Source organism: Ranitomeya variabilis, chromosome 1 (assembly GCF_051348905.1).
Source record: "Ranitomeya variabilis isolate aRanVar5 chromosome 1, aRanVar5.hap1, whole genome shotgun sequence".
In the NCBI taxonomy this organism is placed as follows: domain Eukaryota; kingdom Metazoa; phylum Chordata; class Amphibia; order Anura; family Dendrobatidae; genus Ranitomeya; species Ranitomeya variabilis.
In genome coordinates, this window is record NC_135232.1 from 919,738,238 (window position 1) to 919,882,416 (window position 144,179).

The following is a 144,179-nucleotide window of genomic DNA, read 5'->3' on the forward strand; positions in this document are numbered from 1 at the left end:
TGAACTGTACTCCACGGTCAGAGATGATCTCATCTGGCACCCCATGCAACCGAAAGACATTCTGTACAACCAAGTTCACTGTATCTTTAGCAGAGGGGAGGCCGGTGCACGGAACAAAATGAGCAGCTTTAGTCAGGCGATCAACTACCACCATGATTGTATTCATGCCCCCCGATGTAGGCAGCTCCACAATAAAGTCCATTGATATAGACTCCCAAGGGCGGGATGGAACAGGTAATGGTTGTAGAAGACCCGTAGGTGCCACATGAGGAGTCTTGTAATGGGCACATACCTCGCAAGAGAGAACATAGTCCTTGGTATCCTTCAGGCAAGTTGGCCACCAGAAGAATCGGCTCAGGAACTCTTGTGTCTTCTGTACCCCCCTGTGACCAGCCAACTTGGAGTCATGTACCAACTTGAGGATCTGCAGACGGACGACCTTCGGGACGTAGATACGTCGATCTCTGAACCACATGCCACCCTTAAAGACAAGATTAATATCCACAGGTGGGTTGGCCAGAAATACATCACCTTCATAGGCCTCCCTGCACTCCTTCCACAAGTCCTGATCGTGGATAACTCCGATGAAATTGGCATCAGATAGAATGGTCTTGGATGGGGCTCCAGGTACAAAATCCGCAGCATGGATTCGGGATAAAGCATCAGCCTTCCCATTACGAGAACCTGGACGGTACGAGATAACAAAGTTAAATTGATTTAAGAATAAGTTCCAACGAGCCTGACGAGGAGAAAGACATCTAGCGGATCTAAGGAACTCTAGATTGCAATGGTCAGTTAGCACTATGATCTGTTGTGCAGCTCCTTGCAGATGATGCCTCCATTCTTTGAAAGCCGCAATAATAGCCAGCAATTCCTTGTCTCCCACGTCGTAATTCTTCTCTGCTGAGGTTAGTCTACGGGAAAAGAAAGCACAAGGATGTAGCAGACCCTTCTCTCCAGTTCTTTGAGAGAGAATAGCCCCCAAAGCATTATCAGACGCGTCCACCTCCACAATGAAAGGACGTGTTGGATCTTGGTGTATCAACAGCGGTGCTGATGTGAAACAGATCTTCAGCCGATCAAAAACTTCTTGAGCCTGTGATGCCCACTTAAAGGGCTTTTCCGTCTTTGTCAAGTAAGTAATGGGACGGACAATATCAGAAAAATTTCGATTGAAGCGTCTGTAGAAATTTGCAAAACCAATAAAACGTTGGACCTCCTTAACGTTCTAGGGTGCCGGCCAGTCAAGGATAGCCTGAATCTTACCAGATTCCATGTTCAGCCCTTGGGGAAAGATGATATAACCCAAGAACTGTATCTCAGAATGATGGAACTCGCATTTCTCCGGCTTGATATACAGTTGGTTCTCTTTCAGACGTCTTAAAACAGTTTTGACATGTTCTTCATGTTCCTTTAGAGAGTCAGAAAAGATTAGTATATCGTCCAAATAGATCACCACAAACTGGTCCAACAAATCTCTGAAGATGTCATTAACAAGGTGTTGAAATGCTGCAGGGGTGTTACAAAGCCCGAAGGGCATCACAAGAGATTCAAAGTGTCCATACCGGCATCTGAATGCTGTCTTCCACTCATCCCCTGGACAAATACACACCAAATTATAAGCCCCACGAAGATCCAGCTTAGAGAACACTTTAGCATGGCGGACTCTTTCCAGTAATTCGGGAATCAGAGGCAAAGGGTAATGGTTTCGTACGGTTACCTTATTGAGTTCCCGATAGTCAACACAGGGTCTCAGGGTCCCATCCTTCTTCTTTACAAAAAAAATGGGTGCCCCTGCTGGTGAGGAAGAAGGATGTATGAAGCCTTTGGCCAGATTTTCATCAATATACTCCTTTAAGGCTTGAAGCTCAGGTGCCGCCAAAGGGTATACGTGACCAAAAGGATTATCTGCCCCAGGAAGCAACTCAATGGAACAGTCATAATGCCTATGTGGAGGAAGTTGATCTGCATTCTTCTTGTCACAGAGGTCAGAGAACTCTTTATATGCTGGAGTTAAAGAAGATACCTGTACATGTGGTTCCATAGCCGTGGACTCAGGGACAGCTTCTGTTAACGCTGAGTCGCTCCTTGTTGGAAAGATAATCTCCTTTGTCTCCCAGTTGATAATTGGGTTCTGAGAACGCAACCAAGGAATACCTAAAATCACAGGAAAATGAGGAGAAGAAATTATCAAGAAAGAAAGTTGCTCCTGATGTTTAGGCTCCAACAAAATTTCAAGGGGTACGGTCTCCTGATCCACAGGCCCAGAGATTAAAGGTGACCCATCCACTGTTTCCATGGTAATTGGAGAGGCTCTTTGCTGAATTTTAATACCATGTTCCTTGGCAAATGCGATATCCATGAAATTGCCACCTGCACCAGAGTCAATCATAGCTGAACTGGAAATCCACTTTCCTGAACACAGGATCTTAATAGGGAGAGAACAGTGAGAGTTCTTTTCCTTCAGCTCCTTGGGGGGTGAAGTCATAGAAAGTGAATGGAATACAGCCTTTAAAGGCAGGCTACATTCAGAGATGTCAGATTCATCATCATAGTTGTCATACTCCCCTATTGCTGCTAGCACCTTGTTAGGCCGTCTAGGACACTTAGGACAATTGATCAAGAAGTGGTCAGACTGGCCGCAGTAGAAACATAGACTTTCACGAAGGCGATGCTCCCGGCGCTCATTGATCTCGCGTCTCTGAACGGAATCAATTTGCATGGGCACCTCCTCCACTTCCCGAGATGTTTTATCTGCAGGCTCTTTGGAAGGAAGGGAAAAGTTAGAAATACGGTTATATGCAACAAATTTCTCCTGCCTACGCTCAGTAAGGCGAATGTCTATGCACACACAATGCTGTATAAATGTCTCTAGTTCTTGTGGTGACTCTGAGCGAGCTAGTTCATCTTTTATAATACTAGACAGACCCCTTTTAAAAATAGGCAATTGTGCATAACTGTCCCAGTTGGTATCTACCACCAATCTCCTAAATTCAGTGGCATACTCAATAACAGAACGTTTAGCCTGGCGTAAAGACAACAAAGCAGATTCAGCGGTTGCACGGCGATTAGGGTCATCATCAAACATTAATGCCATAGCAGCCAAGAAATCATCCAAGTCATTTAACCATGGGTCACTAGACTCAATCATCGGATTCACCCAGGCGAGCACTCATGAGGTCAGTAGCATTATTACACACAATACTTTGGATCTATCAGTAGGAAAACGGTCAGCATGCACATCAAAATATAGCATACATTGATTCACAAAGCCACAAAATTTGTCGCGATCACCATTAAATCTGAATGAGGGCAACTTAGGTGGCCTAGCTGGGAGCGGTTGCCCAGAGGGTAAAGTCACTTGTGCAGCTATTTGCGTGCTTATGTCCGGAAAAGCCCGTCCATACTGAGACTCTATGCCAGCAAGTTTGTTTTCCTGGGCTGCCATGAGATTGCTTAAGTCTTGCAAAGTTTGTCCAAACACTTGTTGATTGTGTTCAAAGCTTCCAAACTTCTTTTGCAGACCTTCCACATCTTTCTGCAGTGATCTAATTATGGAAAACACCTACTCTAATCTGCTCTCTGCAGTCATTGTTCCAGCAGTCTCCTTTTTCTTTTTTATGGCTACATTATCCTGTAATAATTATAGGGGATAATTCAGGAGACTCTTTGCGTGGAACAAGAACAACAGGACACAGTTTTATAAGTGGTAAAGTCTATATTATCACGCGGTGATTCAAGCAGGTGCAGAGAGAAACTCAAGTCCATAACACTTGGTGCAAATAATGAACGCAGCTTAGCAGTCAATAGGAAACTTCAGAGGTAGATGCAAACAAACAGAAAGTCTATGTGGAGCGCCCCCACTGTCGCAGGGCCGAGGGGTACCCGGTACCGGGCCTCTCTGTCTCAGTTCTGGGATTGTCATGGTGGCTAGACCCGGTCCGTGACCCTGCTAAGGGGCGTCCAATGAAAGTTGTGATGGTGCAGGTCGCAATGAATAACGAGGACACAGGGTTGCAGTCTCTTTACCTCTTTACTGAAGGTTTCGAGATACTCAATCCAGAGCACTGTTAACAGGGCTGGCTGAGACCGGCCGGTCCAAAGGCACATCCGGAGTTCCCATAGCAGGTGGGAATCAGTGTCTTCCTTCTAGCGCCTGTGTGTTGTAGTACTTCCCTGCTGAGCACCCCGGGATAGGCCTCACAACTGTTATGTCTGTCTCTGATGTTCGTTCTCTCCGTCCCCCAGATGATATGGCTAGGACACACCCGTATGACGGGGTAGGCCTGGAGTTCTTCCGGGACCCTACAGTCGCCCCTCTCCCACAGCTACCTCCATTGTCTGCTTAGGTGTTTAAGTGAGACAGCCAACCTATAATTGGCTGGCCTGCCGTGGTTTGAAGTAATGCTTAGAGTCTCTTACTTTCTCGGCGTTCCGGCCACCGACTTTGCGCCTCAGAAGGATGTTGCCTCGATCTTACAGCACAACTCCTTCTGGTCCTATCACCTCTTTGCTGTATTCCCGTTTCTCACTCCTTCACAATACCCCTCGCTTCTTGTCCTTTCTTAGGAGACTGCCGCTGTAAGCACAGGCACGGCTCCGTAACGTTCTTTCCTGTTCACTAGGGCTCTGCCTGGATCCCACACCTGACAGGTCCTCTCTTGAGCTCTTCCCAGCTCCTTTCTGCCTGACTTCCTGTCCAACCCCCAGTTTTACCCAAGTGTGAGGAGTGGTGTAATAGATAGAACCACCCCCCCTGGTGGCCGGAGTGTGAAGTGTATTGTGGGTGTGTGTTACCTGGTCAGGTGAACTCCTTTAGTGCAATCAGACGTACCATCACTCCCCTTAGTGGCAAAGCAACAGTACTGCAACGACCAGGACTCTGGGGCGCTGCATATGAAGCACAGTTATTCTTGAGAAAACTTGACACGAATAGATCCTTGACTTAGTCCAAACACAGATAGATATGCTATTAGGCAGTTCAAATCATATCTTAGCTCAACCAGGGAGGCCTGGTTAATAGTCTCAGGTTTTGCAGAGCAGAAACAGCTTACATGTCCAGCAAATGCAGATGGAAGTAACACGAGCAGCAGATGAAGGAGGATTACTGAACACTGGTGTATGCAGCAGTAACTCAGAGCAGAGTGGCAGGATCTCCAACACAGGTTCACAGGAGCAGGTGCAGGTGCAAAGCCAGGGAGTAATCAGGAGCTGGATGCAAGGCAGAATAATCTAGCATAGACTGAAGGCTGGGGTGGAGTTTTATAGCAGGAAGACAAGTGCACATGAGACCAAAGACGCCATGTTGGAAAAGGGCAGTAATGCACAAAAGGTAAAAAATGTTCAAAGTCCTGACATCTGCTTCTGAGGATAAGTTTATCCGAGTCACCAGCCTCAGAAATCGCAGGTTAACAGCAGCTCACATTAGAGACCAGGTGAATGCCACACAGAGTTCTAGCAGCAGACACATCTCTACAACAACTGTTAAGAGGAGACTTTGTGCAGCAGGCCTTCATGGTAAAATAGCTGCTAAGAAACCACTGCTAAGGACAGGCAACAAGCAGAAGAGACTTGTTTGGGCTAGAGAACACAAGGAATGGACATTAGACCAGTGGAAATCTGTGCTTTGTTCTGATGAGTCCAAATTTGAGATCTTTGGTTCCAACCACCGTGTCTTTGTGCGACGCAGAAAAGGTGAACGGATGGACTCTACTTGCCTTGTTCCCACCATGAAGCATGGAGGAGGAGGTGTGATGGTGTGGGGGTGCTTTGCAAGTGACACTGTTGGGGATTTATTCAAAATTGAAGGCATACTGAACCAGCGTGGCCACCACAGCATCTTGCAGCGGCATGCTATTCCATCCGGTTTGGTTTTAGTTGGGCCATCATTTATTTTTCAACAGGATAATGACCCCAAACACATCTCCAGGCTGCTTAAGGGCTATTTGACCAAGATGGAGAGTGATTGGGTGCTACGCCAGATGACCTGGCCTCCACAGTCACCAGACCTGAACCCAATCAAGATGGTTTGGGGTGAGCTGGACTGCAGAGTGAAGGCAAAAGGGCCAACAAGTGTTAAGCATCTCTGGGAACTCCTTCAAGATTGTTGGAAGACCATTCCCATTGACTACTTCTTGAAGCTCATCAAGAGAATGCCAAGAGTGTGCAAAGCAGTCATCAAAGCAAAAGGTGGCTACTTTGAAGAACCTAGAATATAAGACATAATTTCAGTTTCTTCACACTTTTTTGTTAAGTATATAATTCCACATGTGTTAATTCATAGTTTTGATGCCTTCAGTGAGAATGTACAATTTTCATAGTCATGAAAATACAGAAAAATCTTTAAATGAGAAGGTGTGTCCAAACTTTTGGTCTGTACTGTATATGCATATATATGGTATGCACATAAATTAAACTTCTTTTAATGTAAAGCAGTACAACACTTCTCTGGACGTCTCTGTGAGATGGTTGCTGATCTACTTGTAGCTTTCACTTATATTGCATAAATAAATTATTTTCTTTCTCAGGTCTTATGACATTTCTTTTCCATGTGTGCCTTTGCTAACAGCATGAAATGTTTAAGGGGATTTCATTCTTAAGCAACACACTTTTACAGTCAACTGCTTGGCACCTGTTGATCAATTGTTAATGCATAATTAGACTTACCGTATTTTCCGGCGTACAAGACGACTTTTTAACCCCTGAAAATCTTCTTAAAAGTCGGGGGTCGTCTTGTACGCCGGGAATCGCCTTGTACGCCGGGTGTATATGGTGGGTGGGGGGGGGGAGTGATCCTGATGACGACGAGGGGGCGTCTCACAGAAAAGTGAGTATCCCCCATTACCTTATCATAGCGCTGCAGCGTGGGGTCTCTGTGCTGGGAGCGGCGGCGGCTGCTGTGCTGTGCTGTGGCGGCTCCTCTTCTGCAGTGTGGGGCCTCTGGTGCTGTGGGGCGGTGGCGGCGGCGGCGGCGGCGGCGTATCTTCATGCAGTCGGGGCTCCTCCGGCATCTCAGCCTGGAAGCCCCGCCGGCAACTCCATCGGTACAATGCGCTGGCCTCCGGGAAAATGGCCGCTGCTTAGATTCAGATCTCGTTGAGATCTGAATCTGAGCATGCGCAGCCCCCAGCGGCCGGGCCACCGCATCGCACCTATTGAGCTGCCTCCGGGAAAATGGCCACTGCTCAGATTCAGATCTCGTCTCCCGAGATCTCGGGACGAGATCTGAATCTGAGCAGCGGCCATTTTCCCGGAGGCCACCTGACCGCATTGTACCCATGGAGTTGCCGGCGGGGCTTCCAGTCTTTGAGATGCCGGAGGAGCCCCGACTGTATGAAGATACGCCGCCGCCACCGCCCCACAGCACCAGAGGCCCCACACTGCAGAAGAGGAGCCGCCACAGCACAGCACAGCACAGCAGCCGCCGCTCCCAGCACAGAGACCCCACGCTGCAGCGCTATGATAAGGTAATGGGGGATACTCACTTTCCTGTGAGACGCCCCCTCGTCCTCATCAGGATCACTCCCCCCCCCCCCAAAAGGCACATATTCACCGGCCCTATAAGACGACATAGGGTGTATAAGAAGACCCCCGACTTTTAAGAAGATTTTATTTTTTAACTGGTAAAGTTGGGGGGTCGTCTTATACGCCCAGTCGTCTTATACGCCGGAAAATACGGTAAATGTGGTTGAACTCTTATTAATTGGAATTGTGACCACTTTGCCGAATACAGCTTTAGCTTCACCGTCCAGCAGAAGTAGGCTGTATTTCTCTCCTTTTTTGAGCTTTGCTGCTATTTAGTTATCCTATGCACACATTTATTTTATCTTAAATCCTTGAATAGGACACTTACTCAGCAGCACCCATTTCAGTATCAGCCATTGAGCGGTGACTAAGGTTCAGCGACTTTTACTTTTTTAAGATCGAGTCAGGTTTCGCGAAACCCGACTTTCTCAAAAGTCGAGTCGAGTGAAATCGGCCGATTATCGCCATAAGTCGGGGATCGACCGAAACACGAAACCCAATGCAAGTCAATGGTAAATCTCTCTCTCTCTCTCTCACTGCCTCCATTGGGTCTCACAATTTAAATTTACTAGCAGTACTTGTTTGGAGTGTTAAAGGAAAGACATAGGTTGGAAACCATAGTATCTGGAGGAAACCCACACAAATACAGAAAGAATAACAATTATATTACATTGTTTGCACATGTTGTCCATGATTTAACTTGAAACTAAAGCATTGTGCAATATGTTGGCACAATAATAAATATAAACATGGGAAATTATTAGTGGAAGCAATTATTGCTACCTGTATGTTATTAATTTATTTAAATTTTTAGATACGATTAGTTGTCTATAATTTTGACTAAGGGTTCATTTACACTTGGTGATAATTGTCAGTCTGTTTAAGGCTTCAGTCACACACAGTGATTATGCTACTTTGTTTTACTGCACATCGTTTAGTCTTGCAGGGAAACACTGGTTTCCCTGCAAAATTAAGATATAGGGTTAATCTGCAGGTTAATAGCATTCTGAAACTGTGCTTCCACTGCACTGAGAGCCCCGCTGCCAGGAGGAAATGAACCTAATTCATTTCAGTTTCAGTCACTGCTCAGTAAACTGCGCCCCTGGCGCTGATTAAAAGCAGTCTCAGCATTAGAGTTGGCTGTCAGTCAGTGCCGGGGCATGGTTACAGCCGACGCTCTCTATTCACTGAGAGGTGACTGAAATCGTGTCAGCTCAACCCCTATGACTGGAAGCCGAGTGTTGTCAGGAGGTGGTGGCTGTAAAGATCATTGGTGCTGCACGGTATCAGGACACTATGAACCTGCATATTAACCTACAAGTGCTTATCACAAAGTTAGAATATCATCAAAAAGTTAATTTATTTCAGTTCTTCAATACAAAAAGTGAAACTCATGTATTATATAGAGGCATTGCAAACAGTGTTCATTTCTGTTACTGTTAATGTTGATGATTATGGCTTATAGCCAATGAAAACCCAAGTTAGTATTTCAGAAAATTAGAATACTTTATAACACCAGCTTGAAAAATAATTTTAAAATTTGAAATGTTGGCCTACCTAAATGTATGTTCAGTAAATGGGCTCAATACTTGGTCGGGGCTCCTTTGGCATCAATTACTGCATCAATGTGGCATGACATGGAGGCGATCAGTCTGTGGCACTGCTGAAGTGTTATGGAAGCCCAGATTGCTTTGATAGCAGCCTTCAGCTCATCTGCATTGTTTAGTATGGTGTCTCTTATCTTCCTCTTGATAATACTCTATAGATTCTCTATGGGGTTAAGGTCAGGTGAGTTTGCTGGCCAATCAAGCACAGTGATACTGTTGTTTGTAAACCATGTATTGGTACTTTTGGCAGTGTGGACAGGTGCCAAGTCCTGCTGGAAAATGAAATTTCCATCTCCAAAAACGTATCGGCAGAGGGAAGCATGAAGTGCTCTAAAATTTCCTGGTAGACGGCTGCGTTGACTTTGGTCTTGATAAGACACAGTGGGCCTACACCTGCAGATGACATGGCTCCCCAAACAATCACTGATTGTGGAAACGTCACACTAGACCTTAAGCAGCTTGCCTCTCCATTCTTCCTCCAGACCCTGGGACCTTGATTTCCAAGTGAAATGCAAAATTTACTTGCAACTGAAAACAACACCTTGGACCACTGTGCAACAGTCCAGTTCTTTTTCTCCTTGGCCCAGGTAAGATGCTTCTGGCGTTGTCTATTGGTCATGAGTGGCTTGACACAAGGAATGCGACACTTGTAGCCCATGCCCTTGATACATCTGTGTGTGGTGGCTCTTGAAGTAATCACGCCAGCAGCAGTCCACTCCTTGTAAATCTCCCCAAAATTTTTGAATGGCCTTTTCTTAACAATCCTTTCAAGACAGCGGTTCAAGTGTCGGTTGCTTGTGCACCTTTTTCTACCACACTTTTTCCTCCACTCAACTTTCCATAAGTATGCTTGGATACAGCACTTTATGAACAGCCAACTTCTTTAGCAATGACCTTTTGTGGCTTACCCTTCTTTTGGAGTGTGTCAATGACTGCCTTCTGGACATCTGTCAAGTCAGCAGTCTTTCCCATGATTGTGGGGTCTACTGAAACAGATTAAGGGACCTTTTTAAATAATAATCAACATTAACAGAAACAAACACTTGAAATAGATCACTCTGTTTGTAATGACTCTATATAATATATGAGTTTCAGTTTTTGTATTGAAGAACTGAAATAAATTAACTTTTTGATGATATTCTAATTTTGTGAGAACCACTTGTATATCTGCAGGTTAATAGTTTTAATTTACATGACAGGTTCCCTTTAAATGGAATATCTAATCAGAAAATAGCCTTTTGTTTAGATCATATTTTTGTGTTAAATGTATTTTTTTAGCTTTGGACAATTTTTTAACATATACATTTGTCAAAAATTAAAACGTTTTCAACAATAGTTAAGTTCATGAATTTATTAGTCACAGTATGTTGACGCATCATGTATGTATATGTTCATATATTGGCCACATAGCGAATTTGGCATCTGTATATTAATGCTGTGTGTAGGTGTGTGGGCCCTATTTTTTTATTAATTTGTTCTACATTTCACAATATACCGTATCTTAAACTTAAAAAACATATATCGTGCAACTTTCACAGTGGCCATTGTTTTTTTTAGACTTTAAAGATGCACTCCTCTTCCCATCAAAATTTGTATCCTCTTAATATATTGCAATCATCATATTATACTGTGTATTTAGAATTCCTCATTTTACCTTTCTAACCAGGTAAATATTTTTTCTCTGCTCAATGTAGAAACAGGACGTCTCTTGTCCCTGCAGAAATCATTCCCCTTTTCAACTCATGAGCCAGATGCTCCCTCTTTCCCTCTGCCAAATACTTTTTCAGTGTCTTATGACTCATAAGGGGAAAATTTACTTCCTGTTTCTACATGTAGCTTAGAAGAATTCAGCTAGTCATTGTTCAATCACATGATGTCATAGACCCATTCGAAAAGAGAACAATTAACTGGGTAGAAAGGCAAAATGCACAATTGTAGGTACACAGTGCTATATAATATGCTAATTGCAATATATTAGGATAAAAATTTTGCTTCAACGTTCTATTGTTTCAGGAAATAACACATTTGCATAGCCACAATGATTGGATCACAATGATTTATATATTGAAGACTCAGATGAGCCTGTGCAAAGCTCATTGTGAGGAGATGTGGAGCAGGGTCTGGTGTGACATCGGATATTGTGATAGGTGGAGCCTTGTTATTAACTATGTATAGAGGTGTTAGCTGTAAATCTAATCCTGCCAATGATAATAACCCGCCTGCTACAAACTCTTACTCAAAAAGTATGAAACCAAAAAAAGTCACAGTGGCCAGTATGGAAATTGCAGGATTACTAATTTTGTTTGTTTTGTTTTTGTTTACTAAAGATCATAATATGGATGAAAACATAATGTGTAAAGTGTTTGCAACGCGATGATGCGATTTTCTCAAACCTATGTATCCGTATGACATCCGTATGGCATCCTTATGGCTTTACATTTCTTACTGCTTTTCCTCATTGAATTGAACCCCTTCATAACTCCAGCTGTTTTCGGTTTTGTGTTTTCGTTTTTCGCTCCCCTCCTTCCCAGAGCTATAATTTTTTTATTTTACCGTCAATATGGCCATGTGAGAACTTATTTTTTGCCGGACAAGTTGTACTTTTGAATGACATAATTTGTTTTCTCATGTTGTGCACTAGAAAACGGGAAAACAATTCCAAGTGCGGTGAAATTGCAAAAAAAAGTGCAATCCCACATGTTTTGTTTGGCTTTTTTGCTAGGTTCATTAAATGCTGAAACTGACCTGACATTTTGATTCTCCAGGTCATTACAAGTTCATACACACCAAACACATGTATGTTATTTAAGTGGTAAAAAAACCCCAAACTTTAAAAAAAAAAAAAAATTGCGCAATTTTCCGATGCCCATAGCGTCTCCATTTTTCGTGATCTGGGGTTAAGTGAGTGCTTATTTTTTGCGTGCCAAGCTGACGTTTTTAATTATACCATTTTGGTGCAGATACATTCTTTTGATCCCCCGTTATTGCATTTGCAAAAAACCATAATTCTGGCGTTTCAAATTTTTTATTGCTACGCCGTTTAGCGATCAGGTTAATCCTTTTTTTATTGCTAGATCGGGCGAGTCTGAATGCGTCAATAACAAATATGTGTATATTTGATTTTTTATTGTTTTATTTTGAAAGCGGCAAAGGGGGGTGATTTAAACTTTTATTTTTTTTTATTTTTTTGATATTTTTTAAAACTTTTTTTTTGGCTTTTGCCATGCTTCAATAGCCTCCATTGGAGACTAGAAGCTGGCATAGCCTGATCGGCTCTGCAACATGGGAGCGATGCTCAGATTGCTCCTATGTAGTAGAATTGCTACATTGCTATGAGCGCTGACCACAGGGTGGCTCTCACAGCAATCCGGTATCAACCATAGAAGTCTTCAATAGACCTCTGGTTGTCATGCTGACGCATCGCTGACCCCCCGATCACGTGATAGGGTCAGCGATGCGCACATTTCCGGCCCTATGGTCGGAAGCTCAAGTTAAATGCCACTGTCAGCATTTGACAGCAGCATTTAACTAGTTAATTGGGGTGGGTGGATCACGATTCCACCCACCGCTATTGCGGGCACATGTCAGCTGTACAAAACAGCTGACATGTCCCGGCTTTGATGCTGGCTCACCGCTGGAGCCCACATCAAAGTGGGGGTTCTGACCTCGCACGTACTATCCCGTCAAAGGTCAGAAAGGGGTTAATGGCTCAGTGGGCTGAAATGAGAAAAATGGTTGCGTATTTCTCGCAAGACACATGGATGGTCCATGTGGTGTCCAAGTTTTTCTCCCACCCATAGATTCAGTGATATACTCGTAAAATCGCAGCAAGCTGCGATTTGACTCGCATGCTGAATTCGAGTGATGGGAGCTGCCCCATAGATTAACACTGGTCTGAGTGCTATGCAATGTTTTCTTGCATAGCACTTGTCTGTATTCTACGCTAGTGTGACCCCGGCCTATGTGTAAATAACTCTGCATCACTTCAATGAATCACAGTGATTCTGATACTGATTTTTTGTAACACATTGCACTTTATGTTAGTGGTAAATTTGGGTCAGTATTTTTTGCGTTTATTTGTGAAAAATTCAGAATTTTGGCAAAAGTTTTTAAAATTTCACAATTTTCAAACTTTCAATTTTTTTATATCCTTAAACCAGCTAGCCATGCTGTACAAAATAATTTATAAATAACATTTCTCAAATGTCTACTTTACATCACCATCATTTTTAAAATATTTTTTTTGTTAGAAGGGTGAAAAGTTTATTACCAACTTCTCATTTTTCAAACAAAATTTACAAAACCTTTGTTTCAGGGACCACATTGAATTTGAAATTACTTCAAGTTGCCTATATGACAGAAAATACCCAAAAGTGACACCATTTTAAAAACTACACCCCTCAAAATGCTCAAAATTACATTAAAGAAGTTTATTATCCCTTTAGGTGCTTCACAGGAATTAAAGCAATGTGAAAGGAAAAAATTAACATTGTTCCTTTAGCCCAGCTTATCATTTTTACAAGTGGAACAAAAGAAAATGAACAATAAAATAAGTTGTGCAATTTCTTCTGGATATGCTGATACCCCATATGTGGAGGAAAATTACTGTTTAGGCACATGGCAGGGCTTGGAAGGGAAGAAGCAAAGCGCCATTTGACTTTTTGATCGCAAAATTGGCTAGTTTAGATAGCGGACACCATGTCGCCTTCGGAAAGCCCCTGGTGTGCCTAAACAGTGAAAACCTCCCACAAGTGACCCCATTTTGGAAACTAAACCCTTCAAGGAATTCTTTTAGGTGGTGTGGTGAGCACTTTAAACCCACAGGTTCTTCACAGAATTTTATAAAGTTGAGCTGCGAAAATGAAAAATACATTTTTCCCATAAAAATAGCCCCAAATATTTAATTTTCACAAGGGTAACAAGAGAAAACAGACTGTACAATATGTTGTGCAGTTTTTCCTAAGTATGCTGATACCCCATATGTGAAGGCAAACTACTGTTTGGTTGCACTGCTAGGCTTGGAAGGAAAGGAGAGCCAGTTGACTTTTGGCATGGCAAATTGTCTGGAATAGATAGAAGACACCATGTCACATTTTCAGAGACTGTGATGTGTCTAAGCAATGTAAAACTCCCACAAGTGACCCCATTTTCGAAACTACACCCCTCAAGGAATTTATCTAGATGTGTGTTGTTGAGCACATTGAATCCCAATATGTTTCACAGAATTTTATAACGTTGAGCCATGAAAATGAATAAATACATTTTTGTTGCAAAATTGTTGCTTCAGACAAAAAAAAATCATTTTCCTATGAGTAATAGGAGAAAATAGGTAATACAATTCATTGTGCAATTTGTCCTGAGTACACCGATACCCTATTTGAGGTGGAAAAATACAGTTTGGGTATACGGCAGGGCTCAGAAGGGAAGAAGCATCAATTGAATTCTGGAGAGCAATTTTGTCTAGAACAGGTTGCGGATACCATGTCACATTTGAAAAACCCCTGACATGCAAAACAGCAGAAACCCCCACAAGTGACCTCATTCTGGAAACTACATTAATTGAGTAACTCACCTAGCAGTGTAGTTAGCATTTTTAACCCTCAGGCGAAGCACAGAATTTTATAACATTGGGCTGTTAATCGAAAATTATCATTTTCTCCACTAAAATGTTACTTTGACCTCAGGTTTTCAATTTTCAAAAGGTATAACAGGATAAAGTAGAGCACAAATCTTTGGCCCTGAGGAAGAGGCAGATTGCCACGAAACACATCGGCACAATAAAGTTTTCAAGAACATTTCCATTGTGCGTGGTCAGCGCAGATACATTGAGAAACCCGGTCTTCACCTTCCTTGTTTGTCACAAGATTATAGGCCAGGCAGAGTCCACAGCGTCTCCATGATTATAGGGAATCTTCAGCTGGGGGTTCTGTTTGAATCATGTAATTCAGAAATTTACACGGAAATCCTGATGTAAGCGTTCAGTGTAGAACGCAGGATAAATGTGAGCCAAAATTTCCTGTGATCTTTGTGAAGCACAATGAGAGACAGAGAGAACATACAAACTCTTTGCAGATGTTGTCCTTGGTGGGGCTAGAACCCAGGACTCCAGCGCTGCAAGGCTGCAGTGCTAACCACTGCGCCACCGTGATATTGTAAATAAACATAAAGCAAATATAAAGTCCCTCATTTGAAATGAAAACAAAACACACTTATCATTTTTTTATTTTAAAATAAAAACAGTTAGGGTATGTGGACAGGATTAGTAATTGCTGTGCTGCGACTGCGACCACAAACGTGGCCGAGCCGACACCTCCACGTCGCCAGACCAAGACGACGTGGGCGAGCGTCCCAAAAAGGAACGCAATGTGGACCCACTGGACCACAGAGTAACCTGGACCTACCCAGACTAGGGAACGGCAGCAACCAGGGTCTGTGGCAGCTGAGCATGTGAACAAGATGTAGATATGCAGAACTAGACTACACCGCACAACTTCAGGTATGAAGAAACAAAGTTTACTTAAATGATAGCACAGTACATAACAAAACATAATGATGTCAGGATCCCGATTCCACATGTCAAGGAAGGGTACACGACTCAGACGTCAGACGATGGCAGGAGTCATCACGGGTTGATGCAGTCCAGGTTCATCTGGCACGGGCATACTAGGACAGCCAATCTCTCAGGCCTCAGGCGTAGCGCAGGCTCAGCAGGAGAACATCAGACACCGATCCCTGAAGGACGTCATCACAGGCGGGACATCAGGATCACAGGCAGGACATCAGGATCACAGGCAGGACATCAGGATCACAGGCAGGACATCAGGATCACAGGCAGGACATCAGGATCACAGGCAGGACATCAGGAACACAGGCAGGACATCAGGAACACAGGCAGGACATCAGGACCACAGGTTTAGATAGACGTCTGACGATGGCAGGAGTCATCACGGGTTGATGCAGTCCAGGGTCATCTGGCACGGGCATGATAGGACGGCCAATCTCTCAGGCCTCGGACGTAGCACAGGCACAGCAGGAGAACATCAGACACCGATCCCAGAAGGACGTCATCTCAGGGTGGACCTCAGGACACAGGCAGGACATCAGGACACAGGCAGGACACATGGACACAGGCGTGGCAGCCCAGGGAATCAAGACATCGGACAATGAAAGGACATCAGGAAAACCGGAAAGACATCTGGGACACTGGCGTGGCAGCCCAGGTCATCGGCTGGGACACTGACGTGGCAGCCCAGGAATCAGGACATCGGATAATGAAAGGACATCAGGAATACCGGAAAGACATCTGGGACACTGGCGAGGCAGCCCAGGTCATCGGCTGGGACACTGACGTGGCAGCCCAGAAATCAGGACATCGGACACCGGAAGGACATCAGACATAGGCTGGACACTGGCGTGGCAGCCCAGGTCATCGGCTGGGACACGGAGGGCACAGGACCAGGTAGCGGAGGTCATCAGGTTCATAACTTCGGCCGTCAGGCTCCGGACATCAGACCTAGGAAGGAACTCAAGCGTGATAGTGCTAGCTCCGCTGGACTGGAACTGGGCCAGACAGGGTTAGCACCGCATGGAAAACTGAGCACAGAATAGTAAGCGCTCAGCAAGAACACCGAACTCCATCTTTGAAAGATAAACCCGGAAAGTTCAGTCACTGGGTACGGGGTGTCAGACACAATAGGACTTAAGAAACATAACAGAGACAGGTTCAGACAGGATCAGGTACTGGATATTCAGCCTCCAGGATAGGCGGATCTGGGTACTCTGCCCCCAGAACAGGCGGGTAAACAAGACACAAACGGATCTGGATATACAGCCTCCAGGATAGGCGGATCTGGGTACTCGGCCCCCAGAACAGGCGAGAGACAGGCATCAGCTCTCCCAGAACATACTGCAGACAGAACGGGAGCTGGATACCTCACAAGGCAAGACACAGAAACACAATGCAATGCTCTGGCAACGCCCAGTAGCAAAGAGGAAGTTTATATAAGAGCTGCTCCTCAGCAATAGGCTGAGGAAGCAACACAGGTGCACACTCAAACCCTGATAAAAGCAGGGTAGGTGTGGCCGCGCGCACCCTAAGCACAAACAGAAACCATTATAGCACTGACAGCACAGGAACTGTGGCTTAGGGCACCTGGCAGCGGCTGCTAGCCTGGACACATGCGGAAAGCCATGCACAGCTGCAGAGGACCTCGCAAGCCGTGGCTAGCTTCCAAGCGGCAGCCAGGGGCCGCACATGCGAGTGGCCATGCAGCAGAGCAAAGTCATCACAGCACATGTACAGCTACGCAGCGGTGGCAGGGAACTGAGCAGCATCCATACAGGTAACAGACAACAGTATCCCTGCACATTAGGGGGAGAGGAGAAAGGGTTAAAGCAGAGACATGCAAAAGTAACGCCGAAGAAACAAGGGATCCATATAAATGTGTTAAAGAAAGAATTAAAATAAAAAATATCGCTATACTCACCTGTCCGACGCAGCCTGGACCTCAGCGAGGGAACCGGCAGCGTTGTTTGTTTAAAATTCGCGCTTTTACTTGGTTACGTGAAGTCCCGGCTTGTGATTGGTCAGGGCGGCCATGTTGCCGGGACGCGGACCAATCACAGCAAGCCGTGACGAAATTACGTCACGGCTTGCTGTGATTGGTCCGCGTCCCGGCAACATGGCCGCCATTAACCAATCACAAGCCGTGACGTCACGGGAGGCTGGACACGCGCGCTTTTTAAAATGGGTGCGTGTCCAGCCTCCCGTGACATCCCGGCTTGTGATTGGTTGCGCCGCGGTCAACCAATCACAAGCCGGGAGGCTGGACACGCGCGCATTTTAAAATTTTAAAATTTCATACTCATACTGTTCTTGCACAGGGGTCTTTTTCAGTCTGTGTACAGCAGTGAGCATTATTATTACTATTATTATTATACATTTTTTATTGCGTCATTTATTCCATGGCGCTTTACATGTAAAGGGCAAATATAGACAAATACAATTAACATGAGAAAAAAACAAGGCACTAACAGGTGCAGAAGGAGGGAGGACCCTGCCCACGAGGGCTCACAGTCTGCAGGGGATGGGTAAGGATACACTAGGAGAGGGTAGAGTGGTTCTGTGTTGATTCAGTAGGCTGAGGATCACTGCAGGCTGTAGGTTTGTCAGAAGAGGCGAGTCTTCAGATTCTTTTTGAAGGTTTCTATGGTAGGTGAGAGTCTGATGTGTTGGGGTAGAGAGTTCCAGAGTATGGGGGAAGTACGGGAGAAGTTTTGGATGCGGTTGTGGGAAGAAGAGATAAGAGGGGAGTAGAGAAGGAGATCTTGTGAGTATCGAAGGTTGCGTGTAGGTACAGTGCCTTGCGAAAGTATTCGGCTCCCTGGAACTTTTCAACCTTTTCCCACATATCATGCTTCAAACATAAAGATACCAAATGTAAATTTATGGAGAAGAATCAACAACAAGTGGAACACAATTGTGAAGTTGAACGAAATTTATTGGTTATTTTACATTTTTGTGGAAATTCAAAAACTGAAAATTGGGGCGTGCAATATTTACACCAAATACCAAAAATTTACATTTGGTATCTTTATGTTTGAAGCATCATATGTGGGAAAAGGTTGACAAGTTCCAGGGAGCCGAATACTTTCGCAAGGCAATGTAAGTACCCGGAGACCATGTCACAGATGTATGGAGGACTGGTTGTGGATGGCTTTGTATGCCATACTAAGGGTTTTGAACTGGAGTCTCTGGACGACAGGAAGCCAGTGAAGGGCTTGGCATAGGGGAGAGGCTGGGGAATAGCGGAGAGACAGGTAGATTAGTCGGGCAGCAGAGTGTAGGATGGACTGGAGTTGTGACAGAGTGCTAGAGGGGAGGCCAGAGAGGAGGAGGTTGCAGTAGTCAAGGCGGGAGATGATAAGGGCTTGCACTAGTGTTTTTGTGGCTTCGTGGTCAAGTAATGCACGGATGCGGGAAATATTTTGAGTTTGAGATGGCAGGAGGAGGCAAGGGCTTGGATATGTGGCTTGAAAGAGAGGGCAGAGTTGAGGATCACCCCGAGGCACTGAGCATGCGGGACTAGGGAAAGTGAGCAGCCATTGATGGATAGGTCTGGTGGAAGGGTAGAGTGAGATAGGGGAAAGATGATGAATTTTGTTTTGTCCATGTTTAGCTTTAGAAAGCGAGCAGAAAAGAAGGCCGAGCTAGCAGTGTGGGATTTTTGTGAGTAAGGTGAGGTCAGGTCCGGATAGGTAGATCTACGTGTCATTGGCATAGAGATGATACTGCAAACCATGGGATTCTATGAGCTGTTCCAGGCCAAAGGTGTAGATGAAGAAGAGTAGGGGTCCTAGAACAGAGCCTTGAGGAGGACTGACAAACAAGGGGCAAGGTAAGGACGTGTGGGAGAGGGAGACACTGAATGTTCGGTCTGTAAGATATGACGAGATCCAGGATAGGGCCAAGTCTGTGATGCGAAGAGATGAGAGAATCTGTAGCAGGAGCGAGTGGTCCACAGTGTGAAAGGCAGAAGACAGGTCCAGGAGGAGGACAGAGTAGTGTTGCTTGCTCTTGGCGTTTAGTAGGTAATTGGTGACTTTAGTTAGGGCAGTTTCAGTTGAGTGATGGGGTCGGAAGCCATTGTAACTGGTCAAAGAGGGAGCAGGAGGAGAGGTGGGAGGACAGTTCAAGATGGACAACATGCTGTTCCAGTAGTTTTGAGGCATAAGGGAGAAGAGATATTGGGCGATAGCTGGACACAGAGGATGGGTTGAGGGAGGGCTATTTGAGCATGGGTGTGATCTTGGCAGGTTTGAAGGATGAGGGGAAGACACCAGTTGTGAGTGAGAGGTTGAAGAGGTGTGTTAGGGTTGGGATGAAGACTGTGGCGAGGTTAGGGATGAGGTGGGATGGGAGCGGGTCAAGCATGCAAGTGGTGAGGTGTGATCTTGACAGGAGGGTGGAGAGCTGATCTTCTGTCATTGTGGAGAACCTGGTTTTGGAGGAACAGGGTTGAGCAGCTAAGAGGGGCATTGGGTGCTGTTGGCCAAATCTTTTTCTGATTGTATCGATCTTGTTTAAAAAAAGAGCAAAAATCTTCAGCAGAAATGTGAGAGGGGAGGGAGGAGTTGCTGGGGGATGGAGTAGCGAATTGAAAGTGTTGAAAAGCTGTTTTGGCCTCTTTCACACGTCAGTCACAATCCGTCTCTTTTAGAAAAAAACAGATCCAGCAAATGTTGCTGCTGGATCAGTTTTTTTCTCATAGACTTGTATTAGTGACGGATTGTGATGGATGGCCGATCCGTCGCAAAGTCTTTGTCCGTCGGCTGGAGACAACGGACAAAGTAATGTTTTGTGTGTACGTCAAAAAGGCGGACAGCGACGTCGTTGGCTATAATGGAAGCATATGGGTGCAGGATCCGTCGCTGTCCATCAAAAGACGGAATCCAGCAACGGATTCCTGTTATGATCCCAATGGCAAGGATCTCAGAGATTACAGCAAAAGTCTGCAAACATAAATACCAGCTCATAGGGACGTGGTAACTAGGCTGACCATATACCTGATCCTAGCACAAACACTAACAGTAGCCGGGGAACGTGCCTACGTTGATCCTAGACGTCTCGCGCCAGCCGGAGAACTAACTAACCCTATCAGGGAAAATAAGACCTCTCTTGCCTCCAGAGAAAAGACCCCAAAGTAATACAAGCCCCCAACAAATAATAACGGTGAGGTAAGAAGAAAAGACAAACGTAAGAATGAACTAGATTTTAGCAAAGAGAGGCCCACTGACTAATAGCAGAAAATAGTAAGATGACTTAAATGGTCAGCAAAAAACCCTGCAAAATATCCACGCTGAATATCCAAGAACCCCCAAACCGACTAACGGTGAGGGGGGACAATATCAGCCCCCTAGAGCTTCCAGCAATATCAGGAATCACATATTGTACAAGCTGGACAAAAATATGAACAAAGCAAAATAACAAAAAATAAGAAAGCAGGACTTAGCTTATCTTGCAAAGAACCAGGACCTGAAGACAGGAGCAAACAGAAATGAACTGATTACAACGATGCCAGGCACTGGACTGAGAATCCAGGAAGTTTAAATAGCAACACCCCAGGCCTAACGAAGCAAGTGAGTACCAACCTGGTAAAAGACAATCCAAGTGCCAAATCACTAGTTACCACAAGAGGGAGCCAAGAAGTATAGTTCACAACAGATTCCATTTTTTGAAACTGAGCATGCCTGGAAGAATTTAACCCATTTTTCCATTCAGGTAAAATCTCTCTCTCCCACTCCCTCTCTCTCTCCAGAATTCTGTTCCTTTAAATTCCTGCGGCAGCTGCTTCAACGGATCCATAAAAAATCAGATCCAGTGCATCAGTTTTTTTACAATCTGCACAGGATCCGTCTTTTCAACACTTTGACAGATTGTGACAGATTCTAAAAAACTGATGTGTGAAAGAGGCCTTAAGGTTGAGACAGGGAGGATATGAGAGATGAGAAGTTTGTTTTGCGGCAGTGAGTGTGGACTTGAAGCTGGCGAGAGACAGCTTGTATGCGATGAAGTGCTCGGCAGAGTGGGATCTCTTCCACCTCTGCTCAGCGACCCTGGAAACCCATCTCAGTTCTTTGGTCAGGCTGGTCAGCCAGGGCTGCCTGTTGATTGTACGAGTTTTGCTATGCATGAGGGGGCAGCCAAGTCAAGTGTAGCTGTTATTGCGGTGTTATAAAAAGTGGCATCAGCATCAGTGTCATGAAGGGAAGCTGTGTCTGTAAGAGGGAGAAGGGACTCAGAGAGTGATTGTAAATTGAGGTGTTTGAGATTTCTGCGAGGGTGAGTTTGTGGAGTGGGGGTTGCGCACTAGGAGAGGAGATCAAAGAGAATGCCAGTAGGTTGTGGTCACACAGGTGGAGGGGTGAGTTAGTGAAATTAGTAAGGGAACAGAAGCAGGTAAAGATAAGGTCTAGTGTGTGACCATCTTTGTGAGTGGCCGCAGAGGACCATTGAGTGAGGCCAAAGGAGGCAGTGAGTGATAAATGTTTAGAGGCTGCTGAGGTGGAAGAGTCAATGGGGATATTTAAGTCACCCATGATGATATTGGGGATGTCAGCAGAGAGGAAATGAAGTAGCCAGGTGGTGAAGTGGTCAAGAAAGTTGGAGATGGCTAGTTGTTGGGGGGGGGGGGCGGTAGATGACAGCCAGCTGGAGGTTGGAGGGGGAATAGATGAGAACAGAGGGGACCTCAAACGAGTAGAGTAGCGGAGGGTCATAGAAAGATTAGAGTAAAGGAGCAGGTGTTGTTCTGGAGCAAGTCAACTCCTTCACCACGTTTGGTGCTGGGGTGAGGGGTGTGAGAGAGGTGGAATCCGCCATAGGAAAGGGCAGCTGGATATTATATAATCTCTGCTGCATCCGTTAGGCAAGACTACTTTACCCAAATTTTTTGCGGGCTTCAAATGTATATGGGTTGTCATATAAAGATGACTTTACAATAAACTGGTTGTTGTCTTCTGTTGAATTTTTGTATTGTGACATCTGTACCTATTTTATTCTGTGCTTGTGGTTGAATCCTCACACTGCCAGCTGACTTTCACATAGGAGAGCAGTCTAAGGCTTTGTTCACACTACCAGTATTTAATCAGTATTTCACATCAGTATTTGTAATCCAAAATCACGAGTGGGTGAAAAAGTCAGAAGTGGTGATGTGTTTCTATTATACTTTTCTTCCGATTGTTCCGCTCTTGGTTTTGACTTAAATATTGATGTAAAATACTGTTAGTGTGAAAGTAGCTTTATACTGCTATTGGCAGCCATTGCGTATAGTACTAGCCTATGCATTGACGTTGCACTAACTTCATCTTATGTTTTTTTAAAGCTGAGCATTTAAACCTTTCCATGTATATGATGATATTTGATACTATAATTTTATAGTGTATAATATATGGAGATGTTATGGTCCGATCAACGACACGAACAAGTAAGCATAACCCAGCTCTACTGCATTCTTTGTTAATTACTTAAGTTGTTTGCATAGGCAGAACACCACTTTTTCAGCTTTCATAACAATAAGTGGTTTATACTTTAAGGAACGTCTTTTTTTGTAGTTTGGAGTTTAACAATGAGATTTATATCACATTCTAAATAAAATATGACAATACATATTCATTAAATGATTTTCTTTTGAAATGAGCAATATATATTCAAGAGTGGGGTCAGATATTGGTAATGAAAAGCGGGTTTCTAATGATCGCTGGATTTGTTCACAATTTTTCATTATTGTGTGGGATAAGACTTTCAAAAGTGTTTAGTAGTAACATATACCCTACCCATGGAAGTATACATGCATAGGACCCGATTCATCAAAGCTTTTAGGTCAGAAACCTCACCTGATTAATAGGTATACTCCTCTTAGTGAGCCAGGAACTTCATCCTTTCCCCTCATCAAGACTGGCATGAAGATCATAGATCTTGATGAAATAGAACCATAGACGGTATATCCAAGAATGTGTGATGTTAGAGATGGTGGTCAACTTTTCTATTTGTAGAAGCACCTTAAAATGCATAATTCAAGAGGCAAAAGTTTTGGTCTTAAGACACCTATACACTAAGTATGAAAATCAGTGGAATCAGCCACCAATCTACTGTTTACAGAGACCTCCAAACTTCCCCCTGGCAGATGAGTTAGGGGGAGAGGGTAGGGAAAATATTCAGCCTGTTTAATATCAAAGGTTGATCCTTTTATTAAGCACCTAAATAATATGCTGCCAGAGGAGTCTGGAAATGGCTCTCCCATAGACACAATAATGTTTAACAAAGCCAAGCCAAGGGTTCTTGTATATAGGGAGACCAATATAGTATAACATTTTTGTTATAATATATTAGACTTCCTATACGCAGGAACTCTTGGCCTGGCTTGGTTGAGCATTTTTATGGTGTCTACGGGAGAGCCATTACTGTAATATATTTCATACGTCCTCATTCATTGGGAGAAATTATTCAAAACTGATACAAATGAAAACTGGAGAATTTGCTTATAGAAACCAATCCGAATGATCCTTTTATTTTAAGGAAAAAAACGGAAAAATGAGAACTGTAATCTGATTGGTTAACTATGAGCAACAGCTCCACATTTTCCTTGCACCAGCTTTGATATTTTTTCCCTAATTATTTTTACTATTCACGTGATTATTGAATAGGAGATCCAGTATGTCAAAGTCATAACTTCACAGAAATGTTTTACAATGGTCATTGGTTGTTCACTGTGAATAGTAAAGATAAAAACTAAGGCATACGCTTTACTCAATGAGCCAAAGTTTTGATAACAGAATATTGATCATCTACATGTAATTCAGCTGTTAAAAGGGAATAGGTCTTCAGAAAATGATCTATTATTTAAATTAGGTTTGTATGAGAATTTTTCATCTTCGGCAATTTTTTTCTGTATCAATTTCTTATTAAAAAGAAAAAAATTGAAATCTTGCTAAGCTCACACTGACGCTTTCTTTACACTCAAAGCTGTGGTTTCAGGAAATTCAGAAGTACATTAACCACAATGAACAGACACTGACCCTATCTGTTGTATTGAAATACCTAATGAGAATATGCAAAAGTCACTGTGAAGGAAGAGGGAGAAGGGTCAGGTGTGACATCTATTAGAATGGTGGATCCTGTGTTATCAGCTGTGTACAGAGATGATACCTACCTGTGATAAGAAAACTGCTGCCATCTCATCCTGAAAGGAAGTAACAATCTAAAAATGATCCCCAGTGTCAAGTGTGAAAATCGCATACATACTAATAACTTTTAACCCCTTAAAGCCCATAGGTATTTCAGTTTTTGCATTTTCGTTTTTTGCTCCCCTTCTTCCCAGAGCCATATTTTTTTTTATTTTGGGGTAAAAATGACCAGGTGAGGGCTTGTTTTTTTGCGGGAGAAGCTGTACTTTTGAACAACATCATTGGTTTTAACATATCGTGTACTTGCAAACGGGAAAAAAAAAAATTCCAAGTGCGGTGAAATTACAAGTAGGGTTGAGCGACTTTTATTTTTATAGGATCGGGTCGGGTTTCACGAAACCCGACTTTCTCAAAAGTCGGGTCGAGTGAAATCGGCCGATCCTATAAAAAAGTCAGGGTCGGCCGAAACACGAAACCCAATGCAGTGCAATGGGATACTATGGTTCCCAGGGTCTGAAGGAGAGGAAATAAGTTTTGTAAATTAGACTCTCTCTTTGTGTCAGTCGTCTCCTAGTGTGAAATGTAAAAATAAATATATAGATATATCTATTGTATGGCAGAAAAAAATGTACGGTACATTTTTTTCAACTGGAACAATGCCAAAGATGCATCTGTGTTTAGATACTGCTGTCTAAAGGTTGCTATGAAGCCCCCTGATTCTTCCTCAAAATGTCCACCTTGTGGGTGGACAGTGCGGTGATCACATGTGGTCAATAGCTAAGTCCAATCTTCAAGATGCTTTTACACAGGCAGAAAAGTACTTGAGCCATTGTGTTGACCAGCCAATAAGTTGCAGTTTCTTTTCACCGGCACTGGACACTAGAGATGTGCTTGAGTCGAACTGTTCGCCATTTTCAAATTTGAGCTGTTTTGGGCGGTGTTCGAGTCGTTCGACGAACACGAACAATTTGCTTAAAATTCGACTGTTCGAGTTTCTGTTCGATAACTGTTCGTTCACCAAAAGCCTAGCTTGATTTGCACATTAAAACTATTTATCATTGTTAATGGACTGTTTCAGTGTATAGTGGGCGGGGGATAGATCTGTGCTGAAATAACGCCGATCTCCATTTTTTTTTTCTTTCCCGCATTTACAGAGGGGAGGTGCAGTCTCTCAGCCTATCAGCAGTGCGCACACACACAGAAATGTGCATGTGATGCAGACAAGCAAGGGCATGTGTCATTGGCTGTGTATGTCACATGCCCTTGCCCTATAAGAACCAGCCACTTGCCCCATTGCCCCATTTCCTCACTGCTGCAGCTTAGTGTTAGACAGCACCGCTGCTGCTGTGGGCGCTATACAGTCAAAGAGTTTTTTTGCCAGCAAATTTTCTGAGAGATAGGTTTAGGGAGTCGGGACTAGTTGTAATATCAGCCCTTTTCAGGGTAGGTTACAGCAGTTCATAGCACTGTTTGTCAGGCAGGTCTGAGCCAGTGCTGTGCAAGTGTTAGTCACAGCATTTGGTGTAATCTAGCTCAGCCAATCTTTTTGGGCTAGTAGCATTGTCTGATAGTCATCTGAGTAGCCCGCCAAGGGCAGTACCTTTTTGAGCCGACTTAAACTTCCCCTGATGAATCCCCAAAATACAGGAGGAAACGCATTGGGAGGACACACTGTATAGGGAGGACACACTGTATAGGGAGGCTATACTGTTTATGGGTATTCTTTAAGCAGGATTACACTTGGGTACTGCCCTTGTTAGGGCAGGAGCTATACAGGGGCACGACAAGGAGAAAGAGACCCCAAGGTCCCCCTTGATTTCATTTCCTGCTAGAGTGGTTTATTTCCAAAGAATAATCTTTGAAAAACAAGAAGGAGAACCTCATATGGGGGAGATTGAACCACATTTTTTTACTCGAGCACTGGTGATCATGAGCACTTGTATTGTTTAACACTGATTGTATGTTGGTCTTAGATTTTAATGTAACAATAAATGTTAAATTTTAGTATATTTTGGGTTGTCCATGCTGTAATTTACTGCATCTTATCCAGTTAATAGTTTTGGGGTTTAGGGCTTTTGTAATGGCATCTAGCCCGGGAAATCCTATTGGGCCTAGAATTTAGTGCTACTCAGCAGCGTACCCCACCCATGAAGCAAGCTACACCACCTGTATACCAAGTACTATTTTTTAACGGCATATAGCCCAGGAAATCCTTTTGGGCCTAGTAGAATTTAGTGCTACTCAGTAGCGTACCCCACCCATGAAGCAAGCAACACCGCCTGTTTACCTAAGTACTATTTTTTAACGGCATATAGCCCAGGAAATCCTTTTGGGCCTAGTAGAATTTGGTGCTACTCAGCAGCGTACCGCACCCATGAAGCAAGCTACACCGCCTGTTTACCTACTATTTTTAAACGGCATCTAGCCCAGGAAATCCTTTTGGGCCTATTAGAACTTAGTGCTACTCAGCAGCGTACCCCACCCATGAAGCAAGCTACACCGCCTGTTTACCTAACTACTATTTTGTAACGGCATCTAGCCCAGGAAATCCTTTTGGGCCTAGTAGAATTTAGTGCTACTTAGCGTACTCCACCCATGAAGCAAGCTACACCGCCTGTTTACCTAACTACTACTTTGTAACGGCATCTAGCCCAGGAAATCCTTTTGGGCCTAGTAGAATTTAGTGCTACTCAGCAGCGTACCCCACCCATGAAGCAAGCTACACCGCCTGTTTACCTAACTACTATTTTGTAACGGCATCTAGCCCGGGAAATCCTTTTGGGCCTAGTAGAATTTAGTGCTACTCAGCAGCGTACCGCACCCATGAAGCAAGCTACACCGCCTGTTTACCTACTATTTTTAAACGGCATCTAGCCCAGGAAATCCTTTTGGGCCTATTAGAACTTAGTGCTACTCAGCAGCGTACCCCACCCATGAAGCAAGCTACACCGCCTGTTTACCTAACTACTATTTTGTAACGGCATCTAGCCCAGGAAATCCTTTTGGGCCTAGTAGAATTTAGTGCTACTTAGCGTACTCCACCCATGAAGCAAGCTACAACCGCCTGTTTACCTAACTACTACTTTGTAACGGCATCTAGCCCAGGAAATCCTTTTGGGCCTAGTAGAATTTAGTGCTACTCAGCAGCGTACCCCACCCATGAAGCAAGCTACACCGCCTGTTTACCTAACTACTATTTTGTAACGGCATCTAGCCCGGGAAATCCTTTTGGGCCTAGTAGAATTTAGTGCTACTCAGCAGCGTACCGCACCCATGAAGCAAGCTACACCGCCTGTTTACCTACTATTTTTAAACGGCATCTAGCCCAGGAAATCCTTTTGGGCCTATTAGAACTTAGTGCTACTCAGCAGCGTACCCCACCCATGAAGCAAGCTACACCGCCTGTTTACCTAACTACTATTTTGTAACGGCATCTAGCCCAGGAAATCCTTTTGGGCCTAGTAGAATTTAGTGCTACTTAGCGTACTCCACCCATGAAGCAAGCTACACCGCCTGTTTACCTAACTACTACTTTGTAACGGCATCTAGCCCAGGAAATCCTTTTGGGCCTAGTAGAATTTAGTGCTACTCAGCAGCGTACCCCACCCATGAAGCAAGCTACACCGCCTGTTTACCTAACTACTATTTTGTAACGACATCTAGCCCGGGAAATCCTTTTGGGCCTAGTAGAATTTAGTGCTACTCAGCAGCGTACCCCACCCATGAAGCAAGCTACACCGCCTTTCTTTCTCAATCTAACCCCTCGGCTCTGGGGTGTCCACTCTCCCTCCAGCTCTCTCCTTCTCACAGGTGGACTACCGCGTGTTTTCACACTGTGGCGAATATTTTGGGCCCAGACATAAGAAGTCGTCGAGGAAAAGGATAATATGTGCCACCTTACAAACGTCCATGACGACACATTCGAGGAAGCAACTAAACGCCTCAAATAGTGAGCAGGATATGGAGCACCCCATGGGCAAACAGCGATCTATGTAGTATGCTCCTTCACAGAAGCAGCCCAATGGGAGGACACTATTCGGAGACACAGGTAGTAACCGGAACGCCCCCTCAATGTCTGTTTTGGCCATTAGGGTGCCCCTTACCAACTTCTTGACCTGCCCGATTGCCTCGTCAAAGGAGGTACAGTACATAGTACTATACTTGGTTCCGCGTTGATGTTGTCGTTTACTTACCTGCCCCTTGGATATGACAAATGGTGGATTAGTCTGAATGTATTGGGTTCATTTTTTGGCACAACTCCCAACGGGGGTACCACTACGTCTTCTAAGGAAAGTGTTCTGAATGGACCCGCCCCGCCATTCTACCTAAAGATATTTATTTTTTTATTTTTTTTGTCAAGACGTCTGGGTGTTGGTAGAGTGAGTTTGGATTTTTACTCCAGCCTTTCTTGATTTTAGAAGGGCATGACATGCCTATATCTGTGTCTCCTCCTCCTTTTTCTCCTCCACCTCTTTTCTTTTTGCATGACTATATGTAGTTGTGACTTTTCCATGTGTTTGTTGTGTCTTCTGAGCAGTTTGTCAGCTTTTGGACACCTTTTAAGGTGTTTTCTATGTGTTTTCCATGTGTTTGTATGTGTTTGTGTTTGCCTGCCATTGGTTTCAATGGGGTTCGACGGTGTTCGTTGAACAATTCCCTGTTTGACGAACCGAACCCGAACACTAGGGAGGTGGCTCATCTCTACTGGACACGTCCCATTTGGACATTCGTAAGGAATATTAGCAGAGCAGAGTGAGGTTGTATTGGCGATTCCAATTGAAAAACTATTTTGCATGATCAGAGACGAATACTCACACATGGAAGAAAATTATAATATTTGATGAAAAGCAAATATATTTATTATGCACTTTCATATACATAGGAATCTTTTGTAGAATATCATACAAGGAATAAAATAAAAAGAAATTTACAATGTTTAATTCAATTTACATAGGATATTTACATTCAAAAACAGAAAATTGTAAAATGAATGTTTTTTTTCCCATAAGAATGGAGCAAAATACATTTGCATAGCAGAGTAAATGATTTGTAAAGTAACATACAGACAAATGAAATACTGCTGAGTTTAGAAAGCAAAACCACTGATAATAAAGCACATTGGCTGATAGGAAACAATGGATTACATGGAAAGGTTTCAGGTATTTGATTGGTTTATTTCCGCTGATACAACTTTCGGGAATTTAAATAAAATGTCTAGTGGTTTTACCAATTTAAAATAAAAAGTCTTAAAAAGGGTGAAAAAAAGAAAAATGTAATAAAAAAAAAAAAGACAGGTGTTGTAAAACAGTAGATTGGGGTCAGCCATGTTGTGTGATGATTTACAAGAATGGACTTTTGACTACAGCCCAATGCAGCACTGTTGCTTCACGCTGCGACTATTCCATGTTGGTAAGGGTGCTTTCAGATTGTTTTTAGGGACACACGGCGGAACCCCCCACAATACAAGATTCAGATGTATGTGCAGACGGAGCCGTAGCCTGTAATGCAGCCGGTAGAGTGAACGTGCGGGGAGCCGTGCATCATTTTCGGGAGTGTTCGCCTGCAGAAGGTGCACACTAAGGCCGGGATCACACTTGCGAGAAACTCGCCGAGTTTCCCATCTCAATACCCGGCACTGCCGCCGGCACTCAGCTGTATAGAAATACCTGCAGCCGCACACTACAGTTCCGAGTGCCGGCGGCAGAGCCACGTATTGAGATGTGAGACTCATGCGAGTTTCTCGCAAGTGTGATCCCAGCCTAAGACGTAGTCTACTATGTCTGAATGGCCTCTACCTGTGGGTACACTCCCGAAAATGACGCACGGCACAGTGCATGTTTGCCCGGCTGGCACCATTAATGTCTATGGCCTTTGCTTTGGGTTTGGACATATGCCCCGATAGGGGCACCAAGCGTGTCCCAAAATGCAATGTGAAAGCACCCTTACCCTGTTTTGTATTACAAATTAAGTCCTACTGGGGAGAAAAACACAAACTGGGGGGAAAAAAGAAAAAAATAAGAAAAATGTTTACTTATTACATGGGCAGACAAAAAGAAATTAAATATTTGGATAAAATGAAAGGTCAGCAAAAATTGGCAACTTTTTGTGAACGTAAAATGACTTAGCAGACCGGTGACTGAGCAGTACAGGAAAGCCGGCTGTACTTCCTTTTTATGACTTAATTAGCCATTAGCATTCTTAAGGCTACTATTTAAGAACTTGTTTTTATTATTAAGTATATGTCCCACAGGGACAAGGAAATTCCAAACTTTGATAACACGTTGCAATTCCTCAGCAGAGGCGTCACTATTATATTATTACCTTTGAGCGCGGCATGGAAAATAAATATGCTTCAATATTACTATGTAGAATCCTATAGTGGATTCAGCTCATACATTTGTATCTGTCCGTGGTGATATCAACAGGCAAATATGGAGTCCTTCCTCTAACTGGACAAAGACAACATAACTGGTTACAAAGTTTCTTTAAATAAGCATCAAGAACATTAACACCAGAAAAATACATAACACTGAAATTGTCAGTGGTGGATAAATACGGATTGAAGGAAAGTTGAGCTTAATACGTTCAACTCCACAGCAAAGGGTTGGGGTGGGGGATGGGCATCGCTTGACTGACTGTGCAGGGCATGTCTAGGCAAGACACAGGTTGCTAATTACATATTGGAGGTAAATACTGCAGAAAAATAGGCTTTTTTTTCATTTACAAGTCTTGCCTGCTTTGCACAGGTTATATTTTCAGACGCTGTCAGGACTGGACATCTTTCAGCTGAACGGGTGAAACAAGACGAGTGGGGGGTGGGGGAGGGGAGTCATACAGTTCATGGCAGGACATGCATATTTATGATCTTTCACGTCCATCTGAAAAGCGGAAATTCTTTTAAATGGGAAAAAAGGGTTTTAGGTGCAGTTACAAAGTGCATTTCTGTGCACAGAACATCTAACATTTGTACAATTGCGTTGCCTACAGGTAGGCACAATAAAGCAATTTTTCAGTCGATTACACTTCAGATGTTATGGGAGCCAAGAGCGATGGCTTTGCCGTTGTCTTCTTTTCTCTAGTACACTATGGGCTTGTGCTTTTTTTAACCTACAAAATAAAAACATATAATTAGAAAGCCAATCTAGACCTTACAAAGTAACTGGTTGCTGACTGGCAATAATGGAAGGGTGAAAAGCCCACTCCTCATAATAGTCCTGCACAGTAAACTTTTGGCCATTAGCAAGTGGCATTTTAACATGACGCATGAAATCTGCAAGGGGCTAACCAAGTCCACACTATCTTACAAATAGCTCGTAATTAGGGCGAAGTTAGACCACTGTATAAATTGGACCAAGATGGGACTGCAGAGAAATATATGAAGCTGTTGGGAGAGCCACTGACAAGTCCATGCATTGCAGGCCAATGTGTGTCCAAAATTAGACGGCGTCCTTACATCTACCGTCAGTTGGCTGCAGTGGTCAGGTGACTTGATCAGTGTGTCATCACAAAAACATGTGATGATGCGCTGCTCAAATCAATTGACCACTGCAGACAATCACAGGACGTGGTGAACAGTAAGGTCTTCTCATCCTGCGCCAGCACAGACCACGGAGCTCACTGCATTGGATAGCGGTAGGTGTTGCATGCGAGTATCACAGTTTGCTAATTTTTTTACAAACTGTAAGTCACTGGGAAACTTTGCTTTTGCCTGGACTACCCCTTTCAGGATCATGTACACAGACTGATTAATCGGCCCATGTAAAAATGCCACCAATTAGATAATTTATGCCAGCATGAGTATCATTCTTGTAGTCGGCACATCATACTGTGTAAGTAGGGGATGTGTTGCTGACAATACGCAATAGGTATAGGGCCAGATTGGTCTTATTAACAGTTTGTATTGGCCCCTTTGAACACACCATTAAACAAACACTGATTGGTGTAACTTTACCCATCACTGCTGCGCCATTGCTACCAGGGCTGTGGAGTCGGAGTCATGGAAATTGAGGAGTCAGAGGTTTGGCTTACCGACTCCACAACCCTGATTGCTACCCTGCTCCTCTGCACGTCTTTGTTTTTCTGGCTCTAATTAAGACACATCAACATGACATTTGACCACTGCAGCCGCATGATCCCTGGAGTCTGGCAACCAGATATTACAAATGATTTAGCCTGGGATTGACAGGTAATTGATAAGGAAAGAATTACTCAAAATAAAATATTGAGGTCAGTTTATTACAATATTTAAGTTTACACTGCAAACCAGAAACATTTCATTTTTTTTAATGGCTTGATGGGCACTAAAAATAATAAGGCTCACCGGAGGTGGGCAGCGAGACGTAAGTTTAGTTCTTGAGCAGAACTAAATGTTATGATGTCTAATCCCTTAATTTTTGGGGAAAATATAAAATTAACCAGAAGGACGTTTTCTAGCAATATTTCCGATCATTATATATCTGGTATACATACCGGTACATTAGTTTTACTCACTTCTATAGCACCATTAATCCCAGAGACATCATTATCACTGTCCCCTTTGGGGCTCACAAGCTAAATTCCCTATCAGTATATCAGTGTGGGAGGAAACCCACACACACACGGGTAGAACATACAAACTCCTTGCAGATGTCGTCTTTGACGGGACTGGAATCAGTGCATTTTACGTCTAGCGTGCAGTTAATTTTGGGGAAAGTAAAAGAACTGAGCTGCACATATGCGGCCACGTCACCATTTACAGACCAGTTCTCAAAATAGAGGTAGGTCAAAGAGGTAGGAAATGCATCTATCAGACATTTATGGAATCCCCTGTGGATTATGACAAAGGTGACTGAAATTGTAATATTCCTGTAAGTATAACTGGTGAAATTATCGAACGTTAAAATTGTGAGCCCCAATGGGGACAGTGCCAACAAGGTCTTGAAAGCGCTGTGGAATTAATGGCGCTCTATAAGTGATTATAGCAAAAAGGTATTCACTATCTACTGGACTGTCAGCTACCATCAATCACACCTAGTCTTAGTAGTAGCAGTGGGACGGTTAGTGTGTAAAGCAGGAGACCTAGGTCACCTCAGAGCAGAGTCCTGTCAGGCAGGTGAATACACATTCCTCTGTTCAGTCAGCCTCACAGGACATGGAGTGGAGCCAGACTAAAGGAGAAGATAACTCTTATTTAGCTCGGAGAATGACCATCCATGTCAGTTAGCCTGACCCTTTTATTGAGTCTGTCTCCTGCTTCACATAGTCCGTCCTTCTGCATGTCCTGGTAGTTGCCATGTTTAAAATGCTGACAGAGTGCAGTAGATTAGCATAAAGTTATGCTTTAATAAAGGTATTTAGAAAAATGTTTTATATTTAAATCTGTATTTTGTTACATTTATTGGAGAACCTCTTCATGACTAGCAATGTACATGCATGCTGGCCCACGGCGCGTTCACGAGCCAATCTCACACAATTCGCAGCAAATAATGGTTGTTTTCCAGCTATCATCTGCCTATAAGAGACGTGGGTGGAACTGACCTCCGCCCTCAGCTATCAACCCGTAAAATGGTGCTGTCATTCTCGGGGGGGGGGGGGGGGGGGGGGTTTACGTTATTCTTAGCGACTGCTGGGCACCTCTAGTGGCCTTCATACGATCTACTAAAGTAATGCTGTATTATCATTGCGTACATTGAAGTGTGATCTAACAATCTAAAATTAATTCTCCCGATTGGCAAAAGAAGTTAGAGAAAAAAAAATTGAAAGGCTGGAAGTCCTATTTTTATTATCAGAACTGCGCTATAAAAAAAAAAACGCATTAAGCAATCAAAACTTTGTACTTATCCTTTAGCGGTATGAATAAACACACCAGGTCGTCTCCCAAGAAACAAGCCCTCACATAGCTCCAACCAGAAAAGTAAAACGTTACAAGTGTCAGAAAATACTGACACAACCATGTATATGGCACTGGCTGCACAATTTCATTCTGAAACGCTGTGGTGTTTCAAAGAAAAACAAAGTTTAATGGCCGCCAGGTTCCTTAACAAATGGGAGCCTCGTCAGAGAGGTGGGTCTCCGGCAGCTTCTCCCTGCCTGCTGCCTATGTGTGCATATAAGGAGAGACCCTCAAAGGCAGTGGGAGAGAAGGCGCCAGGGACCCACCTAACAGACTAGTCTCTCATGTGGTCCCAGGGAGATATGTACTAGGTTTTTCCATTAAAACATTGCATTTTTCAGAGTTACACATACATGGCTGAAATCATGCAGCCAGTGTCTGATACGGCCTGTGGATTGGGCCACATGTACCAGCTATGGGGTTCCCATTCGAAGAATAAACTGCACTGAATGAGGGGGCGATATTGATGAGGCAGAGTATTCACAAGTGCCTTTGTTTGATTGCTCTATGTTGCACATTAGCCCTCAATATACCATTAGGTAAAATCTGGTGACATCTGCTATGGGCTACACTTCTAATTTTTGTTTGCACTGGTTTTTATATATCAGGACTCGTGAAGCTTGCATTTTCGCAAACAATGGGCACAAAAACATAATTTTGCACTAAGAACTTACCATTTATAGTGGCGTTTCCTTTTTATAATTAAAGCTAGGGTCTGTTCCATCAATCTGAAGCTTCAGCGACTGTTTAAGGCCTAACTCGGTTTCTGTTGAAGGGTAGCCATCCAAAACTTCCAGATGTCCTCGACCTTGTACTGAACGTGGCACAGAAACTCTACCAAGGAAAACCTGGTTTCCTTGGAGGTGATAATTGGGATTGGTCATGATTCCGTTTCTTTTCTTCTGTTCTGCACTCTGTTGTTGAATGAGGAACTGCTGTTGAGAACGACCGACCTCCTGTTGCACTGAGGTAATCTGAAGTTTTGATGTGTCTTCAGGGATCTGTTTTAGAGGTACATTGATACCAGTTACCAAACTTGGACCGTGCACTCGTTTGTCAAACTGAGTCATTTCATATTCTAATACCTTAGACTGAGAGCAGCTGCTTTGCTTGCACTTCTTTGACACAGAATTAGATTTATTTGAGGTTTCTGCCTTGCCTCCTTTACTTGTTTTTGTTGATTTTAAACTAGGCTTGACTTGGCTCCATTCAAATTCACTTGTGGGAGAATTATTCTGCCCAACAGAGTGGGTTGTTGAAGAAGGAGATACTATTGACTGTCTACTTCTACTTCGTGGAAGTGAATGTTGTTGAATCTGCTCTGTAAAAGAAAGGCAATGGAAACTATCAATAGGCACAGTTTGAGCAGTCGCTGTAGAAGAGGTTGTTCGAAGAGAAGAGTTTTTAGAACTTTTTAGGGAATTATTGGATAGTGATGACTTGTGTCTGTCCACAGTAGAATCCGGAGATTCTGAAGGAGAACTAAAAGCATGAGATGGACCATTGCATAAGCCACGCATGTTAGGATGTAAATCCCCTCCTCCGGTGCTGGATGAGCTATTGGATTTTATTGTTAAAGACTGTACTTTTGTAGATAAAGGGTTTAAGGCTTTTTGCTCCATTGTGTGAACAGGAGAAGGGTTGCATCCATTCAGAGTTGAGGCTCCATATTTTTCAAGCAATTTAATTATTAGTGAATGTCCATTTTTAGCTGCAACGCGCATGGCAGTTCTTCCAAACTGATCTGCGTGGTTGGGGTCAGCACCATGTTCTAATAAAACTTGAACAGCATCAGTATGCCCTTCCTGGGCTGCAATGCAAAGTGCAGTGGCTCCTTGGTTACATGCATGGTCAACAAGGGCACCATGCTCAATTAAGAGCTGAACAACTTTCACATGACCTTGCCAAGCAGCAGACTGTAAGGCAGAGCGTTTTTCATTGTCTGAAGCATTGACATCAGCTCTGTACGTGATAAGGGACTGGACCATCTCTAAATGTCCCTGCCAGCAGGAAACATGCAAAGCGGTCCTTCCTTCAGCATCACTAGCTTCTACATTTGCACTATTCTCTAAAAAATATTCAGCCATCGTTAACTGATTTTCCAGTGATAATATATAAAGTGTTGGTCTTCCATCAGCATCTTTGGCATTTATGTCTGCACCATGACTTAGAAGTAACTCAGCTATGTCTCGATGTCCTTCAAGTGATGCAACACGCAAAGCATTTTGACCATCATATCCCTTTTGATCAACAGGAGATTTATTTTCTAAAAGAATTTGCACACAGTCATAATGGCCTTCCTGCGCAGCCAGTACTAAGGGAACTCGACCATCGTTGTCAATTTCATTTGTTCGAGCACCTTGTTCGATCAATGCTTCACATATCAACCTGTGACCTTCAAATGCAGCCATGTGTAGCGGAGTCCATCCACCGCCGTCCCTATGGTTTTCATCTAGGCCTCTATCCAAGAGTGTCCTCACAACTTCAACATTTCCTTGAGCAGAAGATATGCTAAGAACAGTTCTTCCTTCACTATCAATGCTATCGATGGCAGCACCCCAAAAAAGTAAAGTGTTTACTACAGAAGCATGCCCCATAGAGGCTGCTGCAAGAAGAGGGGTACGGCTATTTTTGTCAGTATGATCAACATCCGCACCACCTTCTAAGAGTAAGTCAACAACATCTACATGTCCCTCATAAGCAGCCACAAGTAATGGAGTCATTAGGTCTTTATCACAATGATCCACTTCTGCTCCCCGTTCAATTAAGAGACTCACTACGGATGCATGACCCTTGCTTGCAGGAACACATAGTGCAGCTACTGATAAAGCAGTTCGTCCATCCACATCTTCATGGTCAACTTCTGCACCATGATTTAAAAGATGCTCCACAATTTCTCTATGACCCATGTAGGCTGCGGCAATCAAAGCAGTTCTTCCTTCATTGTCAGCTTTATTAACCTCTGCTCCATGCTGTAGCAAATTCAGTACAATATCTTCATGTCCCCCCCAAGATGCTGCCCTTAAAGCTGTTCGACTATCTGCATCTGCACAATCCACTTTTGCTCCAGCGTATAACAGCGCAGAAACAACTTCAGTGTGCCCGCCCCAAGCAGCAGATCTTAGAGCCGTCCATCCGTCATGATCACAATGGTTTATATTTGCACCACATCCAATTAAACAATTTACAACCTTTACATGACCTTGACGAGCAGCTAGAGTAAGAGCTGTTTGTCCATTGGCATCTTCTAGTTCAAGATCAGATCCTCTTGAAACAAGTAAATTGACAACATCAAGATTACCGCTATACGCTGCATTGGCCAACAAGGTTCTTCCATTGGAATCACACTGGTTAACAGAAGCTCCGTTATCTAGTAGAGTTCGGATGGAATCTTCTCTTTCCAAGGCCTGTCGTACAATGCAACAAGTTCTGTCGTCTTCACTATCAACATGGGCACCTGCCTTGACCAACAATTGTAGCACCTCTTGTTCCTTTGGTATTACAGTACACAAAGAGTCTTTAACACAAGTCCCATTCCAGATCATCCATAATGCCAATTCAGAGTTTGTTAACTGCAAGTTTGAATGTATGAGATGTAATCCGAACTCTTGAACTTCTACTGGTGTTAGTTCTTTTGCTCGGCATGTGTAACTCATTGCAAGCATTCGGTGTCCCTCAGCTGCATTACATAAGTATTTTTGAGTGCAGTGCTTTACATCAAGCAACCATTCAGCAAAACTGTAATGGAAGAGAATTTTAGTGTTTCCCAGCCCATCTACAAGGACTTTAGATAATACATCTAATTTACGTTGAAAATCTTCATTGGTCAATGACATGTTTTTGGTCCATACTGCGTGGAAAAGTTCAGTGGTTGTTAAAGGCCTACAAGCAGCCAGAATCACATTTAAGATCGGTTGGACCTTTGCAAACTGTTTTCTTACAAATAGGCGCTGACAGAGCCAGAGGTATAAGCCATTTAAAGTTCCAGGGATGTCACGAATTTCACGAAGCATAATAAAATTCTCTACAACTCCATCTAATACACGTTCCAGGTAAAGAAAGCACCCGCTGCTTTTTATGTGTAGTTGATTTAACATTTCGGCAGTTTCCTTAGTTAAATGTTGCCTTAAAGCTTCTTCTTGGTCTAAACGATGCAGTATATATTGCTGTACATCTTTAACTATGTAGGCTTTTCGGAGATCATCCAGACTTATCTTCCGAAAACCTGCAATTAAAAAAATAAATAATCAGTCTCAATCTTAGGAAGACAGTACGCACAATACTATCTAAAGCAATGCAAAGGATGTGTGAACATAGTCAATTGGTGTCTATTCTTACTGGGGGTCAAGCTAAAAAAAATTAGAGATTTGAATGCCTTTGTCTTACTAAGGAAAAGTTGTTCCCATTTCGACAACATTCCAGAATGATTGTAGACAATAAATGCCCCCTCCGAACTTCCTATGTTTATTTTTTTTTAAATAAAATTCCTCTTTACTTGTAGATTTTCCGCATTAAAAGGAATATACGTGTTTAACGACAATGACAATAACTCTATACTAATGTTATGTTAATTATAACAACTGAATAAACGAAAATAAACTAACAGCAGAATAAATAATCAGCACTTTTGTATTCACGTTGTGACAGATCCCTAATTGCAGCAGACTGGGAAAAGACTTCTGTTAAAGAAACACGCTTCAAAGTCAGACTTAAAGCAGACCACAAGCATATTATAGGTGCAAACCTGGACTTGACCACAAGTCATAAAGCTCTTGTGTGAGACAGCCCAATGATCTGTTCACAGTGTCAATATGGCTTCTATTTTTAAAGGGGATGTTAAGGACTGATGAATGTTTACCTATCCCTAGGTTTGGACAACAATGTGAGATCAGTGGGAGTTCTATGCAGTCCCATACATTACTTAGTGTCCGCTGCCAAATATTGTGTTTCATCACCCACTCAAGTAAAAGAAAGTGCAGTTCTTAGTGTTGCCACTAAGCAAGTATGAGAATGTGGAGCTCCACCTTGTGCATCCATGCTGCCAAAGAGAATTTCCGCTGATAAGAGGGAGTACGAGATGTCGGAGCACCACTGATTCCATATTTATGATCGAACCTAAAGATAGGTCATCGATATGTCGGTGATGGCCATCCCCGTTATTTCAGTCATGACCTGCACAGGAAGCCCGTGCTAGATGGATCCCTGATATAATGTAGGTGAGCTGACTTTATTTTGCTTTTCTACTAGATGATAGAGGTAAGTGATTCATTTTCAAATGGATCCCAACAAATCTTACCATGCTCTACTGACTTATAATAAAATCTGTACATATTCTGTTGGCGATCCAGTAGCTTTGATGGCAAAACAATCACTTTACACTATTCTTGCCCTCACATACCCAATAAAACAAGCAAAAGAAAATAAAGTGTGCATATAGCTTCATTTCGAAGCATATTATTTTGCATTCAGTAAGTACTGGAGACTACAGATACTGCCTGAAATACAAGCTTTTATAACGTTTCAGATAAGCGGCCCAGTATTTTCAGATAATTTTCAATTATATATTTTTTTCATCAAGTGGTTTTTGATAAGGCTTTTTATGCTTTTAATGATTTGCCTTTCCCTGCAGAACAAATTATAAATATTAGAATTCTATGAGGCAACATATTAAGATTCATTCATTTTATACATAAGTTGCCTATTAAAAGTATTCACCTCCCTTGGACCTTTAAGTTTTATTAAGTAGCAACAATGACTAACAGGAGCTTTAATGAGGGTTTTTTTTTTAACAAAAGATCAAAAGAAAAATAGCCTCTAACGTGAATATAAAAACTAAAGTGATCTTCATTGACAACAAGTAAGAAACACAAAACACGCTAATGAACAACTATTTAAACCCACCCTTCCCAAATAAAGATTTATTAGAGGCATCTAGCGCAGTAACACGCTAGTGTCTACTTTAAAGGAAATATCCAATTTTAAAATAAACTAGCCAGGAGGCTGCAGACTGTCCCTACAAGCAGAAACGTGCGATCTAAAAACAGTTGGAGAGCCAAAGTTCATGGATCACCGACGGAAACCATAGTAGAAGGCTACAGCTTGATGAGGATTTACTGTAGGTTCTTCCTTTCATAGTTTATGGAATATCCAACTTATTTGCAGATTACTATAAAAATGAATGTCTCAAGTATGAAAACTATCAAGAAGGCCACAATGAAACCCTACATGATGAATATACAAATTTATGTAATACTCATTGAGGGATTTAGAAAAGTGAACTAAGAAGCCTTTGATAACAGGGTACTCACACTAGAGAACTACCATACCTGTCTCAATAGAAATGAGCCACGCTATAAGTAACCACCATGTCCCTTCCTCAAGTTTGAGGATCTTCAGTACGTCACACGATAAGCGATTAAGTCAATAACCCCCCTTGACAGTTTTATATATAACCTACAATGTTTGTTTTTCAGGGAAAGGAGTTGGTATTGACATCTTTTATTACACATTTTCTTAAACGGGATTATTCAAAATCCAAAAAAAAAAAATATATAACATTTCAGAGCGCCTGAGGCTATGTTCACACGTTCAGGAATTTTCGTGTTTTTTCGCTATAAATACGCGATAAAACCGTGAAAAAAATGCATACATTAACCCCTTCCTGACATCGGACGGGATAGTACGTCCGACGTCAGGTCCCCTGCTTTGATGCAGGGCTCCGCGGTGAGCCCGCATCAAAGCCGGGACATGTCAGCTGTTTTGAACAGCTGACATGTGCCCGCAATAGGCGCGGGCAGAATCGCCATCTGCCCGCGCCTATTAACTAGTTAAATGCCGCTGTTAAATGCAGACAGCGGCATTTAACTACCGCATCCGGCCGGGCGGCCGGATATGACGTCATCGCCGACCCCCGTCACATGATCGGAGGTCGGCGATGCTTCTGAATGGTAACCATAGAGGTCCTTGAGACCTCTATGGTTACTGATCCTCGGCAGCTGTGAGCGCCACCCTGTGGTCGGCGCTCACAGCACACCTGCATTTCTGCTGTGTAGCAGCGATCTTATGATCGCTGCTACATAGAGCCGATCGTGCTGTGCCTGCTTCTAGCCTCCCATGGAGGCTATTGAAGCATGGCAAAAGTGAAAAAAAAAAGTGAAAAAAAGTGAAAAAAATAAAAAAAACATAAAAGTTTAAATCACCCCCCTTTCGCCCCAATCAAAATAAATCAATAAAAAAAAAAATTAAACCTACACATATTTGGTATCGCCGCGTTCAGAATCGCCCGATCAATAAAAAAAAGCATTAACCTGATCGCTAAACGGCGTAACGAGAAAAAAATCGAAACGCCAGAATTACGTTTTTTTGGTCGCAGCAAAATTGCATTAAAATGCAATAACGGGCGATCAAAAGAACGTATCTGCACCAAAATGCTATCATTAAAAATGCCAGCTCGGCACGCAAAAAATAAGCCCTCAACCGACCCCAGATCATGAAAAATGGAGACGCTACGAGTATCGGAAAATGGCGCAATTTTTTTTTTTTTTTTAGCAAAGTTTGGAATTTTTTTTCACCACTTAGGTAAAAAATAACCTAGTCATGTTAGGCGTCTATGAACTCGTAATGACCTGGAGAATCATAATGGCAGGTCAGTTTTAGCATTTAGTGAATCTAGCAAAAAAGCCAAGCAAAAAACAAGCGTGGGATTGCACTTTTTTTGCAATTTCACCGCACTTGGAATTTTTTTCCCGTTTTCTAGTACACGACATGGTAAAACCAATGATGTCATTCAAAAGTACAACTCATCCTGCAAAAAATAAGCCATCACATAGCCAAATTGACGGAAAAATAAAAAAGTTATGGCTCTGGGAAGGAGAGGAGTGAAAAACGAAAATGGAAAAACGGAAAATCCCACGGTCATGAAGGGGTTAAGCATCCTATTTATTAGAATGAAATCCGCATTTTTTGTGCACATGCTGCGTTTTTTTCCGCGGCGGAATCGCATTCTGGAAAAAAATGCAGCATGTTCATTCTTTGTGCGGAATCGCGGGGATTTAGCACACATAGGACTGCATTGATCTGCTTACTTTCCGCATGTGGCTATGCCCACCATGCGGGAAGTAAGCAGATTATGTGCAGTTGGTACCCAGCGTGGAGGAGAGGAGACTCTCTTCCAGGCCCTGGGAACCATATAATTGTTAAAAATAGAAATGAAATAAAAAATCATGATATTCTCACCTTCCGGCGTCCCCGGCAGTCTTCCCGCTCTTCGCGATACTTCCGTTCCCAATAATGGATTTCAAGAATGACTTGTGATGACGTAGCGGTCTCGCGAAATCGCTACGTCATCTGGGGTCATTGCCGCTAGGCATTATTGGGAACGGGAGTTGCCGGGAGCATAGCGAGGAGTGGTAAGTGTGCGGGGGCCGCCGGAAGGTCAGAATATCATGATTTTTTATTTATTTTTAGCATTAGATCTTTTTACTATTGATGCTGCATAGGCAGTATCACTAGTAAAAAGTTGGTCACACTTGTCAAACACTATACACTGTGTTCCAAATTATTATGCAAATTGGATTTAAGTGTGATAAAGATTTAATTGTTTTGTTTTTCAAATAAACTCGTGGATGGTATTGTGTCTCAGGGCTCAATGGATCACTGAAATCAATCTTAAACACATGGGATAATTAGTTTTCTAGGTGATTCGAATTCAAGAAAAACTACTTAAAAATGATGTTCCACATTATTAAGCAGGTCACAGTTTTCAAGTAACATGGGAAAGAAAAAGGATCTCTCTGCTGCTGAAAAGCATCAAATAGTGCAATGCCTTGGTGAAGGGATGAAAACATTAGAAATTTCCTGAAAACTTAAGCGTGATCATCGTACTGTTAAGAGATTTGTGGCTGTATCTGAGCACAGATGTGTTTGTGCTGATAAAGGCATAATGAGGAAGATTTCTGCCAGGCAAGTTCATCGGATTAAGAGAGCAGCTGCTAAAAAGCCATTACAAAGCAGCAAAGAGATATTTGAAGCTGCTAGTGCCTCTGGAGTCCCTCGAACCTCAAGGTGTAGGCTTCTTCAAAGGCTTGCTGTGGTGCATAAACCTACTATTCGGCCACCCTTAAACAGTGTTCACAAGCAGAAATGGTTGCATTGGGCCCACACATACATGAAGACTAATTTCCAAACATTCTTGTTTACTGATAAGTGTTGAGCAACCCTGGATGGTCCAAATGGATGGAGTAGTGGATGGTTGGTGGATGGCCACCATGTCCCAACAAGGCTGCAACAACAGCAAGAAGGAGGAAGAGTCATGTTTTGGGCCGGAATCATGGAGAAACAGCTGGTAGGGCCCTTTAAGGTTCCTGAAGGTGTGAAAATGACCTCTGCAAAGTATATAGAGTTTCTGACTGACAACTTTCCTCCATGGTATAAAAAGTAGAAATGTGCCTTCAGGAGCAAAATCATCTTCATGCTGACAATGCACCATCTTATTCTGCAAAGAATACCTCTGAGTCATTGGCTGCTATGGGCATAAAAGGAGAAACTCATGGTGTGGCCACCATCTTCCCCTGTCCTCAACCCTATAGAGAACCTTTAGAGTATCATCAAGCAAAAGATCTATGAGGGTGGGAGGCAGTTCACATCCAAACAGCAGCTCTGGGAGGCTATTCTGACTTCATGCAAAGAAATACAAGCAGAAACTCTCCAAACACTCACAAGTTCAATGGATGCAAGAATTGTGAAGGTGATATCAAAGAAGGGTTCCTATGTTAACATGCAACTTGGCCTGTTAGGATGTTTTGGAGTTAAATGGCTTTTTTGTTCAGTGAATGTGACCTCCTAATGCTGCAAACTCAACAAATGAGCATTTTCAGTTCTTTAAAACATATCAAATGTTTAGAAATTCTACTGTGCCTAATAATTTGGAACAGTGCATTTTGAGTTTTTATTCATTTTGGAGATTATACTGTTATCATTGGGAGGTTTCTTCAATAAAATTCGATGTATACTCTAACAGGTGATGACTTATTAGACTGACTGTCATTTGCACCAACCATTTAGGAAAAACAGAGAAAAATGTAATTTGCATAATAATTTGGAACATAGTGTATTTGACAAGTGTGACCAACCTGTCAATCAGTTTTCCAAGCGATGCTACAGATTGCTTGGAAAACGCTAGCATTCTGCAAGCTAATAACGCTTGTAAAACGCTAGTGTTTAGTGGGAAACCGCATGGCAACTCCGCATGTGTTTTTCCCGTGGCAGGGAATTTCCGGAATTGCCGCGGAAATTTCCGTGGCAATTCCGGAAGTGTGCACATAGCCTGATAAACCAAATTAAAGATCTAATTATAATCAACTTGTTATTGACAGTTCTTCGGGGACTTTTGGCTTGGAGGTGAGCCAAAACTTCAGCACCAAACTTAGAAGTGCTCCCATTAGCTCTCCTTTGCTTGATAGCCACACCAATGACATATCTGTTCCCGTAGCCTGTCTCGATATCCTACTAAAACCGTTGGATCTCTGGCCACACATGTGCAATGTAGGCAAATTACTGTAGCCTGCCCAAGTACGTGCCATCATTAGTGAATACAATAGGCACAAAATCACATGTCTACATACAGCACAGGATCTATATGAAATAATAATTGGTAGGAAACTTTTAATCATGTTAAATTCTAGAAGTGCTTTGGAATACCCGAGTAGTCTTTATAATGCCAAAATCTTCATCCAGAAAAAAACCTTTAGGGAGACTATTACATGTTTAATTAGCAAATTAAATTTTCAGTTGTCAAATGAAGTCACATATTAAAGAATTCTGCCGTCTTCTTCTGCCAATTTGAAACCCAACAGTTTTTGGACACAAACAGGAAAAAAGAAAGTGGTGAAAGTGGTGATTTACTGATCCAAAGCATCAGTTTTGCAGCCCGGGATTTGTGGTCACAGTACATTACATAGTAATTCCGCTGGCAAAATGATAATTCATGTACACACTGGTGACAATTAGTTTTTTTCAAATTCTATTACATTTCTACAATATGTCCCACGGTGTAATATCTGGTTCTAGTGACAGGGCGTTCACCGGTTACAACTACCCCAGGCTACCAGTGCATCTCATTTTCACTACTGGTAGGATGGCTAAATAGCTCTTATCCTCCTTACTGCAGAACAATATGCTGCAATGTCCCCGTAAGAAAGCATGCAGAGATAAAACGTACATCACACAACGACCCCCTGCACCCCTAGGAAATACCCTCATAAACATGTTATCTGGGGAACGCAGGGTGATGTAGCAGAGGGGGATTATCGCCTCGCCAGCAGCAGAAAGGAGCGTCCTTTTCTATTATTTATTAATAAAGATACAGTAACTGCAATATCCACTTATGTAAGCTGCAGTTATGTATTGAACAAGAACAAGATGCCGCATGTGCCGTCATGGCTCCCAATATGCTGTATTTACATTCAGCAATTGTGCAGGCTTCACAGCAGTCACAGATGTGTCTCTTCATGCTAAGACAGCAAAAAAATGGAGTTACTGCGCTAGCAGGTTTTTGATCGTAGCAGGCCACATCAAAGATGCTTTAGAGAAATTCCTGTTGTTGAATGTCAATATACACATCAGCAAATTCTGAGCCTCTAATAAATGACAAATTGTCTGTCCCTTCATAGTATATAAAAAGTGACAAAATAAGGCTACCGGTATGCGCAGATAAGCTACAACTAGCAGTTCACATACCATGCTAATAGGGAAGTGGAAACATGCCAGATACGCGCCAACTGTGGAGTCTGAGTCCATTTTGGTGGAGTCGGTAAAAAATGGACTGACTTTGCATCCAAAAATAATAAATTGGGTACAGTGGTTCAATGAAGATGTCAGGAACAGATCAGACATTTATAGGACATTTCATAACTTTCACAAATTCACATGAAAACATTTACAGCACATCCTGCACTGAACTCCTGTACTCCATTTATTACCATATATACTCGAGTAGAAGCCGAGATTTTCAGCCCATTTTTTGGGGCTGAAAGTGCCTCTCAAACTTGAGTCATGGTCGGCGGGGGTTATGGGGTCGGCAATTGAGGGGGAGCGACGACGGTCACATACTCACCTGCTCCTGGCACTGTCCCTGCATTTCCCATGGTCTCCGGTGCCGGCACCTTCTTCCTCTGTTCAGCGGTCACGTGGTTCCGCTCATTAAAGTAATGAATATGGACTCCACTCCCATAGGGGTGGAGCCGCATATTCATTACTGTAATGAGCGGTACCAGTGACCGCTGAACAGAGGAAGAAGCTGCCGGTGCCGGAGACATCTGTCCGGGAGAAGCTGCCAGGGACCGCGCCGGGAGCAGGTGAGTATTTCATATTCACCTTTCCTCGTTCCACCGCCAGGTCCGTCTTCTGTGTCCTCTGCAGTGACTGTTCAGGTCAGAGGGCGCGATGACGTATTAGTGTGCGCGCCGCCCTCTGCCTGAACAGTCAGGGCGGAGAGACGGGACGCTGAGGAGCAGCGACGAGAGGCGAGTGTTTTTTTTTTTTATTGCAGCAGCAGCAGCATTATATGTGGCACATAGTTATATGGATCTTCTTATGGGGCCATAACGAACTGTATGGATCATTATATGTGGCACATTGTTATATGGAGCATCTTATGGGGCCATAATGAACTGCATGGAGCGCTATATGGGGCACATTGTTATATGAAGCATCTTATGGGGCCATAATGAACAGTATGGAGCATTACATGTGGCACATTGTTATATGGAGCAACTTATGGGGCCATAATAAACTGCATGGAGCATTATATGGGGCACACTGTTATATGGAGCATCTATGGGGCCATAATGAACTGTATGGAGCATTATATGGGGCATATTTGTATATGGAGCATCTTATGGGGCCATAATGAACTGTATGGAGCATTATATGGGGCACATTGTTATATGGAACATCTTATGGGGCCATAATGAACTGTATGGAGCATTACATGTGGCACATTGTTATATGGAGCATCTTATGGGGCCATAATGAACTGCATGGAACATTATATGGGGTACATTGTTATATGGAGCATCTATGGGGCCATAATGAACTGCATGGAGCGCTATATGGGGCACATTGTTATATGAAGCATCTTATGGGGCCATAATGAACAGTATGGAGCATTACATGTGGCACATTTTTATATGGAGCAACTTATGGGGCCATAATAAACTGCATGGAGCATTATATGGGGCACACTGTTATATGGAGCATCTATGGGGCCATAATGAACTGTATGGAGCATTATATGGGGCATATTTGTATATGGAGCATCTTATGGGGCCATAATGAACTGTATGGAGCATTATATGGGGCACATTGTTATATGGAGCATCTTATGGGGCCATAATGAACTGTATGGAGCATTACATGTGGCACATTGTTATATGGAGCATCTTATGGGGCCATAATGAACTGCATGGAACATTATATGGGGTACATTGTTATATGGAGCATCTATGGGGCCATAATGAACTGCATGGAGCATTATATGGGGCATATTTGTATATGGAGCATCTTATGGAGCCGTAATGAACTGCATGGAGCATTATATGGGGCATATTTGTATATGGAGCATCTTATGGGGCCATAATGAACTGAATAGAGCATTATATGGGGCATATTTGTATATGGAGCATCTTATGGGGCCATAATGAACTGCATGGAGCATTATATGGGGCATATTTGTATATGGAGAATCTTATGGGGTGGCCATAATGAATTGCATTGAGCATTATATGTGGCACATTTGTATATGGAGCATCTTATGGGGCCATAATCAGCATTTTTGCAGCATTAGATGGGGCATATTTTTATATGGAGCATCTTATGGGGCCCATCATCAACTGTATGGAGCATTATACGGGGTGTATTTTGTATGGAGCATCTTATGGGGCCATAATGAACTGTATGGAGCATTATATGGGGCATATTTTAATATGGAGCATCTTATGGGGCCCATCATGAACTGTATGGAGCATTATATGGGGCTCTTGATTCAATATGGATATTCAAAAACACTTAACCTACTGATGTCTCAATTAATTTTACTTTTATTGGTATCTATTTGTATTTTTGACATTTACCGGTAGCTGCTGCATTTTCCACCCTAGGCTTATACTCGAGTCATTATGTTTTCCTAGTTTTTTGTGGCAAAATTAGGGGACTTGGCTTATACTCGGGTCAGCTTATACTCGAGTACATACGGTATATATATTTTAGGAGTCTGAGTCTTTCCATTTCATACAGATTCAACCAAAATGGAGACAGACTCCGACTCCACATCCCTGCTTTAAACACATCAAATTGTGGAAGTTATTATTCCATGATCTATTGATTAAAGGGCTTTTCCCACGAACAAAAGTTCATTTTAAAGTTAACTGTACAGCTGATCCATGCTGCCCTTGTGTCAGACACTGGCTGCATGATCTCAGCCATGTAGGTTTGACTCAAACACTATGCAGTTTCAGAGAAAAACACACTAACTGCCGAGGACCAAGCCGCCTTGGAGTCTAGTAGGATATGCGCCCTGGCGTCTTCTCCTTGTCAGCTATCCTAGATTGACAGATCTCTGCCTATACGCGCACGTAGGCAGAAACCCATCAGTTCCTGGCAGAGGGCAGCAAGAAGCCGCCAGGGAACAATACTGTGTAATGGCTGTGTTGGATCCTACAGGAAAATGGTCTTATCATACCACATCTCCTGGGCAGGGCAGGAAGCAAAAGAGTGTGCAAACATTACAACATGGGATCACAGCTGAATCTGTCTGTGAGGTAAAACATTGTTTAAAAACAGACAGGGAAATGTTTTACCTCACAGAAAGAATCAGGTGTGATCCTCTGCTGTAATGTCTGTATACTCTCTTGTGTCCTCTCCTGCCCAGGAGAAGTGGTATGATCAGACCATGTCATTGTAAGGTGAAACACAGCCATTATACAATACATAGCACAATTTATTAGATTATCTCAGTACAGAAACATTTTATTTAGCCCCTTAGTGGCCCAGCCAATTTGGACCTTAATGATCAAGCTAATTTTGTACAATTCTGACCACTATCAATTTATGAGGTTACAAGCTCTGGAACACTTCAACGATCCCACTGATTCTGAGACTGTTTTTTCACGACAGATTGTACTTCATGTTAATGGTAAAATTTATTCGATATCACTTGCGTTTATTTATGAAAAAAAAAACTGAAATTCGGGAAAAATTTAGAAAATTTTCAAACTTAATTTTTGTGCCTTGAAATCAGAGAGTCGTGTCAAACAAAATAGTTAATAAATAACATTTCCCACATGTCTACTTTACATCAGCACAATTTTGGAAATATAATTTGATTTTGTTAGGAAATCATAAGGGTTAAATATGACTAGTGATTTCTCATTTCTGCAACAAAACTTACAAAACTATTTTTTGGGGACCACATCACATTTGAAGTGACTTTGAGGGGACAATATGACAAAAGTGACACCATTCTAAAAACTGCATCCCTCAAGGTGCTCAAAACCAGATTCAACAAGTTTATTAACCCTTCAGGTGCTTCACGAGAACTGAAGCAATGTGGAAGGAAAAAACTAACATTTAACTTTTTTTTCCAAAAAATTAGTTTACACCCAAACTTTTTTATTTTCCCAAGGGTATCAGGAGAAAATGGTCCCAAAAATTTGTTGTGCAATTTCTCCCGAGTACACCGATACCACATATGTGGGGGAAATCCACTGTTTGGGCACATGGCAGGGCTCAGAAAGGAGGGAGCATCATTTGACTTTTTGAACGCAAAATTGGCTGGAATCGATGGTGGGCACCATGTCGCGTTTCGAGACCCAACTCTAACACAGCTCCCTAAACCCAACACACCCCTAACCCCAACCCAACTCTAACCCATCCCTAACCCCAGCTATAATCCAATCCTAACTGCAAATAATGGAAAAAAAATATTTTATTATTTTTATCTAACTAAGGGGGTGACAAAGGTGGATTTGATTTACAATTTTTTTTTTTTTAATCACTGTGATAGGGTCTATTACAGTGATCAAAATGAACCAATAGGAAAAATCTACTACTGTTGCTGTATAACTGCCGGCAGATCTCGGCGGGAGCACTGTGCATGCTCCCGCCATTTACTTCCAGGAAGATGACGTGAGGGCTGGAGCAGGAGGATCTGGGGCTGGTGGAGGTGCTGGGAGGGGCTCAGGGGACTACATTTCTCTCTCTTCTGGTAAGCTAGATTATATCAAAGAAGAGAGCAATGAATAGAAAACCGGAACTTTTTTTGTGATCGTTGTTATTCATTGAATAACGGCCATCACGTGATGGGACGGTGAAAACCGACCCAAATCATGTTCTCCGGGGACTCAGCTACCCGGAGATTTTCCGATGCTGGGGGCGCTATACACTTTTTTCTCAGCTCTGTTAAAAAGCGGCTGAGGAATAAGTACCTTTAACCGTTAAATGGCGTATCGGCGGTTGCTAAGGGGTCACAACGTATTATTATTGCATGATCTATTGATTAAAATGAACTTTTATTTGTGGGAAACCACTTTAAAGTAGAGCACAGCCCCTTTAATACTATCAGCTACAAACGCTGCAGAAGCAACAATTCACATAGTATGCACACTTAACAGTATGCAACATAATCCGGCATAGGATCAAACAGTTGGTCTCTGGGCTAGCAGCTCCTTCATGGATGGCCCACTCTGACTCCTAAGAGGACATATCACACAACGCACACACTACACAGGTTAATGAGTAAGCGCCTTATCATAGACACAGAGCAGTAGAGCTTTTTAAATGCCACTTTCTTTGAAAGCTGTGGTCCTTGTGTAACACAACAGATCTTTTTCTGAAGAGAATGTCACACCTGGCCTTAGAACAGCCTAGGTAAGCATTTATTCCAAGAGGAAACTAAGAAAAAAGAAAAGCCTTGCACCTGGCCAACACCTGTTGTCTACACAGCAACTCGCCATTCCCTCGACAACCTCCACAAAACCCTAAATTCTCCATATGACTAAACAGTATGGCATTGCCACTAGAATCCTTTTAGACAATCCAGTTGGATTAGATTTCACAATGTTATTTTTAACAAGTTCAAAAATAGACAGATGTAAAAATTAGGGACTGTACTCACGAGACTGATATGTGAATAAACTCTGCACTGTGTATATACACCAGCCTGCTTTCACTTTGATAGACTGGCACAAATATAATTAAGAAAATACATATTTGCATAAATCAGTAGTATATGATTTTACATAAAACTTCGTAATATACTATTTTAAAGGGAACCTATCAGCTGATTTACAATGGCCAAACCAAGGGCAGCATAACTGCTCTTTCAGACGTCCGCGATCATCCACCCGATCTGGGATCACAATGTATGGACTGACCGCGCAGCTCCTGAACCGAGTGCAACAGCCTCATAGAAATATATGAAGCAGTGATGCTCTGGTCGGGAGATGCTCTGCCCGTCCATGCGTTGTGATCCAAGATCGGACAGATAATGGTGGACGTTTGAAAGAGCCCTAAACTGCACGAATGAAGCCAGATATATTCATTATGTCAATTATCGGCATCAGCGCTGGGCAGAGCCAGCTAGAGGTGGTGCCGGACGAGTCCATTCTAAGGCTATGATCCAAGGCCAGATCTTCTAACTATATTTTCTCTGAGACACTGGATCATTTTACACAGATACAGGTGCTTCTCACAAAATTAGAATATCATCAAAAAGTTAATTTATTTCAGTTCTTCAATACAAAAAGTGAATCTCATATATTATTACAAATAGTGTGATCTATTTCAATTGTGTTTATTTCTGTGAATGTTGATTATGGCTTACAGCCAATGAAAACCCCAAAGTCATTATCTCAGTAAATTAGAATAATTAACAAAGAACACCTGCAAAGTCTCCCTAAGTGTTTCAAAAAGGTCCCTTAGTCTGTTTCAGTAGGATCCACAATCACGGGGAAGACTGCTGACTTGACAGATGTCCAGAAGGAAGTCACCGACACTCCACAAGGAGGGTAAGCCACAAAAGGTCATTGCTAAAGAAGCAGGCTGTTCAAAGAGTGCTGTATCCAAGCATATTAATGGAAAGTTAAGTGGAAGGAAAAAGTGTCGTAGAAAAAGGTGCACAAGCAACCGGGATAACCGCAGCCTTGAAAGGATTGTTTAGAAAAGGTCATTCAAAAATTTGAGGGAGATTCACAAGGAGTGGACTGCTGCTGGAGTCATTGCTTCAAGAGCCACCCACACACAGACGTATCCAGGACATGGGCTACAAGTGTCGTATTCCTTGTGTCAAGCCCCTTATGACCAATAGACAAGGCCAGAAGTATCTTACCAAGGTGTAATCCACAGCAATAAACCAGCAAAAGAAGATGTAATTCATGTGGTTGCATTGTCCAAGAACTCTGTTTGTAACCGTGCACATCTGACAAAGCTTGTGTGGGGAAATGATCCAATGCTTAGCCATACAGCAGACACAATGGTCCACATCTATTAAAAGGGATTACTCAACATCATAAATGAGTAAAATTGAAAAAAGGCTTTTGAAAACAAGTAACTTTGCAATTTACATGCTATGAACACTTTTCAATTTTTAATTATATTTTGTCACTGCAGATGACTTTGTCATCCCTTCAATACCATCATAGACAAAAGTACAATGACAGACAACACCTACAGTTAGGTCCAAAGATATTTGGACAATGCGACCGAATCTTCGTGATTTGGACTCTGCATGCCACAATTTTTTTTACTCAAAATGAAAGAACTGAGATGCAACTGAAGTTCCGACTTTCAGGTTTAAGTAAAAGGGTTGAACAAAAATATCCAGTGAATGTTTAGGAATTGCAACCATTTTTCTACAATGTCTCCTCATTTCAGGGGCTCAGAAGTCATTGGACAAATTAACTACCATAAATAAAATGTACATTTTTAATACTTTGTAGAAAATCCTTTGCGGGCAATGACTGCCTCAAGTCTGGAAGCCATGAACATCACCAAACGCCGGGTTTCCTCCTTTGTGATGAATCCCAGTGATTTTGAGATTGTTTTTTTGTGACACATTATTCTTTATGATAATGGTAAATTTAGGTCGATATGTTTTGTTCATTTATAAAAAATATCATAAATTTGACAAAAATGTTAAAAAAATAGCAATTTTCAAACTTTGAATGATTATCCCTTTAATCCAGATAGTCATACCACAGCAAAACATTAAAAAATAACATTTCCCTCATGTCTGCTTTCCATCAGCACAATTTGTAAAATATTACTTGATTTTGTTAGCATTTTAGGAGGTTTAAAATGTAGCAGTAATTTTTCACCTTTTCAAGGAAATTTACAATTTTTTTTTTTTTTTTAGGGACTTATCCATGATTGATGTGACTTTAGGGGTCCCATATATTGGGAAACCCTCAAAAGTGATATCATTTTAAAAACAGCACCCCCTGACATATTGAAAACTGCTGACAGGTAGTTTATTAACCCTTCGGGTGCTTTTCAGGAATTAATGCAAAGTGGCATGACAGAAATGAAAATGTGTATTTTTACTACCTAAATGTCGCTAACTTCTGAACAGATTACTATAGCTGGCAGACTCTAAGGCCGCGATTTGGTCATGAACTGCCATGGCAAACATCAGGACCACAGAATCATGATCTGAGGGCACCAATTGGGATAAAGAGGAAGCCCCCACACGCTGTTAACCATTTATATGATGTAGTCACTATTGACAGCAGCATCTACGGGGTTAAACAGATTTGGATGGTGCAAACACTGATTGTGGCTGATGCAGCAAATTGTCAGCTATAGTGTACAGCCGACAGCTGCGGGATTGTCACCTGAATGGGGAGGCTATTCTCTTATATCTCAGGTCAGTTAAAAGACGTATTGGCGGTCATTAACGGGTTAAGCATGTGAAATGCTGCTCAATGGGCTTGAGATCTGGTGACTGACTGTCCGTGCAGAATATTCCACTTCCTTGCCTTAAAAAACTACGCAGCACGAGTTGGGTCATTGTCCATGTGTACGTGAAGTATCGTCCAATAAACCTTTGCTGAATTTGGTTGAATCTGAGCAGAAAGTCTCGCCCTGTACTTGTAAGAGAGCCTGGATCAGGGGGTACCTTTTTCACACCGGGGCCGGAACTGTCGGGACTGTCACCTTTGTTTTCTGGGGGAAAGCTTAGAGACCCGGACCAACCTTTGCATTTGACAGCAGTGGTGGATTTTAGGTGATCCGACCTCTGAGCACCGTAACAGTGCAGGACCGCACTACATTGTTCCGGCTGCTCCCTACAAAGACTGTGACCGGAGAACCGTTTTCCGCCCACTGGCCCCCACTGCTCAAGAAACTCTTCGTCACGTGCCGCCTAAAAAGAAACCTGGTGACTTATAGAGGACTTTAGTCTTAGTTACCCGCTTACTTCTGCCAGGCTCTGCAAAGCCCCAGCAGTGCACAGGACTGCTCTTCTCCCTGCTACTCAGGACCCTGGGACAGATATCGAGGACTCACCCTCATCGCCAGGAACCGATCCATCAACATCTACAGGCCTGCATCGTTTCCAGCACGTGCTGACCGTGACGGCACCACCGTGCGCATCTGAGACTCATCACTCTGAAGATGCCGGACCAGTAAGTTTACTACTGTAGAACATTTTTTATACCCTTTGCCCTCACTCCCTCCATCAGTGTAACAAAAGCATTAATACCACCTGTCTATACCTTCTCTCCTCCCTGCGTGAAGTATACCCGTCATAGTAAAGTTTACTTTAACCCTTGCTCTGCCTCCTATTCATTACTGCATCCCGAAGCCTGCTCATATACACTTCTCAATTCACCCGGCTACTTCTGTCTTCAGTCACATCATCAATAAATGCTAACGACCAAGTACCATTGGAAGCCATACATACCAATGCCATCACACTGCCTCCACCATGTTTTACAGAGGCAGCCCCGAGGAAGCCGAGGGCGAAACGCGCGTTGGGGCGCGTGTGTATGCATATGGACAGGAACATGTGTAAGACTATATGATGGGAACATTGTTTTGTGGGATATTCAGAGGCTCTCTTACTGACTGAATCGGATAAACCGTTATCATGTTGGTGTACTGGACACCTGAGTAGTTTACAACCACTATGTCACTTTATGAACTAGCACTTTAGGTTCTGGTTGTTTTTGAGCCTATACCCTCCATCTATATACCCATGCTGACCATGTGGTGCTACACATTTTAGTGGGTGCACCCTTGCTCCTGTTTCAAATTTACTCTGGTTGTGTTAAACTGTAATTTGATTGTCATAATATAAATCTAGCACTGTCTAGATGCATGTTTTGTAAGGTTATAATAAAATGTATTTTTACTTCTACTTCCTTGTGAGTTTATGCTTCAATGCAGTGTTTTTGTGATCAGTTGGAAGTATCACACTTCATTAATGAGAGTAGCTTTATGAGTTGGTCTTAAAGACTACTATTATGGTATCGGTTTCTAAGATCTTGTATCTCATTTTCTGACACCCGTAGCATCTCCATTTTTTGTTATCTGGGGTTGGTTGAAGGCTTATTTTTTGAGCTGACGCTTTTAATGATACCATTTTCATCTTTTGATCGCCCGTTATTGCATTTTAATACAATGTTGCGGCGACCAAAAAAAACGTAATTCTGGCATTTAGACTTTTTCTCGCTACGCCATTTAACGATAAGGTTAATTCTTTTTTATATTGATAGATCGGCCGATTCTGAACGTGATGATACCAAATATGTGTATATTTGATTTTTTTATTGTTTTATTTTGAATGGGGCGAAATGGGGGTGATTTGAACTTTTATACTTTTCTATGTAATATTTTTAAAAACTTTTTTTTTTTTTTTTACTTTTTGCATGCTTCAATACTCTCCATGGGAGACTAGAAGTTGCAGTACTTTGATCAGCTCTGCTACATACAGGCGATGATCAGATCACCTGTATGTAGCAGAAATGCTAACTTGCTATGAGCTCTGACCACTGGACGGTGCTCATAGCAATCTGGCTGTGACAACATAGAGGTCTGCTGGAGACTTCTGGTTATCATGCCAATGCATCGGTGACCTGCGATCACGTGACAGGGTCACCGATAGGCGGGTTTAGTGAAGCGCTTCTGCTAAGTGTGAGTTAAATGCCACTGGTGGATCGCGATTCCACCCGCGGCTGTTGCAGGCACATGTCAGCTGTATATATATCAGCTGTCATGTGCCCGGAAAGGTGCAGGCTCAGTGCCAGAGCCCGCACCAAACAGGGGGAGTCTGACATCGGCGTATAATTACACCCCCGATGTCGGAGGCAACAGCTTTCAAATGCAAATGCTACACCTCGAATCAACTCCAGACCTTTTACCTGCTCAATTGATGATGGATTATTGAGAACCCGTGCAGCCTATTAAATGCGATTTGCGATTAACTGTCCAATTACTTTAGGTTCCTTAAAAAAAAAAAAAAAAAAAAAAAAAAAAAAAGGCCATTACATATTAAAGAGCTGTAAACTCTTCCAAAACACTTACTCCAATTAGGATGTAAATACCCTCAAATAAAAGCTTAGAGGGTCTGCACTTTTAGGGTATGTGCACAAGTCAGGATTTCTTGCAGAAATTTCCTGAAGAAAACCGGAAATTTTCTGCAAGAAATCCGCATATTTTTTTTTTTTGCGTTTTTTTCCCCGTTTTTTTTAGCATTTTGCAAGCGAAATTAGCTTGCAGAATGCTAAAGTTTTCCAAGCGATCTGTAGCATCGCTTGGAAAACTGACTGACAGGTTGGTCACACTTGTCAAACATAGTGTTTGACAAGTGTGACCAACTTTTTACTATAGATGCTGCCTATGCAGCATCAATAGTAAAAGATAGAATGTTTAAAAATAATTAAAAAAATGGTTATACTCACCTGAACTTTATTTCGTCGCTGATGACCCGCTGTCATCGCTGGATCGGCGTGTGTGACGCCGATCCAGTGATGTGTTCACTTGTAACCAGGGTAAATATCGGGTTACTAAGCGAAGGGCCGCGCTTAGTAACCCGATATTTACCCTGGTTACCATTGTAAAAGTAAAAAAAAAAAACACTACATACTCACATTCTGATGGTGCGCTGCTGCCGAGAGCTTCCCTGCACTGACTGTGTCAGCGCCGGCCGTAAAGCAGAGCACAGCGGTGACGTCACCGCTGTTACGGCCGGCGCTGACACATTCAGTGCAGGGAAGCTCTTTGCAGCAGCGCGCCATCAGAATGTGAGTATGTAGTGTTTTTTGTTTTTTTTTTTTTTTTTTTTTTTTTTAACTTTTACAATGGTAACCAGGGTAAATATCGGGTTACTAAGCGCGGCCCTGCACTTAGTAACCCGATGTTTACCCTGGTTACCCGGGTGCTGCAGGGGGACTTCGGCATCGTTGAAGACAATTTCAACGATGCCGAAGTTGTTCCCCTGATCGTTGGTCGCTGGAGAGAGCTGTCTGTGTGACAGCTCCCCAGCGACCACACAACGACTTACCAACGATCACGACCAGGTCGTATCGCTGGTCGTGATCTTTGGTAAGTCGTTTAGTGTAACGGTACCTTTAGTCTATATTGATTATATAAGGCTACGTGCACACGTATGAGCATTTGGAGAGTTTTTTACCTCAGTATTTGTAATTCAAAACCAGGACTGGCAGAGAAGTGGTGCACATGTTGCCATTACAGTTTTCCTCTGACAGCTCCTAATTTTGGCTAAAAAGTACAGTGTGCACGTGCCTAACCATCTTGAATGTGTTTTGGTAAACAGCTAAAATGCCAAAACTTGTGTCAATGTCCAAATATTTCTGGATGGAACTGTATATAAAATCACACCCTTCACAATGAGGGACACAGCTTTCCTCCTCCACCTTCCTGCACACGTCACCCAGCATGCCCACAATACAAGAGTAACTAATGACACGTGGCAGATTCACTGCAGCTTTTAATACACGTATTATCCACATGAATAGCTATGGAAATCAGTGTTATGCTCTGTACTGAATGTCTGAAGGAAACCTTGAAGTTTGTGCATTTTTTCAGTATCCTTCCGATAGATGAAGAATCAAATGTAGAAAGCAGATTTATAGTGATTGCGGAAGAGCAGAAGTGATGACCACATGGTTAAACAGGGATCCCAGCATTCAGACCTATTACAGTCTACATCAAGTACTGAAAGTTAAACTCATGATCTAGAAAACTGCATTATTTATCACTTACTGTGAACTTTGGTAAAGACGATCAATATGTGCAGGGGGATTACACCTTTAAGAGTTATCTAATGCCAAGTTAACAGCTGTTTCTCATTACCACAGAGGCCTTTGTCTAAGCTTTCTTGGAACAAGAGGGACATTAATCATTAGAAGCATTCCACTTCGACTAACCCTTTCCTCTTCATTTCTTGGAATCCTAAACAGCAGCTCATCCTGCGCCCAACATGAAAACCTGATCCGCAAACAATTAGTGGTCCTTTCTAAGCACAAGTCTATTTTTGAAAAAATATCCATTACTGTCAATAGGAATGTTCAGTGGACTTAATGCAATGAGGATTTGTACATCAAACGTGTGAATAACCATTGTAAGAAATTATACTGCACAGTCAAAATATCGCTACATGTCAAGAGTTGCGACCAAGGCATCTAATACAGAGTACTCCTTCCTCTTTTTAGCTTCTCTTATGCACAACAATTATATTTGTATCATAGCAGCAAGCTGTTATAGCCTTGTTCCCTAAAAACCTTGGCTTCACACAGAATATGTCACCAGGTTTTTGCTGCCCCATCTAAAAGTAGCAGCGCTCCAGATTCCTGCTTTAGTTTGGATTTGATTTTGATAAAATCACTATTGCATCTACTGCAGCTCTGCTAGTCCTCTCAATGAAGAGCTCCTGCTATAATGTCCTTGACATTTCTAAGCTCCCAATATACTTGACCCACTAACTGAATCACAACTTACTGAGTATACACAATGCAAGCAGAAAGCAGTCAAGTAATGGATTAGGAAGAGTTAGGAAGGGCTAAGCATTGAGAAGACTAGCATAGCTGCAGCAGATAAAAACGATTTTTTAACTGAAATTAGGGCAAGAAGGCCAATAAGTGAGATACACCGCTGGATGAGGGGTCTCTCTTCCTATACTTTAGGCTGCCCGCAGATTGGAAGGCATAAACCTGGTGACTAAACAGCCCTTTAAGGATACTTTGACATAGCTTTTTCTACTGCATATCTGAAGCAAATATGAAGAAAATTGTGCATGTTTTTCATTAGGATTTTGTTACAGATTTCCCAGTATGCACTACGAGGGGCAAAACTCACAGTGAAGATCAGCAGAAAACAATATGCGGTAGATTTGTAATCAATGCAACTTGTCAATTACAGCTCAGAGTTTGTCACAGTGTGGATGATATGGTATCTTATCCATTGTACTGCTGCGGTAATACAGTAAAACTGCACATTTTCTTAAAACGTACAAAATATCAATCATATGTACATATACCGTACTTATTGCAAATGCAGCGCAAGGAATATTCATTTCTCTTTAGCAGTGGCACAGGTCTTGGGCTACTTTCACACTAGCGTCGTGCACTGCACGTCGCAATGCGACATGCCGACGCAACGACGCTAGCGTTAAAAGCGCCACACAACGGGGGCAGCGGATGCAGTTTTTCAACGCATCCGCTGCCTCATTGTAAGGTCCGGGGAGGAGGGGCGGAGTTCCAGCCGCGCATGCGCGGTCGGAAATGGCGGACACGATGCACAAAAAAAGTTACATGTAGCGTTTTTTTGTGCCGACGGTCCGCCAAAACACGACGCAGCCGTCGCACAACGGATGCGACGTGTGGCAATCCGTCGCTAATGCAAGTCAATGGAGAAAAAACTACTTTCACACCAGCGTCGTTTGGCCTCCATCACAATGCGTCGTTTTGGAGAAAAAACGCATCCTGCAAAAGTGCTTGCAGGATGCGTTTTTCCTCCATTGACTTGCATTAGCGACGCATTGCGACAGATTGCCACACGTCACATGCGTCGTGCGACGGATGCGTCGTGTTTTGGCGGACCGTCGGCACAAAAAAACGCTACATGTAACTTTTTTTGTGCGTCGTGTCCGCCATTTCCGACCGCGCGTGTGTGGCAGGAACTACGCCCCCTCCACCCCGGGCCTTACAATGGGGCAGCGAATGCGTTGAAAAACTGCATCCGCTGCCCCCGTTGTGCGGCGCTTTCAACGCTAGCGTCGTTGCGTCGGCACATCGCATTGCGACGTGCAGTGCACGACGCTAGTGTGAAAGTAGCCTAAGACCTGTGCCACAGCCACCGACTCCTGCCTCTGTGACCCACAGCTCCGCCGTTCCCCCTCCCCCGACATCTATCTAGTACAATGACTTGTGTATAAGCTGAGGGGGGCATTTTCAGCACAAACAAATGTGCAGAAACTCTTGGCTTATACACGAGTATATATGGTACATGACCAATTTCTCTGCTGTCCCTGACGTCATCTACTTTTGGGCACCTCCTTAACTACAACTACATACTGGAACCGACTATCTGTATAGGTGAGCGGGACTAAACTGCAGTATCAGGGTCCACCTGAATATAAAGGCTGAGCAATTTCATGTGTGTGTCCTGCCCTAGAATTCTGTTGGGTCCTCCGTATGTATCTGGCTGCTCGCACTTATGCACTTGCACTTTGGTCGCCACCACCGCATAGTAAGCTCTGCAACATCATTAAATTGTATGAGGACTGGTCGTTAGGCCTCATGCAACATCATGATGTGGATCGTATGGCCTAATAATGACTGAGAATGGTGGGTGCAGAAGTGAAGATTGGTTGTGACAGTAGGCCAGACTGGAAGACAGACCAGGAGTGAAGAAAGCAACCAGCAGCACTCTATCATTAGATGCAAAGCTGAAAGCTCCAAGAAACCCACTTGAAAATATTCCAGTAAGTAGAAATAGAAAGTGTCCAAGTCCCGTACGAAACAGTAGAACAAAATCTGTTCAGCCATATAAAAGGTAACAAAGTTTCAACCTATCAACGAGGTTGTGCCCCCATCAGGGCAGTGTAAATCGAATTGCTCGCCTCTACTGAATAGATAAACTACAACCTCACACCTAACAAACAGGCATGTTTGCTGCATCTGAAGGAAAAAAAGAAAAAATTCAAAACCTTTTCTTTGTAATCCATTAAAATTCTTTAATCTTTAGGCATTCTAGAAATATATTAAGTTCCCAAATAACACTCCACAACACCAAGAAGGACATTTTGTGGAATAATGGAAATCTCAGGATAAATAGACATCTTGATAATAGTCAAGCGATGAAAAAATGGAAAGTTTTCAAAACATCCAATTTATTCAGTATCAAATTCGATCTCCATGGGCAGAAATGCGAACACACACTTACAGGTCTGCTGTCAATGAGGTTATTAATGGTTGTCTGAGGAATGCTCTGCCATGATGAATGCACTTGGACATGCGAACCATTAAAGGGAACATTTCAGGTCCCCCATGTCCTCCAACCCAGCAGCAGTCACCCATGTATGAGCAAACTCCCTGCCTAACCAGCCTTGTATAACGTTATTGAGTAAAAACAAGGTATCAAAAAGCATCCATAATGTCCCCGTTTGCTATGCTAATGAGGGCCTTGACTAGCCCTAGGTATTTGTTTCCCCAGACTAGTCAGTCCTCTTTCCAGGCTACGTTAATTTGCACAAGCGGTATCATCGCCATCGCGCTCCACATTCCAGCAGCATCTCTGCGTCTCTGAAGACAGGGGTACGCTTCCCCCTCCAGAGGCGCGCACTGTGCATGATCGGAAGCCATCTTCTAAACTTTCGGACATTTGCACTGCACACCTATGATTCCGGGAAGCATACCCCAGGCTTCAGAGACGCAGTGACACTGCCGGAATGACCCACCCGCATGCGCTAGATTTGCAACAGCAGTGATGACGCCGCTTGTGCAAATTATCTTAGCACATCCACAGAGGCGTGATAACATGGAGAGAGGGCTGAGTAGTTTGGGGCAACTAATGTACCATCGACTAGTCAAAGCCCTCTATTAGCATAACAAACGGGGACATTATAAATGCTTTTTTTATACCTTGCTTTCACTCAAAGTTATACAGGGCTGGTTAGGCAAGGAATTTGCTCATACATAGGTGAATGATGCTGGGTTGGAGGGCATGGAGGACCTGACAGATTTCCTTTAAGATCCACTGCTAACAGCTGCCTGTGCAATTGTCGAGCAATCAAGCTAGGAGACTTGTGGCCTGGGGTTATGTTATGTTGTGTCATGGTACACTTTGGAGAAATGGCCGTGTCACTAGTTGCATGGTTGATCCATTCTGCACCATAAGCGAAATTACGCTATACGACTGCAGTTCAAGGCATTGTGTAAGAACACATCATGAGATTTTCCTACATAATTTGTGCATGCTCAAGAGCAGTGGGTGTGCACATTGAAGGTACAGTAGAAAGTGTGAGATGAGTGCTAAAACAACAGCAGATTTCACAGCTGAAACTTTGAAGCAGATAAAACGAGTTAGTTATTTCTATCTTAAAATTCATGGTATTTTTGGTAACCCCATGGGAATTTACATGGCTTCATGTCCTCTGAAGGTGTTATCGCAGTCGCCAGAAGTTTTTGTAGGTTGAAATTGCAATGGCTGTATCACAAATAATGATGATGATTACACTATTGTAATGTAGGTGATAACCATTAAGCCTCCCTGTTTGCACAACATATATAAGAAATATAGAAGTCAAGATAATCACACGTAGCACAGCAGGTAGGTACTGGTTCTAGTTGCAAATATGATGCTGAATTGGTGCATCATGGGATGCATATATATATATATATATATATATATATATATATATATATATATATATATATATATATATATATATATATATATATATATACATATACATATATATATATATACATATATACACACACACACATATATATGAAAGTGCACATTGTGACAGACAATTAGATGGGGAATGCAGGGATAGAACAAAATGCTGAACTAATTCTTTAAGGTGAGCTTCTTCAGTACGTGCACTATCCGGTTTTCAAGTCCTCCACTGTATTTACAGATAGATACATCCTGTGACAGATGTACAGATCCAGGATTTCCCCCGAGTGCCTCTAGACTACGCCTTTATGTAACTTTGGAGAAAATATCTGGGTACATCTAATGTTATAAGTTCTCAAATCTTGGTAAAAGGAGCAGTAGTTCTAAGAGATCTGCATGAATAGAACTCAAGATGCACTCTTAACAATGCTACCATTGAATTACGTTCTTCAGCGCTGGCTGTTTAGCTGCCTTTCAGCTCAATTACGGTAGGTTTCATTCATATATAGCAGGACCCGGGACCCTCAGCTTGCCAAGCAGACACCTCTCTCCATCGAACTTTATGAAAAATGGGGCGGACGTGAACTGGAGCATCGCCTTACCCACATTTTCCCCACAGGTGACGGTCTTAGAAGGACTTGCATTTCTCAAGTATTTACAGGATATCTTACGCATTTGGCATAATTTCTTGATATTCTTCATGACCGATGAGGTACAGTATATTTACGCCATTGGTCGTGAATTTGATGCAAGATCCGGCATTGAGCCTGCAACTTTCCCCACAGTTGATGGCTGATTTAATCATCTATCAAGTGCCTCTAACAGCAGCAGGTGGATTCCAGATCCACTGGCAGCTGTTAAACAGTTAAATGTCGCTGTCAACCACTGACAGCAGCATTTAACACACGTTGACAAGAAACGAGTCACAAAAGCTGTCCATTGGCGCCCCGTGATCACGTGGTAAGGGCGCTGATGGGTGGGGTTTGTGGCGCGCTTCCGGCCAGCGTGTGTTAAATGCAGGCAGTGTCAGTGATTACCAGCTGTTGCTGGTTAGAGGCACTTGTTGGCTGATTAATTATAGCTTGATGGCTGAGTAAATGGGATGTCTGCAGAAGACCCCCATGCATGTCATCATGACGCTTCTGTAAACGCCAGCTCCTGGCCAGAGTTAAAAAAAAGATCGTGATTTTTGCTATACATAGCAATGCTGAAGCACTGCTATGAACAGCACAGGTGTCTCCCAAGGAGATTATTAAATAAAGTAAAAAAAAAAAAAAAGTTCAAAATCACCTTCCATTTGCCCCATTTAAAAAAAAAGAAAAAAAAATATACACATTGTATTGCTGCATTCAGAATTTTTCGATCTTAATAAAAAGTGAATTAATCTGATCAGTAAACAGCGTAACGTGGAAAAAAAATCAATACGCAAGAATTACGGTTTTTTTGGGGTCGCCGCAACATTGCAATAAGAGGCGATCAAAACATTGTATCTATCCCAAAATGGTATAAATAAAAATGTCAGCTCAGGGTGCAAAAACTAAGCCCTCACCCAGCCCCCCCGAAAAATGGAAATGGTACGGGTCTCAGAAAATGGCAATAAACGCAAAAACCTTTTTTTCATACAAATTTCAGAATTTTTTCTTTCACCACTTAAATAAAAAAGAACCTATACATGTTTGGCATGGCCGCACTCATACTGACCTGGAGAATCATATTACCAAGTCAGTTTTTCCATTTAGTGAACATGGTAAATAAAAAAAATCCAAAAAAACAAATTATGGAATTGCACTTTTTTTGCAATTTCAACGTATTTTTTTTCTCATTTTACAGAACATGTGGGTGCCATTCAGAAGTACTACTTTTCCCGCAAAAAAAAAAAAAAAGATCTCATACATCTGTATTGATGGAAAAAAATAATAAAAAAAGTTATGGCTCTTGGATGAAGGGGAGGTGAGAACAAAAACGGAAAATCGCCCAGAGGTGAAGGAATTAACTACTGCTTTTGAAAATGTTACACAGCCTTACTGGCTAAAATACTTTGATTTATTGGGCCCATATCTATAAAGATGGTACATTTATGGAGTCAGTCCTATGTACTGCTGATGCCTAAAACAATAGGATTCAGGAAAGCTTATTGAGAAATCCCCTTGAATCTACGAACACAGGATGTTCAGGGAGATGTCCATAATAAACCAGCTGTCCTTCTATGCTAATAGCAGTAATCATATGCCAGTAAAGTAGGCCATGTTATACCAGCAGTATCCAGTGAACTGTAAAGTGAAATGACAGCTTGTAAGGGTTGCACTTACACCAGTTCCTAAAAATTACAACCAGATGCATCTATGTTTTATGGGAATTGTCAAAGTTTTTTTTTACTTTCCACCCAAAGGCCCCAAATGACTACTTCCAAGTCGCTCATTGGAAAAGTCTAGGATATTATGAAGATCAATGAACCAGATCATCGTTATACTTGGCCAAGAAAATGTGTCTGTGATGGTGAAAAAAAATAAGCAGTATGTGGCTAATTTCACGCATTTTAACAGGTTTATCATTATTTTAAGGATTCGTTCACACAAGCAGATAATCGTTCCAAAGATAGAAGATCGTAACTCATAACGAGCAAATAAATGTGAGACAAGTGTTTACACAGGACTAGAATTGTGAATGGAGTGGTTGAATAGCTACAGATAACCTGAAGTGTAGGCGTCTTCAACACTCAAATCCCATATGTGATGCTAATTATTTCAAAGACATGAACTCCTAAGATATGGTATAAATATTTCCAATAATACTGTATTAAGAAAATGTAATCGGATTAACGAAACTAAACATTTTTCGCTAATTACGAATAAGTACTCGCTCCAATGCGCCAACTGCTACTGAACTGTTGCCTTGGAACAGTCAACCCTATTTAGGACCTGAATCTCTACTCCTCCATATCATAAGTCAAATCTTCAATGAGTGATCAATCTCCATTTACATTACACAATTTTCTATAATAATAATTATTTTTTTGCTCGCTGAAACAATTTCATGCACAATGAACGATCGATGAATGAGCTTAACGCATTCACATTACACATTGTGGACGATGGGTCATTACCGCTGGAATAGAATCTGATAGATTATCAACCAGTGTCGTGTCATTGTTTCACTCAGAATTTGCCACAAAATGTGCATGTGTAGTGCTACTTACAACATCTATGTGCATATGCCAAATTTGCAGTAAAAGAAATAAGCCATGTTAATGCACTACTAGGACATCCACTTCTTGATCAAAATGTTTGGCCCCCATAAAATAATAAAGTCTATACTCACCTCCCGTGCCAACACCGTTCTCGAGGTGCCGACACTTGTGATCTTGGGGCTCAGGTGCTGCTGTTGTGACACGTGACGCCGGCACCCAATCAACACCAGCGTCACTGTCCCCGCATTCGGGAAAATCGGACATGAAGAGCAAGTCCGGGCTGCAGCTGATCTCGGGCTTCCTCTACATACTCTATTCGACATGAGATGGGGACAGTGACACCAGCGCTGACTGGGCACAACCACCACATGGAAGCACCGGGAGACTGTGTGCCGACACCGTGGGAACAGCGCCAGCACGGGAATGGAGTATAAGCTTTATTATTTGATTGGGCAAAGCGAGGGGTAAGAGAAGTTGTCCAAGTAGTGGACAACTTGTTTACAGCGTTCACATCAGCTAATCATCCAGTTTCTGAGACTCTCCACAAATTCATTTTGATGGGATTCAACACTTCCATAGTCTTGAATGTCTTATTATGAAACCCCTTCTCACCATTGATTTTGCTATCTGCCCTTTTAGTTTTCTATGCACATGTAAGCTTTATGGCTACTTTCAGCACTTTCATTCCCTCACATAATGGCAAAAGTGACCTTTGGCCACCAAAGAGAGCAACCAGCAAAGCATGGCCTCAGGCAGTTTCATAAATAGCAAAAGGGTCTTTCACTGAACTCTGGGGCCCCGCTTTGTTAAACTTACATAGTTAACATAACTCTGCAAAACCCATAAATTAGCTTGTTGCTTACAGGCTGGGACAGTAAAGCAAGGGCTTTTAATGGCCATTAAAGTAAGAAAAGGCTGACACGAATTAAAAATGAAAGGCCATGATATAACATGTGACTGGTTTGCTGGAATTTATCCTAAAGTAACATTACCACACATAAAAGTTACCCAAGAGGAACCCTGGCTGTTCGGATAGTAACTAGGTATTAACCCATTAAAGAATTGCATCCCTTAATTACATTAAGTATGTGACAAGGCATCATATTGACAAATTTTGTTTGTGAGGAAACAAGGAACCTAGCAGCCTGGAAATGGAGAAGAAAAGCATGGCTACTTTCATCCACAGGTTTAGCAGGACACGGATTACAATGAAATGTCTTGGACATCTCCTTAAATACGTACCTGTAAACATTTTAGTGACAGTTCTGCTCTGTTTGCGGGCCGAACAAATAAGAAGCAGCCATGGTGGAAAGAACTCATGGTGAGTTGCTAGAAGATCAGCAATTGTTCCAGATAAGCCAGATGGTCGGAGTTCTCCTTCTGTAACATTGCATCCTTCATCAACTGAATCAACCACCAGTAGAAGACTTTGAGGAGGAGCATTCAAGGCCAGAAGAGGGAGGAGAACACATCTGTGAATAAAAAGAATATTACTCTATACCAGTCTCCAAAAACCTTTGTCCTCACTTCAAGCAAATACTATTAAGAAAGTAAATGAGCTCTGATCCTTAGCAGAGAATGTGGAATTACCCGCATACTATAGACCTTTTCAAAAAGTAAAGATAGAATAAAACTTAGGAGAGAGAGAAAAAGCTGCTGACTGACACTTCTGGCGGTGACTTATCGCCTCAGTAGAACTAGTGGATCAGGAACGCTGAAATCCAACTGCTCAATCAATTATTCTATTCCACATCTGCCAGTGGGAGGGAGTCACAACACAGTCAGACATTAGACAGTTAGTGCTTCCACTAAAATCAGTAGGTTCACATTACATTTATTTAAAGAGTATGGTCACCTTAAAACTAGTTGGCACAAATATCTACAAGTCAGGTTTCGTGCCATTGCTGGATTCATTGGTAGGGGTCTGACCGCTAAGACCTGCAGCAATCGGCAGAAATAGGAATTTTTATCCCCGATCAGGCATTTTAATCCCCATTAGAATGGAGAAGCAGTACGCCTGAATGACTGCCATTCCAATCATTCTTTTTCTGCCATAAAAAGAGCCAATAAGGAATGGGAAGGCCCCTAAGGGATGGGCTTGCCATAAGGAAAGTCGGTGCTGGTCCCAGCAGTTGTAACCTCACTGATAAACAAGTTAGAATTAGTGATGAGTGAATATACTCGTTACTCGAGATTTCTCGAGCATGCTCGGGGGTCCTCCGAGTATTTTTTAGTGCTCGGAGATTTAGTTTTTATTGCCGCAGCTGAATGATTTACATCTGTTAGCCAGCTTGATTACATGTGGGGGTTCCCTAGCAACCAGGCAACCCTCACATGTACTTATGCTGGCTAACAGATGTAAATCATGCTCGAGAAATCTCGAGTAACGAGTATATTCGCTCATCACTAGTTATAATCTATCCTATGGATAGGCGATAAAGGGATTGTGAAAACAAGTTAAGAACAGATGTTAGAGGAAAGAAGAATCAGGCATGATGGATTTTAACATGTCCAATTCTTTGCTCACACAGAAGATAAGCTACTGCTGGCAGTGTTATTGGCAGCTTACAGCCCTCCTCCCACTGATACACAAGCTAGCTCGGCCAAGCCAAGCGCACAGGAGCATTATAGTCATCTAATAAAGGTGCACGAGTGAGAGCTAAGAAAGGTGTATGGGAATCATTAGCCAAAGGTATATTAAGTATGAGAGTCTCTCAGCCAGTAAGACTCAGTCTTGTTTCCAGAACATACTCCTCAGTATGCGAAATTTCACAAGTTTAAATCAGTAGAAAACTAGGACCAGATATCCAATCAACAAATTTCTCTTATTACCATAAAAAAAAAATGGTAAACACTAACTGGAAAGAGATTTTGTCTGGTGAGTCATCAAAGTGTGGTGAATTACTCCTCAATACACTTTTTAAAGATTAAAATTGGTTATAGAGCTTAAGACAGAGTGGGTACGGAAAGTATTCAGACCCCTTTACATTTTTCACTCTTTGTTTCATTGCAGCCATTTGGTAAATTCAAAATTCATTAATGTACACTCTGCACCCCATCTTGACTGAAAAAAACAAAATGTAGAATTTTTTGCAAATTTATTAAAAAGAAAAACTGAAATATCACATGGTCATAAGTATTCAGACCCTTCGCTCAGTATTGAGTAGAAGCACCCTTTTGAGCTAGTACAGCCATGAGTCTTCTTGGGAATGATGCAACAAGCTTTTCACACCAGGATTTGTGGATCCTCTGCCATTCTTCCTTGCAGATTCTCTCCAGTTCCGTCAGGTTGGATGGTGAACGTTGGTGGACAGCCATTTTCAGATCTCTCCAGAGATGGTCAATAGGGTTTAGGTCAGGGCTCTGGGCCAGTCAAGAGTGGTCACAGAGTTGTCCTGAAGCCATTCCTTTGCTATTTTAGCTGTGTGTTTAGGGTCATTGTCTTGCTGGAAGGTGAACCTTTGGCCAAGTATGTGGTCCAGAGCACTCTCAAAGAGGTTTTCATCCAGGATATCTCTGTACTTGGCCGCATTCAAGTTTCCTTCAATGACAACGAGTCGTCCTGTCCCTGCAGCTGGAAAACACCCCATAGCATGATGCTGCCACCACCATGTTTCACTGTTGGGATTGTAGTGGGCAGGTGATGAGCAGTGCCTGGTATATTCCACACATACCGCTTAGAATTATCACCAAAAAGGTCTATCTTGGTCTCATCAGACCAGAGAATCTTATTTCTCATACTCTGGGAGTCCTTCATGTGTTTTTTTAGCAAACTCTATGCTGGCTTTCATATGTCTTGCACTGAGGAGAGGCTTCCGTATGGCTACTCTGCCATAAACACACGACTGGTGGAGGGCTACAGTGATAGTTGACTTAGTGGAACTTTCTCCCATCTCCCCACTGCATCTCTGGAGCTCAGCCACAGTGATCTTGGGATTCTTCTATACCACTCTCACCAAGGCTCTTCTCCCACGATTGCTCAGTTTGGCTGGACAGACAGGTCTAGGAAGACTTCTGATTATGAAGGCCACTATTCTCTTAGGAACCTTGAGTACTGCAGAAATTCTGTTATAACCTTGGCCAGATCTGTGCCTTGCCACAATTCGGTCTCTGAGCTCCTTGGCCAGTTCCTTTGACCTCATGATTCTCATTTGGTCTGACATGCTCTGTGAGCTGTGAAGTCTTATATAGACAGGTGAGTGCCTTTCCAAATCAAGTCCTATCAGTTTAATTAAACACAGCTGCACTCCAATGAAGGAGTATAACCATCTCAAGGAGGATCACAAGGAAATGGACAGCATGTGGCCTAAATATGTGTCGGAGCAAAGGGTCTTAATACTTATGGCCATGTGATATTTTGTTTTTTGTTTTTTTTTTATTTGCAAAAATTTCTACATTTGTTTTTTCCCATCAAGATGGGGTGCAGAACGTACATTAATGAGCCAAAAAATTATTATTTTTTTAATTTACCTAATGGCTGCAATGAAACAAAGAGTGAACATTTAAAGGGGGTCTGAATACTTTCCATACCCACTGTATCTAGAAGTATTTTTGGTGATTATGTGGAAGCTTTGGGTCCTAGTTCAAATCCCCTTTCATTTTACTAGCTCTTTGTCTGTTTATTCAGCCTTTTTGTAAAGTTGCAAGTCCAAAGAATATACTGAGGGAAGCAATTCACTTATTTTTCAAAATAATTAGCCAAAAGTTAGCTATAAACTTTGTGACTTCATAATTATATCCAAATAACCAGCAAATGAATGAAAAACAAAATCACACCTTTTGCCAGGTGTCTGTATTTAAATAACAATATTCTATTTTTTTTTTTTTTTTTTTTTAATTAATCAGCCATGTAATTGGATGTATTAAGAGCTGCTTTCAGAGAGAAGAGTTAATCTACTATAAGGAGGACATAGCTGCTTGTAAAGTGTCAGAGTCTCCCAGCTTAGAAGCAGGAAGTCTCTCAAAACTGTCTAACTGTTGAGACAACAAAGTCAACTTCTGCCAACTCAAGTCTCCTTTTCTTAAAGGTCCAAAGCTGTAAAAATCAAACTAGATAAGAAAACTTTCCATAATCATAAATTTGAGCCATCATTTATATCTTGGTCTCCTTTTACTTTATGGCGTGACCTATGAAGTGATATGTCCCCTTTAAATAAAACGTTTATAATAAACACTTCCAGTTAACAAAAGGAGTATGGTCAATGAACTGTACCAGACCAGCCCCCTTGCAATGTGGAGAACGGACATCCATTAAGTTGTCAATTGGAGCACATTTTTATGAAAGAAATGATCAGCTTCCTTTAACATCAAAAGGATTACAGGGTCGATATGATCGATTTAATTGCAGAGTGGCATACACAATGCTCCAGACTAAAACAATTAACTTGGAGACATCTGAACAGAAAAAAATTAGAAGCTAAATGTTTTTAGGGTGAAAAATGTAAATACATATAGAACTAATGTAAGACAGTGTGCAGTGATGCAAATCTCTCTCCTTTCCTATTTGGGATTCTCCATCCGATTGCTCTTTTACTGCTTCATACAATGAATTACTGACAACGTTAAAATGTTGTGTAATGCTGTCCTGTGGAAGGAGCCACACCTTTATATATAGATAGATAGAGAGATAGATAGATAGATAAATAGATAGATAGATCAATAGACAGATCGATAGATAGATAGAGTCCTGTAGCACTGGTTCTGCACCAATAGTCATCTTTGCCTTCACGCTACGTCACTCTAATATTTTCTGTTATACCCTATTTAACCTGTTAACCCATTTGTCCTCCTATTTCTCACCACGCTTCATCACTCCCTGTCACGCTCAGTTACTTCACATCACCTGCGTTCTTTCCGTGCCATCTCTAGTCATTCCCTATCACCCCATGTCACTTCCTTGCACACTCTTATTTCTTATAACCCCATTATCACCCATCATCATACTAACATGACATGGGCAATGGCAGAACCAGCATTACCCTGGGCACCAGGAGCATTAGCTTGCTATATATCACTAATAGCAGCATTCACTGTCACTTTCAGAGTCTGTATTACTGGAGTCAGACCCAATACATTTTAATATTAGAAGTCTGACCAGAAAGAAAAAGCAATCAAACCTTGAAACTATAGGTGCCAAAGTGAAAAGGGAGAGGCGCAAGAGAAACCATCATAGTGTATCGAAGAAATCCCAATTTTGCTCGTGATACTACCATACTGAGATTATCTGACATTTGAAATAGACCTTGCCCACCTTATGGTGGGTGTTATCAACAGGCTGAGACATGGTGGTGTTCTCCATAAGCGACATTAAACATCCCATTGATTTCATGCCCCACATAACCAACATGGTCCCTGAAACCTCCACCTTGACTTGCTGTTTTTGTTTCCATAATCCTTGCACAGCCTGGAAGACCATAGCAAATTACACACATTTGAGGAAGTGGGACAAGCCCTCTCTTGTACATAGCCTCACTTTAAGGGTCCGCATTCTAAATAAATATTATAGTATGTAACAGTTATTTCCTCAAAATTACTAAAACTTGTATGCCCACTCCAAGCTTAAAATTTGGTTTGCAACACTAACAACTACAGCAACCGGACAAGCTCATACAATACAGAACCAGGCTCATAGTGGATATCAAAAATCTATACACTCGTTAGATTGCCAGGTGGTCGTGTTAAATAAATATAAAATATATATATATATATATATATATACACACACACATATATATTTATACACATATTTACATATACATTATATATTAGATGGTGGCCCGATTCTAACGCATCGGGTATTCTAGAATATGTATGTATATAGCAGCCACATAGGATATAGCACAGGCCACGTAGAATATAGGAGCCATGTAGTGTATAGCAGACAAATAGTACGTGGCCTGTGCTATATAGTATGTGTCTGCTATATACATACATATTGTGGAATACCCGATGCGTTAATACAGGCCACGCAATATATAACAGTGGCCACGCAGTATATAACACAGCCCAAACAGTATATAACACAGCCCACGTACTATATAACACAGGCCACGCAATATATAGCAGCCACGTAGTATATAACACAGGCGACATAGTATATAATACAGGCCACGCAATATATAGCACAGCCCACGCAGTACAAAACACAGGCCACATAGTATGTAACACTGGCCACGTAGTATATAGCAGCCATGTAGTATATAACGCAGCACACGCAGTATCTAACACTGCCCACGTAGTATATAGTACTGCCCACGTAGTATATAGCAGCCATGTAGTATATAGTACTGCCCACGTAGTATATAGCAGCCATGTAGTATATAATGCAGCCCACGCAGTATTTAGCAGTGTGGGCACCATATCCCTGTTAAAAAAAAGAATTAAAATTTAAAAAAGTTACATACTCACCTCCTGGGATCCAACGGCGCACTGGCGATGTGCGGGCAGCTGCCGCCAGTTTCCATTCCCAGGATGCATTGCGAAATTACCCAGAAGACTTAGCGGTCTCGAGAGACCGCTAAGTCTTCTGGGTATTTTCGCAATGCATCTCTGGGACCGGAAACTGGCGGAAGGCGCGAGCGCATCCTCGGACTACGGAGGGTGAATACAGCAGGTTTTTTTTTTTATTATTATTTTGAACATTAGATTTTTTTTACTATTGATGCTGCATAGGCAGCATCAATAGTAAAACGTTGGGGACACACAGGGTTAATAGCAGCGGTAACGGAGTGCGTAACCCGCGGCATAACGCGGTCCGTCACCACTGGCATTAACCCTGTGTGAGCGGTGACCGGAGGGGATTATGGAGCGAGTGGGCGCCGGGCACTGACTGCAGGGGAGTAGGGAGGGACTAATCGGACTGTGCCCATCGCTGATTGGGCGCGGCAGCCATGACAGGCAGCTGGGCGAGACCATTCAGCGACGCGGGATTTCCGTGACAGAAGTTGGGAAAAAAAAGACAGACGGAAGTATCCCTTAGACAATATATATATATATATATATATATATATATATATATATATATATATATATATATATATATATATTATATATATATATTTATTTTTTATTTTTTTTCAGAGCTTTTTCCACCTTAACTGTCAACTATGATCTGTACAAATCCATTGAGAATCAAACAAATCATTTTGAAAGAGAAAATAGAACTAAAATAATATGGTTGCATAAGTGTGAACACCCTCCTCTTACAATGGGACGTGAGGTTGTGTTCAGAATTACCCAATCATATTTAAACACATGTTAAATAGTAGTCCATACGCAGCTATGAGTCTAAAGTTCAGTTGTTCTAGTAGGATTTTCCTGACCTTTTCTGAGTTGTATTTTACAGCAAAAGACACGCTCAGTAAAAAGATTACAACAGCAAAGGGATCTGATTGTTGAAAGTCATCAGTCAGAAGAAAGGTCTAAAAATATTCCAAGCCATTAGAGAAACCATGGAACACTGTGGAGGTGGTCATCAAAAAGTTACTTATAGAAGCACTCCTCTCATCAAGGTTTTATCCTTTTAATATACTACAGTCATCATATTCTATAGCATTGTGTACTTACAGGTCTGTAGAGTTGGTAAGCCAAACCACTGACTCCTCAATTGCCCTGACTGACTCAACAGCACTGATCACCACTAAGCACATACATAAAGTGAAGCACAGATTCATCTCAGCTAAAAGCAGAGATCCTTAGATCAGGAACAGAAAAGACATTTATAGGACACTAGATGGTGGCCCGATTCTAACGCATCGGGTATTCTAGAATATGTATGTATGTATGTATGTACAGAGCAGCCACATAGTATATAGCACAGGCCACGTACCAAACAGTATATAACACAGCCCAGGCAGTATATAACATTGCCTACGTAGTATATAGCACTGCCCACGTAGTATATAGCAGACACGTAGTATATAACACTGCCCATGCAGTATATAACACAGCCCACGCAGTATATAACACTGGCCACGTAGTATATAGCAGCCACGTAGTATATAACACTGCCCACGCAGTATATAACACAGCCCACGCAGTATATAACACAGCCCACGCAGTATATAACACAGCCCACGCAGTATATAACACAGCCCACGCAGTATATAACACAGCCCATGCAGTATATAACACAGCCCACGCAGTATATAACACAGCCCACGCAGTATATAACACAGCCCACGCAGTATATAACACAGCCCACGTAGTACATAGCAGCCACGCAGTATATAACAGCCCACGTAGTATATAGCAGTGTGGGTACCATATCCCTGTTAAAAAAAAATAATTAAAATAAAAAATTGTTATATACTCACCCTCCGTCATCCAGGGAAGCTGTGTCGATGAACGCGTGAGGCTGCCGCCAGCTTCCGTTCCCAGAGATGCATTGCGAGATTATCCAGATGACTTAGCGGTCTCTCGAGACCGCTAAGTCTTCTGGGTAAATTCACAATGCATCTCTGGGAACGTTAGCTGGTGGCAGCCACGCGCGCCTCGGCGGACGACGGAAGGTGAGAATAGCAGGTTTTTTGTTTTTTTATTATTTTTAACATTAGATCTTTTTACTATTGATGCTGCATAGGCAATTTAAAAAAAAAATAATATATATATATATATATATATATATATATATATATATATATATATATATATATATATATATATATCATGACTTTCCCATATTATGAAAACATTAAAACATTTACAGTACATCCTGCACTGAACTACTGAACCCAATTTATTATATATTTTATGAGTCAGAGTTGGTCCATTTTATACTGACTTTTCTGCTTACAATCAGCGCTGTGTGGAGTCGGAGTCGGAGTTAGTTCTGGTTGGAGTCTGAGTCGGTAGAAATGTACCCACTCCAGCTTTTAAAAAAATGCATTAGTATTTCATAATTGAACTTTCATATGAATTTTATAAATGTTACTCAAATATATATGTTCTATCAAACTATGAACAACAGTGATAAGCAGTTCTGCTGGGGATAGAGACATTTCTTACTTCTTGTGTGTCACTGTTCTCCACTGCCCTTATCTAATCTTATACTTGGTTAACCTCATGGTGCCCCAACCCCCCTACTTACAATGTATGAAACTGAAAGTGAAAAAGTGTTGCAAATTCTTAGTAGTAAAGCTCCTCCTCTAGACTAGATGTTTACTAGGTGTGCGTCTTCCAAGCATCTCACAGCTGCTACTCAGAAGAGGAAGACTGTAAGAAGTATTATCCTTTCAACAAACTTTGCATCAGTTAACTGTGAGTACATGAGGAATAACAGTATTAGGCTAAGTTCACACTAGCGTTGTGCGCCGCTGCGTCTGCGACGCAACGCACAACGCACGCAAAAACGCGGCAAAACGCACGCAAAAACGCTGCGTTTTGCGACGCATGCGTCGTTTTTTGCCGAAAATCGGACGCAAGAAAAATGCAACTTGTTGCGTTTTTTTGGTCCGACGCTTGCGGCAAAAAAGACGCATGTGTGGCACAACGCAACAAAAAAAAACGCATGCGTCCCCCATGTTAAGTATAGGGGGCGCATGACGCATGCGTCGCCGCTGCGTCGCCGACGCAAACCCGACACACATTAGCTTAACGCTAATGTGAACGTAGCCTTACTGACCACTATATCAGTTGTACGACATGGCAATAATTTTGTACAATTGTTTTTAGAAAAAACAATTGTCATTTGGATTGTGAATGCAGAATTAAAAACCTGAGAATGTCAAAGAAGCATCACATTAAATCAGCTGTATTTGAACATTTCACCATCACTCAAGATAGAAAACATTATGTCTGTCAGTGTATGACAAATGATCCAGACGAAAACAAATGCTGTGAAGCCAAGATCAGTGCATATTATTCAGGCAAAGATAAAAATGCTCCTACCAGAGCTTCTAATCTAAAGAGACATTTACAGCGCTTTCATCCAGAAGTACTGAAAGCAGTGGATGAGAAAGACTGCATCCAAACCAATGAACCAGTGCCCAGCTCTTCCAGCCAAACAAAGGAGCAGAGAACTTTGCAGCCATCAGTTGCAAGATATTTTGTCAGTGACAAAGTTACTGTGACAATGACAGTACAGTAGATACATTTAAAAAAACAGATCATAGAGCTTGTTGTAAAGGATAGTGTGCCTATTTCATTATTTTCACGACCAGCTTTTGTGTGTCTGAATGGGCAAATGGCCCGCAAGCTTGGTGTTTCTCTGGAGAGAGAGAGTATTATAAAATTAGTAATCGAAGAAGCTTTTAAACAAAAGGAAGAACTTAAAAAAACTCTCAAGGGACTCTTTCTGTTTCTTTAAATGGATGCCTGCACACGTCACAGAGTGAACTATTTTGCCATCAATGTCCGATTTGTTTGTGACAAAAATGAAATAGTTACCAAGACATTGGCAGTAAAGGACACCAAAGCTCATCACACCAGTGAGTTTCTCCAGGTCTTGGTGGAAAAGGTTCTGCAAGACTGTGAACTTAAAAAAGAGCAAGTTCTTTCTGTCGTAACTGACAATGCTTCAAATATGATAAGTACTATTAAGCTAATGAATGAGAGTAATGATGGTGACCAGTAGCTAGAAGAACATTCTGGGTCCACAGACACAGGAATGTTTGAAATAGAGGAACACAGTATTGTAATTGAGGAGCAAACTGAAGTTGCTTCAGATGAACAGCAACATGATAGTTTATGTATGCGTAGAGACATGGACCCGTAGAAGCGCCTTTGCGCAAAACGCCCATCATCTGTCTTGTCTCTGCACGCTCCCGCTCCCTTCTCATGCCTTAGCCTGTATCGTGCCACGTTTGGAATGACTTGTCATGTGGAATAAAGGACATTTACACAGTTGAAGAATTCGGGTGAGTGCTGCATTTTTTTTGTCTCTACGCATACATATGGATTGCCTACTTCATTTGCAAAGCACCTCCCTATCTTCAGTGGAAGCTTAGGGTACTGTCTCACAGTGGCACTTTTGTCGCTACAACGGTACGATCCGTGACGTTCCAGCGATATCCATACGATATCGCTGTGTCTGACACGCAGCAGCGATCAGGGACCCTGCTGAGAATCATACGTCGTAGAAGATCGTTTGGAACTTTCTTTCGTTGCTGGATCTCCCGCTGTCATCGTTGGATCGGTGTGTGTGACACCGATCCAACGATGCGTTCGCTTGTAACCAGGGTAAACATCGGGTTACTAAGCGCAGGGCCGCGCTTAGTAACCCGATGTTTACCCTGGTTACCATCGTAAAAGTAAAAAAAAAAAAAAAAACAGTACATACTCACATTCCGGTGTCCGTCAGGTCCCTCGCAGTCTGCTTCCCGCTCTGACTGACTGCCGGCCGGAAAGTAAGCAGAGCACAGCGTGTGATCTGCTTTCACTTTACGGCGGCACTCAGTCAGAGCGGGAAGCAGACTGCGAGGGACCCTGACGGACACCGGAATGTATGTATGTACTGTTTGTTTTTTTTTTACTTTTACGATGGTAACCAGGGTAAACATCGGGTTACTAAGCGCGGCCCTGTGCTTAGTAACCCGATGTTTACCCTGGTTACCCGGGGCCCTCGGCATCATTGGTCGCTGGAGAGCGGTCAGCTCCCCAGCGACCACACAACGACTTTCCAACGATCACGGCCAGGTCGTATCGCTGGTCATGATCGTTGGAAAGTTGCAGAGTGTGACAGTACCCTTAGTCCGTCTAGCCTTCAGGATTCAATCCCGCAGCTGGGGTAATTTATGACAGCTCCTTCAGTGCCGGTCAATTGTTTCTCTTTTGCGTGAACATGATAGTTTAGATGATCTTGTTGAAACGGTGTCAATACGTTCTTTCATTCATCACATTCGCTGTGTTGTGCATACGCTACAGCTGGCTATAAGAGACAGTCTGCAAGAAGGACAAGCTGCTGCACTGACTGGCAAGGTGAGAAAATTGGCTACTGTTGCCAGAACCCCTAAGTTGAGACGTGCAGGAAAAGGGGCAATTATTGATCAAGCCACACGATGGGGCAGTACTTACTTAATGATTCAGCGCTTGGTTGAACTGAAAACCTTTCTTGTAGACATGGCTAACCCACAACTGACGCTAAATGAAAGTCAGTGGAATCAGGTGACTGAGCTGGAAAAATTGCTAGAGCACCCATTTACAGTGACTAAAAAATTACAAGCAGAGGACTTAACTCCAGGTATTTTCTTAAAGCAGTGGAAGAACCTGATGTTTCGCCTGTCCAAAAGAGGAGGGTTAATTGCAAGTGGCATTGCTACATCAATGAAATGGAGAGAGGAGCTACTATTACAAAATAACATTCTTTTGGCAGCTGTTTATGTAGACCCAATACATCGGATTCTTCTAGATGATCAACAGCTAACTAAAGGAAAAGAAGCTCTGTCTGAAATAGCAGTAAGGATGAAAGGGTTGCAGAACAGTCAGGAGGAACAAGAAGAATTTGGTCGTCCTGCCACATCTTCATCCTCATCAACTGATGAAGAATTTAATTTCGAAAAATATTTGGATCACAAGGACCGTGCAAAGCGTTCCCGCATAGAAGACGAGTCATCCCCATCATAGAACACAGCCAGTACATTTCAGCAGACTTTTTCATGTGCACTAAAAGAAATTGAGAAATTTGACCATTCATCAAAAATAACAGTGCAACAAGCGATTCCTCTGTATCCTGACATTGTCAGAGATGTTGCCCGAGTGGTTACTGCTTTGCCACCAACCCAAGTTAGTGTAGAGAGGTTGTTCTCTGCTCTCAAAAAAATTAGATCAGATTTGAGGGCATCCATGAAGGAGGATCTGACAGAGGCAATACTTTTTTCTGAGAACAAATTTATAGATTTCTTCTTATTAACTGCATAACTGTTATTGCATATTTACTTACAAGAGTTTAGAAAAGTTTATAAAAGTTATTTGCTATATTCTAATTAATATAGTTTTTGCTCTAAGTGGTCTGATTACTTATATGATGGTGAGAAACTGAATAAGCACGATGTTAACATTTTACAACAGTAAATTTATTGTTACGAATTGGCCATTTATGAAGGAGTCGGAGCCGGAACCTGATAAAATCCAGGAGTCGGAGTCAGAGTCAGAGTCGCAACTGTGGCTTACCGACTCCACAGCCCTGCTTACAATTGCTCATTTTTCCTTTCTACCCAGCTAATTAATCTCTTTTCCATTAGGTCTATGACATCATGTGATTAAATACCGAGTAGCTGAATCCTTCTAAGCTCTATGAAGAAACAAAAGGTAAATTTTCCTGTATGACTCATCAGTCACGGCAAAAGTCGCTGACAGGGAGAGGAGAGAAGCAACTGGGTCAGGGGTTCAAGAGGAGATGGAGCAAAAAGGTATTTGAAGTTGCTGGTGCCTGTGGATTCTCGTAAAGCTCAAGGTGTAGGATCCTCTAGAGGCTTGCAGGTGTGCATAAACTTCCCATTCAGCTACCCCTAAATAGTGATCATAAGCAGAGATGGTTGCAGTGGACCCAGACATATGTGAAGACTAAGTTTTAGAACAGTCTTGTTTACTGATGAGTGCCAGGCAACCCAGGAATGGTCCAGATGGCCAGACATGCTCAGTTGCGAAGCTGCATAGTGGCCGCGGCCGGGTACTGCATATATGTCCCCTATAGATTTGAATAGGAGCAGATGAGCAGTACCCGGCCTTGAAGAATATACAGTTGATGGAGCTGCTGCTCAGTGCAGCTTCATCATCAAGCCCTTTGCCTGGCTTATCGGCAGGGGTTTCAGGAGTTAAACCACTAATCAGATATTGATGACTTATCCTGGGGATAGGCCATAAATGAAGACGTCCAGGAAAACCCCTTTAAAAGCGAACCTGTCACCATGTTTGGTTGATATAACTTACGACCACCACCTTTCAGGGTCATTCTATAATGCTGTATATAAGCCCCCAACCGGGCCTGTAAGAGAAGATAAAGAGCTTTTACTAAACTCACCGACGGCACGGTCCAGTCCGAGGGGTGTCGCTCTTCTTGGTCTGGCGCTTCCCATCTTCAGTCTTCCTTCTACGCAGGCGTATTTCTCTGCCCTGTTGAGGGAAAAGTACTGCAATGTGCAGGTGCCAGGAAATTTCAGAGAGGCCCGGCGCCTGCTCACTGCTGTACTTTGCTCTGGCCTCTACAGGTCAGAGAAATATGCCTGCGCATGAGCACGATGCTGAGGAGACTTCTGTGGATGATGCAGGGACGCTTCATCCACACGAACCAAGAAGGAGGACATTATAGAATGATTTATATCAGCCCTGAAAGATGGTGGCCATAACTCATATCTGCCAAACTTGGTGAAAGGTTCCCTTTGAAGGTGAACAAAGTTCTTGGTATTTTTTTTTACATGACAAAAACCTGCAATTTTAATAGGAGTGTGTAGACTTTACATATCGGCTATGAATACAGCAACAGAACCAGGTTCAAAAACAAATACAGTACTAAAACCAGGCTCTTCACATTAGTACAGCACCATAATAGTGCTTACTGTGGACAGAGCATCAAAACTAAGCTTATAAAATAAATACAACACGCAAACAAAGCTATTAAATACAGCACTCGATACTCAGAAGTATAAGTTCATACTTCCATTTGGACATTTCATTGGATGTTTAGAAAAATAAACAGAAATACAATATAAAATGGATATGTTGCACAATTGGTGCAAACAGAAGCAAAGAACTCAGATTTTTTTTTCCATGAGATACATTTGGGTTCCCTGTTTCATTGTAAAAATTGATACACATCAGAATCCAGACAGACGCCATTTAATCAGCAGGATCCCAAAGCTTCTACTTTCATCAATTGTGCAGCACATCAGTTAATCACATTAATTTGGATTTCATCTTCCTAAAAATAGAACAAATGGAATGTCCAAACTCAAGTGTGGATATAGCCTCACAGAAATACACCATACAACCCAAGCTCATTACACAAATACAGCAGCAGAACAAGCTGAATATAGAGATCAAGTGCAAACTCAGGTTAACCCACTGCTATATGAGTGTCTTGTGAAACTAAACCTCTCGGTACAGCTAAGTGTACGATCACACAATGCGTTCGTATGATGGATTCGTGATGCATCTTTTGCAACACAGATCCAAAATCATATTAAAAAAGCAAATACCGTATATACTCGAGTATAAGCCGACCTGAGTATAAACAAAGACCCCTAATTTTGCCACAAAAAAAACTGGGAAAACTTAATGATTCGACTATAAGCCTAGGGTGGAAAATGCAGCAGCTACCGGTAAATTTTAAAAATAAAAATAGATACCAATAAAAGTAAAATTAATTGAGACATCAGTAGGTTAAGTGTTTTTGAATATCCATATTGAATCAGGAGCCCCATATAATGCTCCATACAGTTCATGATGGGCCCCATAAGATGTTCCATACAAAATACGCCCCATATAATGCTCTATAATGCTCTATAAAATTTATGATGGCCCCATAAGATGCTCCATATTAAAATATGCCCCATATAATGCTGCACAAAGGTTAATAATGGCCCCATAAGATGCTCCATAGAGATATTTGCCCCATATAATGCTGCACAAATGCTGATTATGGCCCCATAAGATGCTCCATAGACACATTTGCCCCATACAATGCTGCACAAATGCTGATTATGGCCCCATAAGATGCTCCATAGAGATATTTGCCCCATGAAATGCTGCACAAATGGTGATTATGGCCCCATAAGATGCTCCATAGACTATTATGCCCCATATGCTGTTGCTGCAATTAAAAAAGAAAAAAAAAAATTACATACATACTCACCTCTCGTCGCTCAGGCCCCCGGCACTTGCAATACTCACCGGTCCTCGTTCCACCGCCGGGCGCCGCTCCGTCTTCTGCGTCCTCTGCACTGTCGTTCAGTCAGAGGGCATACACTAACCACGTCATCGCGCCCTCTGACCTGAGCGTCACAGCAGAGGATATGGAAGACGGAGCAGCGCCCGGCGGTGGAATGAGGACAGGTGAATATCGCACAATGCTGCTCACCCTCCCCATTATACTCACCTGCTCCTGGTGCGGTCCCTGGCAGCTTCCCAGATGGTCTTCCCCGGGCGCTGACAGCTTCTTCCAGTGTTGAGCGGTCACCGGTACCGCTCATTACAGTAATGAATATGCGGCTCCACCCCTATGGGAGTGGTGTCACGTCCATATTCATTACTGTAATGAGCGGTACCATGTGACTGCTCAACGCTGGAAGAAGCTGTCAGCTTCAGCATCGGAGATGCAGGGACCGCTCCGGGAGCAGGTGAGTATGTCACAGCCGCCGCTCCCCCTCCGACCCCCCTGGGACAATGACTCAAGTGTAAGCCGAGAGGGGCACTTTCAGCCTAAAAAAAATGGGCTGAAAATCTCGTCTTATACTCGAGTATATACGGTACTTACTGTGATTTTCAAATATTGAGGGAGAAAAAAAGTGTAATGCAAATACATGTTTGACTGTAAGCTAACAGTGTTAAAAAACAAACAGTTGTTTCAGAAGCAATAATTGTGCCACCCGTCATCATTCTACAGAGCAAATATTCTATCCCTTTCATTTCTATCCAGGACAGAGTATGATAATTGAGCACAAGAATTCTCGATTTCCCAATTAAATAAAAATGTGCCCTGAATAAATAAATCACAGTGAGCCCACTGAATTTAATATACTAACAAAATGCCCATGATTAAATTAAAAAAAAAAAGTCCCACACTGTGGTATATGAATTCTGAAAGCTAGACTATGCTGCTGCTTTATGTATACTAATGTAACCAAATGCTGGATTCACAGCTACACTGTTTAGTACTGCAGTATACAACAAAACAGTAATCCCTTTGTCTGCGCTTGCTGTATGCGAGACAATCTACAATTGACTCAGACAATCCATTAACTCAGAGACAACTGAAAATAAGAGAAATAGGCCTTAGAGGGGAAACCTGGAGAGAAATGTAAAATACAAGTCATATGACAACTAGGATATCATTACATCTCACATATACATATATGGCGGCTTATTTTGCAAAGTCACTTGAACCGACAATTACTCTTAAGACAGAAAGCCTACATAAGTAATATGTGTGACGAGGGCAGTAATTGGTGGGGGTGGAGGCTGGCTGATAGGGGTCCGTAAGGGAATATTACAGTGGAAAAAAGAATTTCTAGATCAGGAGGGTTTAGACTGCCAAAATCTCCACAAATGGCTACATTCAATAGCAAATTAATGTAGTGGTGGTTGAGTGTGAGAACTGCTGCGCCATTCAAATGGACAGAATCCCCCATTCTAGCGATCAGTGTGGATCTCGATTGTCCTTGTAATTTCCCCTTACCAGAAAATCCTTTTAAGGCAGACGGAACTGGGAGAATTTTTTTTCTTTTCATTTTTATGGCAGATTGGTTACGGAAGATAAATGGGGGTCTCAAATACAATATTTCCAGAATTAGAAGGATGTTTAAATGATTTATCTGCAGATTATAATGTAACATCTTCTTAAAGACATCTTCAGTAACAATCATGGTTTTGGTATGTTTGGTGCTGAATTGCCTTTTAGGCCGGTGTCACACTTGCGTGTGCAATGCGAGAAATTTGCACGAGTCTCTCGCATCAATACCCGGCAGTACTCAGGACCAGAGTGTGCGGCTGCATGTATTTCTATGCAGCTGAATGCTCCGGTCTGAACAGAGCCGGGTATTAAACGAGAGACACGCGTGAGTTTCTCGCATTGCACACGCAAGTGTGACCCCGGCCTTATGCACATCACGTTCCTGGGTCAGGAGCAGGATGATAACTGCAAAATTCCTGCGGTTATTTTTCTACCCTGTGTCCACTGCGACCTCACAAAATAACAGATACAGTGCATATAAAAAAGCTACACAACCCAGGTTGAAATTCCAAATTTGTCATTTAAAAAAAATAAATAAAAACTAATTCCGAAAAGAATAACTTCAGATCTTTCTCCATCTTTAAAGGGCCACTGTCACCCCTCCAGCCGTTATAAACTAAAAGAGCCACCTTGTGCAGTAGTAATGCTGCAGTCTAACAAGGTGGCTCTTTTAGTTTTTGTTGCTGTTATTCCCTCAATAAAGCGTTTTATAATTTTCCCCAAATACCTGTCTTTGTACCTGGAGGCAGGTCTGAAGCCTCCTCTGTGAAGCGCCCAACTGCCGTCACTCATCTCTTCTGGGGCGATGGTCGCCGCCCCCTGCGCGCTGTAATTCTTAAATCCGGCGCCTGCGCTGTGCGTGCCTGCCTGGGGCAGGCGCAGTGTTCATTGGCCGTCATAGCTCAGATGCCGGGTGCCTGACTGCGCCTGTGCGGGCAGTGCGGCCACCCTGTTGCTGAATCCCCGCCCCGCACTGTGTTATGCATTATGCACAGTGCGGGGCGGGGATTCCTGGGCAGATTCCTGCACAGACCGACGCTGGAAAGCGGGGAACCTGGGGGAGCGTCTGACAAGCGCAGTGCGCATGCCCAGTAATCCCAGCCCCGCACTGTGCATAATGCATAACACAGTGCGGGGCGGGGATTCAGTAACAGGGTGGCCGCACTGCCCGCACAGGCAGGCACGCACAGCGCAGGCGCCGGATTTAAGAAGAACAGCGCGCAGGGGGCGGCGACCATCGCCCCAGAAGAGATGAGTGACGGCAGTTGGGCGCACCTTTATTTGGCAATTAGGTATGATCTGGTGACTAAAAGTGGTCACAATATAATACATTTGTGATATCACGATAGGCACAAACCAACATAAGCAGAGTGGTTCACCCATCCCCTGTCCACAATCCAGGTCAGTGCTCTTTGGCCGTGGACAGGAGCAGAGCGAATTTCCTTACCCTCTTTGATGCCAAGCTCAGCTTATGATTAGGTGGGCTGGTGAGACGCACATATGACGTCAAACCAGACTGGTGAATGAAACGCAGAAATTAAGAAAATTTGTGCTGTTTCTGTGCACAGACAGAGAGCACTAACCTGGACCCTGGCTGCACAAGGATCCATTCTAGTCACCAGGTGTGAACATTCCACTCAGTGCCCTGCAGTCATTTTCATCTCCCTCCTACAAGGTGGAGCAAGTAAAGATCAGAATCAAAAATTCCCAGCAAATATCACCTGAGAAGGTGCTAAACGTTTTGTTTACTCTTTACTGTAGTTCATGGATCGGTTTCGGGAAAGCTGAGAAACAATGCAAAGGGGTTGTCATTTAGCTTTCCTACAACCCAACTCAGCAATTCTGGATTTATCAGTCTATACCAGGGCAAATTTTCCAAGACTCTGGCACAGCAAGGAGGCAGATAAATTACCGAAGATTACTTGGGGCTTTCTTTTCAAAGGTTCTCTACCGGTAGAACATCACTTTTTTCAACTTCTATGACTTCCCAAAAGTGTTAATATTTGATAATCCAGTACTTATCAGGTCTGCAGCCAGACATCACGTCACGTCTACAGCCGATTTCACACTTCCACACTCTAAAAACACTGGAGTTTTCCAGAGAACGTAATGCATTATTTGTCCTTGAGCTAAATGCTTCCTGACCGCTCTACCTGGGTGAGAAGGAAAATCCAATGCACTGGGACAGAAATGGCCATATAAGCTTCCATTGCGGTGAACGAACACAGTCTTATCTCCTAACTTCAGATTTCCAAACTGTTAGAAGCCGACGAGTTCAATTCTGATCATATATTCAGATTATCCAAGCTTGCAGTGGAAATTTCCAGCCTGCGATATGAGTGCACTGTATGCATAGGAATAGGAAACCTCCTGCAGAACTGTATACAAAAACAATTTTAAAGCACAAAGGTCGAGAACAGCATCCGCGTCTCAAAGCCATTCTTGTTACTGCTGAATATCATATACAGGTTACTATGGCTAAATCTACATCAATACTAAACCACACTGTGAGATGCACAAAGCACAGACAAAACTGCCCCGATGCGTGAAAGGAGCCTTGTTTTCGTGCCGAGCTTTTAAAGACTATGAAAAATTCACAGGGGCTGTAGATGTCACTCGCTTTTATCACTGTGCGCCTCTATTAATCTCAGGTCACAGACAATAATATGACATTGAGATTTGTTATAAATAACGTGGAACAATTAATAATTTATGGCGATGTAGAAATACTCAGAACATCCCAAAAAAAACCTGATATATACACACATTTTACATATTTTATTAAAATAGCCACTTTGACAAACTTTATAAAAAAAATAATTAAAATTTAAACTAATAGAATAGTATCTCTTAAGAGAAAAATGCCTCTTTCTCCACTTAAGAGCCACATTCCCCCTTTCATCTCCTGTACTGATCAGGAATATTTCTAAAATCTGTGTTGAGAGAGGAGACAGACTTTCAGCTCACTGAAACTAGGGACTAGGTTACAAGTTGATGATTGAAACCTATGGAGAGGGGGTGATGAGCATGCTGCTAGAGGCAGGTAAAGGTACAGAGACAAAGAAACATTTAGCAGAAAGAAGCAGCAGTGCTTACATATCCCAGTGCTAGATTCACAGCTACACTGCTCACTACTGATGTATAATGTCCTCCATGCTGCCACTTCTGAAAAATAGCGGAGCAGGATCTCCTTTCTGGGTCCTGGAAAGGAGATAGCAGCTGGTCTCCATCCATTACATCAGAGAGAATTCGAGATAGAGCTACCATGGGGAAAGGGCGAGGGACACATATGATAGCTTATTCTGAAAAGTCGCTTTGAATACCAAGTGTGCTTTAGATTAATACGATCTGAAACACAACTACAATAGTACCATCTGCTTATAGTCAAGCATCTGCATTATGAATACATGTGGCAACCAAAACAAGCTGCAAAAACAAAGTTGAGAATTCATTGCACTGAAAACATCAAGAAGCAAGGACTTTCTAAATATTCCCTTACCGTGGAATTTGTGAGCAAGCCGCACCACTCAAGAGCCTGAACCATGCTGTCAGGCTCATTGGCCTAGCAATGCAATATTTTCCATCATTATTAAAATATAACCAAAAAAGATGTCAGCAGTGAATTTCTGGCCAAATATTTTTTTTTTAGCAGGTCGGGTATCCATTATTTTCAGTGGGGTTCGGTCTCTGGTGGAAGTTTGGGTACTGTTCTGGTAACCAAACCAAACTTTCTAAAAAGTACGGGTCAGGTACCAGAACCTGAACTTCCACCAATCAGCCCATCCCTAGTCACCAGGGTTGACCACTTTGCTCAACCGAAAGATAACCCATAACTCGGCTGCTTCTGTATCTCCAACAACCCCAAGTTGAAAAAAGTCGGGACATGATGTTACATGGAAAGAAAACAAGAGTGCTATGATTTAGAGCTTATATATATATATATATATATATATATATATATATATATATATATATATATATATATATATATATATATATATATATATTTATTTTATTCACAACATACCACAGAAGGTGAATTTTTGACATTTTTCCATTTCATTTAAAAACAAAAATGAAACATATTTAGAACCTGAAGGCAGCAACACATCAAAAACAGTAGGGACAGGGCCATGTCTACAATTGGGTAGCATCCCCTCTTCTTTTTCAACATCTGGGAAGTGAGGAGACCAATTGCTGGAGTTTTGGGAGAGGAATGTTGTCCCATTCTTGTTTGATGTGGGATTTTAGCTGCTCAACAGTTCTGCTATTTCTGTGCTGGAATTTTTGCTCCATAATGTTTTCTATTTATTGGTGAAATGTCTGGACTGCAGGTGGCCAGTTCATCTCCCGAACTCTTCTTCTGTGAAGCCATGATGTTGTGATGGATACAGTATGGGGGTTTTGCCTTGTCTTGCTGAATTATGCATGGTCTTTCCTGACAGACGTTGGGAACATATTATTGTAAAATCTCTATATACACTTGATAATGCCTCAAAATGTGTAAGCTGCCCATGCCATAGGGAAGGGGTCAATGCAGTGCCAACCGAGGACCATTAGATCAAAAGCATCAATTATTGACTGCCAACCTTCTCCACATGGATTTCTCCAGAATCTCTCGATTCTTTCAATGATCTTATGTTTTTTATATGGTGGGATATTTAAAGACTTTGCAATTTTACATTGTGGAGTAATCTCAGAAAAATGTCCCTCAATTTTAAGACATTGTTTGATGAACTTCCGACCGTCTTTGCTTCTGAGAGACTTGGCCTCTCCAACATGCTCTTTTTATTAATTTAATTCATTTTATTAATGTTAATTACGTGACAATTGGACCATTGAAAATTGAACTCAGGCTTTATGGCCATTAGTAGCACTTACTTTTTCAGCCTTTAGTTAACCTTAGCCCGACTTTTTTGAGATGTGCTGCTGCCAATTTCTAAACGAGTTACATTTTTTCGAATGAAATGGAAAAATGTCTGACGTTCAACTTTTCATCTGTGTCCTATGTTCTGCTGTGAATAAAACATGTCAAAAAGATTTTTAAATCATGACTCTGTTTTCTGTGCAAGTCTATATCCTCTGCACCACAACAGTTCTCCGCAGTAGTGCGGATAAGGAAAGACAAGGGACTGGCGTACCCTGCTCTAGCAAGTGTCCCTAGAAGTAATCTTTGCCGCACTCGCACAAGCCTTGATGACATGGGTATTTGGATTAATTCACTAGCGAGAAAAGCCCTTTTGTGGGGATAAAACCGAACGACAGGTTCCTTTCAGTTAGTCTTTGTATATCAGGAGGCTCTTGTGCAGACTGAAAACTCTGGAGCCATGATGATGAGCTACGGAAAAAAAAAAAAAACTACAGTAAAATAAAGATCTTCACTAAGTCTAAAATCAATTAAGTGCATCTCAATATCAACAGGGATCAGGTAGAAAAACAGAAGACTACTCATATTAAAATGCAAACCGACAGGCACATGGTTTATCTTGGGCATCAGCCAAGTGGAATATCTTGCCCCTGTCTGCTCCATATACTTAATATTAGGAACATAACATATGCCAGGCATGCCCTGTTGCTATTTTTAATGTAAATGATAATTTGCAATTTCTTTAACAAAAAAAGTTATATAGGGAAAGGATAGGCCGAAAGAAAGGGATGATCACTACTGGGGGCCTGAACTCTGGGAAATTAGGGGTGTTAGTATGCATGCTAGATCATCGCTTTCTTTTCGGGCTGTCCCATAAACCGTACATAGCCACGCATTGTGCTTTGCTTGTCCCATAGACAAAGAATGAAGCAGAGGTTGAGCATGGGTACCTTTGCCCCATTCTCAAAGTTAAAGATAAAGCAAAACTTTTTTTTTTTTTGCTGATAAACATTTCACAAATTATAATAGGAATCCCCTTGTTGAACCCAAGATCTGATACACAAAATGTCTGGTGTATGGTAAGAAACTTGAGTCACGAATAAAAGTGGAATTTATGAGGAAAAAAATCTTACCACTGTAGGTCTGAATGGATTATTAGCATCTTAGAAAGGGTATTCCAACTTCAGTGTTTATCACTTATCAATTGGATATGTAATAACTGTTATATCGGTGTGAACCCCATAACTGTCTCCCCCACCAATCACCATAATAGAGACCTTCTGACTATGGTCTTCATCCCTGGCTGAGGTCATGCACCTGTCTACCCCACTCAAGTGACACTGATGAAGATAATCAAGGCTACATTGCTTTTGGTTATCTTCAGTGTTGATTGGAGTGACAGGGCACATGTGCGCAGTGATGCACCACTCAACACCTCCTGGCCGTGGCTGGGCAGTCAAAGATGTCTGGAGTGGGGAGTGGGACCCACACCGACCTATCAATTATTATCCCTACAGATGTTCGGTTTAAGGCTACTTTCACACTAGCGTCGGGCACTGCACGTCGCAATGCGTCGTTGTGGAGAAAAAACGCATCCTGCAAACTTGCTCGCAGGATGCGTTTTTTTCTCCATATACTTGTATTAGCGACGCATTGCCACACGTTGCAACCGTCGTGCGACGGTTGCGTCGTGTTTTGGCGCACCGCCGGCACAAAAAAAGTTACATGTAACTTTTTTTGTGCGTCTAGTCCGCCATTTTCGACCGCGCATGCGCGGCTGAAACTCCGCCCCCTCCTCCCCGTACCTTGCAATGGGGCAGCGGAAGCGTCCTAAGACTGCTTCCGCTGCCCACGTCGGGCATTTTTTTCACAGTATGCGTCGGTACATCAGGCCGACGCAGCGCGACGGCCCCGTACCGACGCTAGTGTGAAAGCAGCCTAAGGGTATGTGCACACGTTGCAGATTTGCCTGGGGAATTTTCTGTGCGGATTCTACATCTCTTGGCAGAAAACGCAGGTCAAAATCTGAGCTTTTTTTGCGGACTGTGCATTTTTGTTGCGGATTTACTGCGGATTTCATGCGTTTTTACCCCTGTGGAGTTCTATTATGGAAAAGATCCGCACAAAGAATTGACATGGGCTTTTTTGAATCCGCTGCGTTTTCCGTGCGGATTTTTCTGCACCATTAGCACAGTATTTTTTTTTACATTGATTTACATTGTACTGTAAATCACTTGCGGATCTGCAGCGTTTCTGCGCGGAAAAAAACGCTGCGGATCCACAGGAAATCTGCAACGTGTGCACATAGCCTAACTTACTTTCTCTGGCTGAAATATCCTTTATGAGGCTTTGCCTGGTACCACTAATTTGCCCAGATAGAGGCAACTGGTGCCAATGACATGCAATCTACACATACTTGCCAACACTTCTGCACCTTTACAATTCATTAAATGGGTGGTCCGGTCTTCTTTCCTCTATCAAACCGCTCCTCTGCCCCTTAGTTTCAGCTTAACTGACAGATCGGACCAATGTCATGGCTGTGTCACTGGCCCAACCTGTGTTCTCCCCCATTATGTAAACAGCAGTATCAGGATAGCGCAGGGGCACTGATGACAGTCGGATCAGGCCAGATTCAGAGCAGCATTTGCAAGCTCTGAAGCCAATCTTGTAAGCCTTGTGCTTCTTACCTAGGAGACTGTCCACCCTTGAAAGTACGCAGGGTGGTTGGTAATCTAGGAAACAAGAGCAATACTATAAAGTTACTCCTTTTTTAAGCACTGCTCATCTCATGTTGAAGTGAGTGATGGCGGACAAAACTTAAGGGTATGCTTCCACGTTCAGGAAACCTTTAGGATTTGCTGTGGATTGGACGCTGCGTGCAGCCACAGCATCCAATCAGCAGCGTTCAGATGTTACATCATAGTAGAGGGGATTGTATGAAATCCCGTCTCCAATATGTGTGCAGGGCTGCATCCGGCGGCCCTGCGTAACCGGACATGCGGCGCGTCTTTCCAGACTGCAGCATGTCTATTTATCTTGCGTATTCGCTGCGTCCAAAGCGCTGGGTTTCCTGAACGTAGAAACATACCCTTAAACATATGCACTTTGTGTTGTAATAATATTGACAAAATAATTTCCTTTAATTTAGCCCCTTGATGACGGGGCCAATTAACCCATTTAACAATCGCGGGCGGAGCTCCATCTCTGACTGTTAGAGGCAGGCTCTGGATGTAAGACACAGTTCACCACCTGCTTGGGTATGGGCAAGCTCACCGCGTGAACCCACTCCGCACACCCAATTCCGACTTTCAGATGTCATGAAGCGGTTAAAAAGTTTTCAAAAAAATAATTTTACATTCTTATGGATTTGCACATTGTGTCAATACGCAAACTACAATCTGTCATCAGCAGGCAGTGACAGGAGATTTTAATCTTCATCAGAATCTGGCAAATTTATCTCCTGGTTTAGTATATACACTGAATTGTCGATTTGTCTTGAGAACGAAGAGAAAGGCAGAAGGAATGTGAGCTGGAGAGAAGAGCGAGTATAGGAAGGAAGGATCACAGCGGATAACGGTACATATATGCTTATTAACTAATTGACCAACAGGTGCGATAGGATTTATAAACCTCATAAAAAGCAGTAGGGTTAATGGTTTTGATTATCGAAATGAGCGGAGTGCTTCAAGAATCCAGGTCCATGGTTCATGGTCTCCAGCAGTGGAGAGGAGCTACGGAAATTTCAGGAGTTTTCGAGATCCTAGGTTCAGCTTATGAATAGACGGGGAGGTGAGACAACACCTGTGCGTCACACACCGCATAGATGACGACAAGACAGGCCTGGACTACGGGTGCCCAAAGCATCTCTGCAACTGGTAGGACTTATTATAAAGTTGCAGCCAACATACTAAATTTTGCTCAATATTACCCTTTCCAGCAACATGTAACTGTACGTCAAGATTGCAGGTGATTTACTGCAATGTGACGTACAGTTACGTTGGAGAGATGGCGTGGGTACAGGAGCCGCCTATTATAGACCGTCATGTTCTGAGATCAGACATAGTGCCGCTAATCTCAGCACATCACCCCATCATATGCTGCCGCCAGCACTGACTGCGCCATGTGAGGAATCTGACAACGGGAAATCAATCCCTTTTTCCTCCGTCAAGCCCCACCCACTGCGGCGCCTCTTCCTTCAGCTCCGCCTCTGTCTGCGTTCTGCCTACCCTATCTTTAAGTGATTTTTACGGGTCTTTTTTTCGCTCTTGTTTTTTGCCTTAATTGTGGACCTCACGCTATGGTTTTTTTTTTGTTCACCACATACATCAGACAGTTGACTAGTCCTGCCAGTATCATTGGGTTTGGTCAGTTTTCTTCTCAGGCGTATTTATTGTAGTGATGAGGAGGCTATATGTTCACCACTGGTAGTATGAAACAATGACCATTAGGAACCAAATAGGAATAGTTTTATCTATTGCTCATATACTAAAGACAATGATATACAATTTGGGCCTCCCTGTAATTGTTTTTCTGTAAAATATCAACCTAGATACAGTATTTAACTCTTACTAGATTAAATATAGTTGACAGTTTTAGTTGAGGTCAAAATATAAACCTGTTAGGCTATGTGCACAAGTTGCGGATTTTTCGTGTTTTTATTCCTCGTTTTTTCGGCGGTTTTCCGCTGCAAAAACGTTTACATTAAGCATCCTATCACTTTTAATGCTTTCCGCAATTTTTGTGCACATGTTGCGTTTTTTTCCATGATAAAAACGCATCGCGGAAAAAAACTTAGCATGTTTATTCATTTTGCAGATTTTTTGCGGATTTCTAGCTATATTATTGCATTGGGAAGCTCTGGAAAAAAACGCACAAAAAAAGGCGAAAAAAACAGATGCGGATTTCCTGCAAAAGTAGTCCGGATTTGCTCGGGAAAATTCTGCACACTTTCCTGAAAGTGGGCACATAGTTTTAGTCACTACAGTAAGGCTAAGGCTAGCTTCACACTAGCGCTAGGCAGGGCTGCGGACGGCAGCCTTCTTCCTCCGTGAAGCCCCGCCCACTGCCGCACCTCTTCCTTCAGCTCCACCTACGTCTGCATGCGTCCGGCGTACCTATCTTTAACATTGGTTACGCAGGCCATGCGAATGTATGCGGATGCCTCCACATGCTTCGTTTTCAAGCTGCGCCGACCGCAACAAAATCCTAACATGTTGCGTTTGACGCAGGTCAGCGCAGCTTCAAGACGACGCATGCGGAGGCATCCGCATATATCCGCATGGCCTGCGTACTCAATGTTAACCCCTTTACCCCCGAGGGTGGTTTGCACGTTAATGACCGGGCCAATCTTTACAATTCTGACCACAGTCCCTTTATGAGGTTATAACTCTGGAACGCTTCAACGGATCCTGGTGATTCTGACTTTGTTTTCTTGAGACATATTGTACTTCATGATAGTGGTAAAATTTATTTGATACGACCTGCGTTTATTTGTGAAAAAAATGGAAATTTGGCAAACATTTTGAAAATTTTACAATTTTCCAACTTTGAATTTTCATGCCCTTAAATCACAGAGATATGTCACACAAAATACTTAATAGATAACATTTGCCACATGTCTTCTTTACATCAGTACAAATTTGGAACTAATTTTTTTTCATTAGGGAGTTATAAGGGTTAAAAGTTGACCAGCGATTTCTCATTTTTACAACACCATTTTTTTTTTTTAGGGACCACATCACATTTGAAGTCACTTTGAGGGGTCTATATGATAGAAAATAACCAAGTGTGACACCATTCTAAAAACTGCACCCCTCAAGGTGCTCAAAACCACATTCAAGAAGTTTATTGACCCTTCAGGTGCTTCACAGGAATTTTTGGAATGTTTAAAAAATAAAAAAAATAAAAAAATGATGAACATTTAACTTTTTCACAAAAAATTTAATTCAGATCCAATTTTTATTTTCCCAAGGGTAACAGGAGAAATTGGATCCCAAAAGTTGTTGCACAATTTGTCCCGAGTACGCCGATACCCCATATGTGGGGGTAAACCACTGTTTGGGCGCACGGGAGAGCTCGGAAGGGAAGGAGCACCGTTTGACTTTTCAATGCAAAATTGGCTGGAATTGGGATCGTTTGCAGAGCCCCTGATATGCCTAAACAGTGGAAACCCCCACAAGTGACACCATTTTGGAAACTAGACCCCCTAAGGAACTTATCTAGATGTGTCGTGAGCACTTTGAACCCCCAAGTGCTTCACATAAGTTTATTATGTAGAGCCGTAAAGAAGAAAAATCATTTTTTTTTTTTTTAAAAAAAAAAGATCTTTTTGCTTCCAATTTTTTTTATTTTCCCAAGGGTAACAGGAGAAATTGTACCCCAAAAGTTGTTGTGCAATTTGTCCTGAGAATGCTGATACCCCATATGTGGGGGGAACCACCGTTTGGGCACATGGGAGAGCTCGGAAGGGAGGGAGCGCTGTTTTGGAAAGCAGACTTTGATGGAATGTGCCTAAACAGTAGAAACAAACCACAAGTGACCCCATTTTGGAAACTAGACAGCCCAAGGAATTTAACTAGATGTGGTGTGAGAACTTTGAACCCCCAAGTGTTTCACTAAAGTTTATAACGCAGAGCCGTGAAAATTAAAAATCATTTTTTTCCCACAAAAATTATTTTTAGCCCCCAAATTTTTATTTTCCCAAGTGTAACAGGAGAAATTGGACAGCAAAAGTTGTTGTCCAATTTGTCGTGAGTACGCTGATATATGTGGGGGTAAACCACTGTTTGGGCGCACGGCAGAGCTCGGAAGGGAAGGAGCGCCGTTTTACTTTCTCAACGCAGAATTGGCTGGAATTGAGATCGGACGCCATATCGCGTTTGGAGAGCCACTAATGTGCCTAAACAATGGAAACCCCCCAATTCTAACTCGAACACACCCCTATCCCTAATCCCAACCCAAATCACATCCATAACCCTGACACACCCCTAACCCTAATCCCAACTTTAGCCCCAACCCTAATGGGAAAATGGAAATACATTTTTTTATAATTTTTCCCTAACTAAGGGGGTGATAAAGGGGGGTTTGATTTACTATTTATAGAGGGTTTTTATATCGGGTTTTTATGTTGTTTGGCAGCTGTCACACACTAAAAGACGCTTTTTATTGCAAAAAATATTTTTTGCATCACCACATTTTGAGAGCTATAATTTTTCCATATTTTGGCCCCCAGTCATGTGAGGTCTTGTTTTTTGCAGGACAAGTTGACGTTTTTATTGGTACCATTTTCGGGCACATGACATTTTTTGATCGCTTTTTATTATGATTTTTGGGAGGCAGAATGAAAAAAAAAAACAGCAATTCATGAATTTCTTTTGGGTGGGGCGTTTATACCGTTCTGCGTGTGGTAAAATTGATAAAGCAGCTTTATTCTTTGGGTCAGTACAATTACAGCGATACATCATTTAAATCATTTTTTTATGTTTTGGCGCTTTTAGGGTAAGTTCACACAGGGCGTTTTTGCTGCGTTTCTTTATGCTAATTTTCAGCTGCTTTTTACAGTACCAGCAAAGTCTTTGAGATTTTCAGAAATCTCATGCACACACATTGGGTTTTTGTGTGATCAGTATTTTGTGCTTTGCAGCATTTTTTTTTTTAAATAGGGCATGTCACTTCTTTCAGCATTTTTCCAGCGTTTTCCACCCATTGATTTGAATAGATGGTGAAAAAAAGCTGCAAATACGCAAGGTTGACTTTTCTTGCAGCGTATTTGCTGCAGAAAAGTCAAGGAGAGCCGGATATGACGTCACATTCGGCTCTGCTACATCTAGATGGCAGGCTGCATGATGCGTCCATGCAGCCTGTCATCCAGCAGAGCGGACCCAATCCCCATTCACTTGAATGGGGGGCCCGACATTACAGTGTTTGACACGGTGTCAGAAGACGGCGGGAGCGCTCAGCTGTGATCGAAGTTGTACACTTCACCTCCGATCACTGTTGTCAGCTGATGGGACTACTGCTGTTGTCAGCTGATGGGACTACTGCTCTCATCATCTGACCGCTAATTACAGTGACAGTAGGAGAGGTGCATGGGAGTTTTCATCTGCCGATCCTGCGCTATAAATAATAAAAAAAAAAACGGCATGCGTTCCCCCTAATTTTTGATAACCAGCCAGACAAAACTCACAGCTGGGGGCTGCAACCCCCAGCTGTCAGCTTCAGCAAGGCTAGTTATCAAGAATATAGGGGTCCTCACGCTTTTTTTAAAAAAATTATTTCAATAATTTAAAAAAACGGCGTGGGGTTACCCCCATTTTTGACAACCAGCCTGCTAAAGCTCACAGCTGGGGGCTGGTATTCTCAGGCTGGTAAGGGGCCATTGATATAGCCACACCCCGCCTAAAAATAGCAGCCAGCAACTGCCCAGAAAAGACACATCTATTATATGCTCCAATTCTCTTCCCACTTGCCCTGTAGCGATGGCAGGTGGAGTAATGAGGGGCTAATGTCACCTTGCTATTGTAAGGTGACATTAAGACGGCTTAGTAATGGAGAGGCGTCAATAAGACACCTATCCATTACTAATCCTATAGCAGTTAAAGGGTTAAATAAACACACAAATAGTAAGAAAAAAGTATTTTAATGAAATAAAGCACCACACGGTTTTGACCATATTTTTATTGTTTTGCCATTCCATAGCGAAGCCCTCGATTTTCTGTAATAAAAAGAAAATAAAAAAGCAAAAGTAAACTACCGGATCCGTCGTAGTCCGATCTAAAGAGTGTCCCACGCAGAATCTGGGGGAGATAAAGCTTACAAGCGGGAGGGCTGCTAATGGGGAATGAATGAGACGGAGCGGGCGCAGGCTCAGTAACTAGCGGTGACGTCACCGAGCCTGCGCTCCCTCACTGCCTGACCTGAGGGAACCTCTGCACCGTGGGAAAATGCCAGTGAAGAGGATACCGCAGGTAATCTTATGGATCTATTCTATCAATCTATATATTCATTTTATCTATTCTATCTACAGGAAGTTGTTTTTTCTCTGTGTGCACTCAACTTTATTGGCATGCACAAAGAGAAAAAAACGCATGAAAAAAAGCACCAAAAACACGACAAAAACGCAGCAAAAAAACGCACCAGAAACGCACCTAAGGCTACTTTCACACTTCCGTCTTTAGCCAAGCGTTGCAATGCGTCGTTCTGTTGAAAAAACACATCCTGCAAAGTTGCCCACAGGATGCGTTTTTTCCCCATAGACTTGTATTAGGCTACTTTCACACTAGCATCGGGCACTGCACGTCGCAATGCGTCGTTGCGGAGAAAAAACGCATCCTGCAAAGTTGCCCGCAGGATGCGGTTTTTTTTCCATAGACTTTTATTAGCGATGCAGTTGCGTCGTGTTTTGGCGGACCGCCGCCACAAAAAAAAGTTACATGTAACTTTTTTTGTGCGTCGAGACCGCTATTTTCAACCGCGCATGCGCGGCCGAAACTCCGCCCCCATCCTCCCCGGACCTTGCAATGGGGCAGCGGAAGCATTGTAAGACTGCTTCCGCTGCCCACGTCGGGCATTTTTTTTCACAGTATGCGTCGGTACCTTGGGCCAACGCAGCGCGACGGCCCCGTACTGACGCTAGTGCGAAAGCAGCTTTACCGATGCATCGCGCGTATGGACAAACGTTCCATACGTCGTGCACTGGATGCGTCGGTACGCTGGCGCTTAGCGGCGGCCGCGTACCGACAGAAATGTGGAAGAAGCCTAAACCTGCGTTTTTGGGGCAGCTTCTTTCCTGACACGATGATCAGCTTTTGCTGCAGAAAAAATAATAATTGTTTATGCATTGCTTTATTCTGAGAGCTATAACTTTTGTATTTTTTCACTGATGACGCTGTATGGAGGCTCGTTTTTTGCAGGACAAGATGACGTTTTCAGCGGTACCATGTTTATTTATATCCGTCTTTTTGATCGCGTGTTATTCTACTTTTTGTTCGGCGGTATGATGGTAACGCATTGTTTTTTTTGCAAACACTGTATTTTTCTATTAAATTTCTAAGTTTGTGCAAAGATATCATCATGATATAACCTGGACCATTAGGAGGGTTATACATGGCTTTACCAGGCCATAGTATAACCCATCTATTAAGGGTTAAGCTTAGCGGGAATAGTCCTCCCGCCAAGCTTTCCCGGTATTTTTGACTGGTAGATTGGTGGAGGCAGCACGTTGTGGGCGAAGTAAAGCTTTTTCCCCAGCGACGGCCATTGATAGGGCAATCTATTTGGTAAATACAGGAGTGCTGGGGGGAGAAGAAGAGGCAGCGATGAGGGGTTTGTTATTCCCCATCGCTGCCCCTCCCTCCCTTACGTTTTGCTTGGTCACGGGCCTGGGGTAAGTTGTTCAGGGAACTGAATGGACATGTTTTTGGAGTTGGTTACCGGGCTTGAAGCTTTGGCTGAGCAGCATTTGATTAGAAGTTTAGAGTTTGGTATGTTCATTTTTAATGAAGGCCGTGGCCAAATAATTTCCAACCAAGTCAACGTGTCTTGTGCTGCTAAGGATCTTTTACAGGGCCTGGCTGTGTAATGCCATGTATTATGCCACAAGATAACGTGATGTGCTGGACATACCACCATGGAGGAGCGTTGTGCGCCTCTTTTTTAAATGTCATGTCTATATATTCCCGCATTATTACAAGCTGTACCCTATCATTGTGGTTTGTCCTGATGAAGAGGTATGATCATCTCGAAACGCATTGACAAATAAAACCGCATCTGGTCTCCTATTGTATTTTGGATTCTCGGCGATGCGAGTTTCTTATCTACTTCCATGTCCAAGTTTGTAACTTAAGAGTAATGGCACTTTTAGGGCTCGCTCACACCACCACTTTATCGGTCCAAGTGCGATCAGACAAAACATTGGATTGCACTCTAACCAATACTAGTTTATGAGGACGGGCACATGTCAGATTTTTTTTTTTTTTACTCTGACTGCACTCACATGTCATCCAAGTACAGTCTTAAATCATCAGACTGCACTTGGATGACATCTGAGTGCAATTCGATTTTGGCTCACTGACACAATGGAGAAGATGGGAGAAATTTTGCTCTCCATCTACTCCTCCGAGGGAATCGAATTACACTGTGCCGATATTCTGATCAGAGTTTGATTATTAGTGTCATTTGCATAACTGGCTTGACTCTCTCATGAGAGAATCTATAGTCCTGTGATCCTAGCCTTAGACTGGTCGATATTTGGGAACGAGCGTTCCCAGGAACACTAGTGCCCAAGAACACTGGCCAAATTAAACAGGCTCCCAGATCACCCAACAAATAAGCAAAGAGCATGTTTGTCATGCAAAATATTTAGTCCTGCTTAAAAAAAAAAAAATTGTCCCGTGTAACTAAATTATGTGTTGGCGATAACATACAATATACATAATATTCTATGCGCACAGAACGATCTCATTAACGATTGTTCTGTGCACATGGAAGTGTAAACGGCCAGTCTAAACCGAGTGACTACATGGAGCCTAAGAATATTGTACTGTAGCTATCGGTACCACAACCCGAGTGTGTCCTGATCTACCAATAGCTCCACGTGTATGGAGACAACGAAGGCTGCCATTGCCGCTAGATTCTGGCCTGCGGATGCTCTGGGAATAGGTTACATTTCTTTTGGGGAATTCTATTTTTTCTCCCAAGATAAGGCTTCCCTTAGAATTTGGCGACATAGACAAAGTAGAAATTGGAATATGAACTATATTGTGAAGAAATTTTTTTTTTTTCATGACTTGGGAAATATTGCACAATTGCTTCAGACCTCTGTAATTCTTCAACAATAGCAAAACAGCTGTAGACGTTACTAGGGACTAAAATCTACAGAGTCTAAACAGCAAGATCTGCTATAGGTATTATTTCTGGGGGCTGTTTTTTGATCGACGTCCATAGAAGTTCAAATTGTGTGGATGCAGATAAAAGTCAATATGGCTCTTGAATTGTCCAACTAGCCCCTAACTAGTCCATGGGAATCAGCCGTGAAGGTCTACTACATAGTTTACTGTTGTCACCTTGTTGCCAATGTAACCTGCTTTTATAGTAGTAAAAAAAATGCATTAATTGGCAATAAACCACATACTTACACGCACTAAGGACATTTTTCCCAAGGAAACTTTCCACTACGGAGCTGCTGCAATAGGAAATGCAGTGGTGGATTCAGCTATTCAACCCTGTTTTGTAAAGGGTTAATATTCGCAGTATAAATTAAAATGCAAATCCACATTTTAAGTCAATCTATGGTGCAGATTATCTCTGCAGCGGGAGGATGATCTTTTGGGAAATGACATCCCCAATTCTGCTACTAATCAATACCCTATGGATTTTCTCTGGCATAAGATCTGCTGTATACACACTGACAGACCGCACGGAACTGTATAGCAAAGGGAAGGGGCCAATACTGTACCTCTTGAAGGCCTCTGATGGATTTCGTTCACATTCTCCAGGCTGTAAAAGTTTTTGGACTGAGGGCTCACTCAATTTATCCTCAAATCCCGGCATGAGCCCTCCTTGACAAATCTGCTCAACCAGTGCCCTGATGAAGTTTCCCACGCAAAGTGTATCGGAGTCTTGTGCCTTGCAAAAATGGCAGGCCAAGACCTGGCGGTGCAAGCCCCTTTGTAAACCCGCAGGGGAACTTGGCCACAGCAATTCTGTACTCAGAGCTGTTTTCCCACTGCCAGGGCCGCCAACAAAGAGTAATCCCCAGGCGGTGCCCTTGCCAGTGCTGCCTCCGTTGCTGCCAGAGTTTGCCACCAGGGACAGTTTGTTTGCTGTGCTGGAGGTGCAGGTGGTCTTCTCCTGCAGACAGTGCTGGAGCTTGTGGAAGATCCATTCCCTGCAGTAGAACGGTTTCCCCTGCAGCAAACTCGTCTGAGCCATTGTAGCTATTGGTCGGGAATCTGAACTCTCACACCGAAGCGTGTTACTTTAGGAGAATAAGCCTCGGGGCGAAAACTAGAGAGGAATTCCAGTAGTGACATATCCCAAACAAGAAAGGGCAGTGGAATGCAGGGGAATTCAATGGTTCCAGTAGATGTCACCACGCAGAGAGAGGTCGCTCACAATTCTCCATGCTTCTTCCTCCATCTTACTAAGGACCACTGAGAAGATCGCTGGTCAGAGTTCTGCGCACTTCCAAGAGTAATGCTGTTCAGATGGTTCACAAAGTCAAGTCCTCTCATCACTGCATCTGGACTTCATAGAAAGGAGCATTCCTTCTGCACAAGGAGGACACAATACATCTGGAGAAAGGGAGGGGGAAAAGACAGCCGTTATTAGGATGTACTACAGCCAACTGCTCATCACATGCTATGGTTCACACACAAGCACCATTTCAGTAACTTTATTTCAAAGAGAACAAAGGGCAGAGTGTACTTCTGACATATTCAGATCCCATGAATAGTAGCAGAAGTATAACAAAACAGACATTATAACATATAGTCTATGAGACCATGTGATCGGAGTTGTCTTGGACTAGCATACTGTACTCCTGACCCCTCCTAGGAATATAAGATTGATAGGAGACACTGTGCCCAAATTGATAATATGAAATCTGCTCCAGCAGCAGCAGATGTAAGCAATAAAAGTAGTTGAACATCGCAGGTTCATACATTGTTTGTTGCCCACTGCCACACACTGCAATTGGTCTCCCACTCAGATGATAGGCGAGAGTGGACATCAATGTGTTAGTTTGAGGCAACCGCTTTGTCATCAACCAGAATGGTTGTCATCAATGATCTTCAGGATCTTACCACTGCCCTGCATCCTGGCTTCCTGCCTGACATTTTAGTTTCTGGCTCGAACTATGTGCTTTCCAATGCTATAAACAGAGGCAGCATCACAGCAGAGCAGTGACACACATTGGCCACATCCAGTGATCCGCCGAGCATTAGAGCAGCGATTACAAGCACTCTAGAAAAGATCTGGTTAGTGCTGTGCTCCTTGTCTCGGAGACTGTCCACATCCGACACAAGCATTAGAGCAGCGATTACAAGCACTCTAGAAAAGATTTGGTTAGTTCTGCGCTCCTTGTCTCGGAGACTGTCCACATCTGACACAAGCATTAAGGTACCTTCACACTAAGCGACGCTGCAGCGATACAGACAACGATGCCGATCGCTGCAGCGATACAGACAACGATGCCGATCGCTGCAGCGTCGCTGTTTAATCGCTGTGTGGTCGCTGGAGAGCTGTCACACAGACGGCTCTCCAGCGACGAACGATGCCGAAGTCCCCTGGTAACCAGGGTAAACATCGGGTTACTAAGCGCAGGGCCGCGCTTAGTAACCCGATGTTTACCCTGGTTACAATTGTAAAAGTAAAAAAAAAAAACACTTGTATCACTTATTGGGCTGCTTGCTGCAGTTTTGATACAATCACTATTTTATCTTTTGCAGATCTACCTGAATGCTGAGCTTTGTATAACCCTGTACACATCATTGACTGGCAGCTGTGTACACTGTGCATAGGCAGAAAGTTGACAATGAGAGATGGGGGTGCGGGCGGGCTTATTCAGAACTCATGAATATGGAGGACAACATGGCAGTAGGTTTACTAGTCCTGCAGTGATAATCTCCTGCTGATAAAATATCAAAACTACAGCAAGCAGCTCAATAAGTGACACATTCCTGGAATCAGGGCATGTGTTTCTACATTATGCTGCTCTCATTATGTGACAGATTCCCTTTAAGAGATATCCCCGAGGTTTAATATGTGGGATCACCCAACAGATATAAATAAACACCAGATTCCTAATGATCTCGACATCATGAGGACTTCACAAGCAGGATCCTCAGTAAGAAAGGTTCTAATTCTCCACTGTCCTCCAGTCTTCAGCAAAGCACGAGTTCACTACTACGGTAATGCCTATAACTAATGGGGAATCTATGGGAAATTTCCGTGCGGCTTCCCGGCAAAATGGAAAATGCTATTTGTGCTGCCTGATACATAAGTGTGGGTCACAGCTGTGGGGTCAGCGGTATACCCTGTGCTATGATAATTCCATGTATCAGAACATTAGTGTACTTTATATCTGCAGCATAGACAATAGGACGCGTGCAATAACGTTCTTATATAATTATAGAGAAAGTGAGTAGCCATAACAATAGCAAGTGTATGGATGACGAAGGCTGGAGCCGTATTAGCCTGTACACTGTGATATATGCCCAGGCATCAGACAGCACCACACTGGTCAGGTCTCTCTATAAATCGGCCCACCTAATTACAGACTGGGGTTATGTGTAAAATGGGGGCAGACAGGAGCGAGGAACACTGTCCATAGCATCCAAACACCAGCGTTCCTTCATCTCATCCATCACCAGGACAAATCCTTCTGGAAATGAGGACGACTGTCAAATGCCCAGCTAAAGCTAAACTTAGGGACGGCCGCCATGCCACTGCTGCACCCGCTGAGCCCTCGGCCATATGGATGGGGGGCTCATGTAATGCCCTGTAACAATGAGTATTCAGCACAGGTATCACTGCCGGCATCTCACAGAAACAGTTTACAAATTGAACTCAAACCAACAGCGGATTTCAATAGGAAAAATCTTGTCAGCCCTCCACAGGTCAATAATGGGAAGGAAGCGGCCTCCTTACTGGCACTGTATGGGGGGCAGCGATTTCACTCAAAACATCACTGTATAGGAACCCTAGGTATTCTGCGTGTCAGAGGGGCTTGTCAGGTCACAGATTGCTTTTAACTTGCAAAAAGGCAGCTGGCATCTGGTGGGCCGCGTGCCACCATTACACTTTATACACGTGCCCTTTATGAAGAGACCTGTGCACACATTAGCAAACTAGCGCAAAGCTGCTGTCACTTTCAGAAATAAGAAAATCTACGTGTTCAGAGGTCAGCAGTATCATGCGGGTGGACAACAGATGCCAGCAGTGCTTGCATACATGGTAAGTGACAGCTGCCCCTCTGCTCACTCGTAACAGGCTGGCATGGAACACACAAACCGGACACTGACCCTGGTGCCAGTCCACGACATACAGATATACTGTGGTCTCATGTCAGTACAACGCCCGACAGTAAGCGACATTAGGGTCAGGAGCACTCCTGCCTGGCATCACCCGTCCCCAGCACTCCTGCCTGGCATCACCCGTCCCCAGCACTCCTGCCTGGCATCACCCGTCCCCACACTCCTGCCTGGCATCACCCGTCCCCAGCACTCCTGCCTGGCATCACCCGTCCCCAGCACTCCTGCCTGGCATCACCCGTCCCCAGCGCTCCTGCCTGGCATCACCCGTCTCCAGCGCTCCTGCCTGGCATCACCCTTCTCTGTCTCCTGCCTGGCATCACCCGTCTCCAGCGCTCCTGCCTGGCATCACCCTTCTCTGTCCCCAGCGCTCCTGCCTGGCATCACCCATACCCAGCACTCCTGCCTGGCATCACCCTTCTCTCTGTCTCCTGCCTGGCATCACCCTTCTGTCTCCTGCCTGGCATCACCCTTCTGTCTCCTGCCTGGCATCACCCTTCTGTCTCCTGCCTGGCATCACCCTTCTGTCTCCTGCCTGGCATCACCCTTCTCTCTGTCTCCTGCCTGGCATCACCCTTCTCTCTGTCTCCTGCCTGGCATCACCCTTCTCTCTGTCTCCTGCCTGGCATCACCCTTCTCTCTGTCTCCTGCCTGGCAACACCTTTCTCTCTGTCTCCTGCCTGGCATCACCTTTCTCTCTGTCTCCTGCCTGGCATCACCCTTCTCTCTGTCTCCTGCCTGGCATCACCCTTCTCTCTGTCTCCTGCCTGGCATCACCCTTCTCTCTGTCTCCTGCCTGGCATCACCCTTCTCTCTGTCTCCTGCCTGGCATCACCCTTCTCTCTGTCTCCTGCCTGGCATCACCCTTCTCTCTGTCTCCTGCCTGGCATCACCCTTCTCTCTGTCTCCTGCCTGGCATCACCCTTCTCTCTGTCTCCTGCCTGGCATCACCCTTCTCTCTGTCTCCTGCCTGGCATCACCCTTCTCTCTGTCTCCTGCCTGGCATCACCCTTCTCTCTGTCTCCTGCCTGGAATCACCCTTCTCTCTGTCTCCTGCCTGGAATCACCCTTCTCTCTGTCTCCTGCCTGGCATCACCCTTCTCTCTGTCTCCTGCCTGGCATCACCCTTCTCTCTGTCTCCTGCCTGGCATCACCTTTCTCTCTGTCTCCTGCCTGGCATCACCTTTCTCTCTGTCTCCTGCCTGGCATCACCCTTCTCTCTGTCTCCTGCCTGGCATCACCTTTCTCTCTGTCTCCTGCCTGGCATCACCTTTCTCTCTGTCTCCTGCCTGGCATCACCCTTCTCTCTGTCTCCTGCCTGGCATCACCTTTCTCTCTGTCTCCTGCCTGGCATCACCCTTCTCTCTGTCTCCTGCCTGGAATCACCCTTCTCTCTGTCTCCTGCCTGGCATCACCCTTCTCTCTGTCTCCTGCCTGGCATCACCCTTCTCTCTGTCTCCTGCCTGGCATCACCCTTCTCTCTGTCTCCTGCCTGGCATCACCCTTCTCTCTGTCTCCTGCCTGGAATCACCCTTCTCTCTGTCTCCTGCCTGGCATCACCCTTCTCTCTGTCTCCTGCCTGGCATCACCCTTCTCTCTGTCTCCTGCCTGGCATCACCCTTCTCTCTGTCTCCTGCCTGGCATCACCTTTCTCTCTGTCTCCTGCCTGGCATCACCCTTCTCTCTGTCTCCTGCCTGGAATCACCCTTCTCTCTGTCTCCTGCCTGGCATCACCCTTCTCTCTGTCTCCTGCCTGGCATCACCTTTCTCTCTGTCTCCTGCCTGGCATCACCCTTCTCTCTGTCTCCTGCCTGGCATCACCCGTGCTTGCTCGGTTGCGCTGTACCCACTCCAGCAGAGGTGGCAGGATACAGCTGCGGCACAGCCCTGTGACAGATGCCCCCTCACCCCTAGGGGGAAAGTACGAAGAGTTCTGGGGAAACTTGCAGCAGCGGGTGAAGCGGCAGTGTGAGGGCTCGGGGATGTGGCAGCGGCTGGGAGCTGCCCTGCCAGCGGTGGACGTGGGCTGCGCTCTGGCCGTTTATGACCCCCTTCCTCCCCTTCCTGTGGGAGCCGCGCAGACCCACGTCCACAGCACACAGCGGCAGCAGAGCGGGGCGGACCTGGGGCGCAGTCACCCAGTCTCCGGTGCCCGCCGTGCCGCCACAGTGCCAGTGCAGGTGACTCGTGGCGCGCACCACTAGAGACAGCACTCACGGACGGGGTGTCTCCCCACATACCGGCCGCCGGTCCCAGCGCTCCTCTCCCCGGGGTGCTCGCTCTTTGTTTCCCCTCTTTCTCGGGTTCACAGTCTGGCTGTGCAGCGGCCGCTCCTCCCAGAGAGTCGGGGGTCTCCGCCTACAAACAGCAGGAGGGGAACACGGCCATACAACTAGCTGCAAGCAGAGGACACTCTGCCGTGGCCGCACCCACCGGTGACGTCACGGCTCCCAGCCACATTCCCGTCTCCACTGTCTGGACAGCGGCCAGCGACTCCTCGGTGCATCTTGGGAGTTGTAGTTCAGCCGACTGTGCGGCGGCTAGCCGCGTCACGTGACCCGGCGTCCTGGTGTAACCCCCTCTGTGGACAGAACTAAATGGGCTCACTGGGGACAGAGCTAACTGGGGGCTCACTGGGGACAGAACTAAATGGGCTCACTGGGGACAGAACTAACTGGGCTCACTGGGGACAGAGCTAACTGGGGGCTCACTGGGGACAGAACTAAATGGGGGCTCACTGGGGACTGAACTAAATGGGGGCTCACTGGGGACAGAACTAAATGGGCTCACTGGGGACAGAACTAAATGGGGGCTCACTGGGGACAGAACTAAATGGGGGCTCACTGGGGACTGAACTAAATGGGGCTCACTGGGGACAGAACTAAATGGGGGCTCACTGGGGACAGAACTAAATGGGGCTCACTGGGGACAACTAAATGGGGGCTCACTGGGGACAGAACTAAATGGGGCTCACTGGGGACAGAACTAAATGGGGGCTCACTGGGGACAGAACTAAATGGGGGCTCACTGGGGACAGAACTAAATGGGGCTCACTGGGGACAGAACTAAATGGGGGCTCACTGGGGACTGAACTAAATGGGGCTCACTGGGGACAGAACTAAATGGGGGCTCACTGGGGACAGAACTAAATGGGGGCTCACTGGGGACAGAACTAAATGGGGCTCACTGGGGACAGAACTAAATGGGGGCTCACTGGGGACTGAACTAAATGGGGCTCACTGGGGACAGAACTAAATGGGGGCTCACTGGGGACAGAACTAAATGGGGGCTCACTGGGGACAGAACTAAATGGGGCTCACTGGGGACAACTAAATGGGGGCTCACTGGGGACAGAACTAAATGGGGCTCACTGGGGACAGAACTAAATGGGGGCTCACTGGGGACAGAACTAAATGGGGGCTCACTGGGGACAGAACTAAATGGGGCTCACTGGGGACAGAACTAAATGGGGCTCACTGGGGACAGAACTAAATGGGGGCTCACTGGGGACAGAACTAAATGGGGGCTCACTGGGGACAGAACTAAATGGGGGCTCACTGGGGACTGAACTAAATGGGGCTCACTGGGGACAGAACTAAATGGGGGCTCACTGGGGACAGAACTAAATGGGGGCTCACTGGGGACAGAACTAAATGGGGCTCACTGGGGACAACTAAATGGGGGCTCACTGGGGACAGAACTAAATGGGGCTCACTGGGGACAGAACTAAATGGGGGCTCACTGGGGACAGAACTAAATGGGGGCTCACTGGGGACAGAACTAAATGGGGCTCACTGGGGACAGAACTAAATGGGGCTCACTGGGGACAGAACTAAATGGGGGCTCACTGGGGACAGAACTAAATGGGGGCTCACTGGGGACAGAACTAAATGGGGCTCACTGGGGACAACTAAATGGGGGCTCACTGGGGACAGAACTAAATGGGGCTCACTGGGGACAGAACTAAATGGGGCTCACTGGGGACAGAACTAAATGGGGGCTCACTGGGGACAGAACTAAATGGGGGCTCACTGGGGACAGAACTAAATTGGGCTCACTGGGGACAACTAAATGGGGGCTCACTGGGGACAGAACTAAATGGGGCTCACTGGGGACAGAACTAAATGGGGCTCACTGGGGACAGAACTAAATGGGGGCTCACTGGGGACAGAACTAAATGGGGGCTCACTGGGGACAGAACTAAATGGCTCACTGGGGACAGAACTAAATGGGGGCTCACTGGGGACAGAACTAAATGGGGGCTCACTGGGGACAGAACTAAATGGGGCTCACTGGGGACAACTAAATGGGGGCTCACTGGGGACAGAACTAAATGGGGCTCACTGGGGACAGAACTAAATGGGGCTCACTGGGGACAGAACTAAATGGGGGCTCACTGGGGACAGAACTAAATGGGGGCTCACTGGGGACAGAACTAAATGGGGCTCACTGGGGACAGAACTAAATGGGGGCTCACTGGGGACAGAACTAAATGGGGCTCACTGGGGACAGAACTAAATGGGGTTTCACTGGGGCCAGAACTAAATGGGGCTCACTGGAGACAGAACTAAATGGGGGCTCACTGGGGCCAGAACTAAATGGGGGCTCACTGGGGACAGAACTAAATGGGGCTCACTGGGGACAGAACTAAATGGGGGCTCACTGGGGACAGAACTAAATGGGGCTCACTGGAGACAGAACTAAATGGCTCACTGGGGACAGAACTAAATGGGGGCTCACTGGGGACAGAACTAAATGGGGGCTCACTGGGGACAGAACTAAATGGGGCTCACTGGGGACTGAACTAAATGGGGGCTCACTGGGGACAGAACTAAATGGGGGCTCACTGGGGACAGAACTAAATGGGGCTCACTGGGGACAGAACTAAATGGGGGCTCACTGGGGACAGAACTAAATGGGGGCTCACTGGGGACAGAACTAAATGGGGGCTCACTGGGGACAGAACTAAATGGGGCTCACTGGGGACAGAACTAAATGGGGGCTCACTGGGGACAGAACTAAATGGGGGCTCACTGGGGACAGAACTAAATGGGGGCTCACTGGGGACAGAACTAAATGGGGCTCACTGGGGACAGAACTAAATGGGGGCTCACTGGGGACAGAACTAAATGGGGGCTCACTGGGGACAGAACTAAATGGGGCTCACTGGAGACAGAACTAAATGGCTCACTGGGGACAGAACTAAATGGGGGCTCACTGGGGACAGAACTAAATGGGGGCTCACTGGGGACAGAACTAAATGGAGCTCACTGGGGACTGAACTAAATGGGGGCTCACTGGGGACAGAACTAAATGGGGGCTCACTGGGGACAGAACTAAATGGCGCTCACTGGGGACAGAACTAAATGGGGGCTGTTATGGTTCTCAATGGCAAGAGAACATAGCCCAGCAAACATAAGAACTAGCTCTTGGAAGGATGGAAACTAAACTGACCATGAACTAAACCTGTCGCACAACTAACAGTAGCCGGGTAGCGTAGCCTGCGTTTTATCCCTAGACGCCCAGCGCCGGCCGGAGGACTAACTAATCCTGGCAGAGGAAAATATAGTCCTGGCTCACCTCTAGAGAAATTTCCCCGAAAGGCAGACAGAGGCCCCCACAAATATTGGCGGTGATTTTAGATGAAATGACAAACGTAGTATGAAAATAGGTTTAGCAAAATTGAGGTCCGCTTACTAGATAGCAGGAAGACAGAAAGGGCACTTTCATGGTCAGCTGAAAACCCTATCAAAACACCATCCTGAAATTACTTTAAGACTCTAGTATTAACTCATAACATCAGAGTGGCAATTTCAGATCACAAGAGCTTTCCAGACACAGAAACGAAACTACAGCTGTGAACTGGAACTAAATGCAAAAACAAACAAGGACAAAAGTCCAACTTAGCTGGGAGTTGTCTAGCAGCAGGAACATGCACAGAAAGGCTTCTGATTACAATGTTGACCGGCATGGAAGTGACAGAGGAGCAAGGCTAAATAGCGACTCCCACATCCTGATGGAAACAGGTGAACAGAGAGGATGATGCACACCAGTTCAATTCCACCAGTGGCCACCGGGGGAGCCCAAAATCCAATTTCACAACAGTACCCCCCCCTCAAGGAGGGGGCACCGAACCCTCACCAGAACCACCAGGGCGATCAGGATGAGCCCTATGAAAGGCACGGACCAAATCGGAGGCATGAACATCAGAGGCAGTCACCCAAGAATTATCCTCCTGACCGTATCCCTTCCATTTGACCAGATACTGGAGTTTCCGTCTGGAAACACGGGAGTCCAAGATTTTTTCCACAACGTACTCCAACTCGCCCTCAACCAACACCGGAGCAGGAGGCTCAACGGAAGGCACAACCGGTACCTCATACCTGCGCAATAATGACCGATGAAAAACATTATGAATAGAAAAAGATGCAGGGAGGTCCAAACGGAAGGACACAGGGTTAAGAATCTCCAATATCTTGTACGGGCCGATGAACCGAGGCTTAAACTTGGGAGAAGAAACCCTCATAGGGACAAAACGAGAAGACAACCACACCAAGTCCCCAACACAAAGCCGAGGACCAACCCGACGCCGGCGGTTGGCAAAAAGCTGAGTCTTCTCCTGGGACAACTTCAAATTGTCCACTACCTGCCCCCAAATCTGATGCAACCTCTCCACCACAGCATCCACTCCAGGACAATCCGAAGATTCCACCTGACCAGAAGAAAATCGAGGATGAAACCCCGAATTACAGAAAAAGGGAGACACCAAGGTGGCAGAGCTGGCCCGATTATTGAGGGCAAACTCCGCTAAAGGCAAAAAAGCAACCCAATCATCCTGATCTGCAGACACAAAACACCTCAAATATGTCTCCAAGGTCTGATTCGTCCGCTCGGTCTGGCCATTAGTCTGAGGATGGAAAGCAGACGAGAAAGACAAATCTATGCCCATCCTAGCACAGACTGCTCGCCAAAATCTAGACACGAATTGGGTACCTCTGTCAGAAACGATATTCTCCGGAATACCATGCAAACGGACCACATTTTGAAAAAACAGAGGAACCAACTCGGAAGAAGAAGGCAACTTAGGCAGGGGAACCAAATGGACCATCTTAGAGAAACGATCACACACCACCCAGATGACAGACATCTTCTGAGAAACAGGAAGATCCGAAATAAAATCCATCGAGATGTGCGTCCAGGGCCTCTTCGGGATAGGCAAGGGCAACAACAATCCACTAGCCCGAGAACAACAAGGCTTGGCCCGAGCACAAACGTCACAAGACTGCACAAAGCCTCGCACATCTCGAGACAGGGAAGGCCACCAGAAGGACCTTGCCACCAAATCCCTGGTACCAAAGATTCCAGGATGACCTGCCAACGCAGAAGAATGAACCTCAGAAATGACTTTACTGGTCCAATCATCAGGAACAAACAGTCTACCAGGTGGGCAACGATCAGGTCTATCCGCCTGAAACTCCTGCAAGGCCCGCCGCAGGTCTGGAGAAACGGCAGACAATATCACTCCATCCTTAAGGATACCTGTAGGTTCAGAATTACCAGGGGAGTCAGGCTCAAAACTCCTAGAAAGGGCATCCGCCTTAACATTCTTAGAACCCGGCAGGTAGGACACCACAAAATCAAACCGAGAGAAAAACAACGACCAGCGCGCCTGTCTAGGATTCAGGCGTCTGGCGGACTCAAGATAAATTAGATTTTTGTGGTCAGTCAATACCACCACCTGATGTCTAGCCCCCTCAAGCCAATGACGCCACTCCTCAAAAGCCCACTTCATGGCCAAAAGCTCCCGATTCCCAACATCATAATTCCGCTCGGCGGGCGAAAATTTACGCGAGAAAAAAGCACAAGGTCTCATCACGGAGCAATCGGAACTTCTCTGCGACAAAACCGCCCCAGCTCCGATTTCAGAAGCGTCGACCTCAACCTGAAAAGGAAGAGCAACATCAGGCTGACGCAACACAGGGGCGGAAGAAAAGCGGCGCTTAAGCTCCCGAAAGGCCTCCACAGCAGCAGGGGACCAATCAGCAACATCAGCACCCTTCTTAGTCAAATCAGTCAATGGTTTAACAACATCAGAAAAACCAGCAATAAATCGACGATAAAAGTTAGCAAAGCCCAAAAATTTCTGAAGACTCTTAAGAGAAGAGGGTTGCGTCCAATCACAAATAGCCTGAACCTTGACAGGATCCATCTCGATGGAAGAGGGGGAAAAAATATATCCCAAAAAGGAAATCTTCTGAACCCCAAAAACGCACTTAGAACCCTTCACACACAAGGAATTAGACCGCAAAACCTGAAAAACCCTCCTTACCTGCTGGACATGAGAGTCCCAGTCATCCGAAAAAATCAAAATATCATCCAGATACACAATCATAAATTTATCCAAATAATCACGGAAAATGTCATGCATAAAGGACTGAAAGACTGAAGGGGCATTTGAAAGACCAAAAGGCATCACCAAATACTCAAAGTGGCCCTCGGGCGTATTAAATGCGGTTTTCCACTCATCCCCCTGCTTAATTCGCACCAAATTATACGCCCCACGGAGATCTATCTTAGAGAACCACTTGGCCCCCTTTATGCGAGCAAACAAATCAGTCAGCAGTGGCAACGGATATTGATATTTAACCGTGATTTTATTCAAAAGCCGATAATCAATGCACGGCCTCAAAGAGCCATCTTTCTTAGCCACAAAGAAAAAACCGGCTCCTAAGGGAGATGACGAAGGACGAATATGTCCCTTTTCCAAGGACTCCTTTATATATTCTCGCATAGCAGCATGTTCAGGCACAGACAGATTAAATAAACGACCCTTAGGGTATTTACTACCCGGAATCAAATCTATGGCACAATCGCACTCCCGGTGCGGAGGTAATGAACCAAGCTTAGGTTCTTCAAAAACGTCACGATATTCAGTCAAGAATTCAGGAATCTCAGAGGGAATAGATGATGAAATGGAAACCACAGGTACGTCCCCATGCGTCCCCTTACATCCCCAGCTTAACACAGACATAGCTTTCCAGTCAAGGACTGGGTTATGAGATTGCAGCCATGGCAATCCAAGCACCAACACATCATGTAGGTTATACAGCACAAGAAAGCGAATAATCTCCTGGTGATCCGGATTAATCCGCATAGTTACTTGTGTCCAGTATTGTGGTTTATTGCTAGCCAATGGGGTGGAGTCAATCCCCTTCAGGGGTATAGGAGTTTCAAGAGGCTCCAAATCATACCCACAGCGTTTGGCAAAGGACCAATCCATAAGACTCAAAGCGGCGCCAGAGTCGACATAGGCATCCGCGGTAATAGATGATAAAGAACAAATCAGGGTCACAGATAGAATAAACTTAGACTGTAAAGTGCCAATTGAAACAGACTTATCAAGCTTCTTAGTATGCTTAGAACATGCTGATATAACATGAGTTGAATCACCACAATAGAAGCACAACCCATTTTTTCGTCTAAAATTCTGCCGTTCACTTCTGGACAGAATTCTATCACATTGCATATTCTCTGGCGTCTTCTCAGTAGACACCGCCAAATGGTGCACAGGTTTGCGCTCCCGCAGACGCCTATCGATCTGGATAGCCATTGTCATGGACTCATTCAGACCCGCAGGCACAGGGAACCCCACCATAACATCCTTAATGGCATCAGAGAGACCCTCTCTGAAATTCGCCGCCAGGGCGCACTCATTCCACTGAGTAAGCACAGCCCATTTACGGAATTTCTGGCAGTATATTTCAGCTTCGTCTTGCCCCTGAGATAGGGACATCAAGGCCTTTTCCGCCTGAAGTTCTAACTGAGGTTCCTCATAAAGCAACCCCAAGGCCAGAAAAAACGCATCCACATTGAGCAACGCAGGATCCCCTGGAGCCAATGCAAAAGCCCAATCCTGAGGGTCGCCCCGGAGCAAGGAAATCACAATCCTGACCTGCTGAGCAGGATCTCCAGCAGAGCGAGATTTCAGGGACAAAAACAACTTGCAATTATTTTTGAAATTTTGAAAGCAAGATCTATTCCCCGAGAAAAATTCCGGCAAAGGAATTCTAGGTTCAGATATAGGAACATGAACAGCAAAATCTTGTAAATTTTGAACTTTCGTGGTGAGATTATTCAAACCTGCAGCTAAACTCTGAATATCCATTTTAAACAGGTGAACACAGAGCCATTCCAGGATTAGAAGGAGAGAGAGAGAGAAAGGCTGCAATATAGGCAGACTTGCAAGATATTCAATTACAAGCACACTCAGAACTGAAGGAAAAAAAAAAAAAAAAAAAAATCTTCAGCAGACTTCTCTTTTCTCTCCTTTCTCTGTCAATTAATTTAACCCTTTTTTTTTGGGCCGGTCAAACTGTTATGGTTCTCAATGGCAAGAGAACATAGCCCAGCAAACATAAGAACTAGCTCTTGGAAGGATGGAAACTAAACTGACCATGAACTAAACCTGTCGCACAACTAACAGTAGCCGGGTAGCGTAGCCTGCGTTTTATCCCTAGACGCCCAGCGCCGGCCGGAGGACTAACTAATCCTGGCAGAGGAAAATATAGTCCTGGCTCACCTCTAGAGAAATTTCCCCGAAAGGCAGACAGAGGCCCCCACAAATATTGGCGGTGATTTTAGATGAAATGACAAACGTAGTATGAAAATAGGTTTAGCAAAATTGAGGTCCGCTTACTAGATAGCAGGAAGACAGAAAGGGCACTTTCATGGTCAGCTGAAAACCCTATCAAAACACCATCCTGAAATTACTTTAAGACTCTAGTATTAACTCATAACATCAGAGTGGCAATTTCAGATCACAAGAGCTTTCCAGACACAGAAACGAAACTACAGCTGTGAACTGGAACTAAATGCAAAAACAAACAAGGACAAAAGTCCAACTTAGCTGGGAGTTGTCTAGCAGCAGGAACATGCACAGAAAGGCTTCTGATTACAATGTTGACCGGCATGGAAGTGACAGAGGAGCAAGGCTAAATAGCGACTCCCACATCCTGATGGAAACAGGTGAACAGAGAGGATGATGCACACCAGTTCAATTCCACCAGTGGCCACCGGGGGAGCCCAAAATCCAATTTCACAACAGGGGGCTCACTGGGGACAGAACTAAATGGGGGCTCACTGGGGACAGAACTAAATGGGGGCTCACTGGGGACAGAACTAAATGGGGGCTCACTGGGGACAGAACTAAATGGGGCTCACTGGGGACAGAACTAAATGGGGGCTCACTGGGGACAGAACTAAATGGGGCTCACTGGGGACAGAACTAAATGGGGGCTCACTGGGGACAGAACTAAATGGGGGCTCACTGGGGACAGAACTAAATGGGGGCTCACTGGGGACAGAACTAAATGGGGCTCACTTGGGACTGAACTAAATGGGGGCTCACTGGGGACAGAACTAAATGGGGGCTCACTGGGGACAGAACTAAATGGGGCTCACTGGGGACAGAACTAAATGGGGGCTCACTGGGGACAGAACTAAATGGGGGCTCACTGGGGACAGAACTAAATGGGGCTCACTGGGGACAGAACTAAATGGGGTTTCACTGGGGCCAGAACTAAATGGGGGCTCACTGGGGACAGAACTAAATGGGGCTCACTGGGGACAGAACTAAATGGGGGCTCACTGGGGACAGAACTAAATGGGGGCTCACTGGGGACAGAACTAAATGGGGCTCACTGGAGACAGAACTAAATGGCTCACTGGGGACAGAACTAAATGGGGGCTCACTGGGGACAGAACTAAATGGGGGCTCACTGGGGACAGAACTAAATGGGGCTCACTGGGGACTGAACTAAATGGGGGCTCACTGGGGACAGAACTAAATGGGGGCTCACTGGGGACAGAACTAAATGGGGCTCACTGGGGACAGAACTAAATGGGGGCTCACTGGGGACAGAACTAAATGGGGGCTCACTGGGGACAGAACTAAATGGGGGCTCACTGGGGACAGAACTAAATGGGGGCTCACTGGGGACAGAACTAAATGGGGCTCACTGGGGACAGAACTAAATGGGGGCTCACTGGGGACAGAACTAAATGGGGCTCACTGGGGACAGAACTAAATGGGGGCTCACTGGGGACAGAACTAAATGGGGACTCACTGGGGACAGAACTAAATGGGGGCTCACTAGGGACAGAACTAAATGGGGCTCACTGGGGACAGAACTAAATGGGGGCTCACTGGGGACAGAACTAAATGGGGGCTCACTGGGGACAGAAGTAAATGGGGCTCACTGGAGACAGAACTAAATGGCTCACTGGAGACAGAACTAAATGGCTCACTGGGGACAGAACTAAATGGGGGCTCACTGGGGACAGAACTAAATGGGGGCTCACTGGGGACAGAACTAAATGGGGCTCACTGGGGACTGAACTAAATGGGGGCTCACTGGGGACAGAACTAAATGGGTGCTCACTGGGGACAGAACTAAATGGGGCTCACTGGGGACAGAACTAAATGGGGGATCACTGGGGACAGAACTAAATGGGGGCTCACTGGGGACAGAACTAAATGGGGCTCACTGGGGACAGAACTAAATGGGGGCTCACTGGGGACAGAACTAAATGGGGGCTCACTGGGGACAGAACTAAATGGGGCTCACTGGGGACAGAACTAAATGGGGGCTCACTGGGGACAGAACTAAATGGGGCTCACTGGGGACAGAACTAAATGGGGGCTCACTGGGGACAGAACTAAATGGGGGCTCACTGGGGACAGAACTAAATGGGGCTCACTGGAGACAGAACTAAATGGCTCACTGGGGACAGAACTAAATGGGGGCTCACTGGGGACAGAACTAAATGGGGGCTCACTGGGGACAGAACTAAATGGGGCTCACTGGGGACTGAACTAAATGGGGGCTCACTGGGGACAGAACTGAATGGGGGCTCACTGGGGACAGAACTAAATGGGGCTCACTGGGGAAAGAACTAAATGGGGGCTCACTGGGGACAGAACTAAATGGGGGATCACTGGGGACAGAACTAAATGGGGGCTCACTGGGGACAGAACTAAATGGGGGCTCACTGGGGACAGAACTAAATGGGGCTCACTGGGGACAGAACTAAATGGGGGCTCACTGGGGACAGAACTAAATGGGGGCTCACTGGGGACAGAACTAAATGGGGGCTCACTAGGGACAGAACTAAATGGGGCTCACTGGGGACAGAACTAAATGGGGGCTCATTGGGGACAGAACTAAATGGGGGCTCACTGGGGACAGAACTAAATGGGGCTCACTGGAGACAGAACTAAATGGCTCACTGGGGACAGAACTAAATGGGGGCTCACTGGGGACAGAACTAAATGGGGGCTCACTGGGGACAGAACTAAATGGGGCTCACTGGGGACTGAACTAAATGGGGGCTCACTGGGGACAGAACTAAATGGGGGCTCACTGGGGACAGAACTAAATGGGGCTCACTGGGGACAGAACTAAATGGGGGCTCACTGGGGACAGAACTAAATGGGGGCTCACTGGGGACAGAACTAAATGGGGCTCACTGGGGACAACTAAATGGGGGCTCACTGGGGACAGAACTAAATGGGGCTCACTGGGGACAGAACTAAATGGGGGCTCACTGGGGACAGAACTAAATGGGGGCTCACTGGGGACAGAACTAAATGGGGGCTCACTGGGGACAGAACTAAATGGGGCTCACTTGGGACTGAACTAAATGGGGGCTCACTGGGGACAGAACTAAATGGGGGCTCACTGGGGAAAGAACTAAATGGGGCTCACTGGGGACAGAACTAAATGGGGGCTCACTGGGGACAGAACTAAATGGGGGCTCACTGGGGACAGAACTAAATGGGGCTCACTGGGGACAGAACTAAATGGGGGCTCACTGGGGACAGAACTAAATGGGGTTTCACTGGGGCCAGAACTAAATGGGGGCTCACTGGGGACAGAACTAAATGGGGCTCACTGGGGACAGAACTAAATGGGGGCTCACTGGGGACAGAACTAAATAGGGCTCACTGGAGACAGAACTAAATGGCTCACTGGGGACAGAACTAAATGGGGGCACACTGGGGACAGAACTAAATGGGGCTCACTGGGGACAGAACTAAATGGGGGCTCACTGGGGACGTAACTAAATGGGGGCTCACTGGGGACAACTAAATGGGGCTCACTGGGGACTGAACTAAATGGGGGCTCACTGGGGACAGAACTAAATGGGGCTCACTGGGGACTGAACTAAATGGGGGCTCACTGGGCACAGAACTAAATGGGGGCTCACTGGAGACAGAACTAAATGGGGCTCACTGGGGACTGAACTAAATGGGGGCTCACTGGGGACAGAACTAAATGGGGCTCACTGGGGACTGAACTAAATGGGGGCTCACTGGGGACAGAACTAAATGGGGCTCACTGGGGACAGAACTAAATGGGGGCTCACTGGGGACAGAACTAAATGGGGGCTCACTGGGGACAGAACTAAATGGGGCTCACTGGGGACAGAACTAAATGGGGCTCACTGGAGACAGAACTAAATGGGGGCTCACTGGGGACAGAACTAAATGGGGGCTCACTGGGGACAGAACTAAATGGGACTCACTAGAGACAGAACTAAATGGCTCACTGGGGACAGAACTAAATGGGGGCTCACTGGGGACAGAACTAAATGGGGGCTCACTGGGGACAGAACTAAATAGGGCTCACTGGGGACTGAGCTAAATGGGGGCTCACTGGGGACAACTAAATGGGGGCTCACTGGGGACAGAACTAAATGGGGCTCACTGGGGACAACTAAATGGGGGCTCACTGGGGACAGAACTAAATGGGGCTCACTGGGGACAGAACTAAATGGGGGCTCACTGGGGACAGAACTAAATGGGGGCTCACTGGGGACAGAACTAAATGGGGGCTCACTGGGGACAGAACTAAATGGGGCTCACTTGGGACTGAACTAAATGGGGGCTCACTGGGGACAGAACTAAATGGGGGCTCACTGGGGAAAGAACTAAATGGGGCTCACTGGGGACAGAACTAAATGGGGGCTCACTGGGGACAGAACTAAATGGGGGCTCACTGGGGACAGAACTAAATGGGGCTCACTGGGGACAGAACTAAATGGGGGCTCACTGGGGACAGAACTAAATGGGGTTTCACTGGGGCCAGAACTAAATGGGGGCTCACTGGGGACAGAACTAAATGGGGCTCACTGGGGACAGAACTAAATGGGGGCTCACTGGGGACAGAACTAAATAGGGCTCACTGGAGACAGAACTAAATGGCTCACTGGGGACAGAACTAAATGGGGGCACACTGGGGACAGAACTAAATGGGGCTCACTGGGGACAGAACTAAATGGGGGCTCACTGGGGACGTAACTAAATGGGGGCTCACTGGGGACAACTAAATGGGGCTCACTGGGGACTGAACTAAATGGGGGCTCACTGGGGACAGAACTAAATGGGGCTCACTGGGGACTGAACTAAATGGGGGCTCACTGGGCACAGAACTAAATGGGGGCTCACTGGAGACAGAACTAAATGGGGCTCACTGGGGACTGAACTAAATGGGGGCTCACTGGGGACAGAACTAAATGGGGCTCACTGGGGACAGAACTAAATGGGGGCTCACTGGGGACAGAACTAAATGGGGCTCACTGGGGACAGAACTAAATGGGGGCTCACTGGGGACAGAACTAAATGGGGGCTCACTGGGGACAGAACTAAATGGGGCTCACTGGGGACAACTAAATGGGGGCTCACTGGGGACAGAACTAAATGGGGCTCACTGGGGACAGAACTAAATGGGGGCTCACTGGGGACAGAACTAAATGGGGGCTCACTGGGGACAGAACTAAATGGGGGCTCACTGGGGACAGAACTAAATGGGGCTCACTTGGGACTGAACTAAATGGGGGCTCACTGGGGACAGAACTAAATGGGGGCTCACTGGGGAAAGAACTAAATGGGGCTCACTGGGGACAGAACTAAATGGGGGCTCACTGGGGACAGAACTAAATGGGGGCTCACTGGGGACAGAACTAAATGGGGCTCACTGGGGACAGAACTAAATGGGGGCTCACTGGGGACAGAACTAAATGGGGTTTCACTGGGGCCAGAACTAAATGGGGGCTCACTGGGGACAGAACTAAATGGGGCTCACTGGGGACAGAACTAAATGGGGGCTCACTGGGGACAGAACTAAATAGGGCTCACTGGAGACAGAACTAAATGGCTCACTGGGGACAGAACTAAATGGGGGCACACTGGGGACAGAACTAAATGGGGCTCACTGGGGACAGAACTAAATGGGGGCTCACTGGGGACGTAACTAAATGGGGGCTCACTGGGGACAACTAAATGGGGCTCACTGGGGACTGAACTAAATGGGGGCTCACTGGGGACAGAACTAAATGGGGCTCACTGGGGACTGAACTAAATGGGGGCTCACTGGGCACAGAACTAAATGGGGGCTCACTGGAGACAGAACTAAATGGGGCTCACTGGGGACTGAACTAAATGGGGGCTCACTGGGGACAGAACTAAATGGGGCTCACTGGGGACTGAACTAAATGGGGGCTCACTGGGGACAGAACTAAATGGGGGCTCACTGGGGACAGAACTAAATGGGGGCTCACTGGGGACAGAACTAAATGGGAGTCACTGGGGACTGAACTAAATGGGGCTCACTGGGGACAGAACTAAATGGGGCTCACTGGAGACAGAACTAAATGGGGGCTCACTGGGGACAGAACTAAATGGGGGCTCACTGGGGACAGAACTAAATGGGACTCACTAGAGACAGAACTAAATGGCTCACTGGGGACAGAACTAAATGGGGGCTCACTGGGGACAGAACTAAATGGGGGCTCACTGGGGACAGAACTAAATAGGGCTCACTGGGGACTGAGCTAAATGGGGGCTCACTGGGGACAACTAAATGGGGGCTCACTGGGGACAGAACTAAATGGGGCTCACTGGGGACAGAACTAAATGGGGGCTCACTGGGGACAGAACTAAATGGGGCTCACTGGGGACAGAACTAAATGGGGCTCACTGGGGACAGAACTAAATGGGGGCTCACTGGGGACAGAACTAAATGGGGGCTCACTGGGGACAGAACTAAATGGGGGCTCACTGGGGACAGAACTAAATGGGGGCTCACTGGGGACAGAACTAAATGGGGCTCACTGGGGACAGAACTAAATGGGGGCTCACTGGGGACAGAACTAAATGGGGCTCACTGGGGACAGAACTAAATGGGGGCTCACTGGGGACAGAACTAAATGGGGGCTCACTGGGGACAGAACTAAATGGGGGCTCACTAGGGACAGAACTAAATGGGGCTCACTGGGGACAGAACTAAATGGGGGCTCACTGGGGACAGAACTAAATGGGGGCTCACTGGGGACAGAACTAAATGGGGCTCACTGGAGACAGAACTAAATGGCTCACTGGGGACAGAACTAAATGGGGGCTCACTGGGGACAGAACTAAATGGGGGCTCACTGGGGACAGAACTAAATGGGGCTCACTGGGGACTGAACTAAATGGGGGCTCACTGGGGACAGAACTAAATGGGGGCTCACTGGGGACAGAACTAAATGGGGCTCACTGGGGACAGAACTAAATGGGGGCTCACTGGGGACAGAACTAAATGGGGGCTCACTGGGGACAGAACTAAATGGGGGCTCACTGGGGACAGAACTAAATGGGGCTCACTGGGGACAACTAAATGGGGGCTCACTGGGGACAGAACTAAATGGGGGCTCACTGGGGACAGAACTAAATGGGGGCTCACTGGGGACAGAACTAAATGGGGGCTCACTGGGGACAGAACTAAATGGGGCTCACTTGGGACTGAACTAAATGGGGGCTCACTGGGGACAGAACTAAATGGGGGCTCACTGGGGAAAGAACTAAATGGGGCTCACTGGGGACAGAACTAAATGGGGGCTCACTGGGGACAGAACTAAATGGGGCTCACTGGGGACAGAACTAAATGGGGCTCACTGGGGACAGAACTAAATGGGGGCTCACTGGGGACAGAACTAAATGGGGTTTCACTGGGGCCAGAACTAAATGGGGGCTCACTGGGGACAGAACTAAATGGGGCTCACTGGGGACAGAACTAAATGGGGGCTCACTGGGGACAGAACTAAATAGGGCTCACTGGAGACAGAACTAAATGGCTCACTGGGGACAGAACTAAATGGGGGCACACTGGGGACAGAACTAAATGGGGCTCACTGGGGACTGAACTAAATGGGGGCTCACTGGGGACAGAACTAAATGGGGCTCACTGGGGACTGAACTAAATGGGGGCTCACTGGGGACAGAACTAAATGGGGGCTCACTGGGGACAGAACTAAATGGGGGCTCACTGGGGACAGAACTAAATGGGAGTCACTGGGGACTGAACTAAATGGGGCTCACTGGGACAGAACTAAATGGGGCTCACTGGAGACAGAACTAAATGGGGGCTCACTGGGGACAGAACTAAATGGGGGCTCACTGGGGACAGAACTAAATGGGGCTCACTAGAGACAGAACTAAATGGCTCACTGGGGACAGAACTAAATGGGGGCTCACTGGGGACAGAACTAAATGGGGCTCACTGGGGACAGAACTAAATGGGGGCTCACTGGGGACAGAACTAAATGGGGCTCACTGGGGACAGAACTAAATGGGGGCTCACTGGGGACAGAACTAAATGGGGCTCACTGGGGACAGAACTAAATGGGGGTTCACTGGGGACAGAACTAAATGGGGCTCACTGGAGACAGAACTAAATGGCTCACTGGGGACAGAACTAAATGGGGGCTCACTGGGGACAGAACTAAATGGGGCTCACTGGGGAAAGAACTAAATGGGGGCTCACTGGGGACGTAACTAAATGGGGGCTCACTGGGGACTGAACTAAATGGGGGCTCACTGGGGACAGAACTAAATGGGGGCTCACTGGGGACAGAACTAAATGGGGGCTCACTGGGGACAGCTAAATGGGCTCACTGGGCACATAACTAAATGGGGCTCACTGGGGACAGAACTAAATGGGGCTCACTGGGGACAGAACTAAATGGGCTCACTGGGCACATAACTAAATGGGGCTCAGTGGGGACAGAACTAAATAGGGGCTCACTGGGGACAGCGCTAAATGGGGGCTCACTGGGGACAGAACTAAATGGGGCTCACTGGGGACTGAACTAAATGGGGCCTCACTGGGGACAGAACTAAATGGGGGTCACTGGGAACAGAACTAAATGGAGGTCACTGGGTAATTACCGAGAGGGGGGAGGAAGATACTGTATAGTACACACACATCATGTATATATAGGGCCCAATTCATCTGCTCCCTAGTGTCCCCACTTTTTTTGTTCGCTGACGTTTTTGGGGCACATATACCTAAATGGCGCTTGCATTGTAATTATTATTATTAATGCTTTATCATGTAGCTCTCAGCCCAATGTTATAATCTGGGGCAGTGTATGTCTGTGATTATTCTCTCCCGCAGGCTCAGCTTGGAAAAACACACCATGCTGCAAGTGCATCCGAGGATCAGATCACACTCACCCATAGAAGTCTATAGGTGCATGTGAACCATCAGACTGCACTTGGATGTCATCTGAGTGCAGTCCAACTTCCATGGACTTGGATAAGGGAGATGATGGATAAATAAAGTTCTCCGTCCTCCACAATTGTGCTCCGATTTTCTCAGGTAAGATAAACATCACACTAACCTCACAACTGAATAAAACTCAGAGCGGAGTGTCATTAACATAATCAATCCAATTATCTGGCAGAGGGAATATGCAATAGTGTAACCTCAGCCTTAGATACAGCAAATATCACCATTACTCCGGAACCAGAGACACAGTGGGTACGGAAGGTATTCAGACCCCTTTACATTTTTCACTCTTTGTTTCATTGCAGCCATTTGGTAAATTCAAAAAAGTTCATTTGTTTTCTCATTAATGTACACTCTGTACCCCATCTTGACTGATAAAAAAAATCAGTTATTCTTTTTTAATAAATTTGCTAAAATTTTGTACATTTCTGTTTTCCAGTCAAGATGGGGTGCAGAGTGTACATTAATGAGAAAAAAAATGAACTTTTTTGAATTTACCAAATGGCTGCAATGAAACAAAGAGTAAAAATTTCAAGCGGTCTGAATACTTTCCGTACCCACTGTATATGTAGTAGATGTCAGTGGTAGGTAGTGGCTCTCTATGGCTTTGTGCGCACAGGGCGTTTTGAAAGCCTTCAAACTCCACCAGTTTTCTAATGGAAACCACTCCAAGAAGCTACTTCTTTGGGAAGTTTTTGGAGTAGTTTCTTTTCCTGAAGCGTTTCTACTCTAAAGCTTTTTTTTGTGTGTGCATAAAAGCTGAGTGAGTTTCTGGTTTCCAGACAGACTCTTGCATCTTTCATCCAGCCACTGACATTTCTGGATTGTGAATCAAGGGGAAAGCAAAAGAATTGTCAACGGATCTACGGGAAAAGGTAGTTGAACTGTATAAAACAGGAAAGGGATATAAAAAGATATCCAAGGAATTGATAATGCCAGTCTGCAATGTTCAAACTGTGATTAACAAATGGAAAATCAGTGGCTCTGTAAAAACAAAACCACGGTCAGGTAGGCCAACAAAAATGTCATCCACAACTGCCAGGAAAATTGTTCGGGATGCAAAGAAAAACCCACAAATAACATGAGCTGAAATACAGGACTCTCTGAAAACTAGTGGTGTGGCTGTTTCAAGATGCACAATAAGGAGGCAGTTGAAGAAAAATGGGCTGCATGGTCGAGTCACCAGACAAAAGCGATTGCTGCGCAAATGCCACAAAGCATCTCCCCTACAATATGCAAAACTGCACAGAGACCAGTCTCAAAACTTCTGGAACCAGGTAATTTGGAGTGATGAGACCAAAATTGAACATTTTGGCCACAACCATAAACGTTACATTTGGAGAAAGGTCAACAAGGCCTATTATGAAAGGAACACCATTCCTACTGTAAAGCACGGAGGTGGATCGCTGATGTTTTGGGGATGTGTGAGATACAAAGGCACAGGAAACTTGGTCAAAGTTGATGGAATGCAGCACATTATTAGCAAATACTGGAGGCAACTTTGCAATCATCAGAACGGGAGCTGCACATTAGACATACTTGAGCGTTCCAACATGACAAAGATCCAAAACACAAGGCCAAGTCGACCTGTCATTGGCTGCAGCAGAACAAAGTGAAGGTTCTGGAGTGGCCATCTCAGTCTCCTGACCTCGATATCATTGAGCCACTCTGGGGAGATCTCAAGCACCCAGTTCATGCTAGACAGCCCAGGAATTTACAGGAACTGGAGGCTTTTTGCCAAAACGAGTGGGCAGCTTTACCATCTGAGAAAATAAAGAACCTCATCCACAACTACCACAAAAGACTTCAAGCTGTCATTGATATTAGAGGGGGCAATACACAGTATTAAGAAATGGGGTATGTGAACTTTTGATCAGGGTCATTTGGATGTTTTGAGTTGTCATTATGATTTAAAAAGAGAAAACACAGTAGTAGATTGACAATAAATGGCTTTACCCTACCACTAACCATGAGTGGAGAAAAAGTTTTGGTGCTATCATTCATATTCTCTGAAAAAAGGCCAAGAAAGCAAATATTCTGCTGGGTTATGTAAACTTTTGATCACAACTGTATATGAACAGTAATGTGGATTTACTATGGAAGTAGACAGGAAGAGTCTTTCAAGTGTTTCGCTGATAATTAGGGTGTCGGAAGTCAGACCCCTCAATGATCTAGTATCGATGTGCTATACCACGGATTGGTCATCAGTATTAGGGCTAGCGTATAGCATCCGATGATTCTTTCATGCGAGAGAATTGGATGCAATATTCAAATGACCCTCGGCTCAAACTCGGCGAGCGTGAGCAGAGTGTCGTTTTACTGTGACGGATTCTCTCGCATACGAGAATCAGATCACAGGTGCAGAGTAGATGGATAACTTAATTTCTCCATCTTCTCCATTGTGTGAGTCACCGTATATCGATCTGCACTCTGATGAAATCCAAGTACAGGCTGATGTTTGCACGCACCCATAGACTTGTTTGCATGCACGTCATCCAATATACGCTGCCAGTCGCAGCATACAGCAGTTCATTTTTTCTCATGACGACTCAGCATGAGAAAATAATTGCTAGCCAGCAGTGCTCCATAGTATAACATTGGAGCAAGTGAAACATCAGGTAGCGCTCGTCTGAGTTATACGCTGGCTACACGCCAGTGTGAGCGAACGCTTAAAGTAATGGAAATCCCTTTAATTGTACATTTTATTTCCTTGGATCAAGCACATAATCTTAAAAGGGTATGTTCACACAGAGTTTTTTTCAAGAGTTTTTGGAGCAGACACTGGAAACTCTCCAGGTCCTCCTCAAAAACTATGAGGTTCTGTTCAGTTTCTGTTCTGTAAACACAGGAAAAAAGACTCATGTCCCAATTTATCAAAGTGTTTTTGCTAGAAATCTGGGCGTAAAACACTTTGATGGGTTGCAAAATGTTTGCACAACTCGAGATTGTGATTTTTGCCATTTTCACACCAGTTTCACCCAGCTCTGACAAAATGGGTGAGATTGGACAGGTCAGGACACCACAGCTCATGTAATTCATGACAAGCTGTGGTGTACCTTACATCTGAAATCTTACTCCAGTCCCTGACTGGAGCAAGATTTGTGTTGAGGCGCTCGGAAGCTGTCAGAAGTGCCGGATTCATAAGGATGCGTGTACCTATCAATGACTGCTGCACACCCCGCCATAAAGACAATGCTAGTCTTGATGTCTCAGTGTGCGTATACGCTAAAGATTATTAGCACTTAGCCCGACCACATGCTAACGTGATATTATTGGGATAGGATTAGTTTGTATTTTTCTTTCTTACTGTGGTTTTCTGGCTGTATTGGAAACTTGCTGGGAAGAAAAACAACGCACCCAGTCATTGTCGATCTCTTTGCATCTGTGACAACCTTACCACGTGTCACATGGTTTCATTCTCCGATAGCCACAAACATCCTATACAAACACATGAAAATATTACAACGGCCTGCTGCTATCGGAAGCTAAGGTGGCATCATATGGAGGGAGATGGAGAACAGAAGAAAATTTAGCATAAAATGGCCCCAATTTCCATGAATTACAGCAATACAGAAGCATACGTTTAGAGGAGACTATTTCACATACCTGAAGTATCATGGTCGAAAAGCAAAACATATTGAAGAGCCTATGGATGAGCAAGAAGGCATGAAAAAGTGTTGAAACGCTAAGCTCAAATGTGTTCCTAAAGGAACTGTCCCATCTGGAAGACTTTTAAAAGGTCTGTCCATCTTTGGGGAATAGAGGGTGGGCCATTTATATGGATACACCTGGGTGGGCCATTTATAAAGATACATCCAAAATGTCCCCCATGGTCACCACCCATCTTGAAAAGTTTTCCCCCTCCCATATACAAATGTGCCACAAACAGGAAGTTGCTGTCACCAACCATTCCCATTTTATTTAGGTGTATCCATATAAATGGCCCACCCAGGTGTATCCCCATATATGGCCCACCCTGTATTTTATTTTTGAGAATGATGATCTTTTGCGCTGCACAAAAGATGATTTCACCCAATGAACGAGCGTTTTGCTCACTTGTCGGGTGATGGACAGCCTGTTTACACAGCCAGATAATTGTGAATGAGAATTCTTAAGAGAACTCGTTCACGACAGTCTTTCATTGTCGATGCAGCTTAAGATGCACGGCTTCAAAAGCCATTGGTGTCAAACTGCAGTGACCTTTACGCAACCCAAACTGCACATATTACTACAAAGGATGTTCCCCTTTAATGAAATATATTAGCATGACATTAAAATGACATTTGCTGCTATTAATATCTCATCATGCAATGGGAAAGTACGATGAGCAGCCTAGCCATTTGTTATACATGCCTGTCTGTCCCATGTAAATAGATGCTGAATAATTGCCTGGATCATACATGCAAATAATGACATTTACATCATGTGAACAGATTGTGTGCATACATAACAGAGATCTGGAGAAGGAGACGGCAAATATTTCACTGTTTGACTGCTAATGATATAATTACTGCATAAATTCAATGGATCAACCTACAAAAGTGGCACGCAGGAGATGCCGAGCATGAGAAATCTGAATGATGCTGCTTCTGTTAAACCTAATGTAGCACATGCTGGGGTATGTGCACCGTACAGGCAACCTCTGCTGCTCTAACGGAGCCCATGGAGGGCCTGGCTATGTGTGAGTCAGACGCCTTCCCCATACTTGTCTGCACTCACCTTCATCACAGCGCAAGAGATGATCACCCCAAGGGTCACAGAGTCCAGTTTTGTTATAGCAGATTTTGTCTGGAATCAACCTGAAAAAGTGCTAAAAAATTTTAAAAAATAATGAACATAAGCACAGCAATATCAAAACAATTTGCTGTGTTCATGTTCTATCTTTTGTCACTTCTTTTAATTTCTTCAGGTTTCGAAAGCTGTGAAGTGGCTAAAAAATGCCGAGGACGCTACTGAAGGAAGAGGAGGCGGCGCCCAGCGTGCAGAAGCCATGAGTGACGACTGTGAGGCGTCTGGATTAGGGGGAAAGACCTGCCCCCATGGCGATTTCACAGGTATGAGGGACAAATTTCAAAAGCGATTATTGCAGCAGTGCCAGGGACCCGAACTAAAAGAGCCACCTTGTCAGAATGCAGCATTAGTGCTGCACAAGGTGGCTCTTTTAGTTACAAATGCCAGGGGGGGGTGAGAGGTTCCCTTTAAGACCTTTCCTTTTATCAATGACCTTGGGGCGAGCTGCTACAATGTAGAGTCAGTGTGGGTGAATGTACAATAATGGAAAGCAGATAAGTTGAGTTTGCTATAAGCCTTCTAATATAGCTGAATAGGTAGAGGATGAAATGCTGCAACAAATTAAAAAGGCAGCAAATAATAATAGGGTTCTTATTATGGGGATTTTAACTATTCGGACATTCCATGGGATACAGAATCTCCTGGTTGTGCTAAAAGATGCAAATTCTTATCCACAGTTCAGGACAGTTACCTCTTTCAAATGGTAGATGAACCAACCAGGGGAGGTAATCTGCTGAATCTGGTCCTGTCAAATAGGCCAGATAAAATTTCAGATCTACAGGTCAGGGAGCATTTAGGATGCAGCAACCATAATATAGTAAGTTCGAATGCAATTTTCAATCAAACATTCGAAAGGGGAAATGCAAACGCAAGGAACTGTAAAAAAGTTGATATCAACAATTTGAGGGAAGAGCTTAATCGAATAAACTCAGACCATGTCATGGTAACTGAGGATAATGGATTAATGGGACATGTTTAAGGAAATACTACTAGAATCCTGTAGAAAACTTATACCCTATGGCAGGGCTCCCCAACCTGTAGCTCGGGAGCCACATGAGGCTCGCGGCCCCATGAATTGTGGCTCGCGACTGTCTGCCAACTTGTTGCATTAGGTCCAGGTCTAGCAAAAATGGTGAATTTTGTGAGTAGACCTGCACAGATGTTCAGATCTGGATGCACATTTACCGGTCTTTGGGGTTTAGAGATGTTTTAGGTATGGTACGCTGGAGGATGGTACTACCTGTTAGAGGAGGTGCTCAAAGCTGGATGTGACAGTGTGTTGAGAGTCCTTGCTGGGAGAATACTGAATGGGGGCATTGTGGGAACCCCTGGATCTCAGTCTACTGCTTTGGAGTGATTTCTGTGGAAAAGCTTTGGTTATCATTACACCTGTTATCATTATATCTGTAATGGGGGCTTTGATTGACCCTACTTTGAAGGGAGTGGGAGCTGGATGTGGCTCACGACCCTCTCTGTGCTGAATGTGGCTCGCGAACCTCTCTCTAAGCTGAATGTGGCTCTCAAGGTCAGAAAGGTTGGGGACCACTGCCCTATGGTAATAAAATGTCCAGGAATAAAAAGAAACCATTATGGATAAATAAGACAGTATAAAGTTTAATAAGACAATAACAAAGGGCATTCAAAATCTTGAAGGCCAAGAATATAGAAATAGCATTTCAGGAGTATCTATAGAGAAACAAATCGCCTGTGACATTAAAATACATACCCCAATTTTTTATAAATATATTAATGCCAAAAAGAGAAAAACTTGTTATAGGCCCCTTAAAAGATGATAATAACAAGATAATTGTAGAGGACAAAGAGAAGGCTGAGATATTAGGCTACTTTCACATTAGCGTTTCCCTGATCTGCGGCAGGCTGCGGACTTCCTCCGTGAAGCCCCGCCCCCGGCCGCACCTCCGCCGCTAGCTCCGCATGCGGCCCGCATGCGACCTGCATACCTATCTTTAACATTAGGTACGCAGGTCGTGCGGCTGTATGCAGATGCTGCCTCATGCATCGTTTTGACGATGCGGCGACCAGCGTAGGACGCAGCCTGTAGCATTTTTTTTTCTCTGCATCGTCAAAACGACGCATGTGGCAGCATCTGCATACAGCCGCACGACCTGCGTACCTAATGTTAAAGATAGGTACGGAGGTCGCATGCGGGCCGCATGCAGAAGTAGGCGGAGCTAGCAGCGGAGGTGCGGCCGGGGGCGGGGCTTCATGGAGGAAGTCCGCAGCCTGCCGCACATCAGGGAAACGCTAATGTGAAAGTAGCCTTAAACAGGCACTTTTCATCCTTGTGCAACAATGTCTTTCCAGGGATCTTTCAACAAGGCAAAAATCAAACTTTACCACCTGATATAACTAGTTTAACTCAAGAAGAAGTACACCTTCGGACATTGACAATCCCCTGCCCCAGATGTCATTCACCCACGGATACTGAGGGAATTGAATTCAGTAATTGACAGATTGTTGTACAGGTGCTTCCCACTAAATTAGAATATCATCAAAAAGTTAATTTAAGTCATAACTAGTGTTGAGCATTCCGATACCGCAAGTATCGGGTATCGGCCGATACTTGCGGTATCGGAATTCCGATACCGAGATCCGATATTTTTGTGGTATCGGGAATCAGTATCGGATCCATATTACTGTGTAAAATAAAGAATTAAAATAAAAAATATTGATATACTCACCTCTCCGGAGGCCCCTGGACATCACCGCTGGTAACCGGCAGCCTTCTTTGCTTAAAATGAGCGCGTTTAGGGCCTTCCATGACGTCACGGCTTCTGATTGGTCACGTGCCGCTCATGTGACCGCCACGCGACCAATCACAAGCCGTGACGTCATTCTCAGGCCCTAAACTCCTCATTCTAGGAATTTAGGACCTGAGAATGACGTCACGGCTTGTGATTGGTCGCGTGGCGGTCACATGAGCGGCACGCGACCAATCAGAAGCCGTGACGTCATGGAAGGCCCTAAACGCGCTCATTTTAAGCAAAGAAGGCTGCCGGTTACCAGCGGTGATGTCCAGGGGCCTCCGGAGAGGTGAGTATATCAATATTTTTTATTTTAATTCTTTATTTTACACAGTAATATGGATCCCAGGGCCTGAAGGAGAGTTTACTCTCCTTCAGACCCTGGGAACCATCAGGATACCTTCCGATACTTGGTGTCCCATTGACTTGTATTGGTATCGGGTATCGGTATCGGCGATATCTGATACTTTTCGGGTACTATCCGATACCGATACTTTCAAGTATCGGACGGTATCGCTCAACACTAGTCATAACTCAGGACGGGGTGGTTCTGCTCTGTCCTGGTCAGGTCAGGGTTAAGTTTGTATGCCTCTCTTTGGTTCTGGGGTGGCTATTTAGTGCTGGTAGTTCCTGGGTCCAGTGGCGGTGATACTTCTGCTTACTTGGCTAGAGATTGCTAACCCAGGTTACTAGTCTGTAATCACTGTTCCTCTGCATGTGTGAGTTTCGCTGTGTATGACCCGGTTTGTCCCTTTACTACTGTCTCTGTCTTCCTGTTCGGTACTGCTTTGACCCTCCTGGTATTCTGACCCCTTGGCTCGGCCCTGTTTACTTGTCTGTTTTGCCCTTGTTACCTTTTACTCATCTGGCTTCTAACCCTTGGCTTTGCTTTGACTTTGTTATTCGGTTTGCGCACCTTGCTCCACACCACGTTTGGCTCGCCCTCTGCTCGCAGGGTAGCCCCGCCCCTGTGGTCTCGTGACCGGCTTAGCTATGCCCCCTGTGATCACATGACCGGCCTAGCTCAGGTCCTGTGCGCTCTACACACCTCAGTCATCTCGATCCGTGTGCATCGGCTCGTGTTCCCGGCTAGCGCTCCTGTCCTAAACCCCGGTGACACTGTCCCCATGTCACTACATTATTACCGACCCAAACATTTTTTAGGGGCGTATAGATTTACTGTATGTTATGGATCCGCTCCATGCTCTGTCAGATGAGGTGGCTAATCTGACTTAAATGAGCCTGTTGAGCAAAGAGCTTTGGTCACTTCCCACCAGCAGGTGCAAAGGGAGTTACTGTTAATGAAATTGAGGTGCCCCTTCCCCATCTAGCAATGTGGGTGGGGCGGTGTCAGATGTCTCTTTGTCTTCTGAACCCTCTGTCAAACTGCCAGATACTTTTTCTAGGGATAAAAAGAAATTCCGGATATTTCGAGAAAGTTGCAAATTATTGTTTTCCCTGCACCCTTGGTCCTCGGGTGATGAGACTGAAAGGATGGGAATAGTGATATCTCTGTTACGAGAGAGTCCGCAGGCTTGGGCTTTCTCCCTAACTTCCACCTCCCCTGAGAGTCTGTCTGTTGATCGGTTCTTCGAAGCCTTGTGTCTGATATACAATGAAACCGATCGAGATTGACAGAGGACACGATTTGAGGTCTCACCCCGGGAAAGCGCTCTGCTGAGTGGTATTGTTCAGAGTATAGGTGATGGGCTTCAGAAGTGTCTTGGGATGATTCGGTGCTCAGGGGGATTTTCCGAAGGGGTCTGTGTGAGCATTTAAATGATGCGTTGGCTCTGCATCCACTGCCTGACTCTCTGGAAGAGGACATGACACAGGCCGTCCGCATGCAACGCAGACTATTTGAAAGAGGAGTGGTGCAACGTGAGGCTCTGTTATTGCCACTTAAATCTGAACCTTCATCATTGGTCAAGCCCCTGGAAGTGGGGGCGGTCTCCACAAAAGAAAGAGAAAGGAGACGTCATAGAGAGAATAAGCACTGTTTTTTTGTGGAGCTCCGGGCCATTGGGGAAAGGACTGTCCCTCCTGCTGCCAGATTCGGGAAATGCCGAGGTCTGGGTAGCTGCCGAGGAGGTTACCTAGACCCCCAGGTACATTTTTCCTCAGTTTTCAAATGATTGCTAAAAGTGGAAGTTGCTGTGAACAATTGTTTTTCTCCCTCTTCTGCTTTTGTGGATTGTGGGTCTTCTATAAACATGACTTGACTCGAAATTTGTGACCCATTGTAAGCTAGGGACAGTCAGGTTGAGGGAACGCTTGAAAGTGTTGGCTACTGACTCTACTGCTTTCACCAAGGATGGGATCCACTCTGTTACTAAAGAATTCATCCTTAAGGTGGGCTCTGTTCATCTGGAGCATATAGCCTGTTTCATTCTGGACAACCTCCCTGCCACGTTGATCTTGGGGTTCCCTTGGTTGCAATGCCATAACCCAATCATTGACTGGGAGACTCGTGAAATTGTTAAATGGGATCAGAATTGTGAAAATAAATGTTTGATTTCTGCATCTGTGTCGTCCGTCGGTCTGTAGGGTATTCCGGAATACCTGAAGGACTTTGAGGACATGTTTTCCAGAAGTCAGGCCAAGGGGTTGCCACCTCACCGCCGTTTTGATTGTGCCATTGACCTGGTTCCTGGGGCTAAATTGCCTAAGACCCGATTGTTGAACCTTTCTGGTCCCGTGCGGGTCACCATGAAGGAATACATTTCTGAGAGTATCTGCAAGGGACATATCCGCCCTTCTGTGTCTCCAGGGATTTTTTTGGAAAAAGAAAGACGGTGGTCTATGCCCATGCCTTGACTTTTGGGAACTAAATAAGATTACCATAAGAAACACATACCCCCTTCCACTCATTCCTGATTTGTGTAACCAATTGTCCAGGGCCAAATGGTTTTCTAAGTTGGACTTGCGGGCGCATGTAACCTTATCCGGGTACAGGAGGGGGATGAGTGGAAGACTGCATTTCTTACCTCTGAAGAGTTGTTTGAAAATTCTGTAATGCCGTTTGGTTTTGACCAATGCTCCTGCGGTCTTCCAAAACTTCATCAATTATGTGTTCTCTGATTTTATTAGGTGGTTTGTGGTGATATACACTGTGTTTCAAATTATTATGCACATAGAGTTTAGGAGTGATAAGTAGTGTTGAGCATTCCGATACCGCAAGTATCGGGTATCGGCCGATATTTGCTGTATCGGAATTCCGATACCGAGATCCGATACTTTTGTGGTATCGGGTATCGGTATCGAAACAACATTAATGTGTAAAATAAAGAATTAAAATAAAAAATATTGCTATACTCACCTCTCCGACGCAGCCTGGACTTCAGCGAGGGAACCGGCAGCGTTGTTTGCTTAAAATTCGCACTTTAACTTCCTTACGCGAAGTCCCGGCTTGTGATTGGTCGCACGCCGCCCATGTGGCCGGGACGCAACCAATCACAGCAAGCCGTGACGTAATTTCAGGTCCTTCAGGATTTTAAAATTACGTTCCGGCGTTGTGATTGGTTGCGTCGCGGTCACATGGGCGACGCGACCAATCACAAGCCGTGACGTCACAGGAGGCTGGACACGCGCGCATTTTAAAATACGCTCCCTCATCCAAAACGGTTGATAAACTGTTCCGATTCAGTTTTATCTCAGGGCGCTGCAGGAGTTTCATAATTCGGCTCTGAGTGGTCATCCTGTGATTTCGGCTACTCGGGGGGCCATCGCGAGGGTTTTTTGGTGGCCTTCGCTTGCGTCCAATTTGAAAAAGTTTGTCTCTGCTTATGAAGTGTGTGCACACGCTAAGAGCTCTCATAACTGGCCGGCCGAGGAATTGCTGCCTTTGCCAGTTCCTGACAAACCATGAACACATTTGTCCATGGACTTTATCACCAATCTCCCCCCTTTCAATGGTTCTACTGTCATATGGGTGGTGGTGCACAGGTTTTTTAAACAAGCACACTTTGTAGCCTAGGTGGCTTTGCCTTCTGCAGAAACCTTGTCCAGGTTTTTTGTACAGCATATGGTTCATTTGCATGGGGTGCCTTTGAATGTGGTGTCTGATAGTGGAGTGCAGTTTGTGTCCAGGTTTTGGAGGGCGTTCTGCAAAAGACTGGGTGTTAAGTTATCCTTTTTGTCCGCATACCTGTTGTGGACTGGTAATTTAGGAGCGACATGCGACTAGCTCTGAGCAGGTGGTAACTATACGGACCGCAGTTCCTGATCTTAACACAACACTAGAAGTAGCCGTGGGATGTTCCTGTCACTCCCTGGACACCTCCCCACAGCCAGAGAACTAGCTACCCCTAAAGGTAGAAACAGGAAAGCTATCTTGCCTCAGAGAAAATCCCCAAAGGATAGGATAGCCCCCCACAAATATTGATTGTGAGAGGAGAAGGAAATGACATACGTAGTATGAAACAAGATTTAGCAAAGGAGGCCACTTCTAGCTATATACATAGTAAGCAAAGAACACTGTGCGGTCAGTAATAAAAACTAGAAAAAGTCCACCGCAGAGATATGCAAAAATCTCCACACCTGACTAAAGGTGTGGAGGGCAAAATCTGCAGCCCAGAGCTTCCAGTTTAGCTAAATAGATCCATACTGATAAGCTGGACAAATGAGCAAAACATAGAATGTGCTGAACAATAAAGTCCACAACAAATGGACTGCAAAAGGACAAGCAAGGACTTATCTTTGCTGAACTGGACAGAGTGTCAGGGAAATCCAAAAGAGCAGTGGCTCCAAGCAGGAACAATTGACAACTGGCATTGATTGAGGGCAAGGCCAGACTAAAATAGCCGAGCCAGAAAGACGACCAGTGGAAGCAGCTGCTAATGCTAAATCCAAGAAGCAGCTATACCACTCAAAACCACAGGAGGGAGCCCAAGAGCAGAACTCACAAAAGTGCTACTCACAACCACCGGAGGGAGCCCTGTCATGATCTCAATGGCAAGAGAACATAGCATCAGCATATATAGGAACTAGCTCTTGGAAGATGGGAACTGAGCTGACCATGAACTAAACCTAACACACAACTAGCAGTGGCCGGGTAGCATGCCTACGTTGATTCTAGATGCCCAGCACCAGCCGGAGGACTAAATAATGCTAGCAGAGGAAAATATTAGTCCTAGCTCACCTCTAGAGAAATACCCCGAAAGGAGACAGAGGCCCCCCACATGTATTGGCGGTGAATTAAGATGAAATAACAAAACGTAGTATGAAAATAGGTTTAGCAAATTTGAGGTCCACTTACTACATAGCAGAAGACAGAAAGAACACTTTCATGGTCAGCTAAAAACCCTATCAAAACACCATCCAGAAATTACTTTAAAACTCTGTCATTAACTCATAACACCAGAGTGGCAATTCCTGTTCACAAGAGCTTTCCAGACACAGTAACGAAACTACAGCTGTGAACTGGAACAAAAATGCAAAAACAAACATGGACAAGAGTCCAACTTATCTAGTAGTTGTCTAGGAGCAGGAACAAGCACAGAGAGGCTTCTGATAACATTGTTGACCGGCAAGCAACTAACAAAGCAGCAAGGTTATATAGCGACTCCCACATCTTGATGGGAACAGGTGAACAGAGAAGATGAAGACACCAGTTCAATTCCACCAGTAGCCACCGGGGGAGCCCAGAATCCAAATTCACAACAGTACCCCCCCCTCAAGGAGGGGGCACCGAACCCTCACCAGAACCACCAGGGCGATCAGGATGGGCCATATGAAAGGCACGAACCAGATCAGAGGCATGAACATCAGATGCATTCACCCAAGAATTATCCTCCTGGCCGTATCCCTTCCACTTGACCAGATACTGGAGTTTCCGTCTGGAAACACGAGAGTCTAAGATTTTCTCCACAACGTACTCCAACTCACCCTCAACCAACACCGGAGCAGGAGGCTCAACGGAAGGCACAACCGGTACCTCATACCTGCGCAATAATGACCGATGAAAAACGTTATGAATAGAAAAGGATGCAGGGAGGTCCAAACGGAAGGAAACAGGGTTAAGAATCTCCAATATCTTATACGGGCCGATGAACCGAGGCTTAAACTTAGGAGAAGAGACCCTCATAGGGACAAAACGAGAAGACAACCACACCAAATCCCCAACACAAAGCCGAGGACCAACACGACGGTGGCGGTTGGCAAAAAGCTGAGTCTTCTCCTGGGACAACCTCAAATTGTCCACCACCTGCCCCCAGATCTGATGCAATCTCTCCACCACAGCATCCACTCCAGGACAATCCGAAGATTCCACCTGACCAGAGGAAAATCGAGGATGAAACCCCGAATTACAGAAAAACGGGGACACCAAAGTGGCAGAGCTGGCCCGATTATTGAGAGCGAACTCCGCCAATGGCAAAAAAGCAACCCAATCATCCTGGTCAGCAGACACAAAACACCTCAGATATGTCTCCAGGGTCTGATTAATCCGCTCGGTCTGGCCATTCGTCTGAGGATGGAAAGCGGACGAAAAAGATAAATCTATGCCCATCCTAGCACAGAATGCCCGCCAAAATCTGGACACGAATTGAGTCCCTCTGTCAGAAACGATATTCTCAGGAATACCATGCAAACGAACAACATTTTGAAAAAACAGAGGAACCAACTCGGAAGAAGAAGGCAACTTGGGCAGAGGAACCAAATGGACCATCTTAGAGAAACGGTCGCACACCACCCAGATGACAGACATCTTCTGAGAAACAGGCAGATCTGAAATAAAATCCATCGAGATGTGAGTCCAAGGCCTCTTAGGAATAGGCAAGGGCAACAATAATCCACTAGCCCGAGAACAACAAGGCTTGGCCCGAGCACAAACGTCACAAGACTGCACAAAGCCTCGCACATCTCGTGACAGGGAAGGCCACCAGAAGGACCTTGCCACCAAATCCCTGGTACCAAAAATGCCAGGATGACCTGCCAACGCAGAAGAATGAACCTCAGAGATTACTCTACTGGTCCAATCATCAGGAACAAACAGTTTATCAGGTGGGCAACGATCAGGTCTATCCGCCTGAAACTCCTGCAAGGCCCGCCGCAGGTCTGGAGAAACGGCTGACAATACCACTCCATCCTTAAGGATACCTGTGGGCTCAGAGTTACCAGGCGAGTCAGGCTCAAAACTCCTAGAAAGGGCATCCGCCTTAACATTCTTAGAACCCGGTAGGTATGACACCACAAAATTAAACCGAGAGAAAAATAATGACCAGCGCGCCTGTCTAGGATTCAGGCGCCTGGCGGTCTCAAGATAAATCAAATTTTTGTGGTCCGTCAATACCACCACCTGATGTCTGGCCCCCTCAAGCCAATGGCGCCACTCCTCAAAAGCCCACTTCATGGCCAAAAGCTCCCGATTCCCAACATCATAATTCCGCTCAGCGGGCGAAAATTTACGGGAAAAGAAGGCACAAGGCCTCATCACGGAGCAGTCAGAACTCTTCTGCGACAACACTGCCCCAGCTCCGATCTCAGAAGCGTCGACCTCAACCTGAAAAGGTAGAGCAACATCAGGCTGACGCAACACAGGGGCAGAGGAAAAACGGCGCTTAAGCTCCCGAAAGGCCTCCACAGCATCAGGGGACCAATCAGCAACATCAGCACCCTTCTTAGTCAAATCGGTCAATGGCTTAGCAATATCCGAAAAACCAGCAATAAAGCGACGATAAAAGTTAGCAAAGCCCAAAAATTTCTGAAGACTCTTAAGAGAAGAGGGCTGCGTCCAATCACAAATAGCTTGAACCTTGACAGGATCCATTTCAATGGAAGAGGGGGAAAAAATATATCCCAAAAAGGAAATCCTCTGTACCCCAAAAACACACTTAGAACCCTTCACACACAAAGAATTAGACCGCAAAACCTGAAAAACCCTCCTGACTTGCTGGACATGAGAGTCCCAGTCATCCGAAAAAATCAGAATATCATCCAGATACACAATCATAAATTTATCCAAATAATCGCGAAAAATATCATGCATAAAGGACTGGAAAACTGACGGAGCATTTGAAAGACCAAAAGGCATCACTAAATACTCAAAGTGGCCCTCGGGCGTATTAAATGCGGTTTTCCACTCATCCCCCTGCCTGATTCGCACCAAATTATACGCCCCACGAAGGTCAATCTTAGAGAACCACTTGGCCCCCTTTATGCGAGCAAACAAATCAGTCAGCAACGGCAATGGGTATTGATATTTAACAGTGATTTTATTCAAAAGCCGATAATCAATACATGGTCTCAAAGAGCCGTCTTTTTTTGACACAAAGAAAAAACCGGCTCCTAAGGGAGATGACGATGGACGAATATGTCCCTTTTCCAAGGACTCCTTTATATATTCTCGCATAGCAGCATGTTCAGGCACAGACAGATTAAATAAACGACCCTTTGGGTATTTACTACCCGGGATTAAATCTATGGCACAATCGCACTCTCGGTGCGGAGGTAACGAACCAAGCTTGGATTCTTCAAAGACATCACGATAGTCAGACAGGAACTCAGGAATTTCAGAGGGAATAGATGATGAAATGGAAACCACAGGTACATCCCCATGAGCCCCCTTACATCCCCAGCTCAACACAGACATAGCTCTCCAGTCGAGGACTGGGTTGTGAGATTGCAGCCAAGGCAATCCTAGCACCAAATCATCATGTAGATTATACAGCACCAGAAAGCGAATAATCTCCTGGTGATCCGGATTAATACGCATAGTTACTTGTGTCCAGTATTGTGGTTTATTATTAGCCAATGGGGTGGAGTCAATCCCCTTCAGAGGAATAGGAGTCTCCAAAGGCTCTAAATCATACCCACAGCGTTTGGCAAAGGACCAATCCATAAGACTCAAAGCGGCGCCAGAGTCGACATAGGCGTCCGTGGAAATAGATGACAAAGAGCAAATCAGGGTCACAGATAGAATAAACTTAGACGGTGAGGTGCAAATGGAAACAGATTTACCAAGCTTTTTAGTGCGTTTAGAGCATGCTGATATAACATGAGTAGAATCACCACAATAGAAACACAACCCATTTTTCCGTCTAAAATTCTGCCGCTCGCTTCGGGACAGAATTCTATCACACTGCATACTCTCTGGCGACTTCTCAGTGGACACCGCCAGATGGTGCACTGGTTTGCGCTCCCGCAAACGCCTATCGATCTGAATAGCCATTGTCATGGACTCATTCAGACCCGCAGGCACAGGGAACCCCACCATAACATCCTTAATGGCATCAGAGAGACCCTCTCTGAAAGTCGCCGCCAGGGCGCACTCATTCCACTGAGTAAGCACAGACCATTTACGGAATCTTTGGCAGTAAATTTCCGCTTCATCTTGCCCCTGAGATAGGGACATCAAAGTTTTTTCTGCCTGAAGCTCCAAATGAGGTTCGTCATAAAGCAACCCCAAGGCCAGAAAAAACGCATCCACATTGAGCAACGCAGGATCCCCTGGTGTCAATGAAAAAGCCCAGTCTTGAGGGTCGCCCCGGAGCAAGGAAATCACAATCCTGACCTGCTGTGCAGGGTCTCCGGCAGAGCGAGATTTCAGGGACAAAAATAATTTGCAATTATTTCGAAAATTCTGAAACCCAGATCTATTCCCCGAGAAAAATTCCGGCAAAGGAATTCTCGGCTCAGATACAGGTGCATGACAAACAAAATCTTGCAAATTTTGTACCTTCGTGGCGAGATTATTCAAACCTGCAGTTACACTCTGAAGATCCATTACAAACAGGTGGACACAGAGCCATTCAAGGGTTAAGAGGAGGTAAGAAGCAGCTAGACAGCAATTAAGGGCTAGGCAGCAAAACTCTGAAGGGAAAAAAAAAAAAAAAATTTCCCTTAAACACTTCTCTATCTCCTGCTTCAGCCCAAACAATTAACACTTTGTGGGCCGGTCAAACTGTCATGATCTCAATGGCAAGAGAACATAGCATCAGCATATATAGGAACTAGCTCTTGGAAGATGGGAACTGAGCTGACCATGAACTAAACCTAACACACAACTAGCAGTGGCCGGGTAGCATGCCTACGTTGATTCTAGATGCCCAGCACCAGCCGGAGGACTAAATAATGCTAGCAGAGGAAAATATTAGTCCTAGCTCACCTCTAGAGAAATACCCCGAAAGGAGACAGAGGCCCCCCACATGTATTGGCGGTGAATTAAGATGAAATAACAAAACGTAGTATGAAAATAGGTTTAGCAAATTTGAGGTCCACTTACTACATAGCAGAAGACAGAAAGAACACTTTCATGGTCAGCTAAAAACCCTATCAAAACACCATCCAGAAATTACTTTAAAACTCTGTCATTAACTCATAACACCAGAGTGGCAATTCCTGTTCACAAGAGCTTTCCAGACACAGTAACGAAACTACAGCTGTGAACTGGAACAAAAATGCAAAAACAAACATGGACAAGAGTCCAACTTATCTAGTAGTTGTCTAGGAGCAGGAACAAGCACAGAGAGGCTTCTGATAACATTGTTGACCGGCAAGCAACTAACAAAGCAGCAAGGTTATATAGCGACTCCCACATCTTGATGGGAACAGGTGAACAGAGAAGATGAAGACACCAGTTCAATTCCACCAGTAGCCACCGGGGGAGCCCAGAATCCAAATTCACAACAGAGCCCAAGAGCGGAATTCACAACAGTACCCCCCCTTGAGGAGGGGTCACCGAACCCTCACCAGAGCCCCCAGGCCGATCAGGACGAGCCAAATGAAAAGCACGAACCAAATCGGCAGCATGGACATCGGAGGCAACGACCCAAGAATTATCCTCCTGGCCATAACCCTTCCAATTAACAAGATACTGAAGCCTCCACCTCGAAAAACGAGAATCCAAAATTTTCTCAACCACATATTCCAACTCCCCCTCAACCAACACTGGGGCAGGAGGATCAACAGAGGGAACAACGGGCACCACATATCTCCGCAAC

At 44.3% G+C, this 144,179-nt stretch overlaps 1 protein-coding gene across 2 annotated transcripts; it reads right to left on the minus strand.

Moving 5' to 3' along the window:
- Window positions 1-29,632: 29,632 nt before the first annotated feature.
- On the minus strand, window positions 29,633-108,500 carry ANKRD50 (ankyrin repeat domain containing 50). Of its 2 annotated transcripts, XM_077279098.1 has the most exons (5): window positions 108,314-108,500; window positions 102,497-103,334; window positions 68,036-68,265; window positions 35,361-38,911; window positions 29,633-31,922 (listed from the first exon to the last, which is right to left on the minus strand). In XM_077279098.1, the coding sequence occupies exons 2-4, from the start codon at window positions 102,970-102,972 to the stop codon at window positions 35,364-35,366; spliced, it is 4,254 nt and encodes a 1,417-aa protein (XP_077135213.1). In that variant the 5' UTR covers window positions 102,973-103,334; window positions 108,314-108,500; the 3' UTR covers window positions 29,633-31,922; window positions 35,361-35,363. The 2 variants fall into 2 exon arrangements, with proteins under 2 accessions (XP_077135213.1, XP_077135214.1); XM_077279099.1 differs by lacking the exons at window positions 68,036-68,265; window positions 108,314-108,500 and having other exon boundaries at window positions 29,634-31,922; window positions 102,497-102,623.
- Window positions 108,501-144,179: the final 35,679 nt, after the last annotated feature.

What these genes read in the sequence shown, in the direction of transcription:
- ANKRD50 (XM_077279098.1), bottom strand. Translation starts at nt 102,972, where the DNA reads ATGGCTCAGACGAGTTTGCTGCAGGGGAAACCGTTCTACTGCAGGGAA. An exon ending in CCATCAGAGGCCTTCAAGAG is followed by an intron (nt 68,266 to 102,496) that starts GTACAGTATTGG and finishes TTTTATTCACAG; the next exon opens with ATGTGTTCTCCTCCCTCTTC. An exon ending in TGTCACTAAAATGTTTACAG is followed by an intron (nt 38,912 to 68,035) that starts GTACGTATTTAA and finishes TTTTAATTGCAG; the next exon opens with GTTTTCGGAAGATAAGTCTG.